A 131,518-nucleotide genomic window follows, 5' to 3' on the forward strand; every position below is an offset into this window, starting at 1 on the left:
AGCCAACAGAAGATAAAGCTGGACTTACCTGGTTCTTTCTCGTGCCCTAAGGATGTGGAAAGAACATTTCTAAAGCATCAGTTGTGGGAACAGGTCTACAAGGGCTTTGGGCAAGTTCTTGATAAATAATCTCCTCTGTCATTAGTGAAAATATTTATCGTTTAAGAGAAGGAAATGAGGTTTCAGGTTATAAAACAGAACAAGCAAAACCCCTTCTTTCTTGCCTTTCTTTGTATTTTTTCCAGTCTCTCATGACACAGGCTTCAACTCACCTTGCCCTCAGACTGTCCGCGGCTCCCTGGTCAAGCTCATTACTCAGAAGGAATGAACCCAGGCCACTGTGAAGACCGTCCATCAGTCCCCAGCCTCCCCTCACCCACAGCCTCTCTCCTAAAGAGACCGCGAGTCGAAGGCCTTTATCTGACCGAGAGAACTCTCAGCTGTTCCTGTCCTCAAACAGGAGGCCACAGGTCAATTCTGTCCTTCAGAGAGAACTCATTTCACTTGAGAGCGGTAAGAATTATGGGCGGGCTGTTTCAGGAGACAAGATGCGAGCAAGGAAACCATACACAAAGTGTGGGTATATTTGGTCAGTTTGAGGCAAGCAGAGAGAAAGGTTTGGGTACTCTATAAAAAACAAGGGTCTGAAATCCAAACTTCTGATAAGGCCACAGTGAGGAGATTCCCAGCAGTGGGGAGTCCAGGAGGCTGGCACCTAATTTGCCATAGGCCTGCAGGGTGACACGCCCAGGTGAGAGGCAGGCGAGGCAGGGCCTGTGCCTCTCACAGGTCCATGTCTGGGCCTCCTGAAGATGTCTTCAGCGGCACCGAGTCAAATCCATCAGGAGTCCTCTGAAAGAGAGATGGGTGACAGGAGCTGGCTGCTGCACGAGGCAAATCAGGGGACAAAGAAGAGAAATGGAAAACAGGTGACAGAAGGAACCCTCCGGACTTCCCACTCTCTGGGGCTTTGTGGGAACATAGGACCAGGCATGAGTTGTCCTCTGCTCCTCCTGCTGCCTACAGGCTCAGAGAAGAAAATCCTGGCTCCTGGTTTGCATCTTTGCATCCCAGATGGACCCAAGGGGTCTGTCTCCAGAATGCCTATGCTCACACTGGTTGGACGGGAAAAACACCAAGAGCAAAGTGGGCCGCGGGAGTCACCCTGACAAGTCAGCGCAACGGATTAGACACAGGCATTGGACACCTACTGCCACCCCTTCTTCAACACCCTTCCGCCCCCTCCCGTCCTCTTATCTGGCCTGCCCCACTCACACCTGTTTGAAAGAGTCCCTTGTGCAGCAGTCAGGTGTGTGTTCAGCCCCGGAGGAACTGTTTGGGTGCCCTCTGCTGGCCCTACGCCCAAAGACGGTAGTGTCTATGTTGCGTTTATGAGCTTCACACTCACCAAACCCACCCACACAGAGCCAGCCAGCCCAGTTCAGAATTACATACCGGGCGGGTGCAGTTTAGACTTGGCTATGACTCAGCCCCTCAGGACGGGGCCCACACACTGTGGGGATAGCACCCTCCACTGGATAAAGGCTCCGAGAGCCTTGTTTCTATCGGAAATTGAACCTGGAGACGGCCTCCCCTTCACTCAAAAACAAAAAACAAAAAAACCAAACCAAATCAAAACAAAAACAACCTCTCTCCCCCTTTCTCTCTCTCTCTCTCTCTCTCTCTCTCTCTCTCTCTCTCTCTCTCTCTCTCTCACATTGTGTGTGTGTGTGTGTGTGTGTGTGTGTGTAAAAACGATCACACAGGGACTGTTCAGTACTCTTTCTGGAAGTTAAAAGGCCCTAACAATCTATCTACTAGAAAACACAGAAGGAAGGAGTAGGGTGAAGCCTTGGCCCCAGGGAAGAGAGTATTAACATGAATACAGAAGGAAGAAGGTGGTGTTTCTTGGAGAAGCTAGAACAGTGATGGGAGCTGGGATCAGAGCATCAGAGCATAGGTATTTTTTTTTTGTTGTTGTTTTTTTTTTGTTTTTGTTTTTCGAGACAGGGTTTCTCTGCAGCTTTAGAGCCTGTCCTGGAACTAGCTCTTGTAGACCAGGCTGCAGAGCATAGGTCTTAAATGGAGCGGGGCCACTCAGTGTCCCAGTGTCCTCTCCACCCCTCTAGCCGACCCTCAGTTCACTTCCAGTCCCTCTCTACCTTAGAGGTAAAGGATTTGATCTTCCCAAAGAGTGTCTTCTTGCTGGTAAAGATGAGATCATCTTCCACATCCTCTCCTTCCATGATGGCACAACTGTCGGCTGCTGGCAGGTCGCAGTCTTTGAGGGTAGCATTCATGACCAGTTTGGAGTATTTGTATTCTAGTCTGTGAAACAGGGAACAGGGCAGATACGGGAATGTAGGAGTGAGGGGAACGGTTGGGCAACAGATAGATAGCCCCCTCCCCTGTCATGAAGGGAAACGATTGGGCTACAAAATGATAGCCCCCCTCCCGTCATAGGTGAACAGAAGGAATCTCGGCTTTTGCTTTTTCTTTCTTTCTTTTTCTTTTTTAGTTTTTAGAGACAAGATTTCTCTGTGTAGCTTTTAGAGCCTGTCCTGGAATTTGCTCTGTAGTCCAGGCTGACCTCGAACTCACAGAGATTCACCTGCCTCTGCCTCCTGAGTGCTGGGATTAAAGGCATGCGCCACCATCACCCAGCTTGATTTTTTCTTTAAGGTTGGTTGTTTCTCAAAACAGGAATATTGAAATTATAAAGTCATGCCTTGTTTATTTGTTTTTGGTTTTTATGAGACAGGGTTTCTTATAGCCCAGGCTGGCCTGGAACTGATGTGTAGATGGAGGATGACCCTAAACTCTGTCCTCTTGCCTCTACCTCCCAAGTGTTGGGATTACCGCCATGTAACTCTATACCTTGCCTTTGTGTTGCTAATAAAAACGACAAATTAAAAATACTGTCCTTTTTGTTGTTTTTGTTGGATTTTTGAATCCTGGTGTCTTGCATGCTAGGCAAGCACTGTTACTGATCTACAACCTCAGCTCAAGGATTCTCCCTTCCTCCCTCCCTCCCTCCCTCCCTCCCTCCCTCCCTCCCTCCCTCCCTCCGTCTGTCCTTCCTTCCTTCCTTCCTTCCTTCCTTCCTTCCTTCCTTTCTTTCTTTTTGAGATAGAGTCTCATTATGCAAACCAGGCTGGCTTCAAACTCACAGAGGTCTACTTGTCTCTGCCTCCTAAGTACAGGCATTAAAGACCTGCACCACCAGACCTGCCTTGGTTTTTCTTTAGCAAATTTTAGATAGCCATCCCTGCTTGAGAATGAAGGCCTACAATGGATAAGAGCCTTTAAAAGTCTCTGGCCAAGGGTCAATAACCAACTCCAAAGAAAATTCTCAGTAACATCCTCAGATGCTTTTCGCGCTCAAGGATCCAACCCCGACATCCCCCAGACTCCAACCGCCCCCCCCCCACCATGTACTTTTGATTCTTCTTCCAAAAGTAGCAGGTCAGGACAGTGAGCAGGATGGCAGTGCAGGTGCCAGCAGAGATGCCCACTTTTAGCCAGAAATCTATTGTCTTGCAGATGGTGACTCTCTGCTCAGGCAAGGAGATGCCCCCGGAACACATCTTTGGTTCCCGCCACATGTAAGTCGTCTTCTGTTGGGGAGAAAAAAACAGGGACCTCAGAACTCGTCATCTCTCCTCTTTGGGATGTTCCCACGCAGAGGGTGACCTACCTGAATCCCAGCCACACAACTGCTCACGAAAGTGTGATAGTCGGAGGCTGAGCAGAGTGGACAAGCAGCCACACTCTCCCATAGGAAGTGGAAGTTGCAGCCGTCACAGGTCCCATCGGAGCACATGCTAGCAAAACAGAAAGGGGATGGCGTTGCCGTGTGGTGGGTTGGCGGAAGGTCTGGTTGGATGCCCGATTCACTTCTTGCCTAATTCATCTCCTCTCTCCCCCAAATCCTTCCCTCAGCCTGCCCTTGGCACCCTCAGGTGTTCCCTCTTTCCCTCCTCCTTTCCTCCCTCCTTCCCTCTTTCCCTCCTCTCTCTCTTCTTTCTGAGACAGGGTCTCACTCTTTAGCTCAAACAGGTCTTAAGCACACAGCAGTGCCGTGTCTTGGCCTCCCACACGCTGGAAATGTACGGATGAGCCACCATGACCAGCTTGTGAGTTTGGTCTCTGGTTTCCCCACCTGTTTCTGCTGATGTCAAATGAGAGCTTAGTTTAAGATGTCTGAGTCTAGCACACTCCCAACCCCTAAAGGACTCCTGTCCTCCCCGTGGGCATTTTACAGTGGCCACTTTTCTACAGCTCCCTGGTGGAGGGATTGTAGTTGAGTTCAGGCATAGACGTGTGCTGTGCATATTCATGTATGACCTGTGAAGGTCAGAGGTCAACCTTGGGTGTTGTTCCTCAGGAGATGTCCACTTCGTTTCGGGGGATAAGGTCTTTCACCGGGATTTGGGGCATGCGCATGTGGCGAGGTTGGCTGGCCAGTGATCTCCAGAGATCCACTTGTCTCCAGCTCTCCAGCACTGCAAGCCCAAGCGTGACAACATGCCTAGCATCTTACCTAACACATCCGTGTTAGGGGCTAGGGAGCAAACTTAGGTCTTCGTGCTTATGCACCAACAGTTTCTCTACTGAGCTATTTCCTCAGCCCCTGGTTTGTCTGTTGGGGGGGGGGTGTGAGGGATTCTGTTCTGTTTTGTTTTTGAAGGTGGCATCTCCTGTGACCCAGGTTGGCCTTGAATTCACTAGGTAGCTGAGAGCAACCTCAACTGGGGCACAAACTGTGGTCTTCATGTAGAGAGAATGAGGGCAAGGGAGATCTATCTGGGGCGGGGAGGGGGCAATGTACTGACCTAGACAAAATAAAATAAAATAAAATAAAATAATAAAAAGGGGCCTCCTTTAGCGAAGGGAAGTCTATGGAGATTCTTCATATTTCTCCCTGCCCCAGTGCATAACGGCCCCAGTAATATGCAAAAATGTCTTGGTCCTTCTGTCCCTCCCTCCCAAGTTCTGCAATTACAGGCATGCACTCCCATGTCTGGTTTCTGGATTATCTCTGTACTTTGCTGAGTGTTATATTCACATTGGTAAGGAACCTTTCTTTTTCCTTGCAGACTATCCAATGGTAAGGAAGCTCTTCTCTGCTTCCACATCATCGGCAGATCAAAATATCCTGTCCCCTCCCCTGCTTTGAGACAAGGTCTCACCGTGTCACCCCAGTGGCCTGAAATTTGACACGTAGACCAAGCTGGTGTCCAACTCAGAGATCCACCTGCCTCTGCCTCCCAAGTGCTGGGATTATTTTTTGAGTTAAGATCTAGGGGCCATGACTGTTCCCAAGGGCCCATGAATGTCTCTACAATGATTTTTTTCCCCTTTTAAATAATCTCCGGGCCTTGGGATGGAATGAGTCCAAGGTTGTGGCTAGTGTGGCCTCCCTGCCCGGGGGTTACCTGGGGAGCCGCAGGGTGCCAGGAGCAGCTTTCATGGGGTTGCACCTGAGGCGGATGGTAGTTGATCTTCCAGAACTGCAGGACTGGGTCACATCGTTGGATCTGCGGTGAAAGCCAACAGCATGAGGGAAGGAACCGTGCCACTGTAATTGGGGAGCCATTATATGGAGTCAACATGGGGTGATCCTTCACTGGCCAAGTAAGACCTCAGGTGCTAGCTTGACAAACAGGGAAGGCCAAACTTTGGTCTTTATGTGGAGAGAGTGGGGACCAGGGAGATCTAGTCAAGTGGGCAATGCATGGCTGGCCTAAGAAAGAAAAGGCTAGTGCATGCTGGGACCTCCTTCAGGAAGGGATGTCTGTGGAGATCCTCCATATTTCTCCCTGCCCCAGTGCATAATAACTCCAGTAAAATGCAAAAGGCCCAGGTCAAGTTACAGCCAGCATTGACTCTGATGACTGGTAGCCCTAGACCTCAGACCTGCTCAGACTTGACAAGTAGGAGGTGGATAGAGAGGGAGGGGTGCAGATTTGTGGGAGAGTCCAAGGTTTCACTGGCCTCAACCCGGTCTCTCAGCCTCACCTGAAAAAAAAGACTACGTCCGGGATCCCTGAGGTCTCTGGGTGGAAGAGTTCAGCTGGGGAGACGATTCCTTCCAAAGTCATGTCTGTCGACACTCCTGTCAAATCAGAGCTCCCAATTAGCTCTCTCTCTAGCATTAGCTGGCAACTACTTCGGTGCTCTCAAGGGCTGTCAACCACCAACCTGCATTTCATCATATCGCCGAGTAGCTCACACAAAAGTGAACCCAAGGCTGAGCAGAGAGGCCAGGGGCACGTGGAATGGAGTTGAAAACAAAGGGCCATGTGTATTTCAGTCTCACATTCTCTAACACACAAGCAAACACACATACACACATAGACACACAAGCAAACACATATACACACATAGACACACAAGCAAACAAACATACACACATAGACACACAAGCAAACACATATACACACAGACACACAAGCAAACACACATACACACATAGACACACAAGCAAACACACATACACACATAGACACACAAGCAAACACACATACACACATAGACACACAAGCAGACACACATACACACATAGACACACAAGCAAACACACATACACACATAGACACACAAGCAGACACACATACACACATAGACACACAAGCAGACACACATACACACATAGACACACAAGCAAACACACATACACACATAGACACACAAGCAGACACACATACACACATAGACACACAAGCAGACACACATACACACATAGACACACAAGCAAACACACATATACACATAGAGGCATACAAACAAACATACACATACACACACAGGGAGATACAGAAACAAACACACACACAAACACACAGAGACATAAACACACATACACAAAGAGAGACACACACACTCTCACACAGACACACACATATACACAGACAGAGAGTGATAAAGAGACACACATATATACATAAACACACAGAGAGACACATACAGAGACATACACATACACAAGCACAGACACAGAGAGACACACACAAAGACATATGGACACACAAACACAGACACACACAGAGAGAAAGAGAGAGAATTAAGACACACATAGAGAGACACAGACACATGGGCACACAAACAGACTCAGAGAGAGACACATACACAACCACACACACACACACACACACACACACGGTTAACCAAATCTGGAGGTTACTCACCAATAAGTCGGTCAGCAAGACTGACCGGCTGTGAAGACACCCCGGCCTTGTAGCCTGTCACCTCTGAGGGGATGATGACCACCTGGCAGACATAGGCTGTGATGGACTTGGAGAAACCGGCCTCACCTTCAGGGATCCGGATATCAGTGACATTGTCTGTGCACACAGCCATTTTTTTCCCCTAGTAGGGAAATGTGGGAAAAGCATACGGTCTGAGACAAGTACCAAAGGGGACCTTTTAAAAAAAAAACCACCTGAGAGTTAAAACTTTCCCGTCAGATGTTACAGTAGAATGGAGCCAACAAGAAGACGGAAGGCAGAGGAGAGGCTGGGGACAGTAAAGATAAGGTCAGTGTCCCAGTTTCTGGACCCTAGTCCTGAAGTCTCCAGCCTGTTTCCTTCGGTCACCTAGATTGTGAAGCTGCTATGGAGTGCTAACCAACTGGTTGAGGGTCTTTGCTGCCTTGCCTGGCTTTGACCCGGGTGCTCGGAGTCTGAACTCGGGTCCTCTGTTTGCACGGCCAGGGCCTTACCAACCGAGTCCTAGCCCTCCGCTTATTCTTGTGTAAAGAGGATGAGTATCGGTTATCAGAAATAACTGGAGGCTGGAAGTGTTTCTGTTGTAAAGCTTTCCGGTTGTGTGATGTGATGGTTTCATAGTCCCCAGTCAAGAATTCCCAGTCTAGAACTTTAAAATGGGAAATGCTTTCAAAATCTGAAACTTTTTAATATCTCTGAGGGAAGTTCAGGTAACAGTAAACAAAGATCTCCCTTTTAAGACATTTTTTATTTCCCTAAGTATTTAATTTTGGAATAAGAGCTTTCCTCAGGGAGAGTTGCCGCTATTTAACCTCCCTTACTTGTCTCATTCCCCCCCCCCCCCCCCCCCCCGCTGCCTTGAGGATTCTGTGCTGTTTTTTTTTTCTCCTGTGCTCATCTCTGGCCTCCAACCCGCTTTCCCGTTCTCACACCGCCAGCTCGCACAGCCTACCTGGTTTCCACAGAGACTCAGGGTGAAATGGTGGAAATACTTCAGCCCTTTCGAAGTGAAGCTCGGCGCTCCTGCCAGAGAGACGGTGCCTGCCAGAGCTGAGAAGTTGTAGCTGAACGTCCGGGTGGGAGCGTTTCGGGTGAAGGAGAAGGTGCAGTCGTTGTAGCAGAGGGAGTGGATCTGAGGGGGAGAAGGGTAGGGTCGGGTCAGCAGGGGGTCTGAGGCCTTCAGGACTGCAGTGGGGGTGCGACAGACCTCCCCAGGCTGCTCCAGGCTGAGTGGGACCAAAGAGGAGGGAGGGAAGAGAGGACTGCAGTGGGCGTTAGTGGAACAGACCCTGAGAGGTTCTACCTTGCCATTCAGTTAACGGCACACAGAAGATGAACACGGCTGAAAGGGGGTTCGTATACAATCGCCCATGGTGGCTGTCATGAAAGACGCTGACAGAACCACCAGCGTTAATATTCCTACAAGGACGTCCCTGTATATACACAGAGGATTTTGACAAGGACATCTGCCTGGCAACTGGCCACACAACCTTGGACTGAAGCCACTTTTGTATTAATTATCATGGCCAAGGATCCCTGTTCCAATATGTCTGACACTGTTTTCATTCATGTCCTTGAAATGTTCCCTTGTCTCAAAGTCTTTGAATGGACCTGTGATTTACTGTGACGCATAAATATTCCACTACAGAATTCTTGAATATCCACTGGAGAACTTCTGTCTGAGTTTTTAAAAAATATTTATTTATTTATTTGTTTGTTTGTTTATTATGTATACAATATTCTGTCTGTGTGTGTCGGCAGACCAGAAGAGGGCAGCAGACCTCATTACAGATGGTTGTGAGCCACCATGTGGTTGCCGGGAATTGAACTCAGGACCTTTGGAAGAGTAGGCAATGCTTTTAACCACTGAGCCATCTCTCCAGCCCCTGAGTTTGTATTTAATAGTGTAGGAATTCAACCGAGAGCCCTGTGCAGGCTGGGTAAGTGCTCTTTGACCGAGCCTCTCTTTCAAGCAGAAGACAGTGGGGCCCTAACAGAAATAAGGGTTCCAAAGCGGCAAGAAGGAGGCTTCCGTGTGCAGCACATACGTGGCCATTTAAAACACTGAGGTTTGCCTCTTCCTGGGGTTCTCTGTAGGAAAGTGGGAGGGGTTTTGCTTCCTCTTTCTTGTGTGTTAGGGGCCATTAGATGCAGCCTGACACACTGCAATTCCCTCCCACAGCAGCAGGGGGAGCTCCTGGAGAAGAAGGCTATGGAGAATGTCCCAGGCACTCCTAAAAGTGTGACGATCATACACACTTGGCAGATAAAGGAAGCAGAAGGCTCTGGAATCTGAGGTCACCCTTGGGACTACATCGTGTTTGGAGTCAATCTAGAATACGCAGGACTTGATCTCATAAATAAACAAACAAATTTAAAGAAATGAATAAAATCTCATGGGCGTCTACCTGGGGTGACTGGTAAAAGACAAACTGGTTATGAGTGTTAACGTGTGTCTCCGACCCTTTAGTACCTTTAGGGTACTGTCTCTGGGGTTTTGTCTTGTTTTAGGTTTTGGTTTTTCGATCTTGGTCTCAAGAGTTCTGTGCTGGCCTCAAGGTTGCTGTGTAGATTCAGTAATCTGGAGCTCTTGACTTTCCTCCACCCAGCAAGGGCTGGGATTGTGGGTATGCACCACCACGCCTGTCTTGTGCATGTCTGTTGTGGATGTGAAACTTCAGGGGATCGTAGCACTGCTTTGCCGCGCTAGATCTTTGCAGAGATCTAGCAGAGCAGAGCAAGCCCTGGGTGGGAGGGTAGCAATGCCGACATATATGTCCCGTCAAAGGTTGACTCACCTTCCCAAGAGAGAGGGGGCAGATTCCTGTGTGCACAGGTTGGATTGGACTGAGCCGAATTTGAGCCACAGACCCCCGACCCCACTATATCTTTCCTTCAGGTATCTGCACAGAGGCCAACTAGCCCTCTGGACCCCAAGGTCACTAGCAAGCTCTCCACCAGCTGAAGATGAGACTTGTCTACTACAGAGGGAAGACAAGGCCTCCTGCTAAGCACTCACCACCCACGGCCGCACCTTGTTGGTGTCCTCCACAACAACCTGAGCGTGGGATGGGGTGGATGTCCCCCTCCCCCGAGAATCCCATCCAGAACCCAGCGCCCATCCAGGCAGAGGGCAAAGGTCACCATGTGGGGCAGACTGCTGGCACCTTATTGCTCTTGGTCCCGGAGCCACAGGGCACACAGGCTTGTGCGCCGTAAGGCTGGTGGGCTTTCAGGATGGTGTTAGGGGGGCAGAGGTGGCAGGTTCCGGAATCTCGGTCAATGTAATGGCCAGCAGGGCAAGAGGTGCAGGAGGAACCCACGTCAGAGGCTTCTAGGGCGCAGGGACGGCAGTAGGAGGCCACGCCACCGATGACGTTGGTGACATTGATGGAGTAGATCTTGGCAACGTCGTTAGTGTACTTTCTGCCCTGGAGATGAGAAAACAAGGTCAAAGGAAGGAGAGGCCTGAGCCAGTAGCAGCTATTCAAAGTGCAGAAAGTTGATTTTTATTTTAACTTTATTTATTTATTTGTGTGTACATGTGTATATGTGCATGTGCATATGTGTTCACATGTGTGAATATGCATGTGGAAGCCAGAAGTTTTTTTTATTTCTTTCCCTTCCTTCCTTTCTTCCTTTTTCCTTCCTTCCTTCCTTCCTTCCTTCCTTCCTTTCTTTTTGGGTGTTTTTTTTCTTTTTCTTTTCTTTTTTTGGGGGGGGGTTGAGACAGGGTTTCTCTGTGTAACAGCTCTAACTGTCCTGGAACTCACTCTGTAATCCAGTCTGGCCTCGAACTCATAGAGATATAGAGATCCTTGCGCCTCTGCCTCCCAAGCGCTGGATTAAAGGCACAGCCACCACCACCTGGCTGACACCAGAAATTCTTTTACCATCCCCACCTTACTTTTTGAGACAGGGTCTCTCATTCAGCTGTCTCATGTCCTGGTTTTAACATGGGTGCTCAAGATCAAACATGGGTTCTTCAGGCTCATATGGCAAGAGCTTTTACTAACTGAGACATGTCCCCAGTTCTTTTTAAGGCTTATCCCATGATGCCTAGGAAGAACCTAAGAAGCATCTTTCTCACTTTATTTAGTGGCGATCCTTTATATGCTAATGAAATTAGTAACATTAGAAATAGTGGGTTTAACTTTAAAAAGACAATGACTTTTTTTCTTTTTCTTTTCTTTTTGGCTTTTTGGAGACAAGCTTTCCCTGTGTAGCCCTTGCTGTCCTGAAACTAGCTCTTGTAGATCAGGCTGGCCTCGAACTCAAAGATACCTGCCTGCCTCTGTCTCCCAAGTGCCGGGATTAAAGGCGTGCGCCACCACTGCCCCAAGAAGCCAGGTTTAGTAATCTAGCTCTGGGAAGGATAAAACTGGAAGATCGAAAGCTCCAGGTCAGCCTGGGTTATGTACCAAGATCCTGTCTCAAACATGAAAGAAAAGCAGAGTGGTGTTTCTTAAAAATAGCAGCAGATCTGGCTTTGCCCTTCTGACGACTACAGGAGGAAGAGATGATTGAAGGTATGTAATGCTATCTTTCCTGGAAACCATGTGGAAAAGGCTACAAGCCCTCAGAGGGCTACGCCAAGCCTTCTCAGAAGCATGCACAATTACGAACTCAGAAGCGTGCATGAGCTCACGCCGGGATTCCTCCCGTGCGCACAGTCTGCCCCTGGGATGGAGAGGGACTCACAGTTTTGTGCAGAGTGGTCCTCTGGAAGGCCCATGTGAAGCTCACAGTAGCATTCTCCTCGATGATGTAGGTGTAGGACTGCTTGCCTTTGGGGCCTTTCCACGTCTCCACTGGAGTGTTGGTCCTAGAGTTCATGCCCTGAGCCCGGGATAGACAAGTGAGGAAGGCGTCATGGCTCCAGGAAGCAGGCGTTACCCTGTGGGCTGTCACACTGGTCAGACCTGTTCTAAGTACTACAGAGCCCCTGGTAGTCACTCTGGGCTTATGCTCTGTGGAATCACCATAATGGCTGCCATCACATCGCCTTACCATTAGGGCAAGCTGGGCCCACCCTCCGGCAGAAGCCCCCAGCTGCTGAGAGGAGAAACATACCACCATGAAGTAGAGTTCACAGTTCACGGAGCAGACGGTCTCGAAGACAAATATGATCCTGGCCACCTCTTTGTTCTCTGCGTCGGCCATCACCGACTGGGGCGGTCTGTGAGACACCAACTACAAATCATCTCCGAGGCCAAGCAGGGCTACTTAAAGAGTCTAGACAGCAGAAAGGGTCAGTTGAGGGTTTGAGGGACCTGGGGGAGGAGTTGGAGAGATCGAGACCTAAGTCCAACTACGCCATCCAAGCTATATGACCTTCACCTGGCCAATGCGTAGCTCCCTTGGCTAAAGAATGGAAGTGATAATTATCTTAATTTCTCATTATAGTATCGCCGTCCAACAGTATTCAGGGTGGTAATGTACTTTATAAAATTCAATAAGAACTATCCTACTCAATCTTCTTGCCTCAAGTAACAATGAACTGGAGAGATGGCTCAATGGTTTAGAGTGCTTGTTACTCTTGCAGAGGACCCAGGTTCAAATCCCAGAACTCATATGGTGGCTCACAAGCATACACAATCCCAGTTTCAAGGGATCAAATTGAAACACACAAGGTATATATACACACATCTATGCAAAACATTCATACACACAAAGCAAATTATCTATTAAAATTTCATAAAATGAACTGTAAATGGTACCGTGGCCTTATTTTTTTTCTTTAAAATATTTTAAAGATTTATTTATTTTATGTATACTATTCTGCCTGCATGTACGTCTGGACGCCAGAAGAGGACAACTGATCTCACTACAGATGATTGTGAGCCACCATGAGAGTGCTGGGACTTGAACTCAGGGCCTCTGGAAGAGCAGCCTGAGCCATCTCTCTAGCCCTGCTGTGGCGTTAATTTCTAAGTCTCTAAAACTCTCGCTGCTGTCGTGAGGAGGAAGGATTGTTGACGTGGCCAGCCAGTGAGAGAAGCAGGGTAGGCCAACGCGGCATGGGTCCTGCATCGGTTTGTTTCATTGCTTTGATAAATCACTGAACAGGAAGCAGCTAAGGGAGGAAGGGCTTATCCCGGCTCTCAGTTTAAGGGGATACAGTCCACATGATGGGAAGCAGGGAAGCTGGAGTATGAGGTGACCAGGTGCATCCAAAGTCAGGTAGCAGCCAGTCACACGCTGCTACTCCACTCACTTCCTCCTTTCTAGGCTGAGGCCCACCCCAACCCGCATAGACAGCCCTTCCTCCTTAGTCAGACCCCAACCCGCATAGACAGCCCTTCCTCCTTAGTCAGACCCCAACCCGCATAGACAGCCCTTCCTCCTTAGTCAGACCCCAACCCGCATAGACAGCCCTTCCTCCTTAGTCAGGCCCTGACCTGCATAGACAGTAGCTCTTCCTCCTTAGATCTTTCTGGAAATTCCCTTCTCAACATACATAGAGATATGTCTCCTAGGTGATTCCAAATCTCAAGCTGACATTCAAAATTAAGCATCACGGGCACATGGGTGATCTACAGAGACTGCTCAGCGATCCGGGGTACTGGCTGCTCTTGCAGAGGACTGGGGTTCCATTCTGAGCACCTACATGGTGGCTTTGCAGTCGCCTGTCACTTCAGGTCTAGAGCATCTAGTGTCCCCTTCTGTCCTCTCATGGGGCATATACATACACGCTTCTCATGGGGGCATACACATACATGCAGGCAAACACTCGTACACATACAAAATAAAAATAAATAAAAATTAACTAAGAACATGTCCTGGTGTACAGTTCACATGCCATGGTGTGCTCTTCTCTGTTCTGGATTGATACCGAAGTGAAACAAAACTCAAATGTGGAGGCCTCTTCGTGTCACATTCTCAAGGACAAGGGCTTTGGAAGAGGCCAGGTTGGCTTGGGCTCCCCTGGTTTTGTAGTCCTCACCTAAATCCTGGCACAACTAGAGTGAGAATCATGAAGTCGTTGTCTGAGGCTCCAACAGCTGTATAAATGTAGTCACCAGCCACTTCCCAGCCTGGAAAAGGAGAGGGAAGGGTCAATGTGATAATAACACTGTCTTGCAAGGTATCGAGACCTGATGCTCATTCAGCAACTAACTTACTACTATCTTCCTTTCTCCTTATTTATTTCTCTCCTCCCTCTTTCTCTCTTTCTCCCCAACCCCCTTTCTGTCTTCTCTCTAGACCAGAGCTCACTCTGTAGCCCAGGCTGTCCAGGACTTGTGGTAATACTGCTGCCTCAACCTCTTTTGCTTTCTTTTTAATATTTTTGTTGTTTTGAGAAGGATTTCACACTAAGACAAGCCTGGAATTCACTAGTGCCTTATATTTGCAGTAATGCTCCTGCCTCAGCCTCTTGAGTGCTGAGATTACAGGCCTGAGCCACCAAGACTGGCTTATATATGCTTTTCCTAGCTCCTTTCTCTCTCTGAAACTAAACGATGGTGGTGTGTCCGTGGAGGGAATGGAACTTTCAAGGGAGTCATGATTCCCAGTGGGAGAGCAAAGATGATAGCACAGGTGGGGGGGGAATCACCAGGGTAAGGGGGGAGAGGCAGTCACGGGGTAAGAGGGGAGAGGCAGTCACCGGTCAGGACTTTGTACTCAAAGTTGATTCCGCTGAGAACAGTAGTTTCCATGTTTGAGGGCAGTGTGTTCCACCATTTGTATTCAAATCCCACCGCAGGCTCAGTTCCCGCTGGGCAGTGGGTACAATCTAGAAGAAGCACAAGACTCCATCAGTGTCTGAACCTGCTGCCAGACAGACAGGTGGCCTCCAAACAGTGCGGTGCTGCAGCACGAAGTTAGGTCAGAGGTACTCAAAACAACACGTTCAAATTAGACACGCTGACCAGAACTCCAGCTGTCCCTACTGATCAAACATTCGCTTTGACGCTCCTTTTAAGCTCCTGAGCTCAGGTACGTCACGGGACTCCCACGTCATCATCAAATGCATTTGTTCTTGCAGGTACACAGCCCTCCTCCCCCAACTCCCTTGTGTCATGTAACTTGTAGGTTGTCATTCTGTCTGGTTGGTCGTCTTAGCCCTGTGGACTTTCTAGTTAGCGTCTTTGCCGCATCCTGGACACCTCTCTGTGAAAACTGAGACTCTCAAGGCCTGAGTCATGCTTGCAGAGACAGTGAGGTAGAAGACAGGGCAATTGTTAGATCTGACCCTGACCTACAGACTCCTGAACCTGGTCCTCAGAATTGGCCTGCCCTTCACTGCCTTCAGAGGATGGGCAGAGGATACTCGGTTAGCTCCTCTGGGCATCACCAATCCCCAATATTAGGATGGAGAGGATGTAGGAAACAGAGCAAGGTGCTGTTACCGGAGCCATTGGAGTATGAGCCATAGGGGCAGGGTTCGCAGGTGCTGTTGTTGGTTTTGAAGAAACCTGGGTTGCAGGGCGGGCATTGGGTCTTCACACCAGAGGCGGGCAGCTTCACTGATCCCTCGAGGTTCTCACCACAGATTTTTGGCTGGGCCCATTTGTACATGAGCTGTGTCTGCAAACATGAAGTAAGCAAGATTCAACACGGGTGGGATTTAGAGCGTGTTTCAACCAGAACATGAGGGTTGGAGGATACCAGAGATTTGGCCCAGGATGAGAACTCCAGAAACAGCAGAGAATTCTGTTCTGGTCACTGTTTGCCACAGTGACTGTCTGCCAAATAATGTTAGCCAGAGGAAAGGTGCGTCTAATGAGGGTTCTGTGATAGAAGAGGTGGTGACCAGTTGTCTCCCGTAAAGACGTGTATATTCTTGCCAAAAATAAAAATCTTTTTATCAGCTAAGCATGGTTATGCATACCTTTAATCCCAGTGCTCAGGAAGCAGAGGCAGGAGGATCGCTCTAAGTTCTAGGCCAGCATTGTATATATAGTGAGACTATTTCAAAAAAGTCAAAACAAAACTCCCCTTGCCCCTCTCAATATTTGTTGACTGTTGAATAGCATTTTCAAAAAGACTTTCTCTGGCTCCTCCGGCTTGTTTTGTTCTTTAGGATTCTTCCAGGCCCTACACATCACCTCCATTGCCTCATGGTGGTGGGATCCTCTTTCTCCTCTGTTTGGTTGTTGGTTTTGTTTTGTTTTTCAACAAGGTTTCTCTGTGCAGCCCTGGCCACTGGGACTCGCTCTGTAGACCAAGTGCTGGGATTAAAGGTATGCACCACCACTGTCGGGAGCCTCCCTGCTGCCCTTGGGAGCTCTGTGAGTGTGGGGTTGTATCTCAGTCGCCTCTGATTCACAACCTGACCACATCAGTTCACACAAACATTGCTTGTCAGCCCAGAGACAACCAGACTACAGGGGTAGGCTTTTCCCCGAGGTGGAAGTCTAGTGTGGGTGGGGGCTGGGGAGAAACAGTGGGCACTAGAACCGGTCAGGCCATTCTCCAGGGAGTTGAAAGTGGGAAGAGATGTCCTCTGCTCTCCCCCTGACGCAGCTAGCACAGGAGACTGGGTCTCTCTACGGAGAGCAGCAGGTGGGGCCCGTAGGTGAGCAAAGGAGAGAAACCAAGCAAAAGAAAATGGGGTGGGTTTGAAGAACACCTGCCAATGCTGAGTGACACACACGGGCAGAAAGAGTGTCCGACCTGAACTCGAAGACATGTCCTTTGGCCCCCCCACCAGCCTGGGTTCATCATGCAGGTTGGTGGGTTGGTGGGGGGTTCTCCAGTGCCAGTTTCACTGTGTCTAAGGAACAGGGAACGGGGAGGGGGGACTCCACGTGTGCTACCTACCTCTCCATTAGCATCACAGGCTGTGTGGGTATAGAAATAATCCTTGTCTGTGCAGGCTGGGCGCACTTTGCAGGTGGAAGATCCTTTTTCTGAAGGACCAAAGGGAAGAAAAAAAAAATATTTCAAGTTATACAAGAGAGCAGCAGCCTAGCTCTTACACAAACACTAGCCACTCGTGGCCACTGGCTAGTGGCCAGCAGTGCCCCAGGCGGTGGGTGTGTCGCTGCACAAACTTCCAGAAAGCATTCGCTTTCTGTTTTTATTGTTTGCCTCCTCCTCCTTTTTTTGGGGGGGAGGGAAGGGGCGGGATAGCTTGACATGAAACTCACCGTGAAGTCTAGGCTGGCCTCAGACTTGAAGCAATTCCGCTTTAGAGTCTCCGAGGGCTAGGATTGCAAGCGTGAACCTGCATTTGCACATGCGCCCCCCCCCCCCATGGACACATAGACGTGTGCATGCACACACACTTGAGAGAAGAAATGAGTAAAAACACACTGCTTATGGGATTCCCCATTGTAATTCCCCTAGCTGCTGCCTCCACCACTTCTAATATGAATGCTGTGTCCTCTGCAGAGAAGCATTTCATAAGGGTGAGGCAGCCTCTCCTTCTAGATACTGAAGAAGGACGCTTAAGAGAAATCCCATATTACTTGATAGGCAGCACAGTGTTATCAAATGAGACTGCAGGCGAGGCAGATCTAGGTTTGGATCCTGATTCGTTATTTAGTAGCTGTGTCATGTTAGGCAAATTAGTTAACCTCTCTCCGCTCCCTCATCTGAGGAGCAGGAGTAACAGTGTCTACAGCGATGGAGCCAGCACATGCCTGGCCCGCTGTGTGCAGATGCTCTCAGAATGGCAGTTATGGGAGCTGAGGGGATGGCTCGGCAGTCCGAGCACTTGTTCTTTCAGAGACTAGAGTTCAGTTCCACCCACACTGAGCAGGGCATAACCGCCTTCAACTCCAGCTACAGAGGATCTCCTCTGACCTCGCTGGGAAACTACATGTAGGTGCAGATTCACAAAGATACACACACATACATATAAACAAACAATACATATTTTTATATTAAAAAAAGAAATGGCAGTAGCTATTATGGCCTGCAAGCCTACACATTCTTTTTATTTAAGAACTACAATAGGAAGGTGCCAAGTGTGGGGCTGGAACTTCCACACAGGGCCTGAGAAAGCTGGAGAAAAAAAAGGTGGGGGGGAGAGAAAACAAAATCAAAAACAAAAGAGGGGTGCAGCTCCTTTGAGAGGCGCTGCTGTTCAGCAGAGCACTTAGCAGCCGGCACAGTAAGTAGAAACTTCAGGTTAAGTGAAAAATGCTTATTGTATATAGTCATACTATGTTAATGCTAAAACCTTTCTTTTTATTTAGCCGAAAAAGGGAAAACGTTGTGAAATATTTGTTTAACTATGGAAGGATGTGTTGCTGTTTAACCTTGCCTGCCTATGGCACCTGACTGATCTAATCAAAAGCTGAATGGCCAAAAGTGAGAGAGGCCTTCCGGGCAAGGAGAGTAACTAAGAGGAGGAATTTAGGCTCTAAAACGGGAAAGAAAGAAAAAGAGAAACCATGAAGACAGCAAGGGCCAGACAGACAGAGAGGAAGCAGGAAAGTAGGACATACAGAATGAAAGAAAGGAAAAAAAAAAAAAAAAAAAAAAAAACTGAGACAAAACATACATGAATAGAAACAGGTTGAATCAAGTTAAAAGAGCTAGTGGGACAACCCTGAGTTAACATCAAATATTTGTAATTAACAATAAGTCTTTGTGTCTTTCTTTGGGAGTTGGTTGATGGTTCCCCAAAATTCCAACAATTCAGGAGATTGAGTAAGGGTTAGGAGCCTCTTCCCCACCTCCTAAAGAGGCCTCACTCCTCAGCTGGTCCCTTCCTTCTCCCAGACAACTTCCTGTGTCAGAAACTCTGCGAAGGGTGCCTTGTCTGCCTGCACTGGGAGTTCCCGAGACCCAACATCTCCCCATCTCTTCTGTTCCTGTCTCATTAGGCAGAGCAAGAAGGAAGGAAGGGCTGGGAAACAGCTGGAATCTTCTCAGTTCATTTATTGGGTAAACAAGCAGGAGGCCCAATTCGGAGGCTGTTGACTGACTTGGCCAGGAGAGATTTGGGGGAGGTGCTGACCACGTGCCAGTTCCCAGGGCCTTGTGTATCAAGCCTGGCAGAAGGTAGAAGGTGTATCTGGCACAAAGACTTTTGTTCTGCTGGTTAAACGTTTGCTTAACCTGACACCCCAGGTCTGCTTTAGCAGAAATGGCCCAGCTGTTTACACACAGACCACTGAGAAAATGCCTTTCATAAATGATTAACCCGAATGCTGAGACAGACCTCACTTTCCTACCTCAGGTTTAAACCAAGGGGTTTAAGTTGGGCATTAGTCAAGTGTGAAAAAGTCCCCTAGATGTTTGGTCGGCTGAGGGAGTGCGCGTGGCTTGAGGGAACCTGCTCCTGGGGAAAATGCAAGGAGGCCTTTACCTCAGGGCCGGGGTCCTCTTTCTGTGCCTCCCTTCTCCTGCCAATATTTTCACTCCACTTCCAGTTCTCCCTGGGACCCATTTTATGGAAGGAAAACATTTCCTCAGAAGACACAGGACCCAAGGTACATTAAGGCTCAGCTCCTACCAGCTCAGACTCTTGGTGGGGCCCTTCTGGAACTCACCTCTCATTTATAAATGGGGAGTTCACTCCCATGTCAGGCTCTGAGTAATCAATGAAATACTGTCGCATTGAACTTCTATACACATGACCTATTATTGTAAGCTGCGGTATGTGGACAGGCCTTCATGTAGCATGAATTAATAACGTTGATGCTCAGGGGTCAAGGTGAGCAGGAGAACACAGTGGGTAAAGGGGTTCCCACCACCAGACTGACAACCTGAGTCTGATTCCTGGGATCCATATAGCAGGAGAGGACCGGCTCCCCCCCCCCCCCCGAAAGTTGTTCTCTGACCTCCACATGTGCGCAGTGGCATGCACACATGTTCATGCACATGCCTCCCCCCATGAATAGATAGATAGATAGATAGATAGATAGATAGATAGATAGATAGATAGATAGATAGATGGATAGATGGATGGATAGACAGATCAGTGCTTAGGGTTAGAACTCAGTAGAGGAGGGCTTGCCTAGTATGTAGACCGTTCTGAGTTTTATCCCCAACATTACAAGAAAAGAAAATTGAAAAATAGCAATTACCCAGCACTCAGGAGGCAGAGGCGGGCAGATCATTGTGAGTTCAAAGTCAGCCTGCTCTGCAGAGTGAGTTTCACAACAGCCAAGGCTACACAGAGACATCTTGTCTTGAAAAACCAAAGAGAAAATAGCAATTACAAAATACTGGGCCCACTTCTAGATCCTTCCTTGTATTAGCCAGTTCCCACACTATCGCCATGAGGTAGATATGATCATTGTCACTTCTGTTTTAGAGATAAAGAAATGGAAGCACAATTGCTTCTTGGGCTTCCACGAGGAATGTATATAGAAACTGCAGCAAAGACAAGCGACAGGCGCTAAGTGTTGGGTGAAGAAGAATTGCTGTGATTCGTTTGATAAAGAGCTGAACGGTCAGTTGCTAGGCAGGAGGGCATAGGCGGGCTTTCCAGGGAGAGAGAGAGGAAAAGGAGGAGGAATTTAGACGCAAAAGATTTGCGAGTGAGATGCAGGGAGAGCGGGATGTGCAATACAGACAGAGATGAGGTAGTAAGCCATGCGGCAGAATGTAGATTAAAAGTATTGGTTGATTTAAGTTATAAGAACTAGTTAGGAACAAGACTAAGCTAAAGCCAAGCTTTTCTAATTAATAATAAGTCTCCTTATAATAATAATGGTCTCCTAATAATAAGTCTCTTACTTGTGGGCTGGCGGCCCTGACGAGAAAGTACTACCACACCTAGGTGAGTGGTGAAGCTGAGATTTGAACCTAGTGAATGTGTTCTGGAGACCCTGCCTTAAACCTGATGGGCTTCGATTAGGAAATGGACTGCTAGCGTTTAACACAGCACAAAGGAGTTGACCAGAGCTATCATGCTAAGTTACTCCATGAATCTTCTAGTTCAGCTTATGTTTCCACCCCAAATATCTTGTCCCCATGAAACTGCAGATTCATCTTGTAAGATCTCAGCTAGTGAAGAATAGCTTCAAGAATTCAGCTCCTTGATTAACAATTTCACGACAATGCTTGGACAGAAATTAACTTATACAACATTGGCCAAAACACAGTTTTTCTACAACTACCTTGTCATTTAAACCGTTGCCCAATTGCTGAGTTAGAAACCAAGCCAATGAGAGCCCAACAAAGACACCATTGATAGAGGTGGAGAAGGGAAGAGGAATAAAAACTTAAAGTGGAAAAACAGGAATTTAGATGTTTGACTAGAAACTTCCTCCCAGATCTAAACTTTCTTGTCTGACTGAAAAACTACACACATTTGGCAAGATCTGTGCAGAAAAAAATAGGGTTCTTGTATCAGGAGCATAAAAACAAGCAAGTCACAGGCCAGTGGCTGTCCTGAGCTAACAACCACACAGCTCACCACCTGTGTGACACACAGAGATGTCTATGGAATGGGGAGGAGCTTCACAAATGGGCCATGTGCTGAGCTTGGACATGTTTCTGCAGAAGAAGGGGAGAAAAGAGTCGTGATGAGGGTTCCTAGGGGAAAGAGCAGACCAGACCCCTTCCTCTTCCTTCTTGTTTCATGGCCAATTCTGGAGTTTAGACCTGGTGTCCATCACATTGGGTTGGGTAGGCAGAGTGCTCTTTGGTGCTAGTACCTATTTTACAGTGTTTTGACATATCCTTACATGACCAGGTCTTGTCTTTTCCTTCTCTTAAAAAAAAAAGATTAAGTTTAAAAAGATGTGTGTTTGTGGGTTGGGATCCTGTATGTGAGTGCAGTGCTCGGGAAGACCGGAGGAGTGGTGTATCATATTCCCCAGAGCTGGAATCACGGGCAGTTATGAGCTGCCCCACTTGGGTGTCCTGGGCTCTGGAAATCTAACTCAGGTCATATGCAGGAGCAGTACACACTTTGAACCATTGAGCCGTCTCTCTAGCCCCAGGTCCTGTGTTTTCAAATCAGGATGTTTTTGGAGGCTTCTCCCCCCACTTTCCTTTACAGCATTGAGATTTGTCTCAACAAAATAAAAGAAACAAGTGAAAAAGTCTGCCTTGTGTTCAGTGGATATCACTCAGATTGACCAAAGATCCCAACTTCTTTCTTCAACCTTTGTTGCCAAATGGTGATGACTGTGGCCTGATTTGATCACTCCACAAGGTAGGCATGTATTGAAATATCACACTGTACTACACACATACTGTTGATCCCAAAGACTCAAGGAGAAAGACCACCATCCCACCATCATGGCCAAACTACTTAAAACAAGCTTTTAAAAATTTGGGTAGGGATGGTGAGATGGCTCAGTGGTTAAGAGCACTGACTGCTCCTCCAGAGGACCCGGGTTCAATTCCCAGCACCCACATGGCAGCTCACAGCTGTCTGTAACTCCAGTTCCAGAGAATCTGACATTATACTAATAAGCATGAAATAAAGTTAAATAAAGTTTAAAAAAAAATTGGGTAAATGGGTTAAAAACCCAAGGCGGGTTTTAAGTCAGCATTGGACATGGGCAAGATAATGGTTATAGCTCAGGGGCAGGGGTTTTCAGATGGGGGATTTGGCAGGCAAATAGGCAGGGTTACAGAAGCAGACTATAACAAGGCAGTCATAATAACAGGTGGTCATAATAACCCTTTGATGAAAGGTATGCTTGCAAGGTGGTCTAATAACTTCTGAAACAAAGATGTGGTTGTCATTTCCTGGATGAGGCAGTACAGAACCATTGTAGTTAAGGTTATAGGTGGGACATAGCCTAATCTTTGAGAAACAGCAATTTAATCATGAACAGAAATGAACCTAGTTTGTCTTTATTATAAGATAACTTCCAAGTTCAAGATGGAAGCAGGCTGGTTCATTGATACATATGTAAATATGTAATTACTACTTACCATCAAAAATAAAAATTGAATAGCTTTTTTTATATAGCTATTAGGCATGGTGACATTTGCCTATAATCTCAATACTTGAGAGGTAAAAGCAGAGGGAGCAGAACTTCAAAGGCAAGCTGGGCCTGGTGGCACACACCTTTAATACCTGCACTCAGGAGGTAGATGCAGGTGGATCTCTTTGTGTTTGAGGTCAGCATGGTCTACAAAGTGAGTGCCAGGCAGCCAGTGCTACTGTCCCCCCAAAAAAAAGGAAAAGAAAAAAAGAAGGAAATTCAAAGCTAATCTCTGCTACATACTGAGGTTTGAGGTTAAAGCCAGTATGGGATAAACAGACCTTAGCTTTCATGTGGGATTCCCCTCTGTATTCTGTGATTACCATTAACAAATAAAGAAACTGCTTTGGACCTATAGCAGGGCAGAGCAGAGCTAGGTGGGGAAAACTAAACTGAATGCTGGGAGAAAGAAGGCAGAGTAGAGAGATGCCATGTAGCCACCAGAGGGGAAAGATGTGAGCTGCCAGGTGGAACCTTGCTGGTAGGCCATGACCCTCGTGGTAAAATATAAAATAATGGAAATGGGTTCGTTCTAGGTGTAAGAGCTAGTTTGCAATACACTTAAGCTATTGTCCAAACAGTATTGCAAATAATACAGCTTCTGTGTGATTATTTTGGAAGTCTGGGAGGCCAGGAAATGAGCAAGTGGCCTCCAACAACATATCTTAATACCCCTTTCCCTACCAAAGTAAGCAAGCAAACAACAAAAACCAACAAAGAATTATTGTCTTCAGTAATAGGCCAACAGGATGGGTATCTTGCTTTTCTTTGCATGTTCACTGGTACCCCTTCCTCTTCCGTATCCTGCTCCCCCAAACATCACCTGAGTATTTGTCAGGATCACATGGATGGCAAGAAGTTTCTCCTTTATTTGAGTAATAGTTGGCTGGACAAAGCTTGCAGAAAGAGGAGCCCTGTTTGGAGGCGTATGTGCCAGGCTTGCAGGGGAAACATTCCGAAGTGTAAGCCACCCCTGGGGAGAAGAATGGCATAGAAAATCAAGATTGAGCCAAGACACCAAGGCCCTGAGGACCAATGCCCACCCTCCCCTAGAAGCCAAGAGTCCAGGAAGCCAGCAGCAGACCCCAGATCCGAGCCTGTTCTTTGTACCTGTTATGGCAATGTTTCTCACAAGCACAGGCTTAGACACTTTGGACCACACTGAGAAAGCTGTGGTTCTCCAATAGAGGACATTATTGCCTCTGTTTAGCTCAACCTTAAAAAAAGACATAAGGTAGGTGTTAATTCGTCACAAAAATATGGGCACTACTAATTTACCTCACTGGTCCCTCGCTGAATAAGCAGAGCCTACTCTGACCCTTTCCTTCCTCTTCCTCAGCGTGGCCTCTTGAAGCTTTGTCTTTCTAACCCTCTTCCACGCTTCTCTGGTCCTCCACATATGATTCTTTGCAGCATATATATTACAACCATCTCTTATCGGACCAGAGGGGTTGACAGTAAGGGAGACTGACATTCGATCATTCTCTGGTTTTACAGAAAACTCAGCCCCAACGCTGGAAAGCTCTGGCTTCTGGGATGAAGCCACAGGAGAAAACTGGCCACCATATAGCCTAATCCATCAACCACGAGGAGAGGACTCCTCCCTCCATGGGCGCTGGAGTGGAAGCTCCCCTCTAGGGCCCTCGGCCCCTCCTCCGGGACCGTGGGGGCGGCTGGTGTGGTACTCACACTGTGGAATTCCCATCCTTTCTCCGTCGTTTTCATCCACCTGGAGTCATCAGCATTGGGCTGGCACTGATCATTCTGGACCTGAGGCAGAAGGGGTTTGGGATGAGAAGCTCAGCCTCCTGAGGAGATGAGGACCTCACTCTCTGCTTCCTGATGTTCTGCTACACCGTTCTCGTGGGAGAGGGGCTGCCAGTTCCCAAACTGAGAACAGATAAGTAAGCTTCACTCAACGATGTCTGAACATTGACCCCAGAGAAAGAATTTGCAGTTCAGTCACTTGCATGTCATAACAAGTCTGAACAGGATGGAGCATCTAGGGAATCCACAGGCTCTGTCCTCACCATCTGCATCCTTTGCTTTGTGCCTTTTCTCCTCAGCTCCCCAGGCCTCAGCCCATTTTGCTCACAGCTTTCTCTAGAGTGAAAACCAAAACACTTCCCCAACATGGCTATAATTGGGATTGATTCCTATACACGAATCTGAACCTCAGAGGTTCCTGACCTCTCTCTAAACCCTCTCCTCCCTCTCCCAGGCTATGTACTTACAAAAAACTCAAAGATGATGCTGGAGTCTGGGTAGTAGTATTCAAAGTTAACTGTGCCGGACTGCTTTAGGTTGACGGCATACATCAGAGTGGCAGTGCACTCGTCCGTGTTGGAAGCGATGTAGTCTCCTCGGGGAACCCACTTGGACCTGGGAAAGAACAGGGACCGAGAGTTATGCCAGCAGCACATCCCACATGGCTTTGTACCATGTGTTAGGTTCCATGTTCTCCTGTTAGGGATTCTGGAGATTTTCAGATTCAGGAGTCAAAAGCTGGAACTTGTACCTTGTGGTTGTTTGAATGAGCACGGTCCCCAGAGGCTCATATATTTGAATAGTTGGCCCTCAGTTAGTGGAGCTGTTCAGGAAGGATTAGGAGGTGTGGCTTTGTTGGAGGTGTGTCATGGGGGTGGGTTTTGAGGTTTCAAAAGCCCATGCCAGACTAGTCTCTCTTTCTCTCTCCTTCCCTCTCTATCCCTCTCTCTCTTTCTTGCCTGTGAATCAGGATAGAAGCTCTCAGCAACTGCTCCAGTGCCATGCCTGCGTCTCACCAGTTAAATGTCTTCTCTCTCTCTCTCTCTCTCTCTCTCTCTCTCTCCTCTCTCTCTCTCTCTCTCTCTCTCTCTCTCTTTCTCTCTGTTTTGTCTTTGTTTTTTGAGATAAAGTTTCCCTGTGTAACAGTCCTAGCTGTCCTGGAACTAGTTCTTGTAGACCAGGCTGGCCTCGAACACACAGAGATCCACCTGCCTCTGCCTCCTGAGTGCTGGATTAAAGGTGTGCACCACCACTTCCTGGCTCTAAATGTCTTCTCTTAAGAGTTCCTGTGGTCATGGTATCTCTTCACAGTAATAGAGCAGTGACTGATAAAGACCTGAACTCGCTCAGAGAACAGTAACAACAGCAGGCTCTCTGAGGCAGATCAAGGGCCCTAAGGCATAGCCAACAAGAGGAAGTCAGTGACTCTATCTGGGTGTGGCTCCATGCCTCACACAGCTGGACAGGAGGTGAGTGGCAGGTAAAGTCAGGCATGGGAAGCTTTACATCACCCAGCTATGAGCCGCATGTTTTATATTCATGATTTATGCTCATCAGTAACAGGAAGAACTGTTTTTCCATTTAATAGATGAGAAAACCAAGTACCTTGGCCAATACCACAAAGCCTTCAAGTGACGAGTTTAAGATTCCAGTTAAAAACTGGAATCCCAGCCGGGCGGTGGTGGCGCACGCCTTTGATCCCAGCACTCGGGAGGCAGAGGCAGGTGGATCTCTGTGAGTTCGAGGCCAGCCTGGTCTACAAGAGCTAGTTCCAGGACAGGCTCCAAAGCCACAGAGAAACCCTGTCTCGAAAAAAAAAAAAAAAAAAAAAAAAAAAAAAAAAAAAAAACCTGCTTAATCCCAAAGTAATCAAATCCATAAACAAACATATCCTCGAGACCTCAGATGCTCATCCAGGCTAATCCCACTTGTTTTTCCAGAAACATTCACTTCACAAGGCTACATGTGCACTGCTTTTCTCAGAAGGGCCTGGCAGGAAAACCAAAGGTGGACAGTCTTGCCATGTTTGTTCCGTTTGTTCCGGCTCACTCTGCCCACTGGCCCCCTTACCACATTATCTCTTGAGTAGCCTTTATTTTGTCTCTGGCCCTGCATCCAACAGTCTCTCTCCACACCGTGGATGGAGACGTCCAGAAGGAAAACAAGACTGAATCCTTTCAGTGCTCTGAACCCTGTGAGGATTCCCTGTTGTTCTTGCATTAGGGCATGCATTACTGGCTTACATTTATATGGCAGACTATGGAATTTCCTCTCAATTCCTAGGCCAAACTTTACCCCTGGGCTTTCCTCGAACAAGCTTCTTCCTCCTTCTCTTTGGTTAATCCTTCCTCCAGTCTTATAATAAACAAACAAGTAAACAATATGATAAATAATTAAATAAATGCCACTTAATGTTAAGAAATAAAAAAAAGAATAAAGAAAAAAAGAAGGAAAAGCTGAGAAGTGGTGGTTCATGCCTTTGATTCCAGCACTCGGGAGGCAGAGGCAGGCAGATCTTTGTTGAGTTTGAAGCCAGCCTGGTCTACAGAGCTAATTCCAGGACAACTAGGACTGTTACATAGAGAAACCTTGCTTCGAAAAACAAAAACAAAAACAAAGCAAAAAAAGGAAGTCATCCCTGTATCAAGCATAGCCATGTATACCCCTTTTTTTTTTAAATGTGTAGTCCAGGCTGGCCTCGAACTCGTGATCCTCCTGCCTTTGCCTCCTTCAGCAATCCTACCACAAAGCACCACCACAAACGGCAACCATGTACACCTTTAATCCCAGTACTTCAGAGGCAGAGGCAGGGGAGTCTCTGTGACTCCAAGGCCATTCTAGTCTACGTAGTGAGTTCCGGGTAAACCAGGGAGATACAGTGATATATGGTGTCCAAAAAAGAAGTCTTCCTTCAGTTTATCTGCTTGTGCAAGAACGCCCTGAGCTTGGTCTGTTTCCTTTCTATAATTCCATTTTACCTTAAAAATTTTTCATATATTATCAACCCCTTAGGAGCTATGTGTAGATAAAATAAGCACACATCTATCTACCGCATTGCTCAAGAACTCCAACACAGTATAGCTTTCGTGGTACCGGAAGGCACCATGCAGGCTGGCGGGGGAGAAAGTCAGAAGCGGTAGAGAAAGTCATGTGGATGTCCCATTTGGGGCTGCCACCCTGGCCAGAGCAGCTTCTTTCTGCAGTGGGCAAGGGTCTCACAGAGACTCACAGCCATTGCCCTGAGGGGAACGTCCACACTTTCTCTACCTAGACTCAGGGAACACTGTGGGAGAGGAGGAAAACAAACAAACAAACAAACACGAACCAGAGGATGGGGAGGGATGCTGTGAAAGTCTGTCTTTTGGACGTGGCATGCACGTTGGTGTTGAACTCAAAACTCGGAGTAGCTGTACTTGCCTGTTCAAAAACAATCCAGTCAGGCAGTGGTGGCACAGACCTTTAATCCCAGCACTCAGAAAGCAGAGGCAGGTGGGTCTCTGTGAGTTCAAAGCCAGCATCGTCTACAAGAGCTAGTTCCAGGACAGGCTCCAAAGCAGCACAGAGAAACTCTGTCTCAAAAAACCAAAAAAAAAAAAAAAAAAAACCCAAAACAAAAACCAACCAAACAAACAAAACCAAAAACCAAACAAACAAGTCAGTCAACACTCCAGCATGGATGGAGGAGGGTGAGGCAGAAGCTCTCCCCCTAGCTAAGGGGCTACGAGAGGGGGTAATTTTTCTTTACGGGTATAACATCCGGTAAGTCGCCTCTGATCCATAAATAACATCTCATGCCTACACACGCATACGGCTCTAGTGAACAAGGTTCCGAAGGGAAAGGGAGGGACTCAAGGGGTAGGCATGTTTCCTGAAGCTTTCTTGTGACCAGGTCCTCTTCTGGCCACACTTTATTTCTTCACTTCCCTGTCTTCCCGGCTGCCTGGTGGATTCTGAGAGGACAGAAGCCAACCTTGTCTTGCATGAAAAAGTCCCTCGGTCTCCTGGCACCAGGAACCTCAGGGGAGCAAACAAATAATGTGAGAAAAGGGTAAACTGAGGCAGCTCTGCTGCTTCTGTTTTGCCTGAGTCTAGCCCAAGGCTCCCAGCTGCCTAACAATGGACTTTAGGAGAATTTTAAGTCAGTGCGCAGGGTCTGCCTGTGCCTGCCCAAGCCATATAGCCTTACAAACTCAACAGTTAGTTTTTGTTTGTTTGTTTGTTTGTTTCATTGGTTTGTTTTGCTTTGTTTTTTGAGGCAGGATTTCTCTGTGTAGCCTTGACTGCCCTGGAACTCACTCTATAGACCAGGCCGGCCTTGAACTCACAGAGATCTGCCTGCCTCTGCCTCCTGAGTGCTGGGATTAAAGATGTGTGCCATGACTACCCAGTACAGTCGGTATTATTATCAAAATGGAAAGGAACCAAATTCTTCCAAAATGACCCAGCTAACTTAACAGTGTTGATTCTCTTGCCGAAAGAGACGTTTAATACTGATGTACTCCATGGTATCAGCTATAAATAACTCTCGAGGTTTGATGAATAATTAAAAGGAAGCCCTAAGTGGGTTTATCTGCAAAATGCATCACAGTTCTGGTGTTTGATAGTGTTGCCCCTGGTGAACTTTATATTCAATAACAATATGTTTGGTTGGTTTCTAGTGTCAGAGGCATCGCTCTAGGCTCTTCTCCTTGACCCCTTGATCAGTGCTGGGGATCTGAGATTGGATCCAAGGCCTTGAATGTGCTGGAGTGTGCACTACCACTGAGTTACACATTCTAAGCCTTCCTTTTCTTCCTAAAATTATTTTAGATGGATTTATTCTTGTTTTATGTGTATGGGTGTTTTGCCTGCATGTACCACATGCATGCCTGGTGCCCACAGAGATCAGAGAGGGCACTGGATTCCCTAGAACTAGAATTACAGATGGTTGTGAGCCACCATGTGGGCACTGAGGATCTAATCCAGTCTTCTGGAAGAGCAGTCAGTGCACTTAAGTACTGAGCCGGTATCTCTCCAGCCCACCGTTGTTTTATTAACACAAAGATTCGCGATGTAGCCCAGGCCTGGAGCTCTCTGTCCTCCTATCCCGATGCCCCAAGTGCGGAGTTCAGAGGTATATGCCAGAAGACCTGGTGTCTTAGTTAGGGTTTCCATTGCTGTGAAGAGACACCATGACCACGGCAACTCTTGTAAAGGAAAACATCTAACTTGAGCTGGTTTAGAGTTTCAGAGGTTTAGTTCTTTCTCAGTGTGGCAAGAAGTATGTCCACACGGTGCTGGGGAAGTTCTATATCCTGATTCGCAAGCAGCAGAGGAGGCTGCATCCCATACTGGGCATAGCTGGAGCATAGGAGACTTCAAAGCCCACTCCACAGTGACATACTCCCTCCAACTAGGCCACCTCCTAATAGTGCCACTCCCTATGGGCCACACAACCAAACACATGAGTCTATTGGGGTCATTCTTATTCAAACCAACACACCTGGGCTACAACTTTTGCATATATATATTAAAATCTTATTTAATCACTATTACATTCTTTAAGAATCGCCCTATTAGCTGGGCATGGTGGTGTAGGCCTTTAATCCCAGAACTTGAGAGGCAGAGGCAGGCGAATCTCTGAGTTCAAGGCCAGCCTGAACTACAGCGTGAGTTCCAGGACAGCCAGGGTGACACAGAGAAAACTTGTCTTGAAAAACACCACTAACAACAACAAGGACAGTATTATTTTTACCACCACCATTTGTTTTTGAGACAGTCTCACTGTGTATCCCTGGTCTGCCGGGCACTACTGTGGAAACCAGTCAGTCCTTGAACTCACAGAGGTCCACCTGCCTCTGCCTCTTGAGTCCTGTGATTAAAGGTGTGCACCACCACACTGGGATTTACCATCATTTTTAAGAAGAGGAAACTGAGTATAAGATTAGACTAGCCATAGGCCAGTCATCTGTGATCTGCCTGTGATTTTACTGTTTACTGTTTTTTGAAGTAGACGTCTATTTTTTTTTTCATTCTTGTTCACGGTTCCAGTACTTGGCCCGCTGCTCTTTCCCAGCCGCTCACACCCAACAACATACCCCACGCTGTGCTGATGGATGCGTCTACATACATATTAGCACACTGCGTGTGCAGTGCCCATGGAAGCCAGAAGACGGCACTGGTTCACTGGGTTACAGACAGTTGTGGGTGCTAAGAACCGAACCCAGGTCCTTTGCAAGAACAGCAAGTGCTCCTAACCACTGAGCCACCTCTTCAGCTCCAAGTCTTAATGAGGTCAGGTTGATCCTCGGGCATGTCTGTGGGGGTGATTGTTTATTAATGTAGAAGGACCAGATCGTTGTGAGCAGCACTGCTCCTTAGGCGGTGGGCCCTGCGCTGTGTAAGAGAGCCAAAAGTTAGCAAAGCGTGAGCAAGCATGCGTTTGTTTCTTGCTGGTCTTGGCTGTGAAAGCGGCATGACTAGCTGTTTCAAGTTCGTATCACCTTGCTTCTCCGTGACAGACAGTAGCCTGGAGCTGGGAGTAGAAATAAACACGTCTCCCCCGACCAAGTTGCCTTCTTTCGGGGCATTTTTAACACAACAACAGAATTGAACTAGATTAAACACTTCCTCTTTTTACTCTGATTCCCTCTAGGGACCTCAGTGTCTGATGGCAGACTGTTTCCCATGCCCTGGTCTGGGACCCACACCCAGGATCCATGGATGACTCTTAAAACCTTGGGGATCCTGACAGACAAGGAGACTGCACAGTTTGTCCTCTTCTCCATGGTTATTTCTGTGTCACTTTCGTGAGAAAATGATGTGTTAGATGCTGGAGACACGGCTGGTGCTCTCCTGCTTAGGGCTTCTATTCTGTTCCTAGTTGAGGGAACAGAAACTTAGCTAATACGATAAATCACATAGGAAAAACTGTGCTAAGCATGGTAACAAGAATGACAAGGTGCCAGGACAGGCTCCAAAGCTACAGAGAAACCCTGTCTTGAAAAACAAAACAAAACAACAACAACAAAATGACAAGGTGACACCAGAGTCTGTTTTAGGAGGCTCCTAGTGAAGGGGTGGTTTCTTTGAGGACATGACTTTTACTCTGAGACATAAGAACCAAGTAAGACAGCCAGGGACAGGCCTGTGGAAGGGCTCCTCTAAGGTTTCAGGAGGAAAGCATCCAACCAGCTGGTGTAGCTGTGGCATGGCAGCAGCAGGGGAGATGTTTGGGAGATGCAGGCAAAACGGGCAGAGAACAGAGGAGAACAGCAGCCTCCTCGGGCTGTGGGAAAGGACTGGATCTCATCCCAAGAGCAATGGGTGGCTTCAACCCAGCGTTCTGAGCAAGAAAGCGTTGTGTTTAGATGAGTATTCATCCTTCTGGCTGCTGGGTGGAGTCACAACCATGGCCTGGAGGAGGGAGGCAGAAAGGGGAAGCAGAAGAGCAGCTGGGAGGTTGTGATTTGAAGGCGGCAGTGTGGAGTGGCAGAAACTTGGGACTGCGTCTGCGGTTAGTCCCGCCAGTTTCGAGCTAGGAACAAGATGGAATGCTCAACCTCAGTGGGCCTCCAGCTTTTCACTGCAGAATGGAGGTCACAACGCCAGTTTCCCTAGGCTCCGGAGTAGGTTCAAGAAAAACCTTCTACGTAGGACATCCAGTGTAGGGCTGCGTCCCTAAAAGACACATCTGGAATACATATTCAGCTGTCTAGCCCCTGACTCCCGTGGGGAGGGGGCACTGAGCTTTTCAATGATTGGCAAAGGTCTCCTTCTGAGCTGGTGATTCCTAGCTACTGGGATGTGGCAGGTGAAATGAGACTGGCCACGACAGACTCAAATCATTGAATCCTTGGTCCCTAGTTGGTGGAACTCTTTGGGAAGGATTGGGCAGTGTGGCCTTGTTGGAAGAGGTTTCAAAAGCCCACGAGAGGGCCAGTCTCGTGCTTGTGGATTAGATGTAAGATCTCAGCTACAGCTCCGGGGCCACGGTTTCCTGCCTGCTGCGCAGACTCACCCTCCGAAACTATAAGCCAGCTCCCAATCAAAGGCTTTCTTTTATAAGTTGCCTTGGTCATGGTGTCTCTTCACAGCAATGGAACAGTAACTAAGACATGGGGTCTCAAGGGTGTTAGAGGATCTCATTCATGAGCCCTCCAAATCCACAACATGTCGTACACAGCCAGTTTTAGACGTTTGGCACCAAAGCCAGCAAGACAACCAATGCTTTGTACATTGTGTTCTAATCCAGTTAATGAAGTTTATTTACTGACTCAAGATTCCACAGAGGAAATCCAATTGGGTTTTGTTTTAAACCTGCTGGTCCATTATACACTTGTTCCTCATCCACCTGCCTCTAGTTCTTTAGGTGTTTTTCTCTCACAGATGTCTGCTAGTCAGTGGTAAGCTTAGGTTAGAATGGGTCAAAGGAGCAGTCACACCCATGAGTTCCCCCCTCCCGCGCCCACTCCCAGGGAGTGTGGTGTCCTCCCACCTGCCTCAGGAGCAGCACACAACATTGCCCAGGATGCCCTGCAGCCCCTTCCCCAGGAGACTTGGGTGCTGGCTCCCAGACTCACGAAGTGCAGTTCTCCGTGGACTCTGTGATGCTGTCATCGACTTCCAGGTTGGCCGAGAGGCTGGCAAAGCCATGAGGCAATTCATCCCACTCATCAAACCGGATGCCAGTGCCGAGGGAGTAGCGGCCCTCTGCGCAGGGCTTGCAGGACTGGTCCTTCATATCCAAAAACTCTCCGGCATTGCAAGAGAAAGCTGGAAAGTAGGGCAGGGACAAGGGAGGGGTGCTGAGGTCACTGTGGTCTCTGGAGGAGGGATGGGGCTGGAGGCAAGATAGAGCCAGGACCACTGAAACCTAGGGCTAAGGGACATCTTGTGTGATGGTATTTATACGGAAAGACCACAAGAGTAAAGTCATAGAGACATAAGGCAGATTTGTGGTTACCACGGAGACTGAGGAGAGACTGTTGCTAAGAACTTTCTTTTCAGTCTCTAAATGCCCCAAAATGTGAGTGGTTAAGAGTTGCAGGGAACAGTTGGGTGGTGGTGGTGCACGCCTTTAATCCCAGCACTTGAGAGGCAGAGGTAGGTGGATCTCTGAGTTCTAAGACAGTCAGAGAAATCCTATCTCAAAAAAAAAGAAAGAAAGAAAGAAAGAAAGAAAGAAAGAAAGAAAGAAAGAAAGAAAGAAAAGAAAACAAAAACAAGGGTTGCTGCAAAGATTCTAGCGGCCCTGAAATTTGCCAGATAAAGGGTGGGATTTATGGTCAGAAAGAGGAGGTATTGTTGTAAGTTCAAGATCAGCCTTGTCTACATAGCAAGTTCTAGGCCAGCCAAGGCTACTCAGAGGGCCTTTCTCAATTAAGAAAAATAAAACAACCTAGCCAAGTAGTTGTGTCTCAATAAAGCCTATATTTTAAAAAAAGAAAAAAGTATTTTAAAGTCAGGCAAGGTGGTGACTCACCAGCAATCCTACCACTTGGGAAGGGAAGGTAGGAGTTCAAGGTCAGCCTCATTTATATGAGACCCGTGGAAAGAAAGAAGAAAGGGAGGAAAGGAGGAAGGAAGGAAGGGAGGAAGGGAGAGAAGAAGGGAGAGAGGGAGGGAGAGAGGGAGGGAGAGAGGGAAGGAGAGAGAGAGGGAGGGAGGGAGAGAGGGAAGAAGGGAGGAAGGGAGGGAAGAAGAGAGAAAGGGAGGGAAGAAGGGAGGAAGGGAGAGAGGGAGGGAGGGAAGAAAGAAGGAAGGGAGGAAGGGAGGGAGAGAGGGAGGGAGAGAGGGAGGGAGAGGGGGAGAGAGGAATGGAGGAGGGAGGGAGAGAGGGAGGGAGGGAAGAACGGAGGAAGGGAGGGAGGGAGGAAAGGAGGAAGGAAGGGAGGAAGGAAGGGAGAGAGGGAGGGAGAGAGGGAGGGAGAGAGGGAGGGAGGGAAGAACGGAGGAAGGGAGGAGGGAGGGAGAGAGGGAGGGAGGGAAGAACGGAGGAAGGGAGGGAGGGGGGAGAGGAGGAGGGAGGGGAGGAAGGAAGGGGGAGAGGGAGGGAGGGAAGAAGGGAGGAAGGGAGGAGGAAGGAAGGAAGAACGAGAGACTGGGCTAAACTGAGGTGGGAACTGAATGTCCTTAATCTCCTTTGCAACTTTTTCAATGACCTCTCATCTCTAGTTCCTGAAATTTATTGTTATGTCCTTTGCATTCCTAGAAGAACAGGATATAGGGGATAGAGAGCTGTAAGGACTGGGTCAGAGCTGCAGTCACCGCCCTTCTGGTCACACTGCAAGGTTCTCGCTCCCTGAAGTGATGCCCAGTGCAATAAATAAGTAAATAAATAAATAAATAAATAGTATCTGCACAAGCTCGTTTCTTCGGCTTTCTTTTCAAAAACAAAAGCAAATTGCAATATTCCCTAAAGACTGCTGAGGCTGGTAGGCGCAGATCAGAGAGAAATGCACAGACAGGTAGAAAAGAAAAATGAAGGGTGTGTGTGTGTGTGAGTGTGTGTGTGCGCGCGCGCTTGTACGCACACACTGAGTGCCAGGCATCTAGCAATGTTTATATTGTACTCATTGGATCTAAATTAAAAAAATAAAAGCAAATTCAGATACTCAGGTTGAATCTATTAAATAACATTTCTTTCTTTTTGTTCTTTTGTTTTGTGGTTTTTTTGTATGGTTTTGTTTTTAGGTTTTTTTTTTTTTTTTGAGACATGGTCTCTCTATATAGTCCTGGCTGTCCTGGAGCTCACTATGTAGACCAGGCTGGCCTCTAACTCACAGAGATCCGCCTGCCTCTGCCTCCTAAGAGCTGGGCTTAAAGGCCTTTGCCACCATACCTGGCTAAATAAAATTTCTGCACCACGTTCCAGAAGGGTTGGTGGTGAACGAAAGATCTGGCATCTGTCCCATCAAGAACAGCCTGGCATGGAAGGCTAAGGGCTAAGGATAGGGGAGACCCTGGGACAAGAAGGCTGCTTACAGCACTCAGTTCCCTTGACCGGGTCGGGGAGGCTGGTGCACAGGCCCGGGGTGTGTGGCACGGCGACCCTCCACCTGGAACCCGTGCTGTCGCAGGCGGTGTATTCATAGTGGTACTCTGACTGCAAGGGAGACAGGAGCAGGAAGAAGGTCCATTATCAGTGGTTAGTCATTGACAGTTTCCTTCCCACTGTGGATGCTACCAACACCCTTCATTACTGTAACGGCCCAAGGATCCTGGCAAGGAGCAAGTCATCATGGTACCCAAAGATTAAAAAGCCCCTAGGAGAACTACAATAATTTGCATCATTTCCCCCCCCACCTGGCTGTGGTTTAGTCCCTTAGAAGTACATTTGTATGTGATTCTCTTTGCTGTTGTGTATATGTGATGTCCTGCAGAGGGGAGGGATGGCGTAACTAAAGAACAGACTAAGGCTGGCCATGTAACCCAGCTGGGGGAGTGCTTGTATAGCATGCTCAAAGCCCTTAGTTTGATGGTTACAAGTTCAAGGTCAGCCCTGGCTATGCCAGACTGTCCAAAAACAAAACAGACAACAACAAACTGCTAAAAATTGGCGTTTTTCTTGCCCGGACAGAAGAATTTAAGAACAAGAACATTCTAAATGGAGAGGCTGGCCCACCAAACAAACAAACAAACAAACAAAAAACAAAGCAATGGTCACACAAAGCTTTATTTCTAGCTCTCCTTCTGCTCGAAAGATCAAAAGGAGTCTGAAAACTCCCATTGCATAAATATCATCTTTAGCCCAGCAGGTGATGTGCTGATGTCTCTCTCTCTCTCTCTCTCTCTCTCTCTCTCTCTCTCTCTCTCTCTCTCTCTCTCACACACACACACACATACAGACACAGACACACATGCACACACAACGCATACACATGCACACACACAGACATACACATGCACACACACATACACACACACATACGCACCCCTGTCCACACTTTCCCGCACCAGGGCACTTGCTGTCCAGCTGCTTTCCCTGAAGTGGAACCCGGAAACAGTGGCACGGCCCACAAACCAAGCATGTAGTCCAACAACAAGAAGCACTTGAGCGAGGAGACACTCAGCGCTCGGCTCTGGCCCTTCAAGCCTTCCTTTGAACCACAGAACTGATTGCTTTCGTTCTGAGAAGTATTTCACCACGGTCCTGGTTGCTTTTGTTCTGCCAAGTATTTCATGGTCTGGGCTTACAATTGGTTGTTACTGTATCTACAAGCAAAGCGGAATGAATGTCCCCCTTACAGCCACACTGAAGCATGATTCGACAGCGTGCAAGGAGCTGGGGCCGACCATGAGACAGGCTGAAGTCTGCTAATCCAGCCTATCAGAGCTTTACTTTGGTAAAACGCACACTGTGCTATTTATCCTAAGATATGTGACTTTCCCACTTAGCATCTATAAAATCCAAGGTTGAGATGGCGAGGCAGCACTGTGTCGTATCTTAACTGTCTCAGAAGCAGCAGTAGCTCAGGGTTGCTGGAATGAATATGGTGAACTCAGTTCTTCCAATCCCGGGACTCCAGAAACTTAGCAAGAAGAAAGAACGATTGTAGCCCACGTCTTCCTTTTCCTCCTTTGTAAATATTTCCCAAATACATTTTGTCAGCCCAGCACACACATCCAAGCTGGACCAACATCACTTGGGTAGTAACTTGAACTCCACACTTCTGGAAGAAGATGCAGAACAGAAGGTCAGCAAATTCGTAACCTTAGTGCTTGTTTTCTTTGTTTGGGGTAGGGTCTCACACTGCCCAGGTTGGGTTTGGAACTATGTGTGTGTGGAGTTTATTTTTGTCTGTATGAGAGCTCTGCTTGTCTGTCTGTTCACCGTGCACATGCCTCATACCCACAGAGTCCAGAAGAAGGCATCAAGGTCTTCTGGAATCAGCCTTACAGATGGATGTGAGGCTGAGAATTGAACCTGGGTCCTCCGACAGAGCAGCAAGTGCTCTTAACTGCTCAACCATCTCTCCCACCCTGAACTTTCTTTTTAAAAATTACACTGATTTGTTGTGTGCATATTTGTGTGGGTGGCTGTGTGCGTGTGTGTGCGAGAGGGTGCATGTGCTATGGGGTACATGTGGAGGCCAGAGGACAGCTTGAAAAACTCAAGTTCTATTCTTCCCCCATGTGGGTCTGTCTTAGTTAGGATTGCAATTAGTGTCGTAAAACACTGTGACCCAAGCAACTTGGGGAGGAAAGGGTTTGTTTGGATTACACTTCCACATCGCTGTTCATCAGTGAAGAAGTCAAGATAGGAACTCAAACATGGCAAGAACCTGGAGGCAGGAGCTGATGCTCACACCCTGGAGGAGCGCTGCTTACTGGCTTGCTCACCATGGTTTGGTCAGCTTGATTTCTTATAGAATCCAGGACCACCAGCCCAGGGTGGCACCACCCACCATGGGCTCAGCCCTCCCCCTCAGTCACTAATCAAGAAAATGTCCTACAGGCTTGCCTACAACCTGATCTTATGGAGGCATTTTCCTAATTGAGGTTCCCTCCTCTCATAGGACTTTAGCTTGTGCCAAGGTGACACGAAACTACTCAGCACAGGGTCCCGGGGATCCAACTCAGGTTGTCGGGCTCGGCAGCAGGTGCCCCCTGGTGGTCCTACCCTTGGATTCTTTGCATAGCCAAGGATATCCATGAATTTCCAGATCCCGTTGCCTTCACCTCTCAGATGTAGAGATTTACAGATGTGCACCTCACCTGTCTTCTGGAGCTTAATTTTATACCAGAATGTATGGCTTTGGATTTAAATGTCAGTTTCACCAAGGAGAGAAAGCCCGTCAGGACAGTGAGGTTTTTGTGCCCAAGGTTACAATCTCTCTGGGCCTCCTTTTCTTCATGGCTTTAGCTGTTTCCTTGTTTCAGAGATAAATATCCTGTCGTTGGGGGGTAAATAGGCCAGCTAAACATAACGAGATTTCAGTTCTAAAAAGGATACTTTCAAAGGGTCTTGTTGCAAGAACAAGGGTTAAGGGAAACCCACAGTATACACATTCAATAGAGATTTGGCAGCGAGGCAGAAGGGATTCTATCTGTGAACCCGTTGGCCCTGGCCGTTTGTGTAGCTGTCACAGTTCCCATCTCATTTGAGCTTCACAGCTCCCTAGGAGGCAGACAGAGCAGACTCTGTTTTCTTCATTGTCAAGTTGACTGTCCAGGGGATGAAATGTCTAGCTTGTCCAAGGTCACAAAACCTGTAAGTCACAACCTGAGCTGGAACTCAAGACCGTCCCAGAAGGAATCCTCTCCCACTTTTATAGGTCTGACAAAACATAAACTCACACTGGGCCAAATTTCACAGCCAAGCCTAAAAGTTAAATATGATGCTATCAGTCATCCACAGAAGCCAAGCTAGGTTCGTCTCTGAGGCCCGAGAGCTGGTGTTAAAGCAGCTCATCTACTCAAACAGATCATTTTAATTCATTCTAATTGCGTTTGAGGCACATGGGGCCAAATCCATCCCTTTGCACCGGCTTTCATTTGCTCTCTCCAGGTGCTAAGAGGCTAAGAGATTTTCTGGGAGAATGGCAGTTCTGAGTCTCCAAAAACTTCCTTTTTAATATGTGTTAATTTTTTTTCATGCCACTCGGGGAGAGTTACAGCGTCCAGAGTCGGCAGCTCTGCGGCAGCTTTGCAGACTGAACTGCGCTTTAAGATCACAAGGTGAAAGAGGAGCTTAGGCGGAGCTAGAGCAGGGAGTACCTGGTGTGTGTCCTCCATTCTGCGCAGTGTCCTGTGGGTACGTTAGCTCCCCGTGGTGTTAGTGACTTTTCTCATTGTTTTGGCCAAACAGCCCACGAGAAGCAACTTAAGGGAGCAGGGGCTGATTTGGGTTTGCGTTCCGAGGTTATGTAGTCCACTTGGACGGGGAAGATGCGGCAATAGGGAAGTGAGAAGGCTTTTTCCCATTTCAGTGGGCCAGAAAGTGGAGGAAAGAGAATGCCACCCCTTGTCTGGGTTGGTTTCTTCTTTCCCTTATTCGGTCAATGACCCCAGCCTACGGGCTGATGATGTCACATTCCGTGTGGGTATTCCCTTCCTCTCATCCTCTCTAGATGTTTCTTCACAGACATGCCATTCAACAGTGTGCCTCACTAATGTCCTGGGCATTTCTTTTTAGATTTTTAGGTTTTTTTTTTTTTTTTTTTTTTTTTTTTGGTTTTTCGAGACAGGGTTTCTCTGTGGCTTTGGAGCCTGTCCTGGAACTAGCTCTGTAGACCAGGCTGGTCTCGAACTCACAGAGATCCGCCTGCCTCTGCCTCCCGAGTGCTGGGATTAAAGGCGTGCGCCACCATCGCCCGGCCTTTTTAGATTTTTAAAATATTATGTGCATAACTGTTTTGTCTTCTTGCATGTCTGCACCACATCCAAGCCTGTGCCCAAAGAAGTGAGACAAAGACCTCAGTTCCCCTGGGACTACAGTTCATGTGGGTGCTGGGAATCGAACCCAGGACCCCTGGGAGAGCAACAAGAACTATTTTTTCTTTTTGGTTTTTCAAGACAGGGTTTCTCTGTAGCTTTGGAGCCTGTCCTGGAACTAGCTCTTGTAGACCAGGCTGGCCTCGGACTCACAGAGATCCGCCTGCCTCCCGAGTGCTGGGATTAAAGGCGTGCGCCACCACCGCCCGGCTCAACAGAGCTCTTAACTGCTGAACCGTCCCTCCAACTCCACGTCCTAGGCCTTCCTTAATTCCATCAGTTTGGCACGATTCACGACCGAACCAACGATATCTCAATGACCTAGTCATCTGCTTTTGAAAGTATACAGTCAGCAGACTTCACAGATTAACACAGGACACACACACAGTAATCTGCCCAGCACACAACGTCTTCTTGCTTCCACACACAGGTGTGACACATGTCTAAACTTCAGTGTCAGGCACGACAGGGATTGGTTATTCCCTGTTCTTTGAGAATTAATGAAAGCATTTAGAAACGAGGGTGGGGACCTCTAATCAATCCATGCCTCATCCCCCTCCACTCCCCATCCCCCTCCACCCAGCCAAGTAATGCTCCTGGACCCTCAAAAAAGAAGAGAGGAGACCCTTCAAGCCGGAGTTCATGGTGCCTAATGCTGGGCTGTCTGTTGGTTGTACTGATCTTCAGCTTTAGAATTTAGTCACATGACATCTTTAGGCCTTGCTGTCCAGGTATCAGATGCACTGACAGAAGAAAACATTGGCAGGTCAGGATGGTATTTGGACGGGAATCTGTCCTCCGTGAGCTAGAGATGCCACTCAGTTGGTAACAGTTTTTGTTCTGAAAGAGTCCCAGTTTCCACATCTCTGTGATATGTGCTGATGAGACAAGGTGGGGAGGAGACAGATCATAAAAGGCATGCAAAGAACAAAGACACGAAACTGCCATTGCACACTCTTGTTTGCCCCCGTTTTCCCAGCAGTGACAAGCAGGCCCCCAGAGACACTTAGCTTTGCTGCTAGAAATGACACCTGCAGTCGCAGACTAGAGGGGACAGATGGCCGGCGGAAACACCGAAGGGACAAGACTAGGTGACCCAGTGGCAGTGCCGCATTCTATCCCAGCCTTCTTCCAGCCAGGGCATTCCTCCGGCCGCGCTGCCAAGGGTGCTGCTTCCAGATGGCCTGGTTTGGCAGCTGAATCAAAAGCAGGCGGGGGCGTCTAGGGAGACGACTTAATCAGCCCAGTCTTTGGAGCTCAAGCATGAGTTTAGTCCCAACAACCCGCATCATCCAGGCATGGTGGCTTCTGCCCATCATCCCAGAACTGGGGAGCTGGAGTACAAGGGTCCCTGGGTTTTCTGACTCCTCATCTAGATGAGTCAGCGAGCTCCAGGTTTCCTGAGAGACCCTTCTCAAAAAAATGAGGTTTAGACAAACCAAGGAAGACACGCCAATGTCAGTCTTTGCCCTCATATATGCACAGACCTGTACATATGCACTTGTACACACATGTGCACAGATGGTAGACAGACAGAAAGACAGATAGGTAAGTAGATAGAATGGAATGAAAATTTAAGAAAATAGATCTGCTATAAGCCCATCAAGGAAAGGATAACTCATCCTGCACCCAATTTTACAGCATTCCTTTATTTATGGACCCTTAGGCCAAGGCTGACTTTCGATTGGTCACAGCAAGAGAACTCACCCTGCTGAAGACCCAGAAGTAGGTCATCTGTCAACGGGCCAAGTCCCCCACAAATGTGCGCTGTCTGCGGGGTGGAAGTTGGCCTGAGAGAATTAGTTTTAATATTTCGCTCTATCTCTTTTCAGATTTTTCTGTGTATGCGTGGCTGTGTGGGATAGCTGGGGAGGTGGTGGTGGGGCTTGAACTCAGAAGTCTTGCATATGTTCCACTCAGGAGCTGCATTTCCCGTCTTCTGTGTGAAGTTTCTAAAACAAAGTGAAGGGCTGGGGCGTGGCTCCGTGGCGGAGCATATGCTGAGCCTGTCCAGACCTGGGCTTGTCCCTAGGATCAAGAACAGGTACAAAGAAAAGGTCGCGCACTATGCCAGTTTGGGTTGCGACTCTTTCGTTGGCTTTCAGGTCGTTTAGAATGCCTTCCCGTGCCTTTAATGATTGTGCCACGGCTTCTTTAACTGTTCTTCTATTGTTGGATACTGGGTTTCATTCCGGTTTTCTTTATTTTATATTGAACTCCAATGATGTTTCCTGTGTCTCTCATGTTGTTTTCTTTGGGTAGATTCCCAGGAGTGGAACAATCAGGTTCAAGACAATGGGCTTCTTTAAGACTGCAGTTCAAGAAAAGAAACATACAGGAGAGAACAAACATCCCCGGACTTTAAAAGTTTGTTGTTGTTGTTTATTGTTTTGTGAGACGGTGTCTTATGTAGCCCAGGCTAGCCTTAAACTTGTGCTGTAGCTGAAGCTGTGAAAATTAAGATTCACACTTATGTCTTTATAATTGTTTTTGAAACAAGGTCTTGCTATGTAGCCTAGGCTGGCATTAAACTCATCGAATGCCTACCTCCTGCTTCCTAGAGATAGAAGTATGGATGTATGCCACCATGCCAGGCTTTTAAATATGATTTCCAAATATCAAAATAGCACAGCGGGCCCTGTGTGCCCATTGTCCTGCTTTAATATGCCCCCCTTCTTGCCGTTCTTGCTTCCCCACTTCCCATGAGCTTCTACTCCCTGCCCCCACTGGAGGCTCTCCTCAGAGCCTCCCGTTCATTTACAGTAAAATGGACACAAAGCTGCAACCTGCACATCTCAGCCACGTCATTTTAGTGGACGAATGCCATTGGATGAACCATTAACAGCATCTGAGAGGCTAACTCGACCCCCAGGGAGAACCCAGAACCAGGCAGGAGTCTCTGACTCCCAAAGCCAAGACCCTGCAGTCCCAGACACCCCAGGGAGCAGGCCGGCAGTGCCAGGGTTTGTCTCCGCTGGGAGGGGCGAGTCTCCAAGAACAGGTTCTTAAGCAAACCTGAGTTTTTGCTAGAGCCAACTGTGACTAATGCCTTGGGTTCTGGAGGACACTTCCCACCCTCCCCCATGCACGGGCTTACCCCCCTTCTCCTCTCAGAGTCCCTGAAAAGCAGTTCCTCTGGAGATAATGTCTCCTTTTGGAGATTAAGCTGTTTCAGGTGTCAAGTGCCAATGAGCTGGGGACACAGGTCAATGGGTAGTAGTGGCTTCTTGGCTCAGAAAGTGCCCCTCTGAGACTGGAGCAGAGCCCATGGATTAACGCCAGGTATGGGAAGCCTTTTGTCCCCTCTCACTCCCCCTCCCCCATCCTCTGTTAGGAGGACTTGCCCTTTACTTAGAAATGGGAATAAGCTCTTCTCTGCTTATTCTCTGCTCAAAGAAATGTCACAATTTGAAACTTCAGTCCCCATCACGAGACTTCCAGGCACAGCCCTAGTTGGATGTTTTCGTGAGTGGGCATTCTTTATTCTTTTTGCGCTGGGATTTCTCAGCTTGAGTTGTGGTGCATGCATGGGCTGAGGCTTTGGAGCGTGACACCCTTAACTCCCTCATCCATTATAAAGTCAGTGGTGGGAGGAGCTTTCCTATTGCTCTCCAGCCTATCCAACTGGAAACGGGGGAGGGCAGCCACGTCTGATTTTGCCTCCTGCCTTCCATCCTTATCCTTTTAGGACCACTGACAAATCAGTCCCGGCCTTCTGGTACTCTGCCTGCTCATCAGAACCGTCCTAGGTAGTGTTTGATAGACAGGTGACCTCTATATCACCTCCCTCGTTCAGACCTCAGTGTTTTAAGTATTATCCGAAGCATTGGGCTCAGAGGTTGAGAGCACTGGCTGCTCTTCCAGAGGAATTGATTTCCAGCACCCACGTGGTTCCTCAAAACCATCTATAACTCCACTTCCAGCGGGGGGTCTGATGCCCTTCTGATCTCAGAGGGTGACAGTCACAGTCATTGTACACAGAAATACATGCAGGCAAAATATTCATGTACATAAAATAAATAAAGGAATAAAAGATAACAATCTTTATCCCAGTTGATAAACAAATTTCCCGCAAGATAATGGTTTTTAGCCCGTGGTTTATAGACTACTTTCTGTGTGCCACGGGATGCAGAATTAGGCCACGTATGTTTTTCTGGGCAGTAGGTCTATACTTTTCATTAACTTTATAACTGTTTCCTCTTTACCCAGAAAAACATGAAAACGTCACAATGGCTTAGCAGTTTGAGGTCATTTAATATGTTACTAAACTAAGAAATTTTCAAATTGTGCCCCAGAGCCCAAGGATTTAGAAGGACTGCCCCATCAAAGGGAAGAAGAAAGCTGTGTTTTTAATGGAGTTACATGTTTATACTTCGTAGGTGAAATTCTGTTTACACTGAAAGTTTCACTCTTCAGAACCATTAAGGTGTCCACCTGGGCTGGCCATGGACTCAGTTCTAACCCTCCTGGCTCCACTTCCCAAGTGTTGGGATTATAGGCACATACCACTCTGCCTCTTTCTTTCTTTCTTTCTTTCTTTCAGATTTATTTATTTATTTATTTATTTATTATGTATACAACATTCTGCCTCCATGTATGCTCACATGCCAGAAGAGGGCACCAGACCTCATTACAGATGGTTGTGAGCCACCATGTGGTTGCTGGGAATTGAACTCATGACCTCTGGAAGAGCAGCTAGTGCTCTTAACCACTGAGCCATCTCTCCAGCCCTCTGCCTGTTTCTTAATTATATCTTACATTTCTAACTGTGTATACGTATATATGCATATGTGTGGTGGGGTGGGAGTGCCTATCTGCCGTGCCATGCATACGGAGGTCAGAGAACATGAGGAAGCCAGTTTCTTTCCTTCAACTGTGTAGGTCTCAGGGATTAAATTCAGGCTGCCAGGCTTGGAAGCAAGAGCCTTTATCCTCTAAGCCATGTCACCGGTCCTGTGCTTGTTTGTTTTTTTTTTTTTTTTTGGTGGTGTGTTTGTGTGTGTGTGTGTGTGTGTCAGTTTCAAGACAGGGTTTCTCTGTAGCTTTGGAGCCTGTCCTGGAACTAGCTCTTGTAGACCAGGCTTGCCTCAAACTCACAGAGATCCACCTGCCTCTGCCTCCCGAGTGCTGGGATTAAAGGCGTGCACCAACACCACCCAGCCCGTGCTTGGTTTTATGTGGTGCTGGATCAAAGCCAGTTTCAAGCATGTTAGGCAAATACACTACCAACTGAGCCTCATCTCATCCCAGAATACCTGAATCTCTCTTTGAATGTTGGGCACCAAAGGAGAGTCTCAGGGTTAAGGATGCCTTAGAGTTTTTCTCTGAGTGCCCTGGGTGGCCACTTGGGCTGGCCATGGACTCAGTTCTAACCCTCCTGGCTCCACTTCCCAAGTGTTGGGATTACAGGCACATACCACCCTGCCCCTTTCTTTCTTCCTTTCAGATTTATTTATTTATTATGTATACAACATTCTGCCTCCATGTAAGCTCACATCCCCTTAGAGAAGGCACCAGACCCACCAGCCACCAGGCAACAGGCCACAAGCTGCCTGGTCCCAGCCAGTTGTCCTCTACCATGTGAGGTTACCTAGCAACATGGTGCCAGGAGTACTGGGAATCTCAGTTAAGGAGTCTAGGAGAATACTGGCCTCAGATTGCTGCTTCTTAGCAATGCTCCTGTCTGCTCTTGAGTTCCGGCTTCTCCTTTGACCCAAACCCAAAAGAGAGTCCTCTCACTCATCCCAGGGACACACTACACAAAGCAAGTATTGGGCTCCACCCTGCCCTGGGCCAGGCTGGACACTGTCCCCACTGTCTGACTGTCTGTAGCATGGACTGTCTGTTTGGAGCACCTGGGCTCCTGGGAGACACTGAGCAGTCTTGTAAGGTAATGAGGCACTGGTTGATGGGCAGTTAGCTGGGTCCTGGCACCCCGTGCATCTCTCGCCCCCCACAGCCCTCCTGAAGTCTTGCTAATTTTATTCCTGCTGTCTGGCTTTCCTATTGACAGACCCTCACCTGGAGCTCACTGAACTATATCGCTCCCTCGAATCCAGAGTGATTTTTACATCCTAGGACTTACTACCTTCAAGCACATTTTATAACCTAGTTGTCCATTGCCTCGTCTTCATGCCAGATCAGCTGTGAGCTCCCCTAGACACGGCCGTGTATTTTGTTCACAGATGTAGCATGTGCCAGAATAGCATCAGACGTAGCAGCTGACCATAGGATTTGTCAATGGCTGAATGAACATCTCGAGCTATGCAGGGGGATGGAACTGAAGCCCAGGGGTCTGGACCCTGCTCTTGGCCTACCAATCCACCCTGCATGCTTGTGGGCATCTGAGCTCTCTGGTCTGTATATTGAGTATGTCACACTTTGCTAAGAGGACAAAACAATTCACCCCATACCCCAGATCTGGGCAACAACACCCATCTCTCAGGATGATTGTAAGAACTTGTTCAGGAAAGGTCTTGGAGGCTGAGTTTTACAAAGCAGGTGAAGGGGGACGAAGCTCGGGGGTCATAGAGCCCTTGCCCACGCAGCATGCACAGTTTCAAGTTCAACCTTCCTGTACATAAAACAAAACCAAAAAACCTGCCTATTGCTAGGACCTGCCAGAGGGGGTCCTTAGTGAGCACTTGGGCTCCCTGTCAGAGAGCAGAAGCGAGTTAAGGAGCCCTTGACATTGCTGCCCGTCGGCCATGACCTGCCTCGCTGCCTCTCCGTGCCCTGACATGCCCTCTCATTTAATCTGTCTTCTCATGCATATGGAATAACATCTGTCCTTTCCCCCATGCTTTTCCCCCCCGCCAACAACTCCCCAAAGCTAATCTCGCAAAAACAAAGGCTGCTGCTGATGTTCCTGCCTCCCTGTAACTGCGGCCAGGTGTCAGGTGCAGGGGGCTTTTCAGGGTCGGCCATAAATATCCCTGGGCTTGAGAAGAAAGGCTTTGTCACCAAGAAACAAAATGTCCCTCTAGATAATCCCACCGTTTTCTGATGGGCGGGAGGAGGGCGCACATCTGTCTAGGAGGCAGGGCTCTGTGAGACTGGATTTCAAAGATGTGTGTCGCTTGCTTTTTAATGAGAGCAACGTGTTCCATGAGGTTGTTTTCACCTGAGCTCTTAGCCGAGCACGAGACAACCAGGCCAATGAGCGGCTCGCCCGTGCAAACCTGTCCGAGGACACAGCCCGTCTGCACGTCAGCTGTTTGAGACAGAGGACTTCAGCTGGAGGACACACGCCTCTAGATATAAGTCAGCGGACAGGGCTTTAATTCCACTACAGGTATAACAAATACCTCCCAGCTGCCACAACTCCACAGTCTCCTAGAAAACTATTCTTCAGACCGTAGAACCCGGAGGACACCAGTATGTGCTTTCAAGAGTCCTAAATTCTCAAAACCTTTAAAAAAAAAAACCATTTTGTTTTTTAAATCAATCATGGGTTCTCAGGGCTGAGGATATAGCTTGGCAGATTGTTTGCCTGGAAGGAAGAAGGACCCAGGTTCAACCACCGGTGTGATGGTGCATGCCAGAAAAGGTAAAGAAAGAAAGATCAGAAGTTCAAGGTCACCTTGTATCACACTGGGAGTCTGAGGCCAGTCTGGAGTCTCTAAGACCCTGTCTGGGGGCGGGGGCTGGGTGTGCACACCTTTGATCCCAGCCCTCAGAGGGGCAGAGGCAGGTGGGTCTCTGTGACTGCCCGACCAGCCACGACGAAGAAGTGAAACCTCGTCTCATAAACAAATGAAACAACAATAAAAAAACAAAGCCAACCACAAGCAAGCAAACAATTATAAGTTCTCAAAACTGAGAAGAAAACAGACTTTCTGGGTGCTCCCTGGACTCCACCATCAGCTACCCAACCAAAGCGGACGAAGCGATGGATGTTTCCTTCCCACTCCGATCCACTGTGGACCTCTTCCGTTCTGTGGCTTTGGGCAAATGTGTAAATGTTGTATGTCCATTACGTAGTATCGCATACGTGACGCTGCGTTATACAGTGTGGTCACTGTGCTGACTCTGCCCATCCCTTCCTCCCATCCGAGCATCATAGCTTTGCCTGTTCTGGTCACAGAGATGGTGCCGCAGGGTGTAAACTTTCCAGAGCGGATCCTCCACTCCGCTGTGTGCGATCATGTTCCGTCCGCGTCTTTTTGCAGCCTGATAGGTCGCCCTGAGGTAACTTAATATTCTGTGTGAGGAACAAATTTGGGTTTGATCCCTAGCGCCACATAAGCCGGACATGGTGGTCACACACCTGTAATCTCAGCACTTGGGAGGTGGAGGCAGGAGGATCCCAAGGTTAAAGTCATCCTCTGCTACATAGTGAGTCTGAGGACAGCCTGGGTTACATGAAACTCTATCTTCAAATTATTTTTCTTCGTATAAATGTTCAAAAACTTCATTTATACTAAGTCTTTTTTAAAGCATATAATGCCTCCCGTAGAGAGAAGATTCTTTAGCAGAATTTTTAGAGCTGGGAGAATGGGGGGGATGGCACTCTACTGAAGCAGGATTTTATCAGCCCAGGGAGCAGCTGCCCTGAGCTGACCCTGCCTGCCGTGATCTTCTCAGATGACTCTGGCCCATGGGGGTATCTTTAAAGGGAAAATTGAGCCAGGTGGTGGTGGCACACGCCTTTAATCCCAGCACTCAGAAGGGAGAGGCAGGCAGATCTCTGTGAGTTCGAGGCCAGCCTGTTCTACAAGAGCTAGTTTCAGGACAGGCTCCAAAGCTACAGAGAAATGTTGTCTTGAAAAAAAACCAAATAAATAAATAAAGGGAAAATTGAAAAAACCCTAGCAAACTGACTGAAGGGAGGTGACAGAAGCAGGGTCTCGTTCTAGCTCGCCTTGTGAGGTTTTTATCTGAGCCTCACACACCTGTGAAGTGTTGGGGCAGCTGGCCCAATCCCTGCGTTCAGGGGCGTGGCTGCTCCAGCGGGGTAGCCATGCCCCTTAAATAGGATTGGGGAGCCGGAAGGCGCCCGGTTCGTTTGCCCCGCGCTCACTCCGCTGGACCCTTGGTTCTGTAAGTTCCCTTATCTCCCTTTGTATTAAAATTAAATAATTATAAAAGGACTATTTTTGGTTATTTCCAATCTTCGCCGCATCAACTGGCGCCCAACGTGGCTACATCCACTTAAAAACCTTACGTGGGTCAAACCGCGACTCGCTTTGGCCCCGCGGCCCATATTGATATGTTAAACATTGTATGAGAGTATGATACTACCTCTGTTTAAAACAATTGTTATATTGACATTGTTTACCATATTACACTGTACATTTCTACCTCAGATATTATTTATGTAAGGACCCTGTTTACATTTGAAAATCATTGTCTTCATTTTTTGCACAGTTGTCTATTCTATTAGTCATACAGTTACATAAGTGTTGAAAATTTTATGTTGGTCATATTTATATTTAGGACAATCAGGTTTTTTAGACACATAGAGGTTGTATTTAGTATAGATAACATAATCTTCAACCTCTTTAAAGAACTGTAGAACATGGCCTTTAATCTAACCTACAGTTTTGTATTTATGAGACACAATCACTCCTGGCAACAATGCTCTACTCCCGAGAGAACGTTGAGCACCAAAGACACTCCACTGGGAGTTTGTCTTCTACTTGGCAGAACTGGCCTTGGGGCAAAAAAAAAGCCCATACCTCCATTACTGACTAAAGTACAAAATATCCATAAGTGGATAAAACAAAATTGTCTTATCTTGCCAAGACAGGATAGGATAGTTCTACTAAAGGTTCCTTGCCATTGTATAATGGTATGTCAGGTTTTTTCAGGCCTCAGCCAAAGTTGGTTGCCTCAACATTGCTATCAAGACTTCGTATGGTTGCCCAGGTAATCAATTGTCTCTGTCTTCTGTTGCACTTTTTGGAAGTTTCTCGTTTGTGCTTCTTGGTTGCTTTGGTAATTTTACTCTCCTTCTCAGATCTTTGATGGGGTTAAAGATTAGATAATGGTAGCTACCTTCTAGATTATTTAGACTTCTCAAAGTAGAGTGATTAAAAAAATTCTTCGTTATATACTTCTCGCCTGATATTGTTTACTTTTTGTAATTTTATATGATCAGTTCCCATTGTATATAGTTATATTTGGTTTCTAAATCTGTCTTATTTAGACAAAAAAGGGGAGATGTTGGGGCAGCTGGCCCAATCCCTGCGTTCAGGGGCGTGGCTGCTCCAGCGGGGTAGCCATGCCCCTTAAATAGGATTGGGGAGCCGGAAGGCGCCCCGTTCGTTTGCCCCGCGCTCACTCCGCTGGACCCTTGGTTCTGTAAGTTCCCTTATCTCCCTTTGTATTAAAATTAAATAATTATAAAAGGACTATTTTTGATTATTTCCAATCTTCGCCGCATCAGTGAAGAGTTAGCCCCATTCTGAATCTGAGGAGCCAAAGAGACACTTGTGCCTCTGGGTCCTATACAATGAAAATGGCGCTGGTGGCTGGGAGGGGGGGGGGCGGGGAGGTCTCCATCGTGTTTGTAAAAGAAGTTCAGAAAGAAAATCTGAGGCTGTTCTGTGGGCAACGTCATCCTCGGCCATTGCCAAGGGTCGTCAACTGAGATCTGGCCCAGCCTCCTGTGGGTCACCAGGAGAATGAGGAAGTTGAGCCTCCTGAGATGAGAGACTTCGCCTGACGATTTTAATTGTCACCTTGACACAATCTGAAATCACCTGGGGAGAGAGTTTCAACAAAGGACTGTCTGGATCCCGTTGGCCTATAGGGATCTCTGTGGGAGATTGTCCTGGATCCCGTTGGTCTACATTGATCTCTGTGGGAGATTGTCTTGACTAAGAGTTGATTGGCGTGGGAAGATCAGCCTGCTGTGGGTGGTACCATCCCCCGGATAGGTCCTAGACTGTCTAAGAGCACAGAAAGCCTTCTGGGAGGTGAGGATGTCTAAGTACATTTCTCTCTGCTCAACTGTGAGTGCGGTATAACTAGCTGTTTCAAGTTCCAGCCTGCTTGACTTCCAGGAAATGATGGGCTAGAACCGGAAACTGTCAGTCAAAACAAGCCCTGTGTCTCCAAGCTGCTTTTGGTCAGGGTGTTCTGTAGTGTGGAGCTGCGGGCTGCGTTCCCGCCGCCCAGCTTTCTGCCTCCTGGCTAGCTTAACACGCGAAATAACAACACACAAATTGTATTCTTTTAAACACTGCCTGGCCCATTATTTTCAGCCTCTTACTCACATCTTGACTAACCCATATCTAATAATCTGTGTAGCACCACAAAGTGGTGCCTTACCAGGTAGATTCTAGCGTACGTCCGTCTTGGGCTGGAGCTTCATCGCGTCTGGCTTCTCTCTGAGGAGAGGCACGGCGGCGGTCTGTCTAACTTAGGAGAGGCGTAGCATCTGACTGAGCCATCTACCTCACTTCCTTCTTCCTGTTCTGTCTACTCCGCCCACCTAAGGGCTGGCCAATCAAATGGGCCAGGCAGTTTCCTTATTAGCCAATGGGAATCCTCCATCAGTGTTCCGTCACAGCAACGGAAATGAAAGTAGAGCACTTTCTCTGGTCATCCAAAGGTAGACAGACCCTGCCTTTGCTTAAGCAGGTTCCGCTATGACTAGGGCTAAGATCCAGGTATAAAGTTAGGCAGACCTTCTGGCTTAGAGGAGAGTCCTGGAGTTTGACAAAGTTTCTGCACTCACAGAGTCAGTGTCTGGCCAAGCCAGAGAATCTAGTCTTCCTGTGTTATAGCTAGAGGGATCTTAATTCTGGAAACATCTAAGAAAGCACGCGAGTCCACACACTGGTGACGGCGAAAAGAAAGGACATATTTCTCATGCCGCGTTTGTGCTTTGACTCTGTTGCTATGTGGAAATATTCCCTGCTTTTAAAAAAAAATCAGATGTTTACCATTTACCCCCTACCTCCAGAGAGACTTGGGTTTCTAACTGGCCTTCGGTGATGGCATCGGAAGAGAACACTGTATGCCACTTCTCCCCCATTCTCTATGCCACCCCACCCTCACCTGACTCCCAGCCCCACCCCAACTCTGCAGCACGCTCCGCTTATTCTCTCACTCCTCACATCCCACCAGCCCACGTTGGCCCCGTTCCCCCCTCCCACACACACACTCACACACTCACACATCCTTGCTGACCTTTCTTCAGGGCACCCTACAAATGGTACACACACCGTTACACCTCACCAGGCCTGTGGTAGTCGGCCAGAGCTGCTGGGACAAAACCCTATCTGGGTGGCCTTAAACCACACTTGTGCTGCCTCACAGTTCAGGATATCAAAGGTCTGGAATCAAGGGCTCAGCAGGAGAGAGCCCTGAAGGCAGACAGGGAGAATATGTTCTAAGGTCCTGTCCCAACTTGTGGGGACCACCAGCAATCTGGGATGCTCCTTGGTTTGTTACAATGTACTACTTTGTTTTAGATTTTCTGAGTCAGTGTCTAGCTGTGAAATCAGGCTGGCCTAGAATTGATGATCCCCCTGCCTCAGCTTCTTGAATGCTAGGGTTACAGACAGAGGCTATCATACCTTGCAAAATTCCTATACTCACATGGCATTTTCACTTCTGTGTACCCCTAAATCTGAATTTCCCAAACCCTTCTTAAGAACAGAAGTCAGATTAAGCCCCACCCTCATGTTCTTAACTGGATTTCTTGCGCAAAGGCCCTGTTTCTAGATCAGGCCACACTGGGGTACACTATGGATACTCCACCCTACAGAGAAAGAAAAATTTGGAGAAGCTGGGCAGTGGAGGCACACGCTTTTAATCCCAGCACTCAGGGGGGGCGGAGGCAGACAAATCTCTGTGAGTTTGAGGCCAGCCTCAGTCATCTACAGAGCTAGTTCCAGGACAGTCAGGGCTGTTACATAGACTCAAAAACAAAAACAACTTTTTTTTTTTTTTTTTTTTTTGCCGGGCAGTGGTGGTGCACACCTTTAATCCCAGCACTCTGGCCGGGCGGTGGTGGCGCACGCCTTTAATCCCAGCACTTGGGAGGCAGAGGCAGGCGGATCTCTGAGTTCGAGGCCAGCCTGATCTACAAGAGCTAGTTCCAGGACAGGCTCTAGAAACTACAGGGAAACTCTGTCTCGAAAAACCAAAAAAAAAAAAAAAAAAAAAAAATCCCAGCACTCTGGAGGCAGAGGCAGGTGTGTTCAAGGCCAGCCTGTCTACAGAGTGAGTTCCAGGAGAGTCAGGGCTACAAAGAGAAACACTGTCTTAAAAGAAAAGGAAAGGAAGGAAAGAAGGAAGGAAGGAAAGAAGGATGGAAGGAAAGAAGAAAGGAAGGAAGGAAGGAAGGAATGAAAGAAAAAACTATTTGGAGGACATGCTTGACCTCGTCACAATGTTCACACATCAAGTTTTCTATATAGACAAAGAAAAACCTGGTTCTTGGTCCTGTGCTGTGAAATTTAATGATGGAAATTAAATTTTTAGATGGAAAAAAGTAAAAAACAACAAGATTAAAGCAGAGCCAAGCATAGTGACCCATATGCCTGTAGCCCAAATATTCAGAGACAGAGGCAAGAGGACCTAAAATGTTGTCTGCTTGGAGTGGACAGTGGGCATGGAGGGCGGGCATGGTCCTGCTTTTCTTTTGAGTATCATATGCAATCGCAGCATTTTCAGAAACTTTCCTTCCTCCCCCAACCACTGTATGTCTTTAAAAATTAAATTGATTATATATGTATCGAGGCAGGGTTTCAGGTATTCCGCATAGCCAGAGATGACCTTGAACTTCTAACCTTCCTGCCTCCACTTCGTAAGGCTGGGATCACAGGCATGAGCCAAGACGCGCAGTTTACACAATGCCAGGATCAAGACACGCAGTTTACGCAATGCCAGGATCAAGACCCAGGGCTTTGTGTAGACTAGGCAAGTACTTAACCAGCTACATCGCACACCCAACCCCACAGCCGTTTTCATGCAGGAAATACATTACTCCTCTATGTTCAGGTGTTCTCATGCAAGCCCAGCTGGTCTCAGGCTTGATATGTAGCCTAGGTTGTCCAGAAATTCCTGATCCTCTTGCCTCTCCTTCCCAAGTGCTGGGATTACAGGTGCCATTGTGCTGGATTTACCCTCCTTACCCCCACCCTCATAGCTGGCATAGCTGGAGATGAGTCCAGCCTGCACCTTGGAAACTCTGCCGTTCTGCCTGAGCTACACCCTAGACCCCACACAGCACCACTCTTGAAACAGAGGGAAGGGAGACAAGAGCGCCAGAGACAGTTCCTTAAACCAGAATTCCCTTCGGGCTTCTTCTGCTGTGAGTGATGAGACCTCCTGGAAGGCAGCCCCGATGGGAGACGAGAATTCATCTTTTGCTTTTTAAACCGGGAGGAGAAAACTGGCTGGCCTGGCCTCTTACGATAAGACTGCCAGGGTATGGGGCTGGAGAGATGGGAAGACCCGGGTTCGATTCCCAGTACTCTCTATGGTGGTTCGCAACCATCTGTAACTCCAGTTCTAGGGGATCTGAACCCCTCTTCTGGCGTCCCCAGGCACTGGCATACAGGCGATGCACAGACACACAAGCACTCAAAACACCCACACACAGAGAAACAGGTTTTAAAAGCAGGCAGTGAGGGAGCCTTTAGAGTGGAGACAGGAAGGGCTGGCTGGCCTCTGCAGAGATAAGCTACGTGACTGGGGCAGCAGGTGCAGAGCAGCCCAGCAGTCACCTGTCTTATCTGTGAGCAAACCTGTCGGGTCAGATGTGCCAGCTGCTCACCAGGCAGTTGCTCACTTTGCATTACACAGAGGGCTGGGCTCTGGGAGCCTTGGCAAGACTTTTTCATTTCTCTTAGGAACCCGGGAGCATGTCATATACCAGGAAAGGCCTCTGCCACTGAACTGTATCCCCAACTGTTTTGGTTTGGTTTGGTTTTTTTCTCCCTTTCTTTCTTTCTTTCTTTCTTTCTTTCTTTCTTTCTTTCTTTCTTTCTTTCTTTCTTTCTTTCTTTCTTTCTTTGTTTTGGTTTGATTTTTTTTTTTTTAAAGACAGGCTCTCATGTAGCCCAGGCTGGCCTTGTATTAGCAATGCAGCCAGGAATAACCTTGAACTCCTCACCTTCCCCAGACCGATGAGAGCTGAGATTATAGGGCACCTCTTTTTATTTGGGTGTTGGAGCCCGGAAATCATGCCCTCTTGCTTGCATGGAAAGTTCTTACTGCTGGAGCCATCTCTCCTGCTCTTTTTCTCTCTTTTTAAGACCTTTTGTTTTAAGACAGGAAGAGGGTATCTTCTGCATTAACCTGGCTGGTAGGCTGCTCTTTTTCTCTCTTTTTAAGACCTTTTGTTTTAAGACAGGAAGAGGGTATCTTCTGCATTAACCTGGCTGGTAGGTACCCTGGAACTCACTCTGTAGACCAGGCTGGTCTCGAACTTGCAGCTATCCTGCCTCTGCCGCCTGAGTGCTGGAATTACAAGTGTGGACCACCACCCTCACTCAATAGGACCCTGACATGAGATCCTCGACCCATGCCCTTCTCAGCTCACAGTCTTTGTGGCTTCTGCTACCAGGTGAAATGTTCCTTTGTCCGGTGCTGAAATCGGTGAGCGCACACCCCTGCTGCTCCCGGGTTCTCTTTCCACCACCAGGCAGCCCACCCATTCCCACCCTAACCCCTTGAAGGCAGTTTATCACCCAGGACGAGTGTGCACTAGCACCTTCCACTTTGGCGGAGGGAGCAGAAGCGGCTTAGGTCCAAGAATGAAATTTGGTTGAAAAAAAAAAACTAGGCAGGATGCCAAACACTCCTCATTTCCAGGATGGCTTCTGAGGATTGCTCCGCTTTTCAGCCCCGGGAGGAAGGACAGAGACTGCCGCTCCTTTATTTTACAGCCGCCCATAAACAAGCCGCCTGAGCTTCCCTGCGGCTCTGAACAGGGCCTGCCAGCAGATGGTTAATAGATAGCAACGAAGCACCAGAGTCCTTTCTATCTAAATCTGAGACCGAAGAAATTACAGTCGTTAAAAAAAATGCTCCATTTCTGTAACTTCCAAAGTTCCGTTAAGAGGAGGCGTGTACTCTCGGATTCTGATTGGAACAAAGAAGTTTCTGCCTCGCTCTTAGCTAATGATGAAATTAGTAATTCCACTGTTGAAACGCTGATATGCTAATTCCATTGTTAAGACATTGATATGCTGCCCTGGTCTGCAAACAGTTCCGGAACAGCCCGGCCTACACTGCCTGTACGTCTGATGCCTATAGAGGGGAGAACAGGGCATCAGATCCCCCTGGAACTCAAAATCTGGAGTTAGGGATGATTGTGAGCCACCAGATGGATGCTAGGAACCAAACTTGGGTCCTCTCTGCAAGCAACAAGGGCTTTTAACTGTGCACCATCCCCTACTCCCCACCCCTTCTTCTGTGACATTCTCTTCAACACTCTAGCCTACAGAAATGACTTTTCTGTTTATTCATGTTATTTTTTTGTTCTTAGGAATATTTCTCCGTTAGACATCCCATTCTCAGTCTCAAGAGTTTTCACTTTTCCTTAAGATACCAACTTTGATGGAGCCTGGAGAGATGGCCTAGCTGTTAAGAGGTCGTACTGTTCTTTCATGGTCTGAGGTCTGGTTCCCAGCATCCACATGGCAGCTCACAACCTTCAGCAACTCCAGTTCAAAGGGTTTGGAAACCCTCTTCTGACCTCCAAGGGCTCTTCCTGTACATATGTGGTACACATAACATGGGATGCACATACAAGCACCTAGGCACACACATGCGCCTCGAATAAAATAAATACTACTTTTAAGGGAGGAATCTACATTGACTTTGCCCGAAGATGTCTTTCTTAGTCTCTGTCTCTTTCTCTCTTTTAAGTCTCATGTCCTGGAACTTGCTATGTAGTCTAGAGTGACCTTTGAACTCCTGATGCCTCTGCCCTCACCACCACACCCAATTTACACGGCGCTGGGATGAACTCAGGGCTTTGCAACTGATGGGCAAGCCCTCTATATGCTGAGTCCTACACCCCAGCCCTCATTTGCATTCTGCCCCTGGATAGTTCCCACACCTTAGGCTCATATACCAGTGTTTTCACTAAAATTCTGAGTCACCTGGGACTTAGAGTGTGACCTTAGTTGAAACAGTGTCTTTGTAGATATAATGACTTAAATTGAGGCTATTTTAAATTAGGATAAGCCCAAATCTGAGGTGGCGCACACCTTTAATCCCAGCAATCAGGTGACAGAGGCATGAGGATCTCTGAATTCGAGGCCAGCCTGGTCTATAGAGGAAGTTCCAGGACAGCCAGGACTACACAGAGAAACCCTGTCTTTAAAAAAAGAGAATAAGATTAGGATGAGCCCTAAATTCAGTGCCTGATATCCTTAGTTCCTGAGAAGACAGCAACACACATACAAGATAAATACCATGGCCTCAAAGAGTCTGCAAACCAAGGGACACCGCGAGGGACAGCAATCAGGGAAGAGGCAAGGAAGAATTCTTCCCTGTGGCACTCGTGGGTGGAGGCCTTGTGGACTTGGACTTGTGACTTCTGGCTTCCAGAACTCAGAGAATTCCAGTTTTTTGTTTTGCTTTTTTTGTTGTTGTTTTTGTTTTTCAGATAGGGTCTCACTATGTGGCCCTGGCTGGCCTGAAACTCTGTCTCCCCAGTGCTATGATTAAAGGCCTGTACCACCTTGCCTAGAAATTCCAGTTTTGCTTGGGAGACAAGGTCTCCCTAGGTAGATCAGGCTGGCCTCAAAGACTCACGGCTGTGCCTGCCTCTTCCTTCAGGAGTTCTGGGACTGATGGCGTGCACCTGGTTATTTTAAGCCACTCGGTTGACTAGCACATAGTCACGGTGCTATGAATCAACTACAAAGGGACTGCCTGAGTCAACCACTGTGGGAGTCGTTTTTGTCCCCCTCATTCTTGCAAACACCTTTCCAAGGAAGCCGATCAGCTTCTTGGCTAGATGAACCCCTGATATGCTGCAACTTGCCTGAGCCCGGGAACCCGCTAGACTGGCATCTGATGCTGGTCCCCCAGGGCTGCTCTGCCTGCTGCTGGCTCCTGTCTGACCCCATTCTGTCATGCGCTTCGTTTCGCTCCTGTGGCTTCCCGCAACTGCCTGTTCCTTTAACGGCCGCGAATCTGCGGGTGTGGAGCTCATATCATATCCCTCTTCGTGTCTTTATTTTTTTAGCTCACCATGTTCGGTAAATAGCTTAGAGGCTGGTGTGGTGGAGCACGACTTTAATCCCAGTGTGCCAAAGGCAGAAGCAGGTAGCTCTCTGTGGGTTCAAAGCTAGCCTAGTCTACACAGTGAGTTCTAGGCCAGTCAAGGTTACATCGTGAGAGCCTGTCTCAAAAGACAAACAAAAATTAATAACTGGGTGCATACATTGGTTTAAGTTTTAGAAGATTAAAGTTGTTCAGTATAAGAAATCAGTGAAGTGGCTGAGTGGGTGAAGGTGCTTGCTGTTCAGCCTGATGACTTGAGTTCGAACCATAGGTTCCTATCTGTATGTTCCCTATGGTGGAAGGAACAGACAGATTCCTGCAAGTTGTCCTCAGACCTCCACATTCATACTGTGACATACTTGTACCCTCCCTGCACACACACACACACACACACACACACACACACACACACACAATACATAATTAAAAATTAAACATCAGAGAAAAGATTAAGTATTTTACAGAATAAACAATGATAACCCACAATTGGTGTAGGAGGTCCTTCTTTCTATGTGTTGTTTGTATTGGTTAATAAATAAAGAAACTGCCTTGGCCTAGTAGGGTAGAATTTAGGTAGGCAGAGAAGACAGAACTGAATTCTGGGAGGAAGAAAGCAGAGTCAGGAGAAGCCATGGATCCTCCGCCTGAGATGGACACTGGTTAGAATCTCTAGTAAGCCACAGCTACATGACGATACACAGATTAATGGAGCTGGGTTAAACTAATGTGTAAGAGTTAGCCAATAAGAAGTTAGAGCTAATGGCCAAGCAAGATTTTAATTAATACAATTTCTGTGTGGTTATTTTGGGTGTAAGCTAGCCGGGTGGCTGGGACCAACAAGCAGCCCTCTCCTTGCAACACACAATTTCTAGAGAGAACCTGCTACTGACATTTTCAGTACTAAGTGCTCTGATAACATATCTTCTCTGGAACCAATTACCGATATGGAGAATATTTCTCAATAGTCCAAAGAAGGAAAAGAATCCAGAACCTGTATAGGTGGAGGATGAGAGCCGCAAGCAAAGGGAAGGGAACATCAAGAGACCAGCAGCTCTGCTGCTTGACTGGCAAGTGTAAAACATCTCAGAGGAAAAGGCAGCTCCTCCCTGCACCAGATATGCGGATCCGAAAGGCTGTCCCAAGTTTGTCCCAAGTTGATGGAATCAGCTCTCCTTAATCAAGGATGGCAGGTGTTGGTAGGGCACTCTTAAGGAACTCCAGCTGATGAATGTCCAAAATACTTTGTTTATGAAAGGTAGGTTCCCTTTCGGTAGCCCTTTTTGGCCTGGAACTTCCTATGTAGACCTGGCTGGCCCCTGCCTCCCTGGCTCACAGGTCTGCTTTGCCACGTCCCACTCCGCAAGTTCTTCAGGATGCTTTTCTACTGTCTGACAGTCTTCTTTGTGTTTTAACAGTTCACGGTGATGTGTTAGGAGAGATCTGCACTTCCTGATAGTATGGTGATTGCAGAGGTTAACAACATACATATACATACGTGTGTGCATATAAATATGCACATGTGTATTTACATACACAGCCTTCTTTGTGTTTTAACAGTTCACAGCGACGTGTTAGGCAAGATCGCGCTTCCTGATAGCATGGTGACTGCAGAGGTTAATCATGTACATATACATACATGTGAGCATATGTACATGTTGTATATACACAGAATGAGTCATTGGTGGATGTCCCCTAATGTTCACAGCTCAGGTTCTCAATCCAACCAAGACTTTAAGAACCTGACAGTCCAATACTGTGGCTCATGCCTGCGATACCAGCACATGGGAGGCAGAGCTGGGAGGATCATACCGATATGAGGCCATCTTCATCTATTCAGCATGTTCCAAACCAATATGAGACCCTGCGTGGAAAAACAAAAACCAAAACAAACAAGCAGCCGCCAGGTGTGGCTGTGCACGGCTGTAATCCCAGCACTTGGAGGTCAGAGACAGGCGGGTCCTGGAAGCTGGTTCACCAGCTAGTCATCCTACCGAAACGACGAGCTTGTGCTCTCTGTGTCAGAAGTGGACACACAGGGCATCTGCCCATACGTGCACACCAATGAGGAGTTTGACTCCCTAACGGACCTGACTCACTATCCGAGAACGTGGATTGTGTTTCGACATCTCTCCCTTTTGTGGTGATTATGAGAGGAAAGACTTAAAAGGAAGATCTAGCCAACCATGATTTGAGACAGAAAAGGGCTCATCTTGCCTCACGATTGTGCTCATAAACATTCATGAAGTCTTATTTAAAATCCACAATGCGCAACCTACCAAGCTGCTCCCCATCTTGGGGTGCCCACTACGATCTCTCTAGTGTCCCTGCTTTGTTTCTGATGTTTTTTCTAAATAAACTTGTGCTCAAACAGTCTACATCCCTTGACTCCCTTGCCTGGACTTACTTTTTAGGAAGATGAGAGCTGAGGGGACCCCCACCACGCTGAGGGGACCCCCCCACCACACATGCCTTCTCAACATCCTCAGCATCCTGAAGGCACCTGTAGGTGATCTCCCCAGAACAAGCAGACCTGGTGACCTCCTTTGGCCTGAGGTTCTGCAGGTAAAAATTTCAGATGTGCAACTAGGGTGGAGAGGTGGCTCAACGAGCAAAGACATCTGCAGCCAAGCCTGAGGATCTGAGTTCGACCCCTGGGGCTCACACGGTGGAAGGAAAGAACGGACTCTGACTTCCACATGTGCACTGTGGCACATGTACACACACACACACACACACACACACACACACACAATCCTAGTAAGTTGGAGTGTACTGATGGCATTTTTAAAAAACTTACATTTTAGAGTTCCCTAAAAGTGGAAAGAATGCCTTCTTTCACGGAGAAATCCCTAGGAACTCCTATTTACACTATGCCTGGCTCTGCTTTCACCTCTCACACCTGTGCCCACATCCTTCAGTTACTCCTCCCCTCACTAACAAGGAAGCATTAAGCAATTGTTTAAATTTGCCTTTTATTTGGTAGCAGTAGTAAGATGCAGGTTTAGAAAAACCATTCCTCTGAACTGACACAAGATGGCTCAGCGTGTAAAGGCCCTTGCTGCCACATAGGAAGACCTGAGTTTTGATCCCTGAGACCCACATGGTAGAAGGAGCCAACTCTCACGAGTTAGCATCTGACCTCCACACATGCACTATCGTGTGGGATGCACACGTGCACGAGCCCACAGGCACATGCGCGCACACACAAGTAAAAGTAGAAAGCCATGAGCCTTGACCTACTTCCTTTCCATGATGCACAGTTACCTAGGTCTTTAAAAATGCACTTTGTAGCCGGGCGGTGGTGGCGCACGCCTTTAATCCCAGCACTCGGGAGGCAGAGGCAGGCGGATCTTTGTGAGTTCGAGACCAGCCTGGTCTACAAGAGCCAGTTCCAGGATAGGCTTCAAAGCTACAGAGAAACCCTGTCTCAAAAAACCAAAAAAAATAAAAAAAATAAAAAAAAAATAAAAATAAAAATGCACTTTGTGATCCATGACAAGTGGAAGGGTAAGGAAGAGATGAGAGCCGCGCATCAGGCTTCCGAGACTTAAAGGCGTTTGCAAAACGGTATGAAGATGTACTTGTCTCTAGCAGCTGTCAAGCCCTGACTATAATGATCTGTTCCGTTCTTTAATCTGGAACACCACATAAGAGGAGGTGCCTAAGAAGGGAATGCAACGGACTAGTAGACCAAGCAAAACCTAGGAGCTTGACATACTCTTGGTTTTTTTTTCTTTAAATAAAAAAAAAAATTAGCCACTGCCTAACTTCCTTGATTTAGACGACCGGTAGTCTGATAAAGCCAACTGGCCCTCCAGCTCTGCCTTTCATGTCTCAGTAACTCCCTGGGGTCAGCGAGCTCTGCTGGCTACTCTCACAGCCAACAGGGAGAAGGCTAATGATGTCTTTGGAAGCCGGTGCCGCTCACTAGACCCTAGACGCCTACAGAAACGTGAAGCACACGCTTTGACACGGTAGTTTTCTTTTCAAGAATTTATTCCAGAGATAGACAGATCTCCATCGAGCTGTAAGGGGATAATTCAGTTACACATGACTGGAATCGACCATGAGACACTAGCTTTGTTACATTATGATACATGCATCCGAGCGCAGGCCTGGGAGATGGCTCGGCTGTCACACTGCAAGCCCGATAACCCAGGTTCAATCCACGGAGCCTGTGTGAAGGTGGGAGGCAGCAGGCACCAGTTCCATAAAGTGGCTCCAGCGGCCAGATACACATCATAACACCTACAGTAAGATCTACCGTAATGAAAACAATAAAATATAAATAGGACACAAATTCCGATGCAATTTTTATAGACTTTTTTTTTTAAAGGATGTACAAAGTATTTCAAGAAGAATGTCATGTGGAAGTGTTGACAGAGGGTTGTCTTTGGGGACTTGTAGACCCAAGGGAAACTGGAAACCTCCTCTTTGCTGTGTATACCATTGGACTGGCTGGCTTCGGGGCAAGGACAGCATGACGGCTAAGCGCCCAGCCGCCTGAGACCCTGCCCTTTCACTAGCTGAGCATCTTCATGCAGGCTAATGTCTTTTTGTACCTTAATTTCACCATCTACAGAATAGGGGCTAATTCGGGAAAAGAAAGCGAAGCACCTCCTACATGATAAGCTTTGGAAGTAGAGAATGAATAAAGTATGCAAAGATATTAGCCCATAGATAGTCTGCATTCTGGTCAGAAAAGATGAATGGTTAAACTAGATGCTTGAGTCTGAGGTGGCTCAACAAATGAAGGCACTTGCCGCACACCTAACAACATGGGTTCAAGTCCTGGGGCTCACATGGTCGAGAAAGAAGAGAGCTGATTTCCACAAGCTGTCTTCTGACCGCCACTGTGCTCCGTGTTACACACACACACTCTCACACATACACATGCAGACACACATGCATGCATACACACACACACATAAAATTGTTTTAAAGAAAAACAGGTCTGAAGGGACAGCTCAGTGGTTGAGAGCACTTACTCTTACAGAGGATATGGGTTCAGTTCCAGCATCCACACAGTGACTCACAACCATCTGTAACTCCCGTTCCAGGGGACCCCGTGCCACCTTCTGGGTGTGGATGATTTTTATAGTGAAAGAGGAAGTGAAAACAATCCCCGTTTTAGGTTAAAATCTCACATTTTTCATTTATAAACTCTAACTTGAGAAAAGATGAGGTTATGCAACAAGGTTAATGGGAAATCAAATTTATGTAAGTTCTCCCAAAGAGAAATTGAGGAATATTGAGCAATAGAAGCTAAAATGATCCATTCTTTTACTAGGGGATCCCCGTTTCTAGGAAGAAATGACACCCTGGGTATGCTGGTACATGCCTGTAATCCCAGCACTTGGAGACTGCGGCACACGGTGAGCAGTTTGAGGCTAGCCTGGGCTATCTAGTGCACCCTGGCCTCGCAAAAGAAAGGAAGCGGGTGCGGGGAGGGAAGTAGAGGGGAGAGGAGGGACGGGGGCTAAGTCAACTGAATGGCAATGAAGCAACACCTAAAATGAGCATGTACAGTGTTTATTTCAGTATTGGAACTTGACAGGTGGGGCTGGAAGTAGGACCGCAAGTTCATCATCAACCCAGGCTACCATGCTGGTCAGTTTTTGTAAACTTGACACAAACTAGAGTCGCCTGGGACCCTCAGCTGAGAAGCCACCTCCATGAAATTGGCCTGTGGGCAATGTCTGTAGCACACTTTCCTGACTGGTGACTGATGTATGAGCACTCAGCCCACTGTGGACGGTGTAAAGGAGTATGCCCCTATGGCCCTGCTAAATTGTGACCTATTTATACAAAGAAGGATTTTTTGACAATGAAAATGAAAAGATACTAAAATACCACATAAAAATACAATAATCGTTACCCTATAATTAACAAATAATATAACTATACAAAGTGTAATAATTAGTGATAATAATAATGGAAATGGATGGATAATAATTATGTATGATATGTAACATTAATATACTAGAAAAGCAAATCATGCATTTTTATGAAAGTGAAAAGTAGAACTAAGTAAGATTGTGTTTAGGGAGACATACATGTGAAGAAGAGAGATTAAAAAGGAAAGGAAAGAAAAGAAAGCAGAGAACTAACACTCGGAGCAGCAGTGAGGGCTGGGGCTGGGGCTGGCAGCCAGTCTCCAGGGGAAATCTGAAGGAAACTAGGAAAGGAATCACTCGGGGAAAACAGCAGAAGGTTGCCCTGCCTGCCTGAGAAGTAGCCAGGAGGCCGATGCAGCTGGAGAGGAAGGAGGAAGAGGCCTGTGTTCAGGGCCTTGCAGACACTTAAGTTGGTTCCCATTCTAACAAGGAAACTTTAAAAAGATTTATTTTTATGATGTGTATAAGGGTGTTTTGTTTGCATGCATGTCTGTGCACCACATGTGTGCCTGGTGCCTTTGGGGACCACAAGAGGACATCAAGTCCCCTAGAGCTGCCCTGTGAGAGCTGGGAATTGAACCCCAGTGAGCAACCAGTGCTCCCAACTGCTGAGCCATCTCTCTGCTCTGACAAGGCAGCTTTCAAAGGCTTGAGCGGAAGAGGACAGGAATCAAGCTCATGTTCGATATGTTTACTCAGCGAGTTAAACAAGAAGCCACTGTGGAAGGGAAGCAGCTATGTAGGAGGCCTGGATGTGGTGTCTTGGACAGGGTTAACAGTGGACGAGCGTGAAGCCATCATATTCTGAGTATATTTTGAAGACAGAGTTGGTAAAATTTTTCTGACGAATTCTGCTAGAGGAAGGAGAGAGAGAGGAGTCAAGACTTGCGGCCTGAACAGCTAAAAGGAAGAGGTTGCCGGGAGTGGAGGTGAGAGAAGCATCTTGGGGAACAGGTATTTTGACGATGCTGAGAACAAGGGGTCTGGGCATGATGGACACGAACTGCCAATTAAATGAGGACTATGGAGATCACAGACGCAGCTGGATATACAAGTCCAGAGTTCAGGAGCCATTAATACATACACATTAATACATTTCACACCACGCTCCTGTTTGAGATCGCCTAGGGAGTAAAAAATGGAAAAAAAAACTGGGTAGAGAGAGATGGAGGAGTGGAGAGAGGTTGGATGGGTTCGATGGCCAACTTCTGGGAACTCAATTTACAGTACAAGAAAACGAGGGGCCTAAAATCGAAGTGAAGGGAAGAAGCCACCAGGGAGGCAGAAACCAAGCAAAACCTCTAGCAGGGCTGGTGCCCTGAAACCAGGGGAGTGGTGCAGAGGCAGCCTGTGAAGCCATCAGGGCTCTCAGTGCTGGTCGATGAAGACAGTTGCGAACAGAGACATGACCACATGGGATAAGTGCAGTTTTCTGAAAAGCACTGTGGGTGGAAATTAGTGTGGGATGTGCTTGATAAAAGAAAGAGGTCTAGAGACACTGATGTTAGACAAGGTTTTCCAAGGGGCAGTTTAGCAAGGGCAGCAGCTATATACACACATATTTCCGCAGAGTGGCAGCCAAGAGGCAATCAAGAGAGTCTGTCTTTCCTGGGAATCAAAACTAATCTAGGTCAGTACTCTACCAATGAACTACATCCCCAACCCTATCTTTTTCTTTTCTTCTCTACCTTTTCTTTCTTTCTATGTCCTTTTTTCTTTCATCTTTTCTTTCTTTAACAAAGTCTGGCTGTGTAGCCAGTCTGGCCTCGAATTTGAAGAAAAACAACCATCTTGCCTCAGCCTTCCTAGTATGGATTGCAGACTTAAGCCACCATTCTTGTCTTTATTCTAACTTTTTGTTTTGTTTTGTTTTGTTTTTGTTTTTGAGACAGGGTTTCTCTGTGTAGCCCTGGCTGTTCTGGAACTCACTCGGTAGACCAGACTGGCCTCAAACTCAAGAGATCCTCCTGCCTTTGCCTCCTGAGTTCTGGGATTAAAGGTGTGTGCCACCACTACCAGGCCTTTAAATTTCTATTACTTATTTTTATCTGTATGTTGGTCTTTACACCACAAGTATGCAGTGTCCACGAAGGCTAGAAGAGGGTATCAGATCCTCCAGGGCTGGAGCTACAGGAGGTTATGAGCTGCCATGTGGGTGCTGGGAACTGAAGCCATATCCTCTGGAAGAGCAGTCAGTGCTCTTAACCTCTGAGTCATCTCTCCACCCCCATGATTAAATGTTTATTGGTGCATATTCATCATATAGGTTTTTTTTTAGTATTTAAATAAAATAATGATACATTTGGAAGTTGACAAGAACTATTTGGGGTGGATGTGGCAATACATGCTCCAACTCCAGCACTGGAGAAGTCAGCACGAGCATCTTGAGTTCTAAAATTAGCCCGGGCCACATAGCAACACTGTCTAAAAATAAATAAATAAAAGATTCGGTGAAGGAGAGAAAGGTATGAATCCGGAGTGAGGGAGAACAGCTGACTTGCATTAGAAGGCAAGAGGGACAGTCACAGTGAGAATCTGGCATTAGAGACTGGCCAGGCACGTTCCTCCGGTTTGTCACCACTGTGATGTCACTTAGGACAATCTAATGACCCTGTAAAGTCTGCTAAAAGTAGCTCATAAACCGCTAACAAGCACATTACTGGCATGCAATAGTTTTTGCCAAATACTTTTTGCAAATGATATTGCTTAACCCTCCCAACAATTACGAAAAGGCAAGAACCAAGTTACTTCCATCTTCCGGACAAAGAGGTGAAGGAAGGCAAGAGGTGACGGGCTTGCCCGAGGTCATGTGACTGAAGTGGGAGAGAGGCCTGGATCTAAACACAAGACCTGCATCTCCAGGCCAGCAAAGTCCCGTAGAAATGCCAGCCTCGCTCCAAAGCTACAGAGAAACCCTGTCTTGTCTTAGAAATGTAAAAAAAAGAATGAAAAAGTTGAAATTAATTTTAATAATGTTACATTTAGATACTATCTAGATCATATCAACTTATAGTCATTATAAATTATTGAGATGCTCTTCTTACACTCAGTCTTCAAATTTGACAGGCATAAAAATACAGCTCATTGTCAGCCTGGTCTACGGAGTGAGTTCCAGAATAGCCAGAGCTACATAGTGAGACCCTGCTATAAAACAACAACACCAACAACAAAATAACTAATTAATAAATAATTAACACAAAATACAGCTCAATTCAGCACCAAATCCTCATCGGAAATGTTTGATCTCTGTTTTTGACTTTATAAAAATTGCAGTTAAAAAAAATACATTCATTTACCCAAGTTATCCTAAACTAAGTTAAAAGGTTTTCAGTAGTTGAATATCTAACTTTCATTTGATAAAAATAAGACTAATAATCTCATTCCTCAGGGTCCTAGACATACTTGTGGTCAGTTGCCCCCTATAGCTGGTGGCCATGAGGACAGAACTAATCTCCAGGCCTCCTGACTCTTTGCTAAACTCCACCAACCCTTCCTGGGATACCTTTCCCATCTATTTCCCTCTCCTTGTTTTTGAAATGTGCGTGTTCTGTCTTCAGATAGGGTTTAACTCTGTAGCCAAGGTGTCCCAATGTGGCCCAGGCTCGTTTGGAACTGAGGCGGTCGGTCCCTCTGTCCCACTCTCTAGGGTAAAACACAGCCACCACACTCACTGCTTGTTGGGGTTGGCTTTCAAGTCAAGCCATTTCTTTAGGTCTTAGTGGCTTTTATTTTGTTTTACTTTGATGTGTGTGGGCATTTTGCTTACATGGATGTCTGTGAACCAAGTGTGTTCCTAGTGTCTGTGGAGGCCAGAAGAGGTCATTGGATCTCCTTCAGCTGGAGTTACTGATGGCTGTGAGCCACCATGTGAGTGTTGGGATTGACCCCTAGCCCCCCGAAGACCAGCAGCTCTTAACTACTAAACCCTCTCTCCAGCTCCGGCCCTTAACAATTTATTTTTATTATGAGACAGTGTTGATTTTTCTTCCTCTAATGTGGCTATACCCACTAACATTTATTGCATACTTTGCCCGATAAGCCAGACACGTGGCAATACACAATTAATAAAAATTGGGTTATTTTAGGACATAAGAGCTAGCTAGCAATACTCTTAAGCTATTGGCCAAGGGGTGTTTTAAATAATATAGCTTCTGTGTAATTATTTCTGATCTGAGCGGCTGGGAACAAATGAGCAGCCTCTGCCAACTCTCTCTCTCTCTCTCTCTCTCTCTCTCTCTATCTATCTATCTATCTATCTCTATCTCTCTCTGCCCAGGTTGGACTTGAATTTTCTGTGTAACCCAGGATGACCCTGAATTCCTCCTCTCTCCACCTCCAGAGTGTTAAGAATGACAGGAGATGGAGCTAGAAAGCATTATTCTGAGTGAGGTAACCCAGAAAGACAGTTATCACATGTATTCACTCATAGGTGGCTTTTAAACATAAAGCAAAGAAAGCCAGCCTACAAACCACAATCCCACAGAACTTAGACAACAATGCAGACACTAAGAGAGCCTTACATAGATCTAATCTACATGGGAAGTTGAAAGTAGAAAAAGACATGATCTCCTGAGTAAATTGGGAGCATGGGGACCTTGGGGGAGGATTGAAGGTTGGGGGAGAGATAGGGAAGGGAGCAGAGAAAAATGTAGAGCTCAATAAATTTCAAAAAAATAAAAATAAATAAATTTTTTAAAAAATTAAAAAAAAAAGAATGACAGGAGGAGGTGGCACTGGAGAGATGGCTCACTGTTTAAGGGCACTTACTGCTCTTGCAGAGAACCCAAATTGAGCTCACAAGCATGCCCTGTGATTCTAGTTCCAGGGAGATCTGACATTCCTAGGCTCTATGGGATCCTGCACTTACATGCACAGACCCAGACACAGACACACAAAAACACTTTATTTTAAAGAATGAATCACAGGAGTATATGAACCACTACACCTGGTTTATATAATGTTGGGTTCAAACCCAGGGCTCTTTGAAGGCCAGGCAAACACTCTACCAACCGGAATATAGCCCTAACCCTCAACTATATCCCTGCTTATACCCCCCGAGTAGGCTGTCATCCTGGCCAGAAATCCTTCATTGATTCTCTACTTGGTTTCTAACAGACCTTATCTCCTATTCTCCCCACATCGATTCACGTTGAACTTTCTTCAGGCTCCTCCCTCTATCTAGAAAGCACTCTGCCTCCATGTCTGCCCAGCGAGACAACTGATTACTCTAGAGGCCAGCTAAGTACCAAGGATTCTGGTCAGGTTTTTTTTTTTTTCCTTTCTCTTCTACTCACCTGTGTCTCTCCACTCTTGCTGACCATACATTAACCTCACTCGGGTCAATGTTCATACGTCATTATCTGTGTGCATGGCTTGCTTTGCCTCCTAGCGTTCCTTACAGGCCTATGGTACCCTGGGGGTAGGTCTTTGACATGAGCCGCGACATGAGCCGTCTAATTCGATTCACTCCCCCACAACAGCCCTGTGAGATGGGCAGGACTCCCTCCATTTTATAGGACAGGAATCTGAGGCTGTCGGAAGTTAATGATCTTGATTCCTTACTAAATGGCACAGTCGTCACTCAACGAATTTTATTCCAATCCATGTCTGCCAGATTCCTAGGACCCCCTGGGCCTTTCAGTATGGAGTGGGAAGTCCCTCTGGGGGCAATTAGCACAGCTGCCTCAGGACTAGGCAGACCATGTCAAAGGCAGTTTTCTGCTTCCCTCCTTTGATTTAGATTTGTCGCACAAAAAAAAAAAAAAAAAAAAAAAAACATGTCTGGCTCCCAGCCAGCACTTAGCCTAGGCCAGCCCAGGGCTAAAGAAGTGATTCATGTGGACAAACATCAACCAGGATGTTTAGTTCCACTGGTGACCCTGACTGTTGTAAAACTGTGACAGAAGGTGCCAAGCCCAGCACAGGTCCAGCGGTTTCCTGGCCCAGTGCTCTGCCACCTCAATAAAAACCTGGAGCCAAGTCTCCCTCCTTCCTGCTTCAATCTGGCGGGAGCTCTCAGCTTTTATAGAGAGCCTGGGACAGCATTACCGTCCCTAGGAACAGCCTTGGCATGATAAAAGGCCCTGGCATGGATAACCGACACAGGCTCTTGGGAAATTCATAGGAAAATCAAGACCCGAGAAGAATGAATCTCCCGTGAACTAGGTTTTCACCTGTTAGGGTTGGAAATCTTCAAACTAGTTGGATCAGTTCATATTGCCTAATGAAGAACTCCACAATAATGAACTCATTCTTTTCCTCATTATTTTTGGAGTTAAGGGTGTGTAGAGGCTGTTTGCTCAAGGAGAAGGTAAACAGAGCTTGCTGATGCCCATGGCCAGCAAGCATGCCTCCAAAGCCATTCCAACCTGGCCAGAGGCGTGCATCTAATCAAAGAATCTGAGCCAAGAAGTGGGGGTGAACTAATCCTTTTTGTATTTGAGGTGTATTTTTTTTATTTCGATCCTCCAGATAGTCCCCTCTGAGGTTGGCATTATCAAAATGTCTATTCCATGCCTCCAAAACCTGTGGCGTGTTGAACACCTATCCACCGCCTTCAGCTCACTCAATCTTAAGCAAATATTGGTTGTTTAAACATGTCTAAAGACACAGTTTGCACACAAAGGAGAGTTCTTAAGTTGATAGCCTTCCCTCCCTCTCCACCAAGATGACGAAGTGTTTAAGGCCTTCAGTGTCTCATGTGGTCCACACTGGACAAACATCTAGTGACAGCCAGCAGTTGAATGGTAGAATCCGTATCTTCCTCAAAGAGAATGACAGTGTTTAATCTGTAGGCAAGGGAGTTAGACCACAGGCCACCAAGGCCAGTGAACCAAAGCCAGTGTCACTGGGAAGATCATCGTGTTCTTGGTCATCTTTAAAACACATCACAAAGCGGCTTGGTAAAAAGGTAGATGGCCAGGACCAGGGTGTTAGTGGGACTAGTAAAAAGTTCTGAGAAGCCCGCCGACGGGTCATTTTCCACTTTTGCTGTTTTTTTTCCTATAGGTGTTTTTGATGATATATGTATTAATATGAGTACACACATTCCAAATGAAGGTCGGGGGTGACTCTGTGGAGCCTGCCTCTCACTCTGTAGCTGAGGAGGAACTTGAATTTCTGATCCCACTGCCTCTACCTCGCAGGCGCTGAGATTACAGATGTGAGCTGCTACGCCTTGTTTATTCGGCATCAGGGAATCAAACCTAGGGCTTCATAGATGCTAGACAAGCATTCTATACGCTATGCAAGATGTGAGCGGTTTGAAAACATGTCAAAAGTCTAACAAAGTCTAGAAAAACCTAGCAAACGTTTTGAGAGGTTAAAAATAATCCTTGCAATTACATCTCAGCCATGGGGGGGTCACTTCAGTTTTTTTTTATTTGAATTTTATGTGTGAGTGCTTGCCTGCATGCATGCATGTATGTGTACCAGATGCATGCAGTGCCCCCAGAGACCAAAAGAGGGAGTCAGATCCCCTAGAACTGAAATTACAGATAGCCATGTGGGTGCTGGAAACTGAGCCCCGATCCTCTACAAAAGTAGCAAGTTCTCTTAACCACTGAGCCATCTCTCCATCCCCGGGTCACTTTAAATATTAATGAATCTAACTTTATTCATGTAAAAAAATAAAAACCCTTGCTTCTTTCATGATTTGTTATGTTTGGAGACAGGCTAGTGCTTAGAGCCTCCGTATAATAATACTTCTCCTCATGGGACTGGACCAGCATTGTTAGTGAGCACTGGTGACTTAGAGGGATTATTTTTAACCCCTCAAAACTTTAGCTGGGTTTGACATTTAGCACTATTTCAAACCTCTCCCATTTTGCATAGATAAATTTTATTCCGCCTTCCCCAATATAGCTCTTGTAAATATTTTATTGTTGACTCTACCATATGTGCTTCAGTCACTTGGGAGCAAAAACCAAATATTATTTTGCTAATACAGGAACTATCGAGTTTTGCTATTCCTAATGTCATATGCCCCTCCTCCCCCAAAACAATTTTCAAAAAAACATTTTGTTGTTGTTAAAAGACATTCACTTCCCACTGCCTGGATTATGTCGCTAACATTTCAGAGACACCTTGAAAAGGACTCATGGCATATGTTAGCAGAAGTTCAGAGGGAAGGGTGAGAGAAAACACGTAAAACGTGCTAAACACTGAACACAGCTACAAGGGAACAGGCAAGGCGTGCCAGCAGGACCACTGTTAGCAGCCTGAGGGCAATTGAGTGTTAACACCGAGGGCACACTTCTGAGCTTCCCACCCTCAAACCCCAAGGCTCCTGAGACCAGTCTACTACCTTCCCTAACTTTCTCCTTATCCTTTCTTTTCTGTTTGGCCTCTCAGTGTTTCTGACCACTTTTTAGGTAATTTCACCCCACCTGGAATGCAACGCCTGTCTTCTTTTTCTTTATTTCTGGGGACTGTCACTCCTTTGGTACTTACTTGCTGAGCCAGAGCCGAGAGCTTGTGAGGGTGATCTATTTTATGAGTCCTTCAATGGGCTGGTCTCCCCCATGACAACGCCAGCCTGCTTCCCTCCCCCCAACCCCTACTCCTCATCCCTGGAGAAATTTGAACTCTGTGGCCCCTGAAACTATGCCTGGATCCCCAAGGTCTCCATCTGGACTAAGCCCTTTTTGACCAAAGTGAGATCAGGTCAAGGAGGTGGAATGAACAGTACCTCTTTGCAGGCGTGAAGCTCGGGTCCGGTTCCCAGGGTCACCTGGAAGGTGGTACCAGCCCAGAGCAACAGCCACAGAAGCCGGGATGTGCGCCTTTCACTTCTTCCTCCGCCTCTAGCAGAGGGATGAAGGTTGAGATCAGGCTCAGCCATAGCGCTGTCCTGAGCCAGCGGCAGTAGCGGCTCAGGTGCTGCGGTGGCTGCTTATGCTGGCAGGAGGAGGAAAAAAAAGAGGAGGGAGGTACACAGGGGGAGGATGCAAGGGGCTGGACTCGCTTCAGTCACCTCCCTGCGGCTACGCCAAGGCCGCCCATCCTTCCTCCTCCCTCGGTCCTCTCCTCCTCCTATCCACGTCGCCTTGACAACCGCATCCTCTTCGCTCAGCGCGGGTGGGGCAGGGACCACGCGCGCCTCTGCCGCTCACCTGCCGGTATCCATGGCAGCCGCCGCAGCTGGCGCGCGGCGTGGGAGTGCGCGCGCTAGGGTTTGCAACTAACCCAACAGGCTTACGTAAAGCTCGCGGTAGAAGAACTACCCCCCCTCCAAAAAAAAAAAAAAAAAAAAAAAACCATCTCAGCAGTTCATTTCGCCCCTATTGCTCTTCCAGGTCAGGGGTTATTTCTAAACATTTTATTTTGTAAACGTGGCGTGTGAAATGATAAAGGGAAGACAGACGTCATCACAACCTTCCAGGGATCGTCTCCTAGAGTGGCCCCAGCACTAAGTGCAAAAGCCACTTCCACGCTTCCATCCTGCCAAATCCATCCACGTTTTTACAACCGGGTCGATAAGCAATCCTGACGTCTGCATAGTTAAACAGCAAGGAGAATGACCTAACCGACAATTTTCCAGTCAGGACACGTGAGATCTTTGGGTTTCTGATATTCTCGTACTCTCATTTGCTTTGAAAATGGGGAAGCTTTTTTAGGCGAGGGTGAGAAGGAAACCTTTGAGTCATCCTAAAGGACTTCTTTCGTCAGCTTTTGCGGAACTCCCGTGCTGTGGGAGGCCGGCGTTTTCCTACAGAAGCTCCAGAGTGCAATCCAGGTCTGCTTTCCTCGGTAATCACAACCTCCTCCCAAGGAGCCTACTGAGTTGAACCGCCAGGTGGCGCACCTCTCGAAGGGAATACGTCTCTGTCATAAATGCAGGGGTAGTTGCCTGGCAACCAAAAACTGGGCGTTCCAAACAATTGGGACCGGGGATCCTCTACGAGCCAGGTCGTGCTGCGGCTGCGCTAATCTCCTGGAACTAATTCTGAGTCTTTGAGCCTTTAAGTATGCCTCACTCTCAGGAATCTTTCTCGAACCTTGCGTTAAGTGACGAAGAAACACACTTGGGAAATATGCGGGCATCTAAGGTACTGAGGTTTCCTCAGAAATTCCCATGGGGTCTCCAGCAGACTCCTGGTAACCTAACTCTGGTGAGACCACCTAGTATCAGAGAAATCTGGTTTCTGTCTGTCTCCGTGGTCCACTATTCGGGTCTGCTAACGTTTCAGAAGTGGTTTTCAGGAGAGGGAAGTGAAGTCTTCTGTAGAATAAAGCCCCTCAAAGCAATGACTAATATAAATGACGGGAAAGCTGAGTTCCACCAAATTACTATTTCCTTCTTGCTTTGAGATCTGTACTCCAAAGACAGATGAGACGTGGAATAGATTAGAACCCTCTGAGAGATGCCAGGTCATACTTCAAGCAAGTCTTCATGATACTGTCCTCTAGTTAATGCAAGAACACATCTGCTTATGTGTGTGTTTAATTTAATTGTGTTTAGTGCTCTGGAAATACAAGCCCTATTTTTCCTAGTTTAAGTATTGGGGATATTTGAAAAGGTGCATGATAAAGTGAATTAAGTGGTAATTTGAGCTCGATAACAATCAAAAGAGCTTCCTTCTATTCAATCTTGTTATTTATATGCCAGGCACTCTGCTAAACTCTAAGGGCATGTAGTCTAAATTTAGATAAAGTTACTGTCCAGTTAGTTTAGTAGGAAAGACAGGCCAGCAACAACATCAGTAAAGATGCTTAGACAAGCCAAGCATACGCCTATAATATATTCCAGCAGTTGAGAGGTGAAGACGGGAGAACCAGGAATTCTAAGCCCGCGTGAGCTATAAGAACCTGATTCCAACAACCTACACACATACCAAACACAAACTGTGTTTCCCACAGGGGCACATGTACTGTGAAGGAGTCAGAGTAGTAACTTGAAGGAGGGTTTCTCAGAAAAGGTGAGTGCCATCTCAATGAGTCAGCTGGGCCGATGAAAGTGTGTGTGTGTGTGTGTGTGTGTGTGTGAAGTTAGGAAGAAGGAAAGGAAAAATCAGATACTTAGGGGAAAGGAAGCAGTAGGTGCATATGCCTGGGAAGGAGAGACAGAGTGGTCTGGGAAGATGCAAATCCAGAAAAGCTAAATGTTGTTGTGAAATAGAGACACAGAGCGACGGGTGCTAGAGACCAGACCGTGGTGGCTGAGTGTTGTGCACATTGCATCAGAGGGCTAGGAATCAGCCTGGAGGTGTCGGGAATCATGGGATTTCAAGCTCTGGAGCGTCTTGGTCGGAGTGTGTAAGAAATCATACACAGCTCTGCACACGTCTTTCAGTAAGTGTGTGTTAAATGAATATAAGCAAAATGGGGGACCTATAGCCACAGCATAGCAGGTTCAAGACCAGCCTAGATGATATGAGACACTGTCCTAAAAATTAAAACTGGAGACTTATGTGGGTGAGTTTGATTGATGAGGGGCAGATTCCATTAACATTTAAAAAAAAGATTTATTACGTATATGGTATTCTGTCTGCATGAATGCCTGTAGGCCAAAAGAGGGCACCAGATCTCATTATGTGATGGTTGTGAGCCACCATGTGGTTGCCAGGAATTGGACTCAGGACTTCTGGAAGAACAACCAGTGCTCTTAACCTCTGAGCCATCTCTCCAGCCCTACCACTAACATTTAAAGACTGGTCTTAAGAGTATTGTGTGCTCACCTCCATCAGTTAGTTGTGAACAAGTCACGTCACTGCTGATAGAAATATACTTTGGTCACATCCTTGACTACTGTGTAAATAGGGTGCAGCCATAGTGAAAGTGAAATCCAGAGTCTCAAGATAGGCTGGGGTTTGCCGAGATGCACAACAGAATGAGTCGGCAGAAAGTTGCCTGCACGTTTACTGTGGCCCTGATAGTCATAGTTCCTGAGTTAAAGAACCAGCCCAGGTACCTGTCCACAGGAATGGATAAATCGTGCTAGACATGCACAGTCAAGTATTATCCTGTCATAAAGAACACTTATATTTTTGGGGAGATGGGTACGACATAATAAGGGGGACAAGGCAGATACAGAGAGGCAGATGTGGTGTATGCAGGATCTAGTTTAAAATGAAAGATGTGAGACTGGAGCAGCTGTGTGGTAGAGCATTTGTCCAGCATGAGTTTGATCCCCAAAACAAGTCGGGGAGGGGATGGGCCATGAAAATAGAGAGGGGACTGTTTGGAAAAGGAACAAGAAAGAATAATGGGGGATAAATGTGGTCACAGTTTTGTGCAGGCATTAAAATATCCTGATAAGGGCTGGAGAGATGGATTAGCAATTAAGAGCACTGGCTGCTCTTTAAGAGGTCCTGAATTCAATTCCCAGCAACCACATGGTGGTTAACAACCATCTATAATGGGATCTGATGCTCTCTGGCATGCAGACATCCATGCAGACAGAGCACACACACACACACACACACACACACACACATATAGAGAGAGAGATGGGGGGGGAGTCAAGGAGATGTCATGTAGCTGCCTAAGGAGAAAAATGCCAAAACAGAACTTTCCTGGTAAGTCACAGCCTCGTGCTGATACATAAATAAACAGAAATGGGCTAATTCAAGATGTAAGAGCTTGCTAGAAATATGCCTGAGTCATTGGCCAAATAGTATTATAATTAATACAGTTTCTGTGTGACTTATTCAGGTCTGAATGGCCGGGAAACGAAAGAGCAGTCTCCATTTATACCGAGTTACAGTGTCAGAAATCTAAGGCATCAAATAAGGTCAGGGTTGGGAAAGATCTTTCTAGTAGCCACAGAGATCACGGCTCAACAACCAGGACAGTTTCAGTGGGCACTGGAAGAGAGGTCACACTACAATGGTTAAAGACATGAATGGTGACAAAGGGAAGATAGTAATTGTTGGTCATGAAGAAGTGTGGTTTTGTGGAGAGGTGACAATGTGGCAGACAGACCTTGACAAAGGGATAGTAGAGCTGTTGGGGCCAGATGAGGGTGTGGAACAGAGAAGGGACCAGCATAGAACCAAACTGGACCCTCTGAATGTAGGTGACAGTTGTGTGATTAGGGCAGACTGCGGGGCCACTGGCAGTGAGACCAGGATTTATCACTACTGCTTGTTCTGTCTTTTGGAGCCCATTCTCTTTGGAGAGATACCTTGTTCAGCCTAGATATAGTGGGGAGGGCCTTGGTCCTACCTCAGAGCAATGTGCTAGACTTTGTTGACTCCCCATGGGAAGCCTTAGCCTCTGAGGAGTGGATGGGGAGTGGGGAAGGGGGGTAGGTGGAGAGGACAGGAGGAGGGGAGGGAGTAGGAACTGGGATTGGTATGTAAAATGAGAAAAGATAGTTTCTTTAAAAAATTAGTTTTAAAAAATGTAAAAAGAAAAACATTTCATCTTTTCTCCAAATTTGGGACTTCTAAATATGAGCATATATATCGTCTCTCTCACCTGTTCCCTGAGCCTCCTCCTCCACTCCCAGCATCCAGACCCACCAGCTTCTTCTGATTCCCTGGTCCATTTCAATCATTCTCCCTCAGAACGCTTGGGGAATCCCCACCCCAGTTATCACACCTCTCTTTGTAGCCGTCCTGAGATTCAAGTAAAATGGGATGGAGAGCGGCGATGAACGTGACCCATGCTGCATCACCAAGGCCTCCTGTAACCAAATCCTGCATGTTGTTTCTCTTTTGCAGAAACTGCCATTTAAGAGCCCAACTCACCTTGCTCAGCAGCAGGAACCCTGGAATCGGCTCAGCTCAACTCCCACGGTTACCTCCATGAGGCGCGATGCCTACTTTTTTGATCCGAAGGTATTTAGCATTGAAATACTACTTCTTTTTGCACCCACTTAGGGCTCAACATGTACCTTCTGTTTTACTTTAACTAATTAGTTAACTAATTTGTTTCAAACAGAACCTTGCTACACAGTCAAAGCTGACCTCAAACTTAGTATTTAACCCAGACGGGCCTGGAACTCTTATTCCTCTGTCCCAGTCTTCCGAGTATTGGAGTAACAGGTTTATACCAGCATACCTGGCATTAATTTCCTTTTCTTTCTTTCTTTCTTTCTTTCTTTCTTTCTTTCTTTCTTTCTTTCTTTCTTTCCTTCTTTTTCTTCAAAATAGGATTTTTCTGTGTAACATCCCCGGCTGTCCTGGAACTCATTTTGTAGACCAGGCTGGCCTCAGACTCAGAGATCCGCCTGCCTCAGCCTCCGAGTGCTGGGATTAAAGGCTGCACCACCACCACTGGCATTAATATCCTTTTTAAAGGTAGTCTGAGGTGCCTCAGCATCTTTCCTTTTGTTCCCAGTTCAAGAGCTTACCAAATCCAAAGCCAACCTACTAAGTCACAAAGTTTGCTCCAAATTACGTTTTTCAAATTTCTTGTCACACGTTGCAGTAAATCAAAGACTGAGCCGGATGGTGGTGGTGTACCTACACAAATCTCTCTGAGTTCGAGGACAGCTTGGTCTACCAAACGAGTTCCAGGATAGCCAGGACTACACAGAGAAACCCTGCCTTGAAAAACAAAAGCCAAAACAAACCAAAAAAAAAAAAATCAAAAGCTGAATATAACCATGAATGAGATAAGGTTTGTCAAACCCAAAGACTGTTTTTCCATCTCAGCAATGATCTCACCATTCTTAGCCTAACCATAGGAGACCATTCCTATGGACGAGAGTCACCAAGTCATCACCCTGTACAAGGCAGTGTTAGGTCCTGGCAGGTTCCTGCTCTTCTGGATACAACCTGAATAGAGCAGGGAGATACAATCTGACTAGGGTCAAGGCACAAAACAGCCAGGTTAACTGTGGGAGGACTGATTCCTCTGCAGATACCAAAGGATGATCTGGATTTCCGCTTAGCAGCCTTGTATGACCACCACACTGGGGCATTCAAGAACAAAACTGAGATACTGTTACACCAGGAGACCGTCCAGGATATCAGTGGGTAAGTGACGGCAGCAGTCGCTCCCCGTCCTAGGAACGCTACCATCAATTACGTACGGTAAAATGGTGTGTGGCAATATGAACAAGCATATAGTTTTTTTTTTTTAATCTGCAGAATAGTTTGCTTTTCTCTTTTGTCTTAAATGTGCTGTGGATCAAACTTAGAATGCCATGTGTACTAGGCAAGCGCTGTACCACTGAGCTACTTCCTTAGGCCTCATTCCTGTATTCCGTTTTCTAGAATGAGTGGAAATCCTCATCTGGATAGTTCATCTGGATAAACAGACAAATGCTTTGATAACCCTAAAATGTAAATAGGTCTTGAAGTTGAAATCTTAGGAAGTTCTCTTTCCCTCTCACCGTTTCCTGTTTGGTTGACGTCACTCTCCTCTTGTCTTCTCACCATCTTCTAGACGCAAGATCCAGTTTCCTGGAGAAGGTTTCCACTCTCCTCCAGCTCCCATCACTTCCCGAGCTAACATCAGACACTGGATCAACCCTAAGAAAGAATCCATCCACAGCATCCAGGGATCCATAGGTGAGGGTCAGAAGACAAGGCGGCACACGGGGGGGGGGGGATACAGTCTCTCTGAGCCACCAGGAATCGGGGTTACTGGCTGGCAGGAAGCTTAAAGACTACAGAGGGCCCAGCGGTGGTGGCGCACGCCTTTAATCCCAGCACTCGGGAGGCAGAGGCAGGCGGATCTCTGAGTTCGAGGCCAGCCTGGTCTACAAGAGCTAGCTCCAGGACAGGCTCTAGAAACTACAGGGAAACCCTGTCTCAAAAAAAAAAACCAAAAAAAAAAAAAAAAAAAAAAAAAAAAAAAAAAAAAAAAAAAAAAAAGACTACGGAGGGTGAGAATTAGTGTTGAAGCCGTCACCTGTTAGACTAATACCAGGGGACATGCTGACCATAGAACTAGGGATTCAGGCTTTTCGATCAGGCCTCGGTGACATTTTGAGCAGGGCAGACACAGGGAGTGAATTTGGGAACAAATTAGTTAACTTCCATCAGTTCATCGTATGCCAATTTCCCCTCTTTAGGAGAATCTTCTCAACGGCACCAATAAATGCATGGATTAAAGGATTTAAAGAGGGGTGGGGGCAAAGGGTCTGAAATTCCAGCTCACCCCGTTCTCTTTGTCCACAGTTTCTCCTCACACTGCAGCCACCAACGGAGGTTACTCCCGGAAAAACGATGGTGGCTTCTTCTCCACCTAGTGGTGACAACTGGGCTAGTTTCATCATGGTGGAACATCCAGCTGTCCTTCTTCATTAAATAGGTTTGTTCAAGATGAAGCCTGAAGTGTCTGCTGCCCGTGCCACCTTTTGACCACTCTTAAGAAACTCCCCAGGTCTAGAATGGAGTCCTGTTGCAACTTGGAAAGTCATTTTGCCAGAAGGATTTAGGACAGAACAACACTGGTTTGAAAGGGACACAAGTATTTAGTTTACAAGTTTGTAAACTAAAGTCACAGCCCCACAGAGCCAGTCAGTGCATCCGACATGAAGTGTCAGGGAAACAGGAAATAGACGTAGTCTTCTCTCTAAATGATCAAGTTATCACTATTCTAAATGCACCCTGTAGCTAACTGCTAAAGCCACATTAGCAGACTTTAGACTCTTGAGTTTACTCATCTGCTTTTCCCTGGTCCTACTCCTTGCTATCCGCCAGTCTCTGTCTCTCTACTGCCTGGAAGTCAATTCTCTTTTCTGTGTTGATTTTGCCTGTGGCACATAGCGCCAATTCTCACAAGCGTTTTTCAAAAATGTAGTGTTTGGATTTCAAGGTACCTAAAATTTGATGCATTAACTTGATTTCTAGTCTTACAAGTCACGGGGCTGGGGAAATGACTCAGTGGATGAAGTGTTTGCCGGGCAAGCATGAGTTACGTCTGTAACTCCGCTGCTGTGGGGGCTACGGTGTGGGGAGAAAGGCAGATCCGAGGGCTTGCCAGCCAGGCAGTCTGGCTGAATCAGCTGAGTTCCTGGTTATGTCAGAGTCCCTGTCTCAAACAAACAGACAGATAGAGATAGAGGAAGACACCCAACTACAACCTCTGGTCTCTCAGGTGCACACAGAGGCATGTGAATGAATTCATACAAATAGGCGTGCGCACACACACACACACACACACACACACACACACACACAGAGAAAGAGAGAGAGAGAGAGAGAGAGAGAGAGAGAGAGAGAGAGAGAATACAAGTCACTCATAAGAACCTGTTGTCACAAAAAAATGGACAAAAATGGCCAGATGACCTTTTGAATATTGTACTGTATGGTATGTGCACTGGTGTGCACCTATAATCCCCGCACTGGGCAGATAGACAGAGGAACTGCTAGTCCAAGACCACTTGGGCTACATAGACACTGCCTCAAAAATGTCTTAAAGAAACAAAAGAACAGTGTACTGTAAAGTTCTATTTCTAATTAAGTCTGACAACATTGTTTCATTTGTGACTCAAAAACAAAGGGGGGCTCTTCCAGGAACTTCCATGTTCCCTTTCTGTTCAAACTTCCAGTCTTCTCAGTCTCTGCTGCCATGTGCAATATGAGGTTTCTGCACTTGGAAGGTTGAGGAAGGAATATCAGGAATTCATGATCATCCTTGACTGTACAGTGAGTTCAAAGCTAGCCTGACATACCTCCGATATGATGCTCTGTCTCAAATAAAATAAAATAAAAGCTTAACATTCTGAAATTTTGAACTAGAAAGGATTCCTAAAATTTCGTTTTTCAGGGCAGCATTCTCCTGATACCAAAACCAGATAAAGACACACATACACTTATACACACACACACACACACACACACACACACACATTCACACTTACACACTCAAACACAAATACATTTCAACAATGTTACACAGACACTCACACACATTAAAAGTAGGAAAAATGAAAGGTTTCTGTTTGTAATGAATGTTAAGGTGGCTTGAGTAAGAAGGGGCTGGGTTAAAGGTGCCCCACCTCTCCCGGCTAGGCTCATGTATCTGAGTATTTGTTTCCCAGCTGGTGGACTGTTTTGAAGAGATTAGGAGGTCTGGCCTTGTTGAAGAGCACCACTGTGGGGTAGGCTTTAAGGTTTCAAAGCCCACACCAGACCTAGTTTCATCTCTCTTTCTGCCTCTAACTTACGGATCTGACGTAAGCTCTCAGTGTTGCTCCAGCACCAAGCCTGCTTGCCTGCTGCCACAATCCCCAACATGATGGTTGTGGACTAAGCCTCTGAAACTGTAAGCAACATTCCAATTAAAAGATTTCTTCAAAAAGCTGACTTGGAGTAGGGCAGTAGTGGCTCACGCCTTTAATCCCAGTACTTGGGAGGCAGAGGCAGGAAGATCTCTGTGAGTTTGAGCCCAGCCTGGTCTACAAAGCGAGTTCCTGGATAGCCAAGACTGTTATATAGAGAAACCCTGTCTCAAAAAACCAAAAGCCAAAAACCAAACAAACAAAAAAGTTTGGTCATGGTGTCTCTTTACAACAATAGAACACCAATTAAGACAAATATAAATGCAAAACTCAAGAAGATACGAATCAAACCCAATAGCACATAAAAAGGATTATTTACTGTGATCAAATGGGGTCCATGACAGACTGAGCCTTTCCTCTTCACAGAATTCTCCTGTTCTGGTCACCCTGCCTATACTTCCTGCCTGGCTACTGGCAAATCAGCATTTCATTAAACCTATTCAAGTGACAGATCTTTACAGGGTACAAGACCATTGTCCCACAGCAGGATAAAAATCAACATGCAAGCCTGTATTCCCAGCTTCTTGGATTGAGCAGAATAATTATAATTTCAAAGCTTTCCTGGGTTATAAATGAGTTCAGGCTAGACTGAGAAAAGAAATCTTGTCTCAAATAAAAAGGGTTATGGATATAGCTCATTGGTAGCATGTATAAGGCATGTTCAGTCCTCAGTACAGGAGGAAAAACAAAAAACAAAAACCCCAGAAGCATTTCTGTATGCCATTAGGAAATTATGTGAACAAGAAATTAAGAAAGCAATCTTATTCGTGATAAATTTAAACCACGATGTGAATGATCTCTACAGTAAAAACTATCAAACTGAGAGAAATTGCAAAAAAGCAGACACACGCACACACACACACACACACACACACACACACACACACACACACACGTCATGTGTGTCGCAGTGCAGGTGCGTGGGTTTACAGGGGTCCATGAAATGAAAACTCAGAGACACCTTGAGAATGAATTTGGCCTTGAAGCTGCAGGGGACTCTGCCACTGTGGGCTGAAGTGCTTTCCCTCAGCCCTTCGGCAACTTTTTTTTCCCTATGTTTACACTTTAGTTAGTAGATTTACATATCTCAAAACAAACTGAATGAAGCTTCCAAAAACACAATGTCAAGTGCAAATACCGGATTCATGAGATACCATAGCTTTTGGGGTTTCCTCTTAATCAGTTTTGTATTGACTTTGTATCCTGTCGGAAACTCTCAGACAACATTCACATACTGAAACCAAAGGTATCTGTAACACAAAGGATGGAATAGTGGCTGGGTACTAAGTCCTGAGCTAAGCCAGGTATGGCCCAGAGGGGGTTGTGGCTAGCAAGGTAGCTTGCTAACCCTCTGGCACCAGCCCAGCAGGAGTCTCTGTTACACACACAAAGAAATCTGTGTTCATGCATTGGAAGAATCAACACTGTTAAAATATCCAAAGCATTCTGCGGAGTCAATGTAATCCCTATCAAAACACTAATGACATTCTCCACAGACCTAGGAAAGACAGTGCTGTGATTCATGTGTAACTAGATAAAAGAAAAACAACCTCCAAGTAAGGAAGAGATGTCTCAGGAGCAACTTGCCTTACAAAAACAAGGACCCAAGTTCAATTCCCAAAACTCACATTCAAAAAGCTGAGGAGGGGAAGCTGGAGAGGTGGTTCAGTGGTTAAGAGCAGTAGATGCTCGTAGCTGGATGTTTCTCTCCAGCCCACCAGTTTCCAAACACCACGCAGAGGCTTAATATTACTTACAAATGCTCAGCCAATAGCTCCGACCTCTTACTAACTAGCTCTTACATATTACTTTAACCAATATTCCTTATTTACGCTCTGCCACGTAGTGGTACTTTTATTAGCATGGCATGTTCATCTCCTGCTCCCTCTGCGTCTGATTGGTGACTCCAGATTCTGCCCTCCTTCTTCCCATCATTCTCAGTTTGGTTTTCCTGCCTGGTTACCGGCCTATCAGCTTTTTATTAACCAATGAGAGTAATATGTATTCACAGTGTACAGAAGGATTGTCCCACAGGAGTTGCTCTTCCAGAGAGGACCAGGGTTTGATTCCCAGCACCCACATGACAGCTAACAGTTGTAACTCCAGTTCAGGGGTATCTGACACCCTGTCCTGGACTCGGTGGACACCATGCATACATATGATGCACAGACATACATGCAGGCAAAACACTCATACACATAAATATAACTTTTAAACAAAAGAAGCCAGGCATGGTGGCTTAAGCCTTTAATTCCAGGACTCAGAAGGCAGAGACAATTGGAGGACAATTTGAGGCCTGGTCTACAGAGTGAGTTCCAGGGCAGCCAGGGCTACACAGAGAACCCCTCTCAAAGAAACAAAACAAAACAAACAAACAAAAGAGTGGACTATGCCTCTGGCCACCATACACACGTGCACACACACCCATACATGCACCTGCACACATGCATTACATCATCTGTAGGACTGACAGTGACCTTTGAAGTCTTTGATGGGGCCCCACAATGACAATCCCTCCAGGACTATAATAACACCACTAAGCTTAAAAACACTACCCAAAGATTGGCTTTGGACTACAAACTGCTCAGCACAATTTTGAAGTGGCTAGCTGAGATGATCCAGCCTAACAGACTACTCTAGCCAGAACTTGAGAGAAGCCCTAAACTTTCCCATTACACAGAGACTGGACAACAAATGATACAGCTGCCTCTCCCAGGACTTAACAACCCAAATTTTTCTTTTCAGGATCCCCTAAAGAATCCATTGCCCCTAGACATTAGGAAGTAAATTTAAGAAGACAACGCCCACATTCCCAAGAGGCGGGGGTGGGTGGCTTTTGGTCTTTCATTGGGTTATGGATATTTGTCATGGTTTAGGGGAATTGGTTACAAGTTGTTATTGGTAATGGTCAGGAAAAAGGCTAAACAAGGATATTAAAGTTTCTTGTTTTGAAAAGAAAAAGGGGATATAGATATGATAAGATAAAAAGGTAGATTATTCGATCTACTTTTTAAAAGCAACTACTAGTTTTAAATGTTTTACACAGGGTTGGAGTTTTGTATATTGTTTGCAGATTTTGTATATCTATACAAATTTGAGGTTAATTTTGCTAGAACATATTGTACATACATTGCTATTCTCTTTTTAAATCATTTGTTTTGTTTTGTTTGTTTTTCGAGACAGGGTTTCTCTGTAACTTTGGAGCCTGTCCTGGAACTAGCTCTTGTAGACCAGGCTGGCCTCGAACTCACAGAGATTCACCTGCCTCTGCCTCCCGAGTGCTGGGATTAAAGGCGTGCACCACCACCACCCGGCACATTTCTACTCTTGTTCAAGGTATTGTACCTATACAACTCATTTAACAATGTAATACAAATTTCTAGTCCTTGAAAATTATTTTATCAACTGTTTGGAATAATAAGGAAATGCAGGTTAGTAGTTAATCGCCTATTATAATCAAACTAGTAATTACATTAGGTATGTTTTCAAGGTCAAACAAAGTGACATATTAGATAGACAGGTCATCTTCAAACACTTCATAGATCTACCGAATATAGCATTTAAGATGTTTTAATATAATAGTTTTTTATGATAATGAGACATGTCTGTTCCTGGCAGCACCAATCTACTTCAGAGAAGATAATGGGCATCAAAGAAACTCCACATGGAGTTTACTTCTTTGTGGCAAAAGTGACATACTGGGCAAGAAAATGCCCTTGCCTCAACTGATGACAGTATACTAATTGGATAAACAAAACACAAAAGAGAGTGACCTGCCAAACATGTCAAGACAAGGCAGCAGGACAGTCCTTCAGAATATGCTGCTTCACAGAAAAGACTGTTGGATATGCTAGCCAAAGACAGATGCCCCAGCATTGCAGAGGAACTTTTGGCAACCACCAGGCAATCAGCTGTTTCTGTCATTACATTTTTTAGAAGTCGCTTGCTTGAACTTTGTGCTTGCTTCAGTAATACTTCCTTCTCAGGTCTCTAAGGTAGTTGAAGACTAGATAGTTATATAGTTTTCCTTGCTTACCAGACTCAGAAAAGAAACTCACTAAAGAGGTGTAAAGTGTAAAAGATTGAGAGACATTAAAAGATAATTTGATAATGCACATTAGAATAGAAAGTGAATTAGGTACAATCTTTTGGACTCACGAAGATAGGATATGGAGTATTTTCTTTGAATTTGAAAGATGCAAAAGGACTAGACATTGTTAATATATTCATTGCCTGTATATATTGTATATAATTACTGTATTAATTGTATATAGTTTTTCTTATATTAGTTATAGCCTTTTTTGAGACAAAAAGGGCAATATAGTGGTATGTTATTTGTGTTTAAAGCATGCCTGAAGACCAGAGGACTAAGCAGCCATCCTAGTCAGCCATACAGGCCAGACACCTTTAATCCCAGGAGTCGGAGACAGAGGCAGAGGGATCTCTGTGAGTTCAAGGCCACCCTGGGCTATACAAGATTGAATCTGTCTAAAAGAGAACAGATAATCCCAGCACTTGGGATCACACACCTTTAAGCCCAGCACTGGGAGGTGGAGACAGGAACAATATGGCTGGGTGGAGAGATGAATATAAAGGGGAAGGAACAGGAACTCTGTGGAGCGTGGAGTTTGAGGATTCGTGGAGACCCTGATCTTGCCCCTTGGGTCTGAAAGATCTGGTAGAGGTAAAGATTTCTCTAATGGTTGTCTGCTTTGCTTTTCTGATCGTCAGGTTGACACGTCATGGTCTCTACTTCAGTTCCTACCTTCAGGTTTCTGCTTTAGCTCTTGTTGTGACTTCCCTCATTAATGTGCTGTGATTTGATAAACCCTTTCCTCCCCAAATTGCTTTTGGTCATGGTGTTTATCATAGCAATAGAAAGCAATATAGGACAACATGCAACTGGCCAATAGGTATAGGATAGATTGATCTCACTGTCAGAGAAGTGCAAATCAAATCCACCATGAGATACCATCCACTTTAGTTAGTTAGAATGGGATTAAGACAACCATAGATTGTCAAGTACAAGGAGAATAGTGACAGATGGATGGGGGAAAGATTGGCCAATTGATATCTGTCAGAAGTTATGTTCTACTGCAAGGTGAGGTGATACAAACAGTGCATCCTATATGTAAAACACGTGAGTGCACACAACAGGTACCTTTGCCCTAATGTAGGCATTACACAATGTGCAAACGTACTGGTAACCACTAAGTAAGCACACTGTATCTGCCAATTAAAATTACTTTAGAGCTAGGGCAGTGGTTCAGTAAAGTATTTGCCACAAGAGTGAGGATCAGAGTCCGGATCCTCCAAATCCACATAAAAGCCGATGTGTGCACCTGTAATCCTGGATGGGTGCGTGTGTACATGCAAATGGCTAGTTAAGACAAAGTTCCTCATTCCAGGAGAGGATCTGCCTCAGAAAATGAAGCAGGGGTGGGATCACCCAGAAAGAACTAAAGCCAACCTCAGGCCTTCACAAGCATCTGCATGTGTCCCCCACACACCACCAAGTGCCCATACTCTCACGAACACAATACACACACACATTCAAGGTTGTTATTTTGTCTTAGCTCAATATATTTAATTTGAGCCTGGGAATTGCAGGGAGGGAGTTGAAGATCATCCTCGGCTACAAACCAAGTTCACCAGCTTCACAAAGATAAGGGACGTTGCCTTAAGACAAAACATCCACCCTTAAGCCTCAAACCCTACACACGCCATTCTGATTCACTATATATGGAGTGAGTCCCTTGATCCTGCAGCTTTTAAGTTTATATTCTCTAACCGACACATTCCTCAGCAGAGACTGAGCAGTACATAGCGCCTTTTAGCCCTAGGTAGAAGGCTACTGATACAAGCCCAGCTTAAACGCGGCTGGGGGGGGGGGGGGAAGGGAGAGGGGACTGACGGACGGACGGACGGACACACTGCAGCAGAATCAAAGGCCTCCATCTGCAGGCCGGCGGCTTGACGTCTGCCCTGGGCGATTTCACACCCCGGGTCTCTGAAAGTCAGCACACGAGGGCCGCAGACTGAGCGGGGGTTTGGCAGCCGGGTCCTGGGGTCGGGCTCAGATCAGAATCGCCTCGGTAATCAGTGGCCGGGACAGACCCGGCCTCGTCTATCTGATCAATTCATCACTTCTGAGCGCCGGGCCCGCAGGACCGATCCCGAGACCTCGGGAACCTCGGCACTGCCACCGCCCAAGGGGGCCTCGCTGCACAGCGCCCCGCGGAGGGGGCTTCGCAGGAGGGCTGCTTTTCATTTCGGGACGGCCCGGCAGGGCGGGGGTCACGACCCGATCAAATAAGATCAAGGTGTAGGCGGGGGAGAGGCGCGGGGCGGACACACTCACTCGCCTCGCACACCCCAGGCGCGCACACACACTCCCACATCCACACTAGCATTCAGCCCACACGCACCATGCACGAATCACCGCACCACACTAAACAGCCTCCGTTCAGGACCCCGGCCACGCTCCCACTCGCGAGGAAGCGGAAGCTGCACTCTCCTTTAAACGCTCTGTCCTGTCTCAAAGGATTCTGGGAGGAGCCACAGAGTGGTCCGGAAGCTCCCTCAAATCATGTTTACCCAGAGCACTCTCTTCTGCCTCCGTGTGGCTGGGAGGTCCCAGAACAGAAGGACCGATTCCCATAAACAGAATTGGGTTTAGTGGTATTTTGTTTACAAAAGTCTTAAGTAGTCCAACCTGGTGTCCGACTCAAGATCCTTCTGCTTCAGCCTCCGGGTGCTGCGATTACAAGCCGACAGAAAGGCCGACTTCTTTACTATGTACCAATTTACATAAAAGGTAAATGTTTATATCCTTGCCTAGTTTTTCTTTGGTTTGATTTTTTCCTTTGCCCCAAATTAAAAAGTATCCAATTTCTAGCTATGAAAATAATCCAGTCGCAGACTTATATGTGAATGACCTTATTTTCCGTGGACTTAGCAACCCTAGATTATTACTAACAAAAGCATCCTGTGAACACTCTTCCTGGCGTGCTTTCTCGCTGACAATAAACATCATTTATCACATGTATTGGCAGAGGAGCGCAGTGTGTCATGGTGCACGTGTCGAGGTCAAAGGACAACTTGCAAAGAGTCGTTTTTTTTAACATGTGAGTCCTGAAATCAATTCAGCCTGACAGATTTGGTAAGCAGGCGCCCTTACCCACAGAACCACCTAGTAAGCCAGTAAGTATCATTTAATCAAAGGAGATTTGAGTACTTAAAGAAACCGAGTATCTGTAAAATGGAGACATGAACGACCGAATAACCCTAGCTTCACTTATAGAGTCTCCTGGCTGCCCAAAAAGATGCTGAGCATCATATTGCTGAGCCTTCATTTACATTCAATTCATTAAAATAGATCTGACTTTGTGTGAGGCACAGTGGTGTATGTCTTTAACCCCAGCACATGAGAGGCAGAAGCAGGTCAAATCTCTGAGTTCAAGGCCAGTCTAGTCTATGTACTAAGTTACAGGAAAGCCGGGAGTACATAGTCAGACCCAAATATATAAAAATAAATCTGATTTTCAAATTCCACGAGTGAAATGACAATTAGGTAGATTTGCCTCTCACCACAGAGAGCATGTTAATATCTCATTGCCTCCTCTGTCCTTTTTCAATAAGGCAGGGTGTGTGGCAAAGTAGACGGATTTTAGCCGTTAGAAGAAAATTATTTCTGAAGCTATAATTTGTACTTGTGCCAGTCCTTATTTGGCACTTTCAACAAACAGACATGGAGGAAAGTACCCAAAATGTGCTCCAGAATCCCATTGGCTCAGATATTTTCTAAGGCCTGGTGGTTAACCCGGAAACCTTTTAGAATGGAGTTCACCAGTAACGGCACTTGTCTCTAATAATGGGCCTGTTAGTTGAGTGTATTAGCGGAGCTACCTGCTTCATTTAATAGACTTCATCTTTGACTTCCTATATCCCACTCCCCCAGGAGAAAGCTTGGCCGACATATCTTCTGAATTGTATCAAGTCCCAGGAACCTTCACAAGGAATTCATCCGAGGACAATATCATGCAGGTGAGCCAACACGCCATGCTATGGGAAGAACCCGAGGAAGCGCTGAGCAGGTCAATAAACCACACGACAAAGCAGACAACAGCCACAGGGAAAAGAATGTTTATTTTCAAGGACTGTGCCAACAATGGTGAATAAAAAATGGTATTTCAACTATAAAAAGGAACTGATTTCATTTGATCCTGGTGCCTGAATCTGAGGCAATATTGCTACTCTCATACCTCCACCCCTAGAGGACTTCTCCTAGAGGAAAATTTGTCAGTTTTTGAGACCCATCGGCCTAAATAATGAGTACAGCAGGTTCCTATGGACTTGTTTACATAAAGTGAAGAGTCAAGAAGTAAAACAGGCTATTTGCTTCTTCATGTACTTTTTGGAACATTCTGGTAAGAAAACATCCTAAAATCTACCAACTCAGGCATTTAGGCCAAGAGGACCCACGAAAGAGACTACAGAATGAAAGCTGTCTAAGAAATGAAGCCGCTCTACAGACCACACTTGGAGACATCAGCCCTACTAGTGAAAACAGGTCACCAAATCCAAAGTAACTAGTGCTGAACCTGCCTCCCACGGGACACCCAGTGAGTGAGTCATCAGGTCCCCAACTCACACTCGGGCTCTATCTCTCCAGACCCATCAGATTTCGTCTCTCCCCTGTGAACAATCCTCAAGAATGACCATGGAAACAGCAATCGTTGCAATCCGCCCCGCGGACCAGTTCTTGGAGAGAGATGCTCACGCAAACAGTGCTTTAAACTGCTACAATCAAAGCACTCAGAGGCATCAGAACCCTTGCAGCGTATGCAGACCAGCGCTGGGCCTCAGGCTCTACCATGGACAGTTCAACTGGACCGCTTGTGTATACCCTGCTGTATTAGCATCAATATTAGGCCTACTTTTTTAAAAGATTGTTGTAGACTTTACAACTAACAGCTGATTCTTTTGCAGGCATAAGGAGGAAGGGACGGAGAAGTCTTCCCTTTCAATGTTGAGTCATCTAACATCATCTACTCGGGAGTCCACACCCAGGAAAAGCCCTGAATACTCAGCTGGAAAGTTTCGTTTTCCTTTACTCATTTTATTAATGGATTCTGTGAGCTGTCCAATATGTTAATATCGTGACCCCTCTCATTTCAATTTCTCATGGTCTTATAGTAAATACAACAGTGAAATACTGAAGTATGAAGAAAATTGAGAGCTGGCAGGGAACAACTAAATACTGCTGTAACCCAGATTAACGAACAAGCTTGCGTCTTTTATAACATGACAAAATTCCCATCTATATATGCTTTCATTACAGTAAATTCTTATACTAAATGAATTTACTAGTATATGAATTGCTATACTAATTTACTTATCTCTTCTACCAGAATTCCAAATATATTAATTAATTATTTATTCAATAGCTCTCCCCTGGCATTGGTACTTAAAACCGAGTAACAGTACTTAGCACTATGTAATTTTAAAAAACTTTAGGAAATAGCAAGAGTTGGTTTACTTTCTGCTATCAGTTGGAGTCATCTTTGGGGACACTGGTAAGCAGCAAATGCTTCCTGGTCTCACTCACTGCTTCTAGTCTCCAACTCGATAACCCTGGATTGCACATACGCTCAGATTCTCTTGGGAAAACCCTCAAGCTACAAGCACATGGCAATCTGTGCTCTCTACACTGAAATTCATGCTCTCTTAAGCTCCGAGATGGTCATAGAAAAAAAAAAAAAACGCATTTCAAACCATTTCCTGGCCTTTCATACTATTTCTCACCCAGTCCCACCCTCCCTCCCCAATTCACCAGATCCAAATTAACCAATAAAAAAGTCAAGCCTTAAAAATTATCTTCTGGCATACACCTTTAATCCCAGCACTCAGGAGACAGTGGTAGGCGGATCTCTGTGAGTTTGAGGCCAGCCTGGTCTACATAGTGAGCTTGGCGACAGCCAGGGCTATGCAAGGACCCAGTTTCAAAAAAAAAGAAAACAAAAAACAAAAACCCAAAAGTCTCCCCTTCCAGGAAGTCTGAATACAGCCTGTATCCTTATATCCTTCCCTAATGAGCCTCAGTTTTAAAAGGTTCTGATGAGGGACCGAAGAGGAAAATAGATGACCAAGTGTTGGTTGCTTTTTTTCTTTTTTTTAGTGTTGGGGATCAAACCCAGGACCCTGACAATGCTAAGCAAATGTTCTACCATTGAACCCAGGTTTTTTAAGCAGAAGGTACATAATCATATATCCAAGGGATGTGATTTATCTGGAGATATATGCTTGCTGCTGAGGGCTGATTAACGGAGGGATCAAGAAAAGGCTTTCTGGAGTCCCCTGGAGGAAAAATAATGTTCGTGACCATGAGTTCCCGCACATATGGCAGACAGATGCTGTGGTGTCATCTTAGGGACACTGATGATTCTAGCTGAACTCTCCTACACTGAGTCCAGGTTTCCGGCAAGTTCTTCATCTTTATCCCCTTGGTTGGTAGTTGATGAGTAGGATACTTGGGAATTCATTTGATAAACAGGACGTAAAAGGCCATTACAATGCAGGCAATTGCAACAGCAGCATGCAGCCGGGTCCCAATCACAGCAGCTAGAAGACAGAAGTACAGAGATGTTACAGCTCCTCACAAAACCCTTGCTTCCAAAGCCATGTTTTGAAACCTCTAAAGAGAACCAAAGTTTCCAGTCTTGGAATGTTCTTAAATGATATATTATGTTCTAGGCTCTACATGATTGCTTATCCCCTTCATCCTTCTTATTTTTTGAGATGGAATCTCACTATGTAGCCCTGGCTGGCCTTGAATTTATAGGTAGAACAAGAATGTCGTTGAAGGCATAGGAAACTACCTGTTTGTCTGCCTCTGCCTCCCAAATGCTGGGATTAAAGGTGTGTGCTGCCATGTCTGGCCTCCCTAATCCTTTTTGAGTCAAAAGTTCACTATGCAGCCGGGTGGTGGTGGCATACACCTTTAATCCCAGCACTCGGGAGGCAGAGGCAGGTGAATCTCTGTAAATTCAAGGCCAGCCTGATCTACAAGAGCTAGTTCCAGGACAGGCTCCAAAGCTACAGAGAAACCGTGTCTCAGGAAAAAAAAAAGTCACTATGCAATCTAGGCTGGATTTGAACTCCTGAGAGCTAGGATTACCAGTATGTAGCACCATGCCTGTCCCTATTTTACCCTACTTTGAAAACATAGTTCTGTAGGATTCCTGATGAAGGTGCTCAAAATAACAAAGTTAATATGTGTATATGAATTCTTTGAGTTAAAGTTCCAATGTGTTCTGCTTTAAAAAAAAAAAAAAAAAAAAAAAAAAAAAAAAAAAAAAAAAAACAGTGGATAAGCTGGAGATGTTGGCTCGGTGGTTAAGAGCACCTGTTGTTCTTTCAAAGGACCTGGGTTCAACTCTCAGCACCCATAGGGAGGCTCACCACTTCCTCAGGCACCAGGCATGCATGTGATACACAGACATACATGCAGGCAAAGTATTCATCTAAATAAATAAATCTAAAAAAAAAAATTTTAAAGCGGTGGAAAAATATTCTTCCTGCTAAGAGGAATGACAGCCCAGCATAAAATTATATAACTTGTAACATATCCCTACCTCACCCCAGAACACAGAATATTACTCTGTTGCTCACACTGGCTTCTTGGACTTCCAAGTAACTGGGACTATAAGCATGGACCACACTTGGCATTGTAGACTTTTACTTAATCCTAGAATACCAAAACTATCTAGACAGTAAAATAAACAAGTATGCCTTAAGTAACAGCAAATTTAAAATTTACCTCTTCCCTCAAATGCAGAAATGACTATTTTATATTAACAGATGGGCAGAGCACTCTCCACACAAGCGTGAGGACCTGAGTTAAAACCCCAGAAGCCACAGAAAGCTGGCCAGAGTCACACATATCTGTAGTCTCAGTACTTCAGGGCAACTCCTGGAGGCTCACAGGCTGGCTAGCTTGGTGTGCAGAGCAGCAAACACACACCCACAACACATCATACTAAAGATGAACGTAAACATAACCCTGGCCGCGTGCTTTCTAGTTTAATAGAACCTCGCCATTGAGAAATCTCTTTCTCCTCTGTGTCCAGATAAAACCTTACCTTTGTAAAACACACCCCAAACTCCCTTCTTCTCTGAGAGCAGCCAGGTTTTGAGACGAGGTACTTTCTTGAAGTAGGCACAGGTGCAAACAAAGAGCAAACCAAACACCAGAATCCCGTCCAAGGAGTACACTGTCACATGAAGAAGAAGAAAAGGTCTTTGGTGCTGCTCTCTCTGGCTTGGGGGAGGGGAGCCTGCCCAGAGCTCAGTACTGAGGTCACCTCAACAGCAGTGCCAACACTCAACAGGAAGGGTCCGACACCTAGCATGACTTCCCCAACTTGCTTGTAAACAGCCTCTTTACCACTTCACTGCCCCATCCTCAGAACAAACAGAACGGGTGTATTTGTGCAGACTCTTGGGAGTAACTGGTGCTTATACGAGGTTTTAAGGATCTTGAGAGTCCGAGCATAAAGATCTACATATGTTCTTGGTATAAATCACTCATCTGATGAAGGAAAGTTCAATCTTAAGCCAAGTTTTTCGGATCTGCATCTTTCGATAACACATGTGAAGGCAGACCATAAAGCTTAGTGGAAATTCCAAGAGTTCGACTTCATATGGCTACACTTTTGCTATACTCAGTTGAGACTTCAAGCCTGAGTCGCCATTTACAAATCAGATTCCTGCCAGAACAAAAAATGTGCATAAGGGGAAAAAATATAAGAAAAATTGACATCCAAAAAGTGCATCCACAATGAGGCACTGCCGTGATACTGGCATTAGAAAGCTCAGCCTAAGCTGCAATGGGAGACCGTGTCCCACAGATGTGTAGGCAGGGCTGACCTTAAACCAGGCTCTGCCCGCTTCCCTCTTGCCAATGCCAGGCTTGGAGGCATGCCACATACATCGTGCGAAGTCCGGTCTCAAAAACAACCACAACAAAAACGTGTTCAATGCTTAGACACCATGGCAAGCTCTTAGCTCTGTTTCGTGTGTTATATAGGTAAGCAAAACGAATTACATAAAGGTAAATTTTATCCACTACACCAGAATGTGTTTCCTAGTTCACATATGTCTTCCTCTGGGTGATGTTCCTTTTCTAACTCTGTGTACTGTGATAAGACTGACTGCCCAGAAAGCTTCAAATGGATATTACATACAACCAGTGTCTGCCAGCTCCTCCCAGTTCTGGACCAAACTGTCTGTCTTCCTCTAGGGAAACTATCACAGCTAGTTCCAAAACATCAGTACACTCACAGTTGTCATGGACACCTTCATGTGCTACTCTTTTGCTCCTGTAAGTTCTTGTAGACAATGCCAAAATTCACAAGGACGTGACATTTGAGTCTTCCCATCTTAAGTCTATGGAAAGTCTATGAGAAATGCTTTCTGAGCCCCTCCAATTATTAAAAAGAGAAAGCTTTCTCAGTTCCTTTCCTGCAAGACTGACTATAAAGGTCTTAATTCCTCCTTTAGAACTTGGAAGGCATGTTTGAAGCAGCCTGGAAAAGTTAAGTGAGCTAAACAGGGGGGCAAGTGCTCCATCAGTAACAAGAGGCGGCTTCTAAATTCACCCTTTGCAACATAAGCCAGAAGCTCCAGATGGAACCACCCAGTTAGGACTTGAAAGCCAAACAAGTGACGGCTTTTTGCCATAAAAACAAACATGCAAAAAAGTTTGGGGACTGTCTACATTCACCTCCCCCGCGAAGTGGGGGGTTTGATACCATTTCTACGTCCTCTCAACCAGCGTATTGTCCGAAAATATGAGACTTTAGGGAACCTGATGATACCCTCTGTTCCCTGGGGGCTAACAGCACTAATTCTATGGTGACCGACCTCCCCAGTGGCCAGAACCAACTTCTAGGAAAGAAAGAGAGAAAGGATAATAACCAAAAAGTCAGATGTGGGCACTAGGCAGTGCTGGGGAACACTGATGGACGTGAGAAGAGGGAACCTGCGAGAAGCATTCCAGACAGGAGTTAGGGGCTCCCCATGGCCCAGGGGGGCTGGGCTGGGAGGGGGCGGGGGGAACAGCCACGTCAGTCTAGCCCCGCCCGCCACATTTGTCTCTCCCCTTTCTCCCCCCCCCCCTCCCCCCGTCCTCTACCGCCACCCTCCGCTCCGGCCTCCAGCTCTCACCGTTCGTCATGGCGGTAGGGCCCGGCCGGGATGAGGGTACGGGTTCAGCAGTAGCGGCGGCGAAGGCGGGGGCTCCCGGCTCCCACTTTGACACTTCCCGATCCGGGCCTGGGTGACGGAGACGAGCCGTAGTACGCAAGCGCAAGGGCCGAGAGACGAACGCCGAACTCAATCAGACGTAACTAGAGGATAGTCGAGCTAAGGACTCTCCTAGTGTTGGCGTCCCTGCCTAGCGTGAGATGGGCGTGGCCGGCGAGGCTTCCTTGGTGGTCATGGCAACCATCTGTCCGCAGCATGCGTCTGTTCGGCAAGACGGACTGGACAGTTCCGCGTGTTTGAAAAATAAAGGCTGGAGGATTTCCGCTGTGGCTGCTGCTTTGTGTATGTTTATGAGTGTGCGAGCAACAGCCTGCCTACAATCCGGGCAGAGCAACTATGCTATCTTTCCATCACGGAGTATGCTAGAACATGTTCTCCGCTGCGTATCTTCTTGAGAACAAGACTTTCAGGACCAAGTGATTCCTGACCAAGAAACTAAAGAAAACCACCCCTTTTCTTCCAACTCATGTAGGTGACAACTGGTAATGAAATCAGGTACAGTTTCACGAGGACACCGGAAAGCAGGCTGAAAACAGCACCGCTGTCAGGAAGGTGGGCCTATCTTCTTGGGGATACAGTTTTTTCTTCGTTGTTTGACTTCTATACTCTGCAGTAGTACTATGTTCTGTAATATCTGAAACCCAACGAGAAAGTATGAGGGCGGAGGGGGACACAGCAGTTACTCAGGCTTCTGGGACTGCCCTTGTTGAGTGGCTTTTCCTGGCGAGACTCTAACCAAACCGCGTCTTAATTTTGTAGAAGAAATAAGGAACTTCACAAGAAAAGCCCCATATTTCACTTCGTTGTCAGAAGCGTTCAGGCGATTTCCTGTTTGTTAGGATGGGTTTTTCTTTTCCTTAAACTATCAGGATAGTTTCCTTTATCTCCTGCATTTAAGTCACGCTGGGGTCACCTCGGGCACTTTATTCAGAAATCTGCCCTGTCATGGCTTCGCTGAGGCTATTTTGACCAGATGATGAAAGGCATCAGTCTAATGATGGAGTGGGTACCCGAGACAAAGCTGTGGGTTCTACTTTGTAAGCCGGAGCCTTTAATTATAGACAATTAAGTCTGCTTTATTAGAGTCTGGGTGAAAGTGATGCACTAAATCATGAGAGTGGTTGTCAAAGAAACCTAAGAATTCTGTTCATTCCTGCTACAGTGCCATCTGCTGGCTGTTTACCTAGAAGAAAACTCAGGTTTGAAATGGAGAGACTGAAGAGGAGGGGGAAACCATCACCAGCAACCACAGATGTAACAAAGTTTAATGTAGGAAAGACTCTTGAGAAAACATACTTAAATTAGGAAATTATAGCATCAAAAAATAAAAGATACGTAGGAAAAACTAAGCTAAACCGGACAATCACTCAGATTACATATTGCGTAGGCATACACACAGGGCATTCCACAAACTAAAAGAGGACTGTCGAGGTGGCTAAGAGCATCTGTTGCTCTTGCTAAAGACCTGAGTTAGGTTCACAACTGTCTGGTCCTCTAGTTTCAGGAGAGCCTGTTGTTAAAGAAAAATATGCCTTCCTAGTTAAAAAAAAATCCCTCCTCACACTTAGAGGCGAAGGAAGAAAAGCTCTATACTAAAGTGCCTGGCCGACTGTGGTTAAAGCCTAAGTTAGAGCGGGCCTTGACAGAAGAGTTTTCTAACTCATATACACATTGCGCTTCTGCACACCACAGTGACCTCCTTAAGTCTCTTTCAGGGCCCAGCCCCAGGTTACACTTCGATCAGTTTGAACAGAGACAGGATGCTACAAGTCTGGCTTCTTAGGCTCATAAGAGATTTACAAAGCAGAAATGTTACCTATTGCCAGAATTATTTTAAGTATAGCAGTGTTGTTCTTTTTTGAATGACTATTACCCAGGGTCATCCTGTCCACCTGGCAAAACTATGTCTTTCCTGTTAACACAGCACAGGAGACTTAATTGCAGAGCAGGATTGATAGTGGCTGTGACCCTAAGACGCCCTCTTGAGCTCCCCTCTGAGAGGTATGTCCAATGGCAGATATGACTGAATGGCAGCTGGTCAGTCCTGGTGAGGAAACATTTACATCCGGGCATCCTAAATTTCACTTGTCTAAGAGGCCTGGTTTGCATGCTACTTATCTTTGGGTATTTTGTAGGCACTGTTCCTTTAACTATATCCACTTGTGTGGCTTACTGTCTCTTAAGCAAATCTATCACTAAATCCTGTATAACATCAATTTTATTACTTTGAATAATCCCAGCACTTGGGAGGTAGATAAGGCAATCTTTGTCAATTCAGGACCAGTCTGGTCTACACAGAAAATTTTGGGCTAACCAAGGATGTGTAGACTCCAACGCAACAAAATTCACACACACACACACACACACACACACACACACACACACACACACACACACACACGACGTCAGGTCCAAAGGAAACTCCAATTCCCTGAAAGGTAGTCTAAATATCTAGAAATGAGCTCAACCTGGACTAGAGGGGATTTCTGACAGCTAGATAAAAGCCATCACTCCTCGGGAACTTCTAAAGCCGGTTACCGCCTATCAAAGGCAGTCACTTCCTAGCAATCAACACACGTGCTGGCCTCCAGGCTCCTACAGCAGCACAGTTCCTGTGACACATTTCAGAGTCCACGCCAGCATCCGCCTCCTCCGCTACTCTAAACTCCCTTCAGCTCAGACCTTCCCTCCTGACAGCTACTCAGCCTTCTTGAAACCCGGCTATTTTCCCTGGGCTCTCTTCCATTACTACTCCTGCTATCTTCACAAGTTTTCTCTTCTCTCTCCCACCTCCCTAGCACTGGCCATGCCCAGTCTGCGGACTGTATTCAGCCTACTGCTTTCTCTCTCTGCTTGGGCTCCAATAGATGCCTCTGGCTCTTCTCTCTCTCATATCTACAATAAAACTTCCTATACCTGGGAGCAAGCATGCCATCAGTTTATACATACATGTTGTTTTCTCCGCTGTAAAATTTTATTAGCATGGTATAACCTTTCTAGGGCTATTGGATTAAGTGAACTAGTGTTTACAACAATAGTTGATATGCTAGCTACCATAGCTGGGCAGTGGAGGCACAGGTCTTTAACCCAGGCACTCGGGAGGCAGAGGCAGGTGGATCTCTGAGTTTGAGGCAAGCCTGGTCTACACAGCGAGTTACAGGACAGCCATGGCCACACAGAGAAGCCCTGTCTCAAAAAAAAAAAACCCAAAAAACAAAATATCAAAAACAAATGGACAAAAACTAGCTACCATCGCTGATGTTCATTTGTGTAAAAGGTATTTACCAGTATTTATGATGTGCTGGGCACTTGCTAGGTTTTGCAGAGATAGCGGCAAAAATAAGTCCCTGCTCCCAAGAGAACAAAACGTATTAGGTAAGACAGCTGAATACAGTCGTTGTACATCTGACATTGTTTTTGATTTTGTGAAATATCTGTGGAATATTTTTTTTAATATTTATTTATTTATTTATTATGTATACAATATTCTGTCTGTGTGTATACCTGCAGGCCAGAAGAGGGCACCAGACCCCATTACAGATGGTTGTGAGCCACCATGTGGTTGCTGGGAATTGAACTCAGGGCCTTTGGAAGAGCAGGCAGTGCTCTTAACCTTTGAGCCATCTCTCCAGCCCCTCTGTGGAATATTTTTAAATGAGAAATCAAATGAGAGTCTGAAAGGAGCATGAGTGAGCCTGTGGGTAGCTGGGATCTCGACCTAGGTCTCTGCAGCATGGAAGCTGCCTTCACTTGTAATCACATTGCCTCATAGTTCAGTGCTCTCCGCCCATGCTGGTCTTTGGTGATTTTTGTCCCAAGCATTGTTTCTGTCTCGCTGGAAAGCCCCATAGCCTTGGTGCCATCCATCCCTGCCAACATGTTTCACATCAGGCTGAAGCCTGGGTCACTGGCTCTCAGAGCTCAAATGTAAGGAATAAATAGAGCCCCGCTGAACCGGGCGCCTCAATTCACACTCCTTCATCAGTTCATTTCAGCCGACACCGGAGAGCTGGCAGTTCTTGCCAAACGCCTGTCAGCCCAGAACAGTGGCCTGTTTGTTAAGACTGCTGTGGTCATTGTGGCGAACACCAATCAGTCTTGGGGACCATGACCGGAGCATTCTGGTTTAACCAAAGAATAAGTTCAGTCCTGAAGGCACGGCTTGCAACAATAGCATCATTTGAATGAGAACCATTTGAAAAGGGACGTCAAACAGGCATTCCCTACGCTAGACACATTTGTTTCCAGACTTCTAAGAGGAAGGAATGTGCCAGCCATAGGGAGGGAGTCAGATGAATGAGAAACAGACTCCATTCTTGGTGAGTTTACGATTTTTAGTAGAAACAGATAAGCTGCCTATAGAAATAACCAGAAAAATGAGGCAGAAAGTGAGAATTGTCAAAGAAAAATTAAAACTAAGAGGTGTGGGAGGATGAAGGAGACACTGCTTTCAGTCAGAGAAGGCTTTATCAAAGAGCAGCCATCTCCCGGGGCCTGAGGAGCAGGCAGTGTCGCAATAGGAGGAAAGACATTCCAGCTGGGAAGGCTGGTGGTCAAAGGCTGCCGAGGGCTGAGCACACTGCACTTGCCTTCTTTTACTGGCTTACCCTACACAACTCTCAGGCCTTGGCTGAATCTCCACCTGCTCAAAGAAGGTGTCTTCCTTTGACCTTGGATCGCCTTCCCCAACAGGCGCTTCTAAAGTGCATGCTATCAGATTCCTTCCCCTGCCATGCTGGAAGGCTCGCTTGCATTTCTTGTCATTTATTGATGCTGAATATCTGGCAGTTGCTTGTCAATTATTTATTGCAGGGCCTGGGAAATGGCCCAATGGGTAAGGTGCTTGTTGCCGAGGTTGACAGCCCAAGTTCAATCCCTGGACTCTACATGGTAGAAGGAGGGTACCAATTCCCACATATTGTCCATTATCCGTCATACAAGTACATATGTACAGATAAAAATCAATAAACAAACATGTAAATCATTGCATGAATAATTGAACATGGTCATGGAGAAGTGGAATGTCAGAATTTGGGAAGAAGAATGGTTTGTGACAGACGTTTCCTGGGGAGGCACCACACACACACACACACACTCACACCCTCACACATCTTTTGGGTCAGAAAGGGAGCCAACGACAAACCAAAGTAATGATGGCACCAACGTCTAACCTGGTATCATTTTTGCTGTGGTTACTAACAGGATTTGGATGAGGGTCACGCACGAGGGTCAGGATAACTCAAAAGCAGCTGCATCACACAAAAGCCACCTCAACACTGATGGGGACTCAGGAAAGCTCTCCACACACCTGGCAGGGAGCTGGACTGTCTGAGTCTCTCTTCTCTTCATGTTGGGCTGGTAAGAGACACCCCCCCCCAGCACCCAGCAGTATTTACTGCATTTTAAGCTGCTGGAGCCAGGCACTCAGCATCATCTAAGTTTCTGTTCTCCCAGATATGTGAGATGTGAGCCTCTCTCCCTCCTGTGTGGAATATTTCAATTCAGAGAAAACTGTCAAACAAGGAAGAGCAATAGTTGTCAGCCATGGCCACTCATTTTCAGAGGTCACTCATTTTGGCTAAACAATGACAATTCCTGAAACTAAAATTTGTCTAGCTTCTTGCTCTCTAAGCCCCGTCCATCCTCAGTAATGGCTGCCCATGAGACATCGCCCCTCCAACCCTAACTTGACTCTGGAGTCCACTCTGAACTTCTTGTAGAAGCACACAGTAATGGTAAATGTAAAATGACACCATTCCCCGAGGGGCAGCGGGTCCCAGGTAGAGAGCCGCACGGGGGGTGGGAGTGTGAGGGGTGAGATACCTCGGCCGCCTCGGTGGGTGAGAGACAAAGATGGATAGACACGCCACGAAGGAAGATCCATGAAGGAAAATCCACCTGCCTCGGCGGAAGGGGAGTGGTAGTGGGCGGGGCTCGTCTCTTAAAGAGACAGGACAGACTATTACACGCACCAGGGCTTTCTAATCAGCTTTATGTCTGCTCTGCTCATTAAACTCTTATTTTTTTCCACTTTATGTTTTGGGGTTTAGGTTCAGAGGGTTGAATAATATCCATGCTTCATAGTTCATGACTTGCTAGCGTAAGTGACCCTTCCACAGTCCTTTGCTAGCTTAAGTGGGCCTCCCACAATCCTTTGCTCTTCTCTTATTCCTTTATGCCCTATTCCCACCTTTCCTATGTTACAGCCTTTCCCATACATTTGGTGTCTCAAACATTTTTTTTTGTTTGTTCTGTTTTGTTAGAGACAGGGTCTCCCTATGTAGCTCTGGTTGTCCTGGAGTTCACTATATAGAACAGACTGGCCTCAAACTCGTAGAGATCACCCTGTCTCTACTTTTCAAGTGCCGGGATTAAAGGCGTGTGGCATCATGACTGGCTGTGTTGCTCCCTTTTTATAGGTTCCTGTAAAATATATGGTTCTTCTATCTTTAATTTATATAAACAGTGTTTAGATTTCATTGTGTTTCATACTGTTTTTCCTAGCACAGCTCATAAGCCTGGTCGTGTTGCTAGTCTGTCATTTCTGATCACTCCTAGTACTTTACAGTATGTACTTTTACTTCCATGATACTCTGATAATGGACACTGAATATTTTATGACTGACTTCCTGGTCAAGCCCCACCACTGCCTAAAAAGGCATTCTCAATCCTGTCTGGCTTTTCAATCTTTTTTTTTTTCAAATGGGTATGGTGAGGGGTAGGAGCTATGCAGTCTGCTTTTCTTTCTTTCTTTTTATGTTTATTTATTATGTATACAGTGTTCTGTCTGCATGTCTGCCTGCAGGCCAGAAGAGGGCACCAGATCTTATTACAAATGGCTATGTGCCACAAAATTGAACTCAGGCCTCTGGAAAAGCATTTAGTGCTCTGAACCTTTGAGCCAATTCTCCAGCCCCTGCTTTTTTTTTTTAACTTTATTTTTTTGATGTGTGTTTATGGTGGGTGCATACGTGTGCATATGTGGCTATGCTTATTAGGAAGGCCTGTCTTGTTCTAATCTTCCACATTATCCCTTTGGATCTGGGTCTTTTAATGCCCCTGGAGGCAGGCTGGCATTAGAAGCCCCAGTGACGCTCCCGTCTCTCCCCTACAGTGCTAGGGTTACAAGGGCATGCAGCTGTGTTTGCACTTTCGTGGGCACTAGGAGCAGTCGAGGTTCTTACACGTATACAGCGTGCATGCTTACCCACTTACCATCTGCCCAGCTCCTGCTTTCTTAATGTTAAAATTAATACTGTTGATGCAAAACCACAAATCTCAAAGAGAATAAAAGATGGTTTATTTTTGAGCCAAAGTGACAATTGCCTGGGAATATGGATCAGTTTGCTCCTGTATCAGTTACTTTTCTGTTGCTATGAGAAAACACCATATCTTATAGAATACAATTTAGAGATGAAGGGACCAGGGCAGTTGTTTTTTCCAGGGGCCGGTTTGCTAAGACCTCTGTCCCATATTACGCCTCCATTCTATGCTGACTCATGTCTAACTTCATGCAGACTCTCAGGAAGTATGTCGTCTGGTAGCCAGTCATGGGCCTACCCTGCCATAGCAGGAACTTGTTCTTTTCTGTCAGGCAGATCCCGGACACAGCAGACAGACCCCTGACACAGCAACCACAGTTGCTGACCACATGTCATGAGCCAACCATAAAATGATTCCTGTATCATTAAGGGTCTATACCCAATCACTTCAAGTACACTTAACCATGGGTGGAATTCCACTAAGCAGGCTTAAAATTAAGGGGATGCCTCACCCTCCCTTTGAGTTAAAGCCATTTTTGGTAGGCCCCAGCATGCTGGTTTTTCTCGAGAATAAAGCTCCTCTTTGCAATTGCATACGGTGTGCCTTCCGGTCATCTGGAGCGACTCATGAGGAAGAGTTTGCATTGGCTTACCGTTTTGGAGGGATAAGAGTCCATCATGGTGGAACAGAGATATCGTAACAAGCACAGGCATGGTGGCAGGAACAGGAAGCCGAGAGATCATATCTGGAACAACAAGCAGAAATCTGAGGAAGAAACCTAGGTGGCAAGGGACTTTCACCTCTCAACGCCTGCCTGCAGTGATGACTTCCTCCAGCAAAGCCATGCTTCCTAAAGCTTCTCAAACAACAGCAACTGGGGGGCCAAGTGTGCAAATGCCTGAGGCTATGAGGGACATTTCTCATTTAAGCCACCACAGCTACAAAACGCAAGTGCTACTGTGGAAGTAGTTGTACGAGATTTTATTAGTGATGACGAATCAAATGAAGTCATAAATCCAGGAATTTACCAAATGTGTTGGTGGAGACTGGAGGTAAAGAGGTCACAGCAAAGGAGGTGTTGTCTAAGCTTCTTCTAAGATTGAAATATTCCAAGCTCCTTAAGCAGGAAGATCAACATAGCATCAGGAAGTCCCTGAAACTGATCAGATTCACTAGGCCTGTCCCTGCCAGAGTAAACTATAGAAGCTGAGAGTCTCTCTCTGAAGAGAGAAGCTGATCAGCAAAGAAGACTCTCACGCTAGCAATGTGAGACCAAACCAACTGCCTAAGAAGAAGAAAAAAACAGCCACACTACCTGGTAGAGGTTTAGACCAGTTCAGACACCTGGAAAGGACACGCTCCAATTGGTTGATCTGCCTGTAGGCTGTCCAGTATGCTCCAGGTTCCCAGCTCTGTGAGCTGTCATCCGTGCTGGGCTTTGGTGATGCAGCTGTCTTTGAGTCACTTCTGCTCCTCTAAGTAACCCCTCACTCATACTCCAATAACCCCAATAAAGCCCATTGGTTCCCCAAGCTGGACCTTGGTGGTATCTGTACTTTGCTCTGTTGTGGGTTCCCCATCTGGGGTGAGTAGATAATGTGTGTTCAGTCTCCCCAGGAAATTTTTTGTCACACAGCAGCAGTGAAAACTATTACATGTTTCAGAGGCCATGTATTGACATTCCTAGCTCTTAGACTGGTAGAAACTAATGGTTTGGTAAGAATCTATTTTAAAGGTTTTTGGTAGGTCAATAAGTGACTTTCAAAAGAACTAAAAAGAACCGGAGATATAACTTGGTTTGGTAGAGCACTTGGCTTAGCATATACAGAACGAGTTCTGTATTCCCTAGCCCTGCATAAACTGGGCATCATGGTACATACTGTAATCCTACCACGCAATGAAGGGACACTCACCCACTTGAACATGTGGCTCTGGCAGGCCTTGCCTTTCTCCCCATTCCCTCTGTCTTGGTAAAAACTGTTAGATTACATTCCTAAAGCTAGCCACTAAGGTCTATTCCCTTATTCCACTTCTTCCTCCTGAGGCTCACTAACAAAGTCCAGCAATCAAAAGCCCACTTTGGTTCACCTAACTAATATGCCCAATTAAAATTAAACACCTCACCCTAATATGGAGTTTCCCCTTTTACCTTTATAAACCACCATTTGCCCATGTGCCATGTCTGTCTCCCTTCTATCCTTACCCTTTGTCCTTTCAGGACAAATACCCCCGACCCCTTCCCTTCCTCCCTCATCCTCTATCTCCTTTACCAAGAAATCCTCGCCCATTCTAACACTGTCCTTGCCTTTTCCTCCTCTTAAAAATCACACCCGCAAGGTCATTTGCTGCTGTTTTCTGCCTGAGTCAGAAAGCAGCCACTTCAACTTTTCTTCCCTGCTTAATAACGAATCTCTGTGAAAATTGGGGTTTGGGTGTGCTTTGTTCCTAATCCTGGGTCCAGGAGAAAGCTCCTGATGATCTGGGGAGGTCAGAGGGATTTCCTCCTCTCAAGAGATGAAGGCTGGAGGATCAGAAATTTGAGATCAACCTCAGATATTTAGTGAGTTTCAGACAAGCTTGGCATATGTTAGGTATCAAACAAAAACAAAATGAAACAAACAAAAAACTGCAGTGTGATTCAAAGGGACTAAACGCAGTCCAAGACAACTGGGCTTTGACTTGCAATGGTTTTTGTTATTGTTTTGCCTTTTGAAACAGGATTTCTCTATGGAGGTGTAGACCAGGCTGCCCTCAAACTCTCAGAGACCTGCCTACCTCTGTATCCAGAGTGTTAGGATTATTTCCTAACTGAGCCTCTCTGCTGGCGTAAAGAACTCCAATCAAACCAGATTAGACCAAATCAAAAATGACCACGTTTAATGAATGTTGTGCTCTCAGGTGGCAGGAAGCATGGTGGGGTGCTGTGGGGAGGACACCCCAAATCTGAAACCACATGTTCTTCTCTGGGCTGCTTCCTAAATACCCTGTGGGAGTGGTCCTAACCCTCCCCCAGGCCTGGCTTGGAACTTGTAGAATCTTTAACACCGGTGCAGTGTACAAAATGATGTTTCATAATGATATTTTTATACAAGCATATCATGTACTTTAAACATATGGTCACCCCCTCTCCTATTTCCTCCTCCTGCAACAGTCCTTCTTAAATCACAGTGTTTTCTTCACTGTTTTGAGATTAAATTCATCGATCATGTAATATAATATGGTACCCGGCTTCTGGGAGCCCCAGTGAACTCCCCTTCTGATATTTTGGTTTTTCTGTAATCCCCCTTCTTGATTGTGGACTAAACTCATTGACTCAGATCTATAAAACAGAACAGGAATGATATCACTTCCAAAATTAGGTTAAAAAAATAAAAACATGGCTTTTTTCTTCTAGCTGTTCTTTTTGGGTTCTCTAATTTGCTCTGGGGGAAACCAACTGCCTTCCATATTGTAGGTTCCTTATGGAAGGACTGTGTGGTAGTTTGAAAGAAAATGGCCACCAAAGGGAGTGGCATTATTAGGAGGTCTGGCCTTGCTGGAGGAAATGTGTCACTGTGGGGTGTGCTTTGAGGTTGCATACACTCAGGATACACCCAGGGTGTCAGTTGACTTTCTGTTGCCTACAAGATGTAGCACTCTCGGCTCTAGGACCACATCTGAGTGCATGCTGCCATGATCCCCATCATGATGATAATGGGCTGAACCTCTAAAATGTAAGTGAGCCCTCTCAATTAAATGTTTTCTTTATAAGAGTTGCCTGAGTAGCCTGGGTTTTTTGCTTTTCCAAATGAAGTTGAGTACAGTTTTTTCGAGGTCTTTGAAGAATTTTGCTGGGATTTTGATGGGTATTTTTTTTTTTAATTTTAAAGACATGGTATCATTATGTAGCCATTAGCTGGACTGGAACTCATGGAGATCTTCCTACCTCTGCCTCCAGAGGCCGGGATTATAGGCGTGCATCACTGCATTCAGCTCTCTTTTTGTTTGTTTGTTTTGTTTTTTGTGACAGGGTTTCTCTGTAGCTTTGGAGCCTATCCTGGAACTAGCTCTTGTAGACCAGGCTGGCCTCCAACTCACATTGATCTGCCTGCCTCTGCCTCCAGAGTACGCCACCACCACCCGGCTCAGCTCTTTTGTAATTTTAATTTTATTTTTTTACTTATTATTGTAGCAAAGGACAACCTTGTGTAATCAGTTTTCTCACCTTTCGTCTTTTTCCCCCCCAAGACAGGGTTTCTCTGTAGCTTTGGTGCCTGTCCTGAAACTAGCTCTTGTAGACCAGGCTGGCCTCGAACTCATGGAGATCTGCCTGCCTCTGCCTCCCGAGTGCTGGGATTGAAGGCGGGTAACACCACCACCGGCTTCACCTTTTAAACAGGTCCCAGGGATTGAATCTGGTCCTGAGGCTTACTCCGCTAGAGCTTTTACTGGCTGAGTCATCTCTCTGGCCCTTCCTTTTAAATAAGAGTAGTGATAATAGTAAATTATTATATATATTTTAAAAGTTATGCGTAAGCCGGGCGGTGGTGGCGCACGCCTTTAATCCCAGCACTCGGGAGGCAGAGGCAGGCGGATCTCTGTGAGTTCAAGTCCAGCCTGGTCTACAAGAGCTAGGTCCAGGACAGGCTCTAAAAAAGCCGCAGAGAAACCCTGTCTCGAAAAACCAAAAAATAAAAAATAAAAAATAAATAAATAAATAAAAGTTATGCGTATTAACGGGGGCTGGAGAGACGGCTCTGTGGTTAAGATTCCAGAGACCTGGGTTTGATTCCCAGCACCCACATAGCAGCTCACAATCTTTAACCCCGGCCCCTGGGAAATCGGGTGCCCTCTTTTGGCCTCTTTAGCTCTGCACACATACAGGCGAAACACGCGTACACATCAAGATTGTATTTAAAAACACTGTATGACAGATTGTGTGGCTTGTGTACTTGAGTGCATCAGCCCCGGAAGGTAAGATCCATCATGTTTCTCCGGAGCTGGAATTACAAGCATGTATAAACCTCCATGTGTACGTACAAATCTGTCCTGTATTTTTTCTGAGACGCGGGCTCATGTAGCCTAGCCTGCTCTCGAATCCGAGAGCCTCTGGCCTCACCCTCCCGCGGGCAGGACAGCATTCCACGCCCGGCTTCTGACTGTTTAATTCCTTCTTCTGGAGTCCACGCCTACGAGCGCGTCACGGCATTTTAGCCAATCTGGAGGACGGGCGGAGGAGAACGAGGCGCGTTCGTGCCGACGCAGAGCCCGCCTAGCCGGAAGTGACGCACAGGATCTTATAAAAGCCCCTAGCGGCCCGCGGACGGCGCTCAGAAGGCTGGCGGGCAGCTAGGATGGCAGATGAGGAGGAAGACCCCACCGTGAGTGAGCGCCTCTGTCACAGCCTGTGTCCTCACTCCCTCGGGCTCCCTGGCGGAGGCTGTCCGAACTTCGCGTTCCGCAGGGAATCCAGCCTAGAGTGTGGGGGCCCCGCAGTGTTTGCTTCAGATTTACCTTAGTCTTGGGACCGGCAGGATGGGAAGGAGGAGTGGGAAGGGGGTTTCCCTTTGATCTGGGTCTGCCAGACACTTCGAAGACACCAGGAGGGCTATGGGAGATCAGAGCTAATACTGCGGGACCAGGAGCCCAGCTGCTAACAAAACTAGTGAGAAACGGAGAAACGATGTAAAGCCAGGAAGCTTGAAGTTCAAACTCATTTTTCTCTGAGAAAGTTATTTAACTTCAGACATCGGTTTTCTCGTCATGAGATAGGATCAGGCCCACTTAAGGAGAGATTTTAGTCCTGTTTTGGTAGGTCCTTAGTAGATGTTGATTCCGATGACAGCAGAGTAGACTTCAGATCAGTAGCAGGTCTTTTACTGCAGTATTGCCTAGCAGTCTGACGACTTAGTTGGCTGAAAACAAAACCCAGAACCCAAGTCATAAGAACTTTTACACACATAAGGTGTAGTGTTGTTAAGGGCCATAACAGAAGCATTTCTGTGTGACTTGAGAATTGGACTTGGTCTTAAGGACCCTTTGATGCTAAGTTTCACGATTCTGTGCTGTTTGGTTTGGTTTATTACTATTGAATATGAAAAAGGGATACTCAACTGTGCTTGATGGTACACACTCAGAAGGCGGAGGCAAGTGGATCTCTGAGTTCCAGGCAGACGGGTACATAGTGAGACCTTGTGTCAAAAAAAAAAAAAAAAAAAAAACAAAAACAAAAAAACAACAAAAAAAAAACACCCTAGAGAGACTAGAGTGATAGCTTAGTGGTTAATACTTCCTGTCACATCTGGCAATCTACAGTCACCTATAACTACATCTCCAGTGGACTGGACACCCTATTTTGGGCACATGGTCAATGCAGGCACCCATAATACACATAAATGGCATCTTTCCAAAAAAAAAAAAAGACTGCTGAGGTGCAGTTCACTGGTTGAGCATCTGTTTAGACTTGAGCCCCTAGCTTCAATGCGTAGCCCACACAAAAGGACAGAAGGGAAACTCAGTGGACTATCAATTGCAGGACAGTCATTTGACATGTCTTTATGTATTTTTAAACTTCTAGTTTGAGGAGGAAAATGAAGAAATTGGAGGAGGAGCAGAAGGTGGACAGGGGAAAAGAAAGAGACTTTTCTCCAAAGAACGTAAGTTGTATTTTGCAATACTTTTATCTTAGACAGTGAAAGCTTTTGAACATGTCCTTTTAAAGTAGATGTATTTTTCTGCATATTCTGCCTAAAGGGACAGTGTTCTCAGACTTGCCTATAAAGTTGCCTGTTTTTATTGTTGTTTTGCTTGTTTTTTTCAAAAGGTAGTCTATACACCCTTGGCTACTCTGGTGCTCACCGTGTAGCCCAAGCTAGTTTTGGATTGGTAGCAATCCTCCTGCCTTAGGCTCTCAAGTACTGGGCTTACAGGTGTGTACCCCTATGCTTAGCATAACTGTTTTTTTGACTCATATGTACTAATTATTCTCTATTCTCTGTGTATGGCATATAAGATGATGAATGTCATCATGATCACCTTTTGGGGGCAGGGTTTTATTTTTGTTTTGTTACTTCTTTTGTTTTCTTGAGACCCCCCGCTGCCCTGGAACTCGCTCTGTAGACCAGGCTGCCCTCAAACTCTGGGTGCTAAGATTAAAGATGTGGGCCACCACCACCCAGCTGAAGTAGGGTGTTTTTTGTTTGTTTGTTTTCATTTTTTCCAAGACAGGATTTCCAAGTAGCTACGGAGCTAGTCCTGGAACTTGCTCTATAGACAAGGCTGGCCTTGAACTATAGAGATCCACTTGCCTCTGCTTCCCAAGTGCTGGGATTAAAGGTGTGACCCACCACCTTTAGGTAGGGTTTTTTGTATTCCAGTAGGGGTCTAAACTATGGGTCTAAACTTGGTATATAGTTGTATGATTTTGAACTTTTTTTTCCCCGAGACAGGAGGGGTCTCTGTAGCTTTGGAGCCTGTCCTGGAACTAGCTCTTGTAGACCAGGATGGCCTCGAACTCACAGAGTTCTGCCTACCTCTGCCTCCCAAGTGCTGGGATTAAAGGCGTGAGCCACCACCACTGCCCCATTAAAGATTTATTTATTTGTAGGCAGTGTTTCTGTTTGCATGCATGCCTGCAGGCCAGAACAGAGCACCAGATCTCATTATAAATAGTTGTGAACCACCATGTGGTTTCTGGAAATTGAACTCAGGACCTCTGGAAGAACAGCCATTGCTCTTAACCTCTGAGCCATCTCTCCAGTCTGACTTTGAACTTCTGATCTTCCTGCTTTACTACCCTGGTGCTAGACTCAGAGACTTGTGTCATGAGTCCCAGTTCATGCCTTGCTGAGGATTGAACCTAGGCTTTGTGTGTGTTAGGCTTGCACTCTGCTGCTAACTGAGGTACAGCCTGAACACCATTACCACCCTTTGCCTGTTTTGGTTTGTTTTTTGTTGCTGTGTTTCCCTTCTTTTGTTTTGTGTTTAGCAAGGTCTCATGTATTCCAGATAGGCCTTGTATTACGTAGCTGAAGATGACCATGAAGTTGTATTCCTCTTATATCCACTTTTCAAGTGATGTACGTTGAGGCCTTGGACTAAGACTGAACAGGCAGAAGGTGGTGAAGTGTGCAGTACTAACAGTGGCTGGAGATTGTAATGTACTAGCCTTCTGTCATACTCCTTCAGCAGACAAGATAGGCAAGGTTAGCTGTTTCTCCTTGTCATGGCCCATACTGACTTCTGAAAGGCACCAAGAGAATGTACTCTCCATCTCCGTGCTGAGAAGTTCAGCAACATAGATTTATGCCTGAATGCAGCAGTATTTAAAAATTCTTGAAACTGCAAGATCAGCCTTCGACTGTCTAATTCCTTTTCCAGGCACACCTGGTGCTCATAGCCATACTCCCAGCTCTTGAGAGAGGTAGGGACTGGAGGATTTGGAGTTCAGTGTCATCCTCAGCTACATAGTGCATTTGAAGCCAGCTTGTGCTACATGAGATCCTGTCTCAAAACAACAAAATCCTTTCCAGTATCTTCATTTTTGTTTAAACCTGACCACTTCCTATTCTATCTCCCTGATGCTAAGTGCATGATTCGTATGTGGTTTTACTTTGTGTCATGAGGAGATATGAAAAGGGCCCTTAAGCAGAGACAGGCAGATCTCTGTGAGTTCAAGACCAGCCTGGACAAGTTCCAGGACAGGATCCAAGGTACAAGAGAGAAACCCTGTCTCGAAAAACCAACAAAAAGGGATCCTTACACCGAAAGCACTCTAGCCTAGCACTCTAGACCTGGTACTTAGTGTTTCTTGTTCAAACCTTTAGTTCAACTTTAGTTGCTTTAACTTTGTGATAATAAAAATTTGGAATCTTCACAGCCACTCTCACTGAACTAATAGAATCTTCATGTCTCTTCTTGTATCTGTTTTTGCTGTTTTTCAGTCAGGGTCTTGCTATATAGTCCAGGTTGGCCTTAAACTTTTGTTCATCTTCCTCAATCTCCCTTCCCATCTCCTTCTACTGTGTGTTTCCCAGGGATGGTGCTCAGGCCCGTAGGCTTGGCAACAGGTGCCCTTACCTACTATGCCATCTATGTAAATGAAGATGACCTTGAACTTCTGATTCTGCCTCCACTTCCCAAGAACTAAGATTCCAGGGCTGTGCTGCCGCAACCAGTTATTTATTACTCAGTGCTGGGAATCAAACTCAGAGCCTTGACATTCTGGCAGGAACCCTCCTGACTGAGCCACATCCCCAGTTCTAAAGATTTCCTTTTGGTGTGGTAACACAGTTTCAAAGCATCCACTGTCATTTTTCTATGCCTTTACTTTTGACCAAATACAGCCAACTTCTGAACATGTGCATCTTATATAACGTCAGTTTTCTGTTCTAATGAAGTAGGTGAATTACACCTATCAAAGTGTTTGTGACGTGTCTTCCTCAAATATTTAAGGAGAAAACAACTTAGAGTGGGAAGTTATAACAGGCATCACTTTAGCTACTGGTCAAAGTTAGCATCGTGAGTGGTGTATTGGCCTGTACCCCTGATGTGAAATTATTTCTAATAGTGTAAAAGCATTCCAGCCTCGGTATAATCCCGAGAAAAGAGATAGAACAGTCTGCAGGAGCTGACTAGGATTCTCTGTAAGTGTCGAGGTCTTGGAAGAGCTAAGGGTCTGTCACCAGTTGTCTGGAGAAAGCTACAGAGGTGTGACAAGTTAGTAGGTTGGGGTCTGGAGTCACGGCCTGGGGTGTGTAGCTCAGGGGTAAGGGCTTCTGCCCAACATGTGTGAAGCTCTGGTGTGGGGTGAGGTAGACACAAGGGAACGGAACAGAAAATAGATCTCAGAAAAATAGGTACAATCTGAACAAGGTCCTTGTACTAATGTTGGTTTCTTAGTATGAATATATGTTGTAGAAGGTATTGGGCATATAGAAACGCTCCTACTTTTATAACTCATCTGTAAACTTAAAATTTTCTCTTAAAAAGACAAGTTTTCAAAATAGAATTCAAAAAGAAAGTGAAAATATTTGTATTCTCCTATATTTGTTTTCTTCATTATGTATTGGGACCTAAAGTCTCTTGGCATTTTGAACACAAGGGATCACTGTACTCCAGCCTGGCTTCCAAGTCACCCCTTTTCTTACCTTTGGTTGCCTCTGCCAGTTTTTGCTTCTAAATAGGAATTATTCTAAGGCTGAATATATGATATATATCTATAATCCCAATCCTCTGGAGAATTATGGATTTGTGCTACATGGAGAAACACTGCCTCAGCCCCTTCTAAGCAGTTAATGAAATGTCGTTAACAGTAATAAAATGAATAAAAACAATGTAAAAGGAGTTAAAAATGTGCTTATTTTTTTTTAAGAAGTATGCTCTAAGCTCCTTTTTAAAATATCTATATATAGTTGGTCATGGTAGTGATTGCCATTAATCCTACTACTAGGGAAGGCTATCCAGGTCTACTTAGTGAGTTCCAGGTCAGCCAGAGCTGCATAATGAGACTGTTCTTTATTTTATTTTATTATTTTCTTTATTAGTTTTTTTTTTTTGTCTATGTAGCAGTTCTGACTGTCTTGGAACTCTATTTGTGGACCAGGCTGGCCTCGAACTCATAGAAATCCACCTGCTTCTGCCTCCCAGGTGCTGAGATTAAAGGTGTGCACTACCATAGCTGACTGAATCTGTCTTTTTTAAAGTATTATTATTATTATTATTATTATTATTATTACCATGATGCATAGGAAAGCCGTGGATAACTGTGAAGTTCATTCACTCCTTCCACCTTTACATGGTGAATTTAGATCACAAGGATTGCACAGGAAGCATCTTTAGCTACAGAACCATCTTCCTCTTTTTTTAAAAAAAATTATTTACTTATTATGTACATAGTGTTCTGCCTCATGTATGCCTGCAGGCCAGAAGAGGGAACCAGATCTCATTACAGATAGTTGTGAGCCACTGAGGTTACTGGGAATTGAACTCATGTCCTCTGGAAGAGCAGACAGTGCTCTTAATCTCTGTCTGAGTCATCTCTCCAGCCCAACTTCCTCGTTCCAAAAAATAAAATAAAATAAGACTTGCGTGAAGTAAATTGTGCATGTTCTAAGAGAACAACAACCTGGTCAGATTTGTATATATGTATACTTATGGTCACCACTGGGATCAAGATAAAAGTAACCCTGGCACTTAGGAAGTAGAAGCTGGAGGACAGAGAGTTCTGGGCCAGGCTGGCCTACATAGTGAGATTCTGTCACAAACAGGAAGCTAAGTATGGTGGTGCACAACTGTAATCTCAGCACTTAGGAGGTAGAAACAGAAGGATCAAGAATGTAAGGCCACCCTTACATAGGGCATACAGACCTTGTCCATATCTATCCAAAGATAGAAGACATTCCAGAGTTGACAGCATTTGCATACCCCTTTGATTTAGTTATGTATTTTATGTATATGAGTGCTTTGTCTATATACGTATCTGTACACCGGAAGAGAGCATTGGATCGTGAACTGCTATATTGGGTGCTGGGAATTGAACTCAGGACCTCTGGAAGAGCACCCAGTGCTCTTAACTGCTGAGCCATCTCTCCAGCCCCATATACCCCTTTGAAAACCTGACCAAAATTACAGTCCTTCCCAGAAAATGTATATATACAGAAATGTGTGAAGCCTGTCTGTGAAGTAATTGGAATATATTGACCATAGGTTAAGCGTCCTTAGGAGTCCTGTCTTCTCTAAGCTACAAAGAAGAGCATTATTACTACTGTGTTCAGATCAGCTGGGTCACATTTAAGGTTCGCTAGTTAAGGTTTTAACTAGCTGTGTGACCTCAGGGTGAGTCACTTCACTTGGTGCCCTAGTTTTCTCACCCATAGAATGAGGGTGTCAATAGTGTTTAAAGTGGAGGCAAGCATAAGAATTGAATTATATATGAAAAGCCTTAAAATAGTATCTGGCCTATAGGAAATACCAAACAAGTTTTTAGCTATTTGCAGTTATTTTTATTACTCTGAATTAGGCTTTTCTTCTCTTGTATATTCTGTTCTTTCAGATGAAACCTGAAAGGGCTTCAGCCTGCTTCTTTTTTCTTTGGCTTTTTTGAGACAGGGTTTCTCTGTGTAGTCCTGGTTGTCCTGGGACTCACTCTGTAGACCAGGCTGGCCTCTAACTCAGAGATCCTCCTGCCTCTACCTCTCGAGTGCTGGGATTAAAGGCATGTGCTATCCCAGTTGGCTTCAGCCTCTCTTATAAGAAGGTAATTGGAGCGCTTTATCTCACGCCCCTGTGGTAATGTTGAAGACCTCTGCCTTCTCTTTTCCCGTGCCCGCACTTCCTCATCACTCTCAGGAAAGGCTGATCTTTCGGACCAGCACTTAGGAGGCAGAGGCAGGCGGATCTCTGAGTCTGAGGCCAGCCTGGTCTATGGAGTGAGTTCTAGGACAGCCAGAGCATGAAAAGGAAAGGAAGGAAGGCTACGCTGTCGCTAGCTTTGTCCGTACTATATTTAAAGGTGTTCCTGTGATGGCTGTGAGTGGGTGGTAGAGATGAGGCAAATAACAACATTAGGGTTTAGTAGCCTAGGAAGAGGCAGGTTTCTGGAAGCTAAATAGTAAGTCTGGTCATAACACTGCTTAGACCTTTTATACCAAAATCCATACTTGGAGACACAATTGTAGTATTTTGTTTGTTTGAAACAAACTTAGTATGTAGATCATCCTGGACCTGAACTCAGATCCACTTGTCCCTGATTCCTGACTACTGTGGGATTAGAAAGCCATGTACTACCTCGCCCAGCTATAATTATGTTATCAAACCATTGTTTATAGTTTGGTTTAATTCTAGTTGGTATGGGAAAGGTACTGGTGAAATTAGTCAGTCTCTGAGTAAACCAAAGCTCTTATTCTTTCACAGTACGGTGTATGATGTATGGGTTTGGGGATGACCAGAATCCTTACACCGAGTCGGTGGATATTCTTGAAGACCTTGTCATCGAGTTCATTACTGAGATGGTAAGACAGCTGTGTAACTATTCATCTTTTTTGTTTGTTTTTTAATTTTGTGTTTTAGTTAATTGAAGATTAGAAATTCTAAGCTTTAAATAACACTAAAACTTTTGAAATAAGCTATCCATTTGAGTACCTACTTTGTGCAAGTTCATGGCTTCTATTGCCATTAATTTACATTGCCATTAATAACAGAGACTACATAAATGTATTCCAGCACTTCTGAGTTTTATTTGTTTTTTGATTTATTTCATTTTATATATATGGGTGTTTTGCCTACAAGTATGTCTGTGTACCATGTGTGTGTCTTGTGTTCTTGGAGGCCAGAAGAGAGGGTTGGATTCCCTGAACCTGGAGATAGATGGTTGTGACCTGCCGTGTGAATGCTGGGAATTGAACTCCGGTCCTCTGGAAGAACAGCACTGAGCAATTTATCCAGTTTCTGAGTTTTATTTGTTAAAACATAAAATGAAAAAATATTGCCCATAATCTCATACAGCATAACTTCTTTTCCTTCCAGTATTTATTTTAAAGTATGTACAGTTTATGTCATATCTTTGAGGTTTTTATTGTTGTTTTGCTTTGTTTTTTATCTTTGGGAACACTCTCCAAAGAGCAAAACAAAAAAAAAATTAAAATTAAGTTCCATAATGTTTTTGACAATAGTGATCATAATGGCATTCATTTTACTCTTAAATGTTTTATGTGTGTTTCATGTGTTTTAATCTTAATTATTTTAGTAGCCATATAAATTCATATGAATTTTTCCCCCTTGGGGCAGGATCTGATGTATTTCGGCTGACTTCACTGTGTACCTAAAGGCGACCCTGAAGTTTTGATCCTCCTGCCCCGATTCCTGAGCAGGGAATACAGACTGTCGGGCCCATTTATTTTTCACTGCTGGTGACCAAACTCAGGTCTTTATGCATGCTAGGCAAACCATCAAACTGAGCTTCAACTGCTTTACCATATTGGTTATCATACTGAATGTGATTAACCATAACCTAATTGTATAAGTCATTTACAGGTAGTTGCAGTAGGTGGCCACTTGTTCGTTTCTGGCTTCCCAGACCTGAAATAACCACACAGAAACTGTTAATTAAATCACTGCTTGGCCTATTAGCTCTAGCTTCTTATTGGCTAGCTCTTACATCTTGAGTTAACCCATTTTGATTATTTTATACTTTACCACGAGGCGTCTGTCCCCAGTGGTGGCTACATGGCTTCTTTTCCTTGACTCCACCCACCCTCTCTATATATTTATTCCAGCCTGGCTATATTCTGTTAAGCCATTGGCCGAAACCAGCTTCTTTATTCATTAACCAATAAAAGTAACACATATACAGAAGGACTTCCCACACCGGGTAGTTTTGTTCTGTGGTGTTGGTGTTTGAACTCAGGGCCCCTTGAATGCACTATGACCAAGTTATGTCTCCAATCCTGCGCCTGACATCTTGGATGACCACTTTCATGGATTTCTTCCTTTTCTTTCTTTGGATATATAAGCAGAGATGGGGTTACTGAATTTGGCTGTATTTAGTTCTTATGAGTGTTTACCCTTTATTTTGGATTATTTCCTTACTACAGAAAAAAAAGTGAAAAAAAAATTCTCAGAAGGGCTAAGGCTGAGCTTGGTGAAGAGCACGTGCCTCGTGTGTTTAAGGGCCTGGGTTTAATATAGCATCGAAGGGAAACATTGGCAGCAGTAGTGGTAGAGCATGCCCTTAGCATGTGCGAGGCCCTGGGTTCAGTCCCCAGCACCATATTAAATGACAGAGTCAGACAAAGTGGATCAGACTTGTAATCCCAAAATTCCAGAGGCAGACAGGGGATCACTACAAGTTAAAAAAAAAATCCAACCTGGTCTGTGTATATAGCGAGTTCTAGACCATCCAGAGCTACATAATGAGACTGTCTAAAAAAAGTAAAATAAAATGAAATAAAACAAACAAACAAAAAAACAGAAACAAACAAAAACTCAAACACTAACAAAACAGGATTTAATCTCAGCATGCTAAGCATTCAGGAGGGTGAGGCAGGAGGACACCAGTTTCAAGACCAGCCTTGTCTACATAGCAAGACCTTTTCTCAATAAATAAAAACAAAACTGGGCAGTATGCTAAATGCTTGTAATCCCAGAACTTGAAGCCAAGGCAGGAGGATCGCCTCAATTAAGACTAGCCCAGGCTTGTCTGCTTGTCTAAAAGATGAACCTTAAGGAATCAGACAAGTAGGCCTGAGTTCAGGGCCAGGCTGGTCTACATAGTGAGTTCCAGGTTCTATGGTGAGACCACGTCTCAAAAACAAAACAACAGCAAATGTTACAATTGTGTTTCCAAGTGTGAATTTTGGTATAAAAGGTCTAAGCAGTGTTATGACCAGTCTTACTATTTACCTCCAGAAATTTCCCTTCCTTCCAAGCTACTAAATCCCAATGTTAATATTTGCTTAATCTTTATTACACACTCGCTAGCACCCAGAACACCTTTAACAAGACCACCCCTCCTCAGCAAAACAAACTCTACCTATATCACAAAACAGAGCAGATGTATCTCAAAATTTGGTAGATTTTGTTGTTGGTTTTGGTATTATTTATTTATTTATTATGCCTCATAAATAAATAAAGGCATAAAGTCCCTGCCTGACTTGGAGCTTGCTATATAAACCAGGAATTTGCTATATAAATGTTTATATAAGCCAGGCTGGCCTTGAACTCAAAGAGGTCTGTCTCTCTCTGCCTCCCGAGTGCTGGGGTAAAGGTGTACATCACCTTGTCCAGCTCACTTTGGTAGTTGTAATGTCCTTATTGTAAAAAATATATATGTAGCCAGGCGGTGGTGGCGCACGCCTTTAATCCCAGCACTCGGGAGGCAGAGGCAGGCAGATCTCTGTGAGTTCAAGACCAGCCTGGTCTACAAGAGCTAGCTCCAGGACAGGCTCTTAAAAAGCTGCAGAGAAACCCTATCTCGAAAAACCAAAATATATATATATATATATATATATATATATATATATATATATATATATATATATATGTGTGTGTGTGTGTGTGTGTGTGTGTGTAAATAAATAAATAAGCTCATAAAGGAAATACTTCTGTGTAATAGAAAAGGGAAAAGGAAGGCTGGAGAGGTGGCACAGCCATTAAGAGCACTTAACTGCTCTTCCAGAGGTCCTGAATTCATTCCCAGCAACCACATGGTGGCTCCCAACCCCTTTGTAGTAGGATCAGACTCCTGTTGTGCATCAAGTTGGAGCACTCTCATCATAAAATACATGAATACATAAAAGAAAAGGGACATACAGATGGTTCACAAATAAATAGCTGTAATTAGAAGAGAAAATTCTCACCCTCACCAGCATGTTTAATAGCAAATTAAAACACAAAAGTATTTGACTTTTAAAACTGAGTCTATTTCCTTGTCGTAGACTCACAAAGCAATGTCAATCGGAAGACAGGGTCGAGTGCAAGTTGAAGATATTGTCTTCCTGATTCGAAAGGACCCAAGGAAGTTTGCCAGAGTTAAAGACTTACTTACTATGAATGAAGAATTGAAACGGGCTAGAAAAGCTTTTGACGAAGCCAACTATGGATCTTGACACCGTTTGTAATATCTGTAATTTTGATATTTTGTTTGGAGACCGTACGTTCTAACTGTCTACAGTAATGTGATAGCTAGGCATGTGATGAAGGAGGCCTTCAGTTCTCGTTTTGTAACTTGAGCCTTTCATTGCCTGCCTTCATACCTGAACTCTTCGCCGGGATTCAGTGACTGCTGACAGTGTCTCCAGTTGTGCAGCTCCGTCTGAAAAGGCAGTGTTTCGTGGACTTGTGTATGCCCAGCTCTGTGCCATAGCTGCATGACATGCAATCTAAATGTCCTTTTGGCTTTATGAAAGTTGAGACCCGTGCTTTATGTATTTCAAGTTTTTATGACAGTGGCGGGAGGAGTTCTTAGCGAATGAACGTGTTTGTGTTTCTTTTAAGGAACTAAGTTCTTGTAAGAATGTTTATTTGTTTTAATATTCTTTTCTAAAGAACTCTTTCTTTTTTTAAAGAAACTACTATTTGTTAAGTGTTAGTGGACCTCATCTTCCTTGGTAACAGTAAAGTTTCTAAAATAAGTGCTTTCAGTAGTAGGGATGGCAAAATATCTGTCTGAGGTCAGGACAGATATTTTGGGTGGTGTTCTATTGACATATATGTAAGTTAATTTCACTGTAAAAATGTATAGTTGATTTAACCAGTATGTGACTGTGCAAGCATTTTGATAGTTAAGGATATGCAGGCTTTGTGTGTATTTAGCATATTGCATTAAATTATTTTATTTAGCTTATAATAAGGATTAAAATTACATTTAAAGAGATTACTGAATGTTACTCTGTGAAACCTACTGGTGCTTCTTAACATCGCTAAATCAGTACTTGGGGAAATACTACCTGTTTAATCTGTTGATACAAGGAATAAAGGATGAAGAATTAAACACATTAATACTTGAGTTTGTTATTATTTATTTATTTATTTATTTTGAGGCAGGGTTTCTCTGTGTAGTCTATCCTGGAACTTGCTTTGTAGATCAGTCTGGCCTCGAACTCTCAGAGATCCGCCTGCCTCTGCTTCCTGAGTGCTAGGATTAAAGGCGTGCGTCACGACACATAGCTGAGTTTGTGATTTTATCCCCCTCCCATGATATTGCATCCATTACTGTATGATAGTCCTAGCTGTTTTATCTTGTCATAAAGCCTTTTCTATCTTATTGTTAAACTACACGTCAGTTGATGATGAGATAGCTGGGCTGATTATTTTATTCAGTTGAAGGGGTTGGACAGATCAGAAGTTAAGAGCATTGGCAACTTTTTCCAGAGGTACTCAGGTTCAATTCCCAGCACTTACATGGTGCCTCACAACCATCTAACTCCAGTTCCAGGGGATTCAGGTTCTGGCTTTCTGTATACCAGACAGGCAAGTGGTATACAGACATGCATGCAGGCAGAATATTCCTATATGTACATTTACAAAAAGCAACTGAAGAGCTATTTCAGTCTACTTAAATAAAAAATGACGTTTGAGAGCTGACTAGAAGAAATAGTGAGTAAACAGACTTGCTGCCAATCCTGACGACCTGACTTTGACCCCTAGGACCAAGGGTAAGAGGAGGAGCCAACTTCTGCTTTTGGGTTGGCATCTGATCACACACTCTTTTTGGTATGCTCATGTTTTCTCTACCCCACATAGACAAAATGAATGTAATTTTAAAAATTAAAAAAGCATGGCAGTCAATATTTGTCATGATTTGGGGGGAGAAGGTTGAGACAGGATCTCTCTATATATATATCCCTGGTTTTCCGAGAATTTGCTATGTTGACCAGGATGGCCTTGAACAGAGAGATCTACTTGTCTTTGCTTCCCTAGTGCTGGGAGTAAAGGCATGTGCCACCATGGCCAGCCGTCTGTCGCTATTTCTGCTAGTCAGGGCCTGTTCTATTCTGAAAAAATGTACTAAAGAATTTATACTGAGTACTATTCAATTTTTATCTACTTTGTTCAGAAAACTTCCCTGCCCCGACGTCCCAGTCATTTTAAATGCCTTACTTTTCTACTAATGAACCAGACCCATGTGACAATTTTACTGTTTATATATAACATATAATTTTAAAAATTAGTGTGTGCGCGCACACACACACACACTTGCATATCTGTGTGTAGGTATGTACACAGGAGTACATGTGCCCAAGGAGACCAGCAGAGGATTCAGATCCCTAGGAGCTGGAGCTATCTGATGTGAAGCCTGGGAATCAAGTTTTGGTCATTGCAAGCAGTGTGCACTCTAAACTGCTGAACTGATTCAGCCCTGGTTGGGGTGTTGTTGTTGCTTGTTTGTTTTGGGGGAAAGGAGACGTGTAGTGATATTGTTGTAAAGATTGGAGTGCAGAACTAAGCCACTAGAGGTCAAACGGTTGTGACTTACACCTTTAATCCCAGTACTTGGGAGTCCCACGCCTTTAACCCCAGCACTAGGGAGGTGGAGACAGGAAGGGATATGGCTGGGAGGCAAGAGGAATATAAGGAAGGGGAGACAGGAGCTCGGTGCAGTCTGAGTTTGGTAGAGATGGATACAGTCTGGAGATGCAGTCTGAGGACAGGATTGCCCCTTCAGTCTGAGCATTGGTAGAGGTAAAAGAATTCTCTAGAGGCTGGTGCTCTGCTTCTCTGATCTTCAGCTTTAACCCCTATATCTACGTCTGGATTTTTATTATGACAATTAGAATTCATGCTACAGAGATGTTTGGAGATGGTCTCTTATAGTGAAGGCTGGCCTTGAACACCTCACCGAGCAGCTGATCTTCATCCTCGAGCATTCACCTGCCAAGTGCTAGGATTACATTTGTGTACCACTGTCACTGTGTGCATTTGCTTTGTTTTTAATCTCAAGACTTTTTAAGGTGCCAAGTGATAGACTATAAAACTAATATAAAGCCAGGTGGTGGTGGCGCACACCTTTAATCCCAGCACTAGGGAGGCAGAGGCAGGCGGATCTCTGTGAGTTCAAGGCCAGCCTGGTCTACAAGAGCTAGTTCCAGGATAGGCTCCAAAGCTACAGAGAAACCCTGTCTCGAAAAAAACAAAAGTAAAAAAGCAAAACAACAACAAAAAACTAATATAAGCAGAAAAGGAATTTACTGGCTTACTTAGTTGAAACACAGGAAAGAAAGGATGGAACTGACTTCAGGCTTGACTGGACTCAAAGACTTAAGAAGAATCAGGAATATGGGTAACAACTTCAGAATGAGGAGACTGATGCACTTCCTAGTTGTGGTGTTAATGACAATGGCCCCCATAGGCTCCCATTTGAATATTTGGTCCTAGTTAGTGGAATTGTTTTGAGAAGGACTAGGAGGTGTGAGGTGGGGTATCCTTCTGTACTCTGTGAATGTATGTTGTTCCCATTGGTTGATAATTAAAAAAAGCTGCTTTGGCCTATGGCAAGAATATAGCTAGGCGGGAAATCCAAACAGATACACAGGACAAGGGCGGGATCGAGAGGAATGTAAGCTAGCTGCCAAAGAGAGATGCCAGAACAGAGGTAACTCTATGGCCACGTGGTGACACACTGATCAGCAGAAATGGGTTAATTTATAAGAGAGAGCTAGTCAGTAATAACCCAAGTCATCAGCCAAGCAATTATATTTAATATATGCCTCTGAGTGATTATTTCATAAGTGGTTGTGGGGACCAACAGGCAGGAAAGAAACCGGTCCAGCGGGACCAGGGGAGACACAAAGAACTTTCAGCTACAGAGGTGTGGCTATGTTGGAGGAGGTGTGTCATTGGGGGTGGGTTTTGAGATTTCAAAAGCTAGGCCCAGTCTCAACCGCCCTCCCCTCAACCTTTCAGATCTCATACAAGCTTTTGGCTACTGCATTAACACTGAGCCTACCTACCTGCCTGCTGCCCTGCTCATCACCATGATGGTCATGGTCATGATGGTTGTGTCTGGGGCCATAAGCTAGCCCCTAATTAAATGCTTTTATCTTTGAAACTGCCATGGTAGAGCTGTGTGGTGGTGGTGCACATCTGTAGTCCCAGCACTTGGGAGGCAGCGACAGGAGGATTTCTGTGACTTCAAGACCAGCTTGGAGTTCCAGGACAGCTAGAGCTGTTACACAGAAACCTTGTCTCGAAAAAAAAAAATAATATTTAAAAAGTTGCCTTGGTCTTGGTGTCTCTTCACAGCAATAGAACAGGAGCAGAAACACTACTAAATTCCAAGTAAGAGTTATGATTGTCTTGACTCTTACTTCCTGCCCTTCTGAGTTGAAGCTGTTCCTCAGTGGGTAGAGTGCTCACCTATCATGCATAAAGCCCTGGGCTTGATCCTCAGCACTTCATAAACCTAGTGTAGTGCACACCTATAATCTGGACCTTCGGAGATGGAGGCAGGAGGATCACCAACATGAGATACATGAGATCCTTGCTGCTACCCCCTCACTCCAAAAGGCATAGAGTAGGCCTGGAAAGCAAAAAGGAAAGGGAGATTGGCTAAGTGACCCTATACAGTCCATCATTCAGCTGCCCATGACTGAACTCAAGGATCCTCCTGCTTCAGTCTCCTGTATACTGGGGAAGGGGGCTTTACAGACAGAGTTTATTAATTGTGAATTCTTATAGTAAGGCATGATAGCTACCCCCCAACATGTAGAGTAGACACTGTGTAACAATTTCAGTAAAATTAAACAAAATTGGAAATGGAGTTTTTCAGTTGCCCTTGATGTATCCTCAACCCCATGACAGTGACCAATGTAGAACTGAACAGAGCTGATCCATTTTCACTGAATTTTTTTTTGAACAATGATGATTAGAGGGCACAGGTGCCCTCAGGTCTTTGGTTTTGCATATACATATAGTCAGAATAGAATATCAGAATGAGCCTCAGGCTCAACAAATAACCAAATCTTTGCCAACTTGTCTCTTGAGAGTAGTATTGAACCAACTTCCATTAGCAAATGGAGAACACATCCATCTCCCAGAGTGGAGCCACGGAAGATGTGCTCAGGAGAGTGACATCCATCTCCCGGAGTGGAGCCACGGAAGACGTGCTCAGGAGAGTGACATCCATCTCCCGGAGTGAAGCCACGGAAGACGTGCTCAGGAGAGTGACATCCATCTCCCGGAGTGGAGCCATGGAAGACGTGCTCAGGAGAGTGACAGAAGGAGTGAATACCTGCTCACAAATGTAAGTAAAACTTGTCTTCTTGCCTCTAGGCAGACATACACAGACACAGAAGCAGTCTGCAGAGGGTAAATCTAATGAGGGAAATGACAGGCACACACATCCAAAGCATCACATGGAGACCTGGGAAAGTGGCTCCCCGGGTCTGAGCACTGCAGAGGTGTGGACTGCCCAGGAAAATGCCATCAGATAATTTGTCTCACTGCTGGTGCTGGAAATTTGGCTTGATTTTCATGTCCTTTAACAAGCTCATTCACAGTGTCTGCTTGTCACTTTAAGATGACGTTGAATATCTAATTTATTTAAACGTTGAGGGTGGAGGTCACTGTTTCCCACTGTAATGATGGACTGTATGTATCCCTTCAACTCCTGATCCAAAATAAAGCTTTGTAAGTTGCTTTTGGAAACCCTGCCTCAGAAAACAAAAGCAAAAAAACAAGACAAAAAAAAAAATAAGTTGCTTTTGTTAGGTATTTGCTCACACCTATTTTTAAAAAAGCAGCAAATAGAACATGTGAACTTACAGTATCTACTCAGAGTTCACAGGAAGTTCTAAGTGGCTTTAGGCTCATTCCTTATTTTTTTTTTAATGTTTGCTTGTGTGCATGCAGTACCATGGCACTCATGCCGAGTTCAGAGGACAGCTTGTGAGAATTGGGTCTTTCCTTCCACCAAGTGGGTCCCTGAGGTCAAACTTAGGCCACCAGGCTTGGTTGTAGGTGCTTTAGTCCACAGAACCCTCTTACTGACCTAGGACATTTTCTATTTCACAAAATTATCTTTTTTATCTAATATCACAAAAGTGATCAAATGTTAATGTAAATAAAACCATCTTTCTTATTTGAAACAATGATGTGCTTTTATTTTTAAATTTACTTATGTTTATAGTGTTCTGGGCACCAGGTCTCATTATAGATGGTTGTGAGCCATCATGTGGTTGCTGGAAATTGAACTCAGGACCTTTAGAACAGCAGTAAGTTCTCTTAACCTCTGAGCCATCTCTCCAGCCCCAATGATGTGCTTTTAAAACTAGATTTAACCATGCATGTATAATGTAAGCTATGTTAAGGAGCCTTGGTAGATCCATGTGACTCTGTTTGTTTGGGGGAAGCTGGGGAGGAAAGAGTTAAGACAGGGTCTCATGTAGCCCAGGTTATTATTGTAGAACTCCTTATGTAGAAGAGGCTGACTTTGAACTTCTGATCCTCCTGCCTCCTGCTGCTGGGAATTTAGATGGGGGCTACCACATCTGGCTCTGGATTTAATCCTTGAATCTGTTTTTAAGGAGAAGCAGTTGTAAAATTCTTTCTCCCAAGGCCAGGATGCTGCTGACCCTAAAGCACAAAACTCTGGTGTGTTTATGTCTAGTAACCCGAGTGGCTCCTCTCAGCCAAGTTCCCTTATTTCCACTGAACTCTCTCTGAACACCTTGGATTAAAATTTGCCTGTTTAGGCTTGTGCTCAGATTCCTTTGTGCCATTTGTGTGTGTGTGTGTGTGTGTGAGGGGCAAAAGCTCCTATTTGCCTTTTTAGAGATGAGATTTGAGAATCATATTCAAAAGCATCCACCTTAGCCTGTAGACATTTAAGTCATAGGGCGCCATGAGTCATTTCGCCATGTTAGAACCTGCGCTTCCAAATGATGCCTGGCCTAGTTTCTGAATCACAGCAGGCATTCAGGTAATATTTAGCGAGTGGCTGAGGCGGCACCTCTGGATCTAAGGACAGTCCATCTAAGAAAGCTTTGTCTTTTCTAAACAGGTTGCTGCTATGCAGCCAGTGGAACGAAAGCCAAGAAGATCTAATCTTAACACTGACTGGGTATAGAAGGAAAGGAGATCCCTTAGGCCACCAGGTATTAAGGTCAGACAGTAAGAGCTGATGTTTCATTAGGAAGCAAATACATAAATTTGTTGGGAGCTGCAGATCCCTGGCCCCTTGACTTTCTTTGCTTGCTTTAGACCCTTTGCCTGCTGGAGTGAACTGACACCTGTGCCTGCAGTTGCTCTGAGCCTAATGCGTCTGCAGCTAAAAGATCCCGAGAGTTGAGCGTGGCTAAGGATCCCTATATAAGCTGCCCTTGAGCACAGTAAAGTAGGCATTGGCATTCTTGTATCAAGGATGACCCGTGTCCCTGTCTCTCTGTCTGTCTGTGTGTGCGTGTGTTTTTCAGTCTTCAGGCTTAGTTCCCTGCTTACGTACCATCTTGTAGTGGCAGGGGCACTACAGGGACCTCCGGCTTTTACATAGATTGTCAACATGTTGTCAACATGTGAGTGATAAGGTGTACCAGCTGCTTATTCCAGTCTGGTCCATTTCTTACTTGTCCCTCCTTTCCCCAGAAGGATAAATAGTGTGTATTTGCTTCTAACAGTGCTGGTTCTTACTGAAAATTTAGATGTATACTGTAGTACTATGTCAGAGTATGGGGGACATAACATACATAAAACAAAATCCTCCCTTTCCCCCTACCTCATTAGAGTAAGGTTCACCTTCTTTAATCTAAAATGCTGGGTTGATACAAGGAAGTAGGGTAGGAAATAAGGTTTTAAGAGTTAGATGTTACTGTCTAGGCATCTTGATCATGTTTGTTTTTCTCAGCCAATTAAAGAAATAAAAGGCAGGGGAAAATCTCAGACAACACACAGCAGTAGGCACAAACTATTAAAAGTGAATACACATACACAGCAAGCACACAGAGAGACTCCTCACAGAGCAGAAGGGGATTCAGGAGCTAAAGGCCCTTTTCCCATGGAGCACTGGGAACTTTCAGTGCTTTGGTGGTGTTCTGGAATAGGTGCCCTTCCCCTAATTTTGAGTTGGCCATTTTAAACGAAGAGGAGCTTCTAGGCCTCCAGCTGCAGACAAATATGTATTTACAGTGGTATGGGGCAGGTTCTTTCCTTTAACTTGAGGTTCCGTTGGTCATTGAGACAAACAAAGAGAAGCTAATAGGTCCACAGCTTTGGGAACCCAGCTCAGGACTGACCTTGAACATATCTGACCAGTCCAGACTGCTGAGATGAGAGTGGAGCCCTCCTGTGGGAGAAAAGGCCTTTGTGTGGGGCGGGGGGAGGGGGGGAGAGGCTTCCTGACGACCCAAACCAACCTAGTACCAGAAAGACAGGATGTTGTTTTCCTTCTGCCACATTTCTGACTGTTCACACTTACCTGATTGAACATAATTGGTGTCTTTCTAGATCTCACTGAAGATTTAAATATTTAGATGCCGTTACCACTGGCAGACAAAATTTAGGCGTAGTTGAAATTACCCAGTGCCAGCAAACCATCCTGGCAAATAGTGAGGCTATTTCCAGGATGTATCTATCATTCTGCCACTTGCTAGGTTCAAACGTTCCATATAGCATTTTTTCTTAAATATGAGGACCCTAGGTAATGTCAGATTGTTGATAAGTATTTTGAAAATCCCCAGTTGCCAATGCAGTAAACCAAATCCAGCCAAATTAATAAGACCAGGTTTAATAAACAGAGCAGAGCTACTCCTGGTGACTCTCAGTGAAGGGAGGAGAGAAATCAGTCACGTGGCAGGTCTAGGGGCTGGGTCTTCAGTACCCTGTAGGCGTGGTCCGGAGCATCTCAGGGGGAGGAGCTTCTGTTTGGAGGCCTTACTGAACGCAGGGTCTGGAGGGGGGCAGGGACGGGGGTGGAGCTTCCACCTGAACAATTGTGTTTGTATTTCTTTTCCTAATTCTTCTGTCACTGAGAAGATTCATAATCAATGTTACCAGAGTTGTTCGGGTCAGAACCTGGGGCCCGGCAACCCTAATAACCTAGGTTGTTACCTGTCCTCAGTATGCCACTTCCATATGTCAATTAAATGGACAAGTAATAGTGAGAGGCGGAGAAAGACCACATTCAATGTGGCCATGTGAGGAAGAAGGACAGAGTCCAGTGGCCCTCCAAGTCTGTCTTCAGGGTACTGACATGAGGTTTAGGTGCAAGCAGAGGGGGCCTCTGCTCCCAGGCAGTCTAACCAGTTTTAAACATTGTGTGAAATCTTTTTCCTGCAAAGTCTTCCTCTGGATGGCACCAGCTTCAGCCTTTCCTTGCTCCCAGCTTGAGATTTCCCTCACCCCCGGAAATCCCAATGTCCTAGGAAGTCTAGTAACTGAGAGGAGGGCACACATTTCTCTTCAGAATATTTTCATTTCTGCCAGGCTTGTAGTTGAATAAGAATGGCTCCCATCGGCTCATATATTTGAGTGCTTAGTCCCCAGGGAGTGGCACTATTAGAATTGAAAAGATTAGGAAGTGAGGATTTGTTGGAGGAGGTGTGCCACTGAAGGGTGGGTTTTGAGTTTTTAAAAGCCTGTACCAGGCCCAGAGCCTCTCTCTTTTACTATGGATCAGAACGTAGTTCCCCTCTGCTGCTCCAGTGTCTGTCGGCCTGCTGCGGTGCTCCCTGCCATGATGATAATGGACTCTGAAACTGTAAACCAGCCCCCAAGTAAATGCTTTTTCTTATAATAGTTGCCTTGGTCGTGGTGTCCCTTTACATCAGTAGAACAGTGATTAAGATACTTGTTATAGGGCTGGAGAGATGGCTCAGAGGTTAAGAGCATTGCCTGCTCTTCCAAAGGTCCTGAGTTGAATTCCCAGCAACCACATGGTGGCTCACAACCATCTGTAGTGAGGTTTGGTGCCCTCTTCTGGCCTGCATGCATATAGACAGAATATTGTATACATAATAAATAAATAAATATTTTTTTTTTAAAAAAAGATACTTGTGGGGCTGGAGAGATGGCTCAGAGGTTAAGAGCATTGCCTGCTCTTCCAAAGGTCATGAGTTCAATTCCCAGTCAATCACATGGTGGCTCACAACCATCTATAATGGGGTCTGGTGCCCTCTTCTAGCCTGCAGGCATACACACAGACAGAATGTTGTATACATAATAAATAAATAAATAAATTTTTTTTAAAAAAGGTACTACTTGTTATATGATGTTCTTCCAGGATTTAGGTGAACTGAGCGATTGATGAAGTTCAGATTTTTAAAAATTCCCCCCCCCAAAAAATAAAAATGTTCTCCCTACAACTTTTCCTTTAAACTATGATGTATTTTTTCAGTTTTCCCTCCTCCTCCTTTTTGTATGTGTGCTATGTGTGCACGAGGAGCCAGAAGTTGACACTGGGTGTCTTCATCCTATTTATCAAGGCAAGGTCTCTCCTTGAACCCAGACTTGACATCAGTCAGCTTGTGTCCCTCACCCCTGTGATCCCATCTCTGTTTCTGAATCTCTGTGATTACAGGTAGTCACCAGTCCTGCATAGGAGCTGAAGTTCCAAACCCTGATCTTCACAATTGCATGGCAAGCACTGCCCACAGACCCATCTCTCTTTTGATACAGGGGAGGGCTTTACTATGTAGCCGAGCTCAGGCTGGCCTCCAATCTGCAATACTGTTGATCCTGCTGAATTAAAGGGATGCACCAACATGTCTGGCCTTAAACAAGCCACAGCGTTCACATGGTGATTAGAGGACAACTTTCGGGAGTTTGCTCTCTCCTATCATATGGCTACCAGAGAGTAAACCCAGACTATCAGCTCGGTGGCAATTGGCTTGACCTGCTGAACCATCTTTTTCTTGGAGACAGAGCCTTATGTAGCCCAGGATGACCCTGGACTCTGTATAACTGAGG

General features: G+C 45.7%; 4 protein-coding genes, 1 long non-coding RNA gene and 1 other non-coding gene across 10 annotated transcripts; 3 read left to right on the forward strand and 3 right to left on the reverse strand.

The window, feature by feature from the left end:
- Positions 1-566: 566 nt before the first annotated feature.
- On the reverse strand, positions 567-73,245 carry Elapor1 (endosome-lysosome associated apoptosis and autophagy regulator 1). Of its 3 annotated transcripts, none has more exons than XM_038311849.2 (22): positions 73,058-73,245; positions 35,816-35,936; positions 33,412-33,604; positions 25,318-25,465; positions 24,773-24,853; positions 24,194-24,299; positions 23,907-24,056; positions 16,998-17,086; positions 15,584-15,761; positions 14,839-14,967; positions 14,176-14,266; positions 12,303-12,408; positions 11,931-12,068; positions 10,397-10,660; positions 8,182-8,361; positions 7,191-7,371; positions 6,022-6,118; positions 5,439-5,540; positions 3,698-3,824; positions 3,439-3,617; positions 2,163-2,328; positions 567-852 (listed from the first exon to the last, which is right to left on the reverse strand). In XM_038311849.2, exons 1-22 carry the CDS (start codon positions 73,208-73,210, stop codon positions 784-786), a joined length of 3,048 nt encoding a protein of 1,015 aa, XP_038167777.1. In that variant the 5' UTR covers positions 73,211-73,245; the 3' UTR covers positions 567-783. The 3 variants fall into 3 exon arrangements, 2 of the variants coding, with proteins under 2 accessions (XP_038167777.1, XP_038167778.1); XM_038311850.2 differs by lacking the exon at positions 73,058-73,245 and adding an exon at positions 51,545-51,602; XR_005283166.1 differs by lacking the exon at positions 567-852 and adding an exon at positions 1,768-1,950 and having other exon boundaries at positions 2,074-2,328.
- Positions 73,246-74,301: 1,056 nt separating this feature from the next.
- C14H1orf194 (chromosome 14 C1orf194 homolog) lies at positions 74,302-80,515 on the forward strand. 2 transcript variants are annotated; one of them, XM_038312058.1, is made up of 5 exons: positions 74,302-74,417; positions 78,036-78,152; positions 79,180-79,295; positions 79,708-79,832; positions 80,445-80,515. In XM_038312058.1, the coding sequence occupies exons 1-5, from the start codon at positions 74,337-74,339 to the stop codon at positions 80,513-80,515; spliced, it is 510 nt and encodes a 169-aa protein (XP_038167986.1). In that variant the 5' UTR covers positions 74,302-74,336. The 2 variants fall into 2 exon arrangements, with proteins under 2 accessions (XP_038167986.1, XP_038167987.1); XM_038312059.1 differs by lacking the exon at positions 78,036-78,152 and having other exon boundaries at positions 74,337-74,417.
- An 8,113-nt stretch (positions 80,516-88,628) lies between these two features.
- Positions 88,629-89,050, reverse strand: LOC119801529. The gene has a single exon (XR_005283219.1).
- Positions 89,051-89,223: 173 nt separating this feature from the next.
- Positions 89,224-91,916, forward strand: LOC119801464. Its single transcript, XR_005283191.1, has 2 exons — positions 89,224-89,369; positions 90,513-91,916. It is a non-coding gene; the product is annotated as an uncharacterized LOC119801464 (long non-coding RNA).
- A 793-nt stretch (positions 91,917-92,709) lies between these two features.
- Positions 92,710-96,916, reverse strand: Tmem167b (transmembrane protein 167B). Of its 2 annotated transcripts, none has more exons than XM_038312074.1 (3): positions 96,782-96,916; positions 94,696-94,827; positions 92,710-93,175 (listed from the first exon to the last, which is right to left on the reverse strand). In XM_038312074.1, exons 1-3 carry the CDS (start codon positions 96,789-96,791, stop codon positions 93,093-93,095), a joined length of 225 nt encoding a protein of 74 aa, XP_038168002.1. In that variant the 5' UTR covers positions 96,792-96,916; the 3' UTR covers positions 92,710-93,092. The 2 variants fall into 2 exon arrangements, with proteins under 2 accessions (XP_038168002.1, XP_038168003.1); XM_038312075.1 differs by having other exon boundaries at positions 92,710-93,188; positions 94,663-94,827.
- Positions 96,917-109,461: 12,545 nt separating this feature from the next.
- On the forward strand, positions 109,462-121,618 carry Taf13 (TATA-box binding protein associated factor 13). Its single transcript, XM_038311429.1, has 4 exons — positions 109,462-109,503; positions 110,700-110,778; positions 117,035-117,132; positions 120,556-121,618. Exons 1-4 carry the CDS (start codon positions 109,477-109,479, stop codon positions 120,724-120,726), a joined length of 375 nt encoding a protein of 124 aa, XP_038167357.1. The 5' UTR covers positions 109,462-109,476; the 3' UTR covers positions 120,727-121,618.
- The last annotated feature ends 9,900 nt before the right edge of the window (positions 121,619-131,518 follow it).

The sequence above is a fragment of the Arvicola amphibius genome, chromosome 14, assembly GCF_903992535.2.
Source record: "Arvicola amphibius chromosome 14, mArvAmp1.2, whole genome shotgun sequence".
NCBI lineage: Eukaryota > Metazoa > Chordata > Mammalia > Rodentia > Cricetidae > Arvicola > Arvicola amphibius.

What these genes read in the sequence shown, in the direction of transcription:
- Taf13 (XM_038311429.1), top strand. Translation starts at nt 109,477, where the DNA reads ATGGCAGATGAGGAGGAAGACCCCACC. An exon ending in ATGAGGAGGAAGACCCCACC is followed by an intron (nt 109,504 to 110,699) that starts GTGAGTGAGCGC and finishes TTAAACTTCTAG; the next exon opens with TTTGAGGAGGAAAATGAAGA. An exon ending in TCGAGTTCATTACTGAGATG is followed by an intron (nt 117,133 to 120,555) that starts GTAAGACAGCTG and finishes TCCTTGTCGTAG; the next exon opens with ACTCACAAAGCAATGTCAAT.
- Elapor1 (XM_038311849.2), bottom strand. Translation starts at nt 73,210, where the DNA reads ATGGCTGAGCCTGATCTCAACCTTCATCCCTCTGCTAGAGGCGGAGGA. An exon ending in GCATCATCTTTGAGTTTTTT is followed by an intron (nt 24,854 to 25,317) that starts GTAAGTACATAG and finishes CTTCTGCCTCAG; the next exon opens with GTCCAGAATGATCAGTGCCA. An exon ending in TCAAATCCTTTACCTCTAAG is followed by an intron (nt 853 to 2,162) that starts GTAGAGAGGGAC and finishes TCTCTCTTTCAG; the next exon opens with AGGACTCCTGATGGATTTGA.
- C14H1orf194 (XM_038312058.1), top strand. Translation starts at nt 74,337, where the DNA reads ATGCCTCACTCTCAGGAATCTTTCTCGAACCTTGCGTTAAGTGACGAA. An exon ending in CCTACTTTTTTGATCCGAAG is followed by an intron (nt 78,153 to 79,179) that starts GTATTTAGCATT and finishes ATTCCTCTGCAG; the next exon opens with ATACCAAAGGATGATCTGGA. An exon ending in CAGCATCCAGGGATCCATAG is followed by an intron (nt 79,833 to 80,444) that starts GTGAGGGTCAGA and finishes CTTTGTCCACAG; the next exon opens with TTTCTCCTCACACTGCAGCC.
- Tmem167b (XM_038312075.1), bottom strand. An exon ending in TGGACACAGAGGAGAAAGAG is followed by an intron (nt 93,189 to 94,662) that starts ATTTCTCAATGG and finishes ACATCTCTGTAC; the next exon opens with TTCTGTCTTCTAGCTGCTGT.